Source organism: Stegodyphus dumicola, chromosome 4 (genome assembly GCF_044657685.1).
Source record: "Stegodyphus dumicola isolate Sdum_Otavi_A_Nest chromosome 4, ASM4465768v1".
NCBI classification, from domain to species: Eukaryota; Metazoa; Arthropoda; class Arachnida; order Araneae; family Eresidae; genus Stegodyphus; species Stegodyphus dumicola.
In genome coordinates this window covers 26,605,126-26,727,021 of record NC_140771.1, presented here as the reverse complement: position 1 = coordinate 26,727,021, position 121,896 = coordinate 26,605,126, and the positions used below count along the sequence as shown (strand labels likewise).

The following is a 121,896-nucleotide window of genomic DNA, read 5'->3' as shown; positions in this document are numbered from 1 at the left end:
CGAGCCGGCTGCATGGGCGTTTTTTGGTTTTCCCCATGTGTAACGTGTATACGAGCCAGTTTCCTTTAGAAAGTCCTCCGCGAAGGCAGTCCTCCCCTTAGGCAGATAGCCCTCGAGGCTTTGCCATAATCGCGCAAGCACATCATTTTTATAATTTTTGACTGAAAATTTCTTTTTCCATTCTTTCTACAGGGATTGCATCTTTTATACGCTCAACTACCTGGTATTATTATCACATATCAGGTATTCACCATTTCCCAAACATTTACTTTGTTTATAATTTTACATGAATTTCTTTGTGCCTCAGTTTCATGTACGATTTTGCATGTTAAGAGCAGAATTATAGACAAGCTCAATACATAATAAAAGGCTAACAGCATTTATGTCAAATAATGAAAGAAACTGTCTCTCTTTGTCAATGAAAAATAATAAATGAAATATTTTTTTTAAATATACATATATTAAGATGTAAAGAGTAAAGAAAAGGGTTAACAGCCAATTCTCTGTTCTCCTCTTGCATTTCAAAAGAAGGATTGAAATTTAGCACCTGACTTTTGGAGAACAGCAATAAGTGGATACTTTCAAAGTTACAGTATTGATTACATTGATGCACATACTCAAAACGTTGAAAGACCACTGCAAAATGGCTCAATAAAGAACACTGCATTTAAGTGATCCTTTTGCCTAATAGACTTGCTACATACATCATATACTTCAGATTCCTGTCCAGCCTACAGTAGCATATGCTTTCTTTCATACTTCACATACCTCCCCTCTTTTTTTTTTTTTTTTTTAATTTAGGCAACTCTTCCACTCAAAATTTTCAATTATGTACATGACACTTCTCTGTGGATAATAATGTGCCTCTTTAAGTAATACTTTTGTCGAAAAGACTTCCTACATAATTCACACACATGAGGTTTCTCTCTTGTGGAAATAAGCATATGTTTACTTAAAGTAGTCTTCAGTTTAAAAGACTTCTTACATACCTGACATACATGAAGTTTTTCTCCGGTGTGGATGAGCATATGATTTTTTACCGCATTCCTTTGTCTAAAAGGCTTTTTACACACCTGACATACATGAGGCTTTTCTCCTGTGTGGATGAGCATAAGAATTTTTAATGTATTATCGTTTCCAAAAGACTTTTTACAGAGCTGACATACATAAGGTTTTTCTCTTGTATGTGTGAGGATATAATTTTTTAACTTAATTTTTTGTATAAATGACTTATTACATATCTCACATACATGACGTTTCTCTCCTGTATGAACCAACATGTGTTGCTTTAGACCAATGTTATGTCTGAAAGGCATATTACAGATTTCACAAATATGAGGCTTCTAACCTGTGTGGATAAGCATATGCAAATTCAAATGGACCTTTTGCCGAAAAGTCGTCTTACATACGTAAGTCGTCACGTATGTAAGGTTTCTCTCCTCTGTGAACCTGCATGTGCTCCTTTATGCAATTATCCTACACCTTATATGCAAATTATTTGTTACATATTTCACACGTATATGGCTCCTCTCCAGTGTGAACAAGCATGTGAGTTTTCAGATGAGCTTTTTGTCGAAATGACTTGCTACATATGTTACATACCTAAGGCTTGCTATTTGCATGGTTAAGCATGTGGTCATTTAAATGAATCTTCTGATCAAAAGATTTGTTACATGCAGCACACTTGTAAGGTTTCTCTGCTGCATGGATAACCATGTGCTTTTTTTAGGCATCTTTTACTTGGAATGACTTATTACACACTTTACATACGTAAGGTTTCTTTTCTTCACTTGACATACATAAAGTTTCTTTCCTTTCACACAAATCATTCTCTTCTTTAAAGGATTTTTTACTTCTGTTACACAGATGAGATTTCTTTCCAGTATTCAGAACCATAGTCAGACGCATGTGGTTCTGTAATGTATTTTTTCGTGCAAATGACCTATTACGCATCTTACATCTGTGAGGCTTCGCTCCTGTATGAATTAGCATGCGCAGTTTTAATGACAATTTACGCTTGAATGACTTGTTACATACTTCACATACATAAGGCATACATACTTTTGTGTGGGCAAGTATATGCGTTTTTAAGTGAATTTTTTGCCTAAAACACTTATTACATACTTCACACATATAAGGTTTCTCACCTGTGTGGATAAGCATTCTGTCTTGTAAGGATAAGGATGCAGTTTCTTAAGATTAATTTGCTTCTCTCCTGGTATCTCTAAGAGAATTTTTTATCTAAAGCATTTACTACATACTTCACACATACGAGGTTTCTCTCTTGTGTGGATAAGCATGTGATTCTTCAAAATTATCTTTTGTGCAAATGACTAATTACATGCCTCACATATGTGAGATTTAATGAGCCCCCAACAAATTTTGTTTCAGCAGAGCAGTCTTCTATTTGTAATTTTACATACATATAGTTATGCGAATGCTTTATATTCTTGCCGAAGATGGCTCAAACTTATTTTATGAAACTTAACTTCAGTAAATGAACTGAAATGTTCAAAATAACAAATTTATTTTTAACAAAAATGACAATATTGAATACTAGCATACGCATGTGCTTATAGTTACCTATGTAACGTAGCTAAAAGACAGCAACCATAAGCTCTTACTTCAAGACAATCTGCATACATACTAATCAGCAAAAAAAAAAAAAAAAAAAAAAACTTTAGGGTTACACTAAAATGGTTTTTCTGCTGTGATACTTTTTTTAAATAAAGTTTACTGTTCAACCATTTTGCAGACATATCATATAATAACCATTCCTTTAGTTTTCAGTAAACACCATTTTTTGAATGAGATTCTGGATTAGTGACTTAATACATATATTACCAAAATATTTCTTTTTTTTCCTTCTCATACAGTTCAAAATCTAAATTTGCAACAGGTTTATTGACTTAATGCCTTACACTCGTGCTAACCTACCAAATAGAAAACCCATTATACTCCGTAAACCAACCGCATCAGCAAAGCCAAAGAACGTCTATACATATTCAATACATATTCTTTACACATATTCAATACGTCTATGGCACACCAGCGGCCGAGCGGTAAAGTCGCTGAAAACTGGTTGTTCGGTCCGAGGTTCGAATTCCGCGAACGGGCTGGCTACATGGGCGTTTTCGTGGTTTCCCCATGTGTAACGTGTATACGAGCCATTTTCCTTAGAAAGTTCTCCACAAAGGCATTCCTCTCCTTAGGCAGATAGCTCTAGTGTGCTTTGCCGTAATTAAATAAACAAAACCAAACCAAATCAATACGTCTATACATTACATATTCTTTGGCAAAGCACACAAACATAAATTGCACAAGAAGCTAAATCTTTCTGCCTACAGGACTAAAAATCTCAAAGCGTCAAAAACTGGTGGTAACTGCGTCATCACGGAGTCCGATTTAAGTCTACACTCCTTGTAAGTCTATGACATGTCCTCTCATATGGGCTACATATTTATTTAATAGCTAGATACATTTTACGCTTTTTTTAAATGCTACGAAATCACTTTTTTCTCAAACCAACCCTTTTCCTAACTCCTTAGCTTAATTTTTCGCCCGGCGGGCAGAAAGACTAACGGATGCAAAACAAGTGTACTTTGTGTGTCTCTTCCTATTTGTCCTAAAAAAAATAGTGGATGCAAAAAGTTTGGTTACCCGATTAAAGTCTTGATTTACTTATTTCATTACTGCATTCAAATACAGTAAGACATTTTGACATTTATAAAGTAACTTACCACTTAGGCGAACGAAGTTCGCAAACATCTGCATCCGCGCGGCAGCGCTATCCCAGGTTAAAAATGTTGACGATTTTCGAGCTTGTAATGTGTCCAAGCATAGAAGAGGAAAAACATTAGGTTGAAGAAGTCGTAGGGCAATTATAGAGTTTCCGAAGTAGACATCACGTTGATCAGGAACAGTGTAGGAAGTGGAAAAAGTCGTCAATGAAATGTTTGAGGGCTGCACCAGTGGCGATGCTAAGAAAATGTAAGATAAGGAGTAGACTTTAACTAGGAGGAAGCAAAAATACCCAGCAGTCTGAACTAAAGCAAGAGATGGTACCAAAAGTTAAACAGTTAAATATAAGCATTTAAGTACAGAAAATTACGATCAACCAAAATTACATATATTTTTTTTAAATATAAATGTATTATAGAATTAATTTTTGAGAGATCTACTAAGCATTAGCACAAAATAAGCGACATAACAAGTTAATTTAAAGCGTTTATTTCCTCCATAACAGAGTAGAGGATGCTAGATTTAGTACCTAAGTCATTTGCAGGCACTTTACTTTAAAAAAATTGTGTCACCCTGTGTAGGTTGCTTCCAAATGCTCTTTGAAATTCAGATAGAATTTTCATTAGTTCCAATAATTCCGTACGATTACTGCTGTTTGGCAAACTACTGGAGTTCATACCATTTCTACCTATGGTGAGATTTGTAGAAAATTTTCCATAGCAGCAGATTCCAAAGAGGAATTGCCATTTTGTTCTTCACTACCTCATTTTAAAGCCTCAGTATAACTCACACCATTGCAGCGATTAGAAGAAGGCCTTTTAGGTCTCTTATTAAGGCTAGGAAATATTTCATAATTTCTATATGAGGCAGAGTGACCCTCTTTTCCGCAGCTGCAGCACTTAGGTACGTCTAAGTGCTGCAACTGCGGAAAACTGCATCATTTATCGCAGTCCTGAGTCTTATGATAACTAACTTACCACTCGAGCATCCTAAAAAAATGTCTGTTAGAGTAGACTGAAGGGTACCCCTTGTATTATCGCAAAATTGTTGTTTTATTTATTGCCAAGTTGTTGTTTCACTTGTGGTAGCCTGAGTAGTTGAATGTTCCATAAATATACTTTTACCTAGAATTGGGTTGACTTTTTAAGTGAAAAATCTATCGGTGTGTACAAGGATGAAGTCGAGTGCCAACTTTGTACAGTGCACAGTGCCAACTTTGTGCAATTCTCTGATGTCTTTTTAAGTGAAAATAGGTCAAAGTGTTTATGAATAAAGGGAGTGCACAATGCCTAGTTTGTGCAATTCTGTGATGTTGTTTTGCTTGAAAATAGGTGAATGTGTACATGGATACTGAGTTTGTGCAGTTATTTGAGTTATTTTGGTTTCGTGTAGTGGGGATTTGTGACGCTAAAATCGCCACTACAGAAAGCCAAAATAATAAGTCTAAGAATTGCACAAACTCGGTATCCGTGTACCGCCAATTTTCGCCAAGAGATACCCATAAATGTACTTTTACCAAGTTAATAAAAAGTAAGTAACTGCAGTTGTGTTACATGGTTAAATATGAAAATTTTGTGCCTGGAAAGAGAACTGAAGCAATGTCATCACATTTGTGTATGCTTGTTTTTAGAAAAGAAGTGCATCTTATGACTAAGTAATAATTTTTAAAGGAAGTAAGGTTTTTTAACGCTCTTAAAAAAAAAAAAAAAAAAAAAAAAAAAAGGTTATAGTTGTATTATTTAATGTATTATTGTCTAATGCAGTCTATAATTCCCTTTTGATGAATGCTTTAATCCAGCGGTTCTCAACCTTTTGACTAACGCGTACCACCTAAACAAAAATATAAAACCTTTAGCATTACAAAGTACTACTGCCCCTCTTGAACAAAGCTCAGATCACATAAATTTATGAGTGTTAGAGAAAAAACTCAATCAGGATATTGGGGTTTTTATCTTTTGAATTTAATAGTTAAAAATACTTAGCTTCTTTGTGTACCACCTATTTTTTAGCAGCGGTTGAAAACCCCTGCTTTAATCCAAGTAGCTGAACATTATAACCTAATTAATTTGGTCTACACATTCATCTAAATTAATTTAACTAATTCTTAATTATATGTTTATTATCTTTAATATTATTTAAATGAACAAAATATATCAGAAATGTGTAAATAAATTAACAATAGGCTTAATTTTTTTATGGTCTAGAAAGTAGAACAAGCAAGCTGGATAAATGAAATAGGGATAACTAAAGCACTACTGCTTTTACAGTGTCTGCTTTGGATATGATATGCACACTTATTTATGCATGCTGATGTTTCTTTCTGTGTTGCAGGATCAAGAAATGTCTGTTGCCTTTACTATACACCAATAGTATTTTTATTTGAGATGTATAATCCATCACGAGGTGGTGTTCGTGGAGGTGCTGACCAGTTTACCTGGGAAAGTGTCAAAACTGATAAACACAGAGAAAACTATTTAGGTATGTTTAAAAATATGAGAAAAAAACTGTAACTTACTAAGTCAATTTTTTTATTTAAATAAATATGCTATTATGTAAATTTGTTGTTCATGCTTGCCTTTTTGGGCTCTAGTGTAAAATTGGGTGCCCCTTCGATTAGCGACAAATTTTTTTTTTTAATTTTGCCGATCAAACCTCATTTCTGGTTACCATGATAGTTTTAACTTTGTTTTGGTTCCTGATTTCTTTTTAAATGAAAATACACTCATGTCCATAAATTAAGGATAATTCGTAGTCACCCGGAAATCGAACTCTAAAATAAATATATCACCTGTAAAATAACTACACACATCTTCAAGAATCATATGCAAATTTCAGGAAGTAACCAGATGACACCGATGGTACGTCACAATGACGAGAGTGGAAGAGAGTGATATATAAGGAATACAGGCAAAGAAGTAAAATTGTTCGCAGGCGCTTTATAAGCATTTCAGTTCAATAACTGAATAGTTATGACACGAAGGTTGCATTTGGATGACTTTTTACATGGTAGACTTATCGGCCGTGTGGAATGTGGGCGCACCCAACTGGAAGTATCAGACGAACTTGGAATTGCCCAGAGTGTCATCTCCAGGCTTTGGCAACAATTCCAAGATGATGGTAATGTGAGTAGACATTACAGCACAGGTTGCTCCAGAGTTACAATGCCAAATGAGGACCGGTATTTGGCAGTTACTGCCAAAAGAAACAGGTGGAGCACAGCCTCAGATCTGTCTCGTCAGCTCTTTTCAGCCACTGGTACGACAATTTCAAGGCAGACCGTGTACAGGCGCTTAGGGAAGATTGGTCTATATGCTTGTAGACCTGTCAGATGCGCTCCACTTACTGCAACTCACTGTCACCTGCGGTTAGCCTGGAGTAGAGAGCATGCATTGTGGACACCGCAACAGTGGGCTTGTGTGATGTTTTCCGACGAGTCCAGGTTTAGCTTGCAGTCTGATTCTCGCTGAACTTTCATATGGACAGCTCCAGGTACCTGTTACCACCAAGAAAACATCATTGAACGACACCGTTATGGCGGTGCAGGAGTGCTCGTTTGGGGTGGAATTATTCTGGATTCCAGAACTGACCTGCATGTTCAAATTGGAACCATGACAAGCCAAGTCTATCGGGATGTCATTCTGGAACAACATGTAAATTTGTTTCGGGGCGCCATAGGTGCACAATTTGTGTTTATGGATGACAACGCCCGTCCTCACTGCAAACGTTGTAAGCGAATGCCTTCAGTCGGAGGATATGGACTGGCCAGCATTCTCACCGGACTTGAATCCAGTAGAGCACGTGTGGGACATGCTTGGCCGATGAGTTGCAGCCCGTCAACCTCCTCCTACATGTCTACCAGAACTTCGGAGAGCATTGCTTTTTGAGTGGTGTAATATCCCCCAAGATCAGACCGATAATTTGATACTCAGCATGCCTAGGCGTTGTAAGGACTGTATTGCATCGTCTGGGAGACATACAATGTACACAGTCCAGTCACATTAATGTGACCACCACGTACTTTCCATGTCAGAGTTAAATAACCAATCACAGAAGGCAGGTGGCAGCACAGTGCAGTTGAGCGTATATAAAGGGTGTGTGAGGGCTTCGGAAAACATTTCAATCGTTGGCGTAATGCAGAAACGAAGCGATTTATCCGACTTCCAAAAGGGCCAATCATTGGCTTTCGGACCAAGGGTGGAAGCATTTCCGAAACGGCTGAGTTTGTGAACTGTTCGCGTGCCGCCGTGGTAAAAGTGTACCGTGCATGGCAAAATGGGACTGTCCAAAATCAGCGACGTAACAAATGTGGTGCACCACGGGCCATAGATGACAGAGGCGAACGACGGTTGCGGAGATGCGTTCAGGCAGATAGACGGGCTACCGTTGAGCAACTGACCACCAAAATGAACCAAGGGGCTACCAAAAGTGTCTCCCAAAGTACTATTCAGCGAACATTGCTGCGTCTGGGCCTCCGAAGCAGACGCCTGGTTCGTGCACCTATGCTGACTGCTGTTCATCGACGGCGAAGGCTAGAATTTGCACGCCAGTACAGCAGCTGGACGTCCACTGAGTGGCGACAGGTTGCGTTTTCGGATGAATCGCGTTTTATGCTCCATCGGACAGATGGACGTTGGCGTATAAGGCATGAAACCTCTGAAAGGAAACACCCTGCAACCATTGCCGGAACGGTCCAAGCTGGAGGCGGGAGCATTATGGTCTGGGGAATGTTTTCCTGGCATTCTCTAGGTTCACTGATCATTGTGGAAGGCACAATGGATCAATACAAGTACGCATCTGTCCTTGCGGACCATGTTCACCCCTACATGCGCATTGTTTTTCCTCAGGATGATGGCATCTTCCAGCAGGACAATGCGAGGTGCCATACAGCTGCCAGTGTACGTGCGTGGTTCGAAGAGCACCAGGATGAGTTTACCGTCCTCCCCTGGCCAGCAAACTCACCTGACTTAAACCCAATCGAGCATCTGTGGGACCATCTCGATCGAGTTGTTCGCGCCATGGATCCTCAACCGCGTAATCTAGCGCAGCTGGCCACGGCATTAGAGTCGGCATGGCTCAACATCCCAGAGAACACCTTCAGGGACCTATGTGACTCTCTTCCTGCACGTCTCGTAGCAGTCCGCCCTGCGAAAGGTGGTTATTCTGGCTTTTGACAGATGGTCACATTAATGTGACTGGACTGTGTATTAACAATCATACCAACCATGTAATATTGTTTTTCTGTAAATAGTTTTTTTTTTTTTTTTTTTTTTTTTTTGTAATTTGCTCCAGGGAGAAAAAATCGCTAATTATTTTAATAATATCAAACATATAGCATCTTTTTTTGCTCTTTACCTTTTGTTTAATAAATAAGTTTTACAAGTAAGTCAAATTTGTTTTGCTTCTAACTCTTCCTTTGCCTGATTTTGCATTATCCTTAATTTATGGACATGAGTGTAGATTGATGTTTTACATGGACAAATTTGAGGCAGTGTGCAATACCTAATTTGTGCAAATCTGTGTGTTTTTTTTTTTTTTTTATTTTTTTTTTTTAAGTAAAAACAGATTCATGTGTAAATGGACACAGAGTTGTGCAATTCTTTGACTTCTTATTTTGATTTTGCGTAACGGCCATCTTGAAATTGTTCCTTCCTGGTGCCGATCTTGGCATCAAAAAAGAATCGCCAAAAGACAAGGGGTGCCCAATTGTAAACTTTTACCCTTTTTTTACTTATCTGCACAAGTTTAAAAATCTTATAATAATACTTTCAAGTTTACAAAGTAAATTTTACCATGCAAAAGTGTATGATTGAGTTTTAAAATATTCTTATGTAAAGGAAAAATAGTATGTTTAAATATTGAGAAGATTTTTTGGTACTTTTCCGTTTTGCCGGCGCAAATTTCGCCAAGCAGACTTTATTGACGACAACATACAGTGTACACATAAAAAATTTTAACAAATGTTAGTTCTAAGCATTTTTTATTTTGAAGGCATAAACATTTTAATATGGTTTAAAATTTTGTAAAAAGCCAATAAATTTGTAAAAAGATATTAATTTAAGAATTTACTATGCTTTCATGGTTCAACATCCTAATTCGCCTTTTCATATCACGTGACTCCAAGTGATCTCATCTCACGTAAACTACACTGAAAAATCTAATTCTCTCAGTAATTATCTACATTAATTTCAGGTTAAATCTTAATTTGGAATAAAAGTTTAAATGCAAGAATTATTTCAATTCGTACCTATAGCTTACTCAGAAATTATGTAAAACTGCAGTGCTTTACTTCGTTAGTGCATTTTCATTAGAATGGATGAATTTAATCTTTAACCTTGCCTTTTCTGTATTTTCGCTTTCGGGTGAGCCATATGATTGCATCCCAATTGACTTTATTACCGCGAATGGCCTTAGGGCGTAGAATTGAACTACTTGGTAAAAAATCTATGTATTGAAAGAAACAATCAAGCTGATAAGAAATGGCTGCGAATTGTTTTGAAAATGAAGTTGTAAAAGGTTACCAGCAAGGATATTACGTTTGGCATCAATTGTACCATTATTGGCGACTTTAACGCCGGGAAAATGGAAAAGTACCGATTTTTTCTATTTAAAATTAAAAATGTCTTTTCAGAATTATGAATAAGCATGGAACATGAACACTGATAGAGTAATTTTACCTCTAATATTTTTTACCTGTTTTGTCGCAGTAATGACTTTTAAAAAATAAAAAACAATAAAACAATAGAAGGAAACAATATGGATTACAAGATTTAGGCAGTTACTGAATGATAGCCATGATGAAGTTCATGTGGTTTTGGAGTGAATAATGATGACACTTGATGAAGTAGCAAAACACACTTTATTGGCCAGTGTTCTCAGGACAGCTCCAAAATCACGTTTACACAGTTGGCGAAGAACTACAATAAACACGCCGGAACAATCAGCGACACAGCCTTCAGGTTATCAGGCTATACACAGAAGACAGCTTCACTGAAAAGCACCAGAGTACAGCTCTCGACTCTGCTCGGTTGTTCTCGGAACTCCACGTACTCTCGAGACTCTCCAAGCTACAACTCGCGATGCACTCGACGACACACAGAGCACGGCTCTCGACTCTTTGGTTTAGTCATTCCCGGAGCTTAACACACTCCCTCGACAATGCACTAACCGTGATACACTAAAAGACTCTTGGATGCACTTGACGACCAACTCGCCGCTAGACTTCGAGACACTTGCTCAATGAAACTAAATCTGGAGTAAAACCCTCCAGATCTGGAGAGACATGTGTAAAAGAAACAGCCGTCTCCCAGCGGTGTTTACTCCTTTCATCACGAAAGGGTCCAAGACCTTATGCTCTGCTACATTTCAACACTGAGAACCTCTTATGACAGGAAACAAAGATGAGACAGAATTTTATATGTTAAGTAAAAAACCATTATTGGGCTATCAGTTTACTTCCCATCATATTTATATAACAAGTTAAAAAAATTTCTGTCACAAAGTACCTTTAAAAGATGCCAAAAACTTAAAGTGCATTTAATAGTAACAGTTTTTTAAAGGAAAATTATAATTATATTTATGATATATATTTGATATTAATAAATTTGTATGTTTCTGTAATAGGACATTCTCTAAAAGCTCCAGTTGGCCGCTGGCAGAAGGGTAAAGATTTATCATGGTATGCAAAAGAAAGAAAAAATGAATCTCTTGTTCAAGCTGAAAAATCTGAATTGGCAGCTATCAAAAAGGCAGAAGAAGAAGCTATGCTAATTGCACTGTAAGATATCTTCTGTACGGTTTTTTAATGTGATGATAGTTTTCGGTCGTAATTGCATTTACAGTGTAAGAGCATGATGAAAGTAAAGAATAAGCATATTTTTTTAATTCTTTCACACATCACATAAAAATAGAACTATTTAGAATACAAAAATATATGTGTAGTGCTTTTTAAACTATTAAATAAATCTTTTAAATCAGCTAGCTCAATATTTCATAAAGTGTGCAAGTAAATATGAACATTATCTTTTCCTTTTAGGCATGGATCAGTGTTTTGAGGACATGAAATCAGTGTTAGTTTACACAATCCAATAAAAACCAAGACAGATAACAGATAGACTAACTGCTAAGATAGACAACTACTACAATGGATACTAAGACTAACAGACAAGAGAGAACTTTAATAATTACTGTTTGCATACTTATTTACAAATACATCACCCTTTTGCATTTGAAGTTTTATTTTGCTTAATGTTCAGCATTCTACCTAAATGATACTTTGCTCTCTTGTAAATTACCTAAGTCTCTCTACTCTGAATGTTTTTCTTTTCACTGCTGCCAGATTCAATCAAAGTACTGTGTTGTAGTTTTGTTGTGGGTTCTTTTGAAGTCCCAACACAATTCAGCATTAGAAGCATAACATGAAAGTTCATTTCACATTATTAAGGAAAAAGAAATGCTGTTATCTTCTCTCTAAACACAGAGATCGACTGATCTGTACAAAACAAACTGCTCTGTTTTGAAATGGACTGCCATATATTTCTGTATATAAGCTGAGGAATTTTAGCAAATTTTGATGACTGAAGTTTAGGAAGTCCATCCATATTGAGTTCAAATTTGTTTACAAATAATTTAATCCCAAAAGTAAATATGTTAACTAATAAAAAACTATTACTTTTGTTTTATTTAATTCTTATGTATATTAATCAAATTTCATAAAATCCATATGGGACTTGGAACGTTTTAGCAATTTTCTGAAGTCTTTAATTAAGACGAATCCATGTGAATGCATTGTCCTGCAAAAAAAAAAGTAATTGTTTTCCATGGTTGAGGTAATGCTTATTCTCTCTTAATAAATACTGCACTTCTTATATTTTAAATTACAAGTCTAATTTTTCTTTTAAGGTTATGCAGTGTGTATAATGTAATTAGACAAATGCTTGTTTTTTTTTTTTTTTTTTTTCTTAAAATGGGCTTATATGTGCTTATTTTTTTAACTAAAATGAAGCTACAAACCCTGGAGGGTAACCCTAATCCCCTTCAAAGTAGGCTGCTTGTATCTCTACATACTTAGCCCACTGATTCTTTTACCAACAAAAACACTTCTGGAAGGCTTCTCGTGGAATGGCATTCATCTCTGCCACCAACTTCTTAAACCTTTTTGGCAGTACAATATTACCTGCCCAGAACCAAGTAACACAGTTAACATGTGATGCAGGCATGATTTTTATTTTTGAAGGAACTTTTATTTGTAAATAAAGTACTATTGTCTAATGTTTAAGAGAAGATTTAAAAATGTATGTCATATCTGCATTAGGCTTGTACTCAACTTGGATTGATACAATGTTTTTTTTTTTTTTTTTCAAATGTTAAGTGTTTAATTTTATTTTTATAATGTTTTTATATTTCTTTCTAGTGGTCATAATATCGTTAGAAAAGAATCTCAGAATCTGACAAAAGAGGTAGGGATATAAACAATTTTTTTTACATTTATAAAATCTCTCAGCCTCATTCTTTTCAATCACTGAAAGAATTAATATAATAAATTTTTCACACTTAATTTATATCTTAGTTTATTAGTTAAAAATTATTATATTTTTATTCATTTAAACCAGTGGTTCCTAAACTTTTCCAAGTTGCAGAGCCTTTTTTTAATTAAAATTTTTTCATGGCACCCATCCTAAGTAAAAGTATGAGTAATTGTAAGTAAGAAATAAAAATAAATATAACTTATGCATCTTAAATATTTAACTTTTTTTAAACTTTATTAACATTAAATTAATAATTGTGATGGATGAGCCTGCAGATAACTGCACATGTTCTCAAATTGTGGAATTAAACTGGACATGGCTACCCTAATGTCCTTTTTCAGCATTGAATTGTGCTCTAGTATTTGCTTTTTACTACATTGACAGCCAAAAACTCAGCTTCATGCAAATATGATGTCAAACATGGAATAAAAGTCCCATGAGTCTTATCACTTAGAAGAGAATATTCTTCTTTTATTGAAATCTAAAATTCTGTCAATTATATGCTGCCAAATTTTGTTTTCGTTGTCGCAGGGTAGCTTGATAAGATTATCTTCTTCCGCGGAGGTAAATTCCGATGGAACCCTATAGTTTAATGGATCTTGAATCCATGCAAACCTGTCAAAATTTTCATTTTCAAAGTATTTCTCAAACCAGATAAAGTCAAAAGTCTTTGATGTGGACACCCATAATCGGGAATGATCTATAATCAAAACCTCAAAGCTACAAACTTTCTGCACATGCGTAAATACATCATGCATTTACATGCGCATTACGCATGCGTATTGTGTGCATTTAAGCATGGGCATAATACGTTTACACATGTGCGTTTAATGTATAACAGATGGTATAAGCTAAGCTAAAATTATCTAATTATCTATTTCAGTTAATGTTGCAGATTGCGTTGTTCCTTAATCTTCGAATTGGATCCGGCTTATTATTTTTTGCAAACTGTTAGAGCAATTTTATAAAAAGTAAGCTTGAACTTTCGATTATGTCAAAAAGAGTTTCCAATTCTGCAGCTGCCAAAGGATCTACAAAGCAAAAGCATGTTTCGATGTCCATTAAACAAAAAATGGAATTGCTGCAAAAAAATGGATAAAGTCATGAAGAAAGTGACAGAGAGGTGATCTGTTTCTCTAACCATTCCGAAATCTGTTTATCAATTTCACACTGCTCTGCAGAAGGGGGGGGAGTCGCAGCACGCAATGAACTGAAGGTTGATCTGTCAGCACTATTCCCATCTTCAGGGCAGATGTTTTTATTTTATTCAGCTTATAATTCCTCACTAAATTAGTGTTTGATCTGGATGTACTCCGTCTTTGATATGATTTAAATCAAATTCCTCATCATTATAAATAAAAACAAATACACATCAAATAATTTTTGGTTGCAATTTTCTAATTTCGACTATGTGTAATGTATGCTTTACGCATGCGCTCATTGAAAGAAATGTTTAATAAAGTAAACAAATAAATATTAAGCTTTTTTTTTTTTTTTTTTTTTTTTTGTAAATTTTGGAAGAGTTTCATATTTTTAATTGTATTATTTCTGCATGCCATCTTACCAGATTTAAACTGATGATCCATAATACAGAAAAACTGATAATCCGGAATCGCCGAAGTCCCAACGAGTCCGGATTTAAGACTTTTGACTGTAATTAATTGTGATAAATGCCTTTCAAACATGGATTTTTATATCTTGAGAAAGTTCATTTAAGATTAAAAATTGCTTCAGTATTAAAAAGCAATCTTTCCCTGCATCTCCAATTCAGTTATCTTCTCCATAGTTTGAGCTCTTTTTTATAAAAGCTGATTTTTTCCCCTGTTTAACTGCAAAAGGTACGAGTTTTTTCCCTGCAGAGAGAGAGATTAAAGAAAATCAGATCTTCAAAAATGTCAGAAAAATATGTCAGTTTTATTAAAAAATCAGCATCAGCAAAATCTTCTTCTGCATCTTTGTATCCTTCCTCTTTATGAAAATTTCTTGCCGCATTTCAAAGGCACATGATAAACTTTACCACAAAATAGCCATCGTGAACAGTACAACGACGAAGACGAATGTTTGGCTCCCATATCTTCATACAGTTTTCAACAACCTTGCTTTCAATGGACATGAAAGTATAAAATTTACCACATTCACCGCACATTCTAACACATGATTCAGTTAAAATCTCAGATGCTTTGAACAAAAATGCTTCTGTATGAATAATGCAATAGGTCCATACTGTCAATCAGTGAATTGCTTCGAATAAGCACCTGTAATCCTTAGTAGCAGCCAGACATGGAACAAGCTCCATCATTACAGACACCAACGCACTTAGACCAATTCAAATTATTTTCAGACATGAATGTATCAAGAATATGAAACAGGTCCTTAAATATTGCTTGTGCAGTGACATTTTTACAAAACACAAGGTCGTCTTTAATATTATTACCATCTATATACCGTACATAGCATATCAAATGATCATCCTTATTATTATCCATATCCTGATCTAGCTACAATTCAAATTCCACTCCTTTAATTTTTTTCAATTAATTGAACATTCATATCCTCCTCTGTATGATGTATTCTCCAACTAATTGTGTTATTGGACAAAGGTACTTTTAAAAATAGCTTCCCAGCAGACTCAACAATCACAATGTTCACCATATCTACAGGAGCCAGTAGAATAAGTTATTCTGCAAGGATATGAGGCTTCTTATTCTGTAAACCACCTTGTAAAATGGTAGCAAAGCATTGTTTGGCATTGATGCAGTCTTAAAATATATATATATTTAGTTCTTTTAACGTCCTAGCAAAAATGTCACTAGGTTTGACAACCATGCATGCTGTGGTGATTAGTTTCTAAATTGCACTTCAGTTTACTTGAAAGCATACACTCCACTGCCAAAATTTGCATTGTGATCTCTCTTCACCATTCATTTCTTTTGACATAAAACCAAACTCTAAATAACCATCATCATATTTATGATATTTTCATTTCTTCATATTTTCTTTATATGCATAATTATGTTTATTAGTTTTCAAAAATCCGTCCATCATCAAAGACACAAGAGAAAAAAAAAAAAAAAAAAAAACTGTTTTTCAAAGACAACAAACAAGAAGTAATATAACACTAACTATGCTAGCTACATGAACTAATTTATCATTGTTTATTATCTGCTACATGCTAGCTATATGAACTAATTTATCATTTTATATACATATATATATATATGTATATGTATGGAATATTTTGGCAGTCAGGCACATGAGTTCCGAACATTGTTGTGGCTGAGTGTTCAGGCGGCATCCAATGACGACACAGAAGAATTTAAGTTTATAGCTGCATATCTTTAGTTCAATTAAAAAAGCAGATTGTTTATTCTTTACTCAATATGATTACCTTAAATTCACTGCATCATAGTATTCGAACAAAGAAAGGCAGAAGAGCAGCAGCAGAGAGAGGAAACAGCTTCTGACGCCAAATGGCGTGAATTCGTAATTTATATGAGCAGTTACATAATAAGCTGGAATGTCCTCGAAAATACTGGTCTAGGGGGAAGATCCTAAATTGTGGAAAGTTAATTAGAGGTTGCCTGTTCGCGTAGAGCAAATCCATCATATTTTTTATATTTTACATAAACAGTACAAAGTCCGAGATCCAGGTGTGCAATATCTAGAATAATCTAAAATCAAAATCTCAAAACCACCACCAACTTTTTTTTTCCTCCATAGATAAAATATGTGGAGAGTCCTGATTCTTAATTTTCCTTCGGCACTAAAAAAATACCTTGTTATTGAAGAAACAATAATTTAGCATAAATTTGTGTGATCAATAATTTGGCTCTGCTTGGAATATATCTCAAATCGAAACATTCTAGATAGAAACATCGTTGATTTTACGCCTACTAACATTTTATAGCTATGATGCCAACGTGGTGAATCATTATTGATTATATTTTGCTTTCATCAGCACGTTTATTAACACATGACACTTGAGTACTGACTCATGCAGCAATGAATAAACAATTATTTTTTATATTAGTAATCTTTTATATTAGTACAGATTATGGTAACCTTTTACATTGACATTCTTATGCTTGGCAATGATTACAGATCTAAGTTAAATGCACTAAGAAATATTGACGAGGAGAAATTTCTTTCCATATGCTAAAAACAGATTTTGTTAATGATACCCATAGGACAAAAGATTACATTTAGTGCTATTAAGTTATAAGAGTTCAGAATTACTGATTTGTTTTTCACGTAAATTCAGAACCGGCGCCAGATCTCGTATGGCCGCACTGAGTGGCAAAATTTAGGAGAGATAAGATTTTTGGAATTTAGAGAAGAACCAGGCAACAAAATTAAAGGATGAAAATATTTTTAGAATTTAGGGAATGCACTGGGATTCAAAATTTAGGAACCGCTAAAATTTATAACTTAGGGAGGCACTAGGTAACCAGAACCCACAGAGACTCCATCAAGCCGTAAGATATCTAGATAGATATCTAGTGTGCGATAGAAGCAAGTTGAAGCAGAACAACTTGTCTTTCATTGCCAATGTCGTGATACATAGCCAATAATGTATAGTGGATGCTATTAAGCCAGGCTAAAATGATACTTTACTGATTCCATAGATTTTCAGCCAATATAGCAGATTGTGCTATTCCTTAACTTTCTGATTTGATCTAGCTTAATTATTTTTTGCAGGCTCTTTTTACTATAGCAATTTGATGAAAATAAAAGTTTAAGCTTTCGATCATGTCGTAAAAAGTTTCTAATTCTGGAGCTGCAACAGGATCTACAAAGGGAAAGCATGTTTCAATGTCCATTAAACAAAATGTGGAATTGCTGCAAAAAAATGGATAAAGGTCATGTCACCAAGGTATGTAAGGAATATGGCATTGGAAAGTCAACTATATATGACACAAGAAAACAGAAAAATGAACTTTTTAAATTTTTTGTGGATTCCGATAACCTGCTCGCAAGGAATAACAGAAAAATTATTCATAATGCTAAAAGTGAAGATCATGACAAAGTGATAACTGAAAGGGTCAGAGAGCATCACAGCGAGGTTGTGCCATTGACCGGTCAAATTCTAATGGTGCAAACTAAAATATTTCACTAAGAAATGAACTTGGAAACTGAGTGCACATATTTGACAAGTTGGTTAACAAAATTTTAAAATCGCCATGGTATAAGGCTATTAAGAATTTCAGGTAAAAAAGCTTCAGCTGATACTGAAGCTGCTGAATTATTTGCAGCTGAATTCATTGAACTCATTAATAGTTATCTCCAGAACAAATTTACAATGCTCATGAAACTGGTCTTTTCTGGCAATATGTACTACAAAATACTTTGGCAACCTCTACGGAAAAGGCTCCAACTCATGTTAAAGATTCAAAAGTAAGACTAGCAAGTTTTTGCATGTTCAAATATGGCAGGAACATACAAGTGTAAACGTTTTGTAATCGGAAAAAATGCACGACCTCGAGCATTTAAAGGAGTAAAGAGTGTCCCGTTATATGTCATGCAGATAAAAGTACACTGATGACACAAGTGTTAATGAATGATTGGTTTGAAAATCATTTCATACCCAAAACTCTGCAGAATTCAATTGGTTTACCTGATAATGCAAAAATTGTCCTGATTGTATAGACAACTGTTTGGCTCGTACTTCACTTAAAGTTTTAGTGAAAAATTCTTTAAATTACATGTCAATTAATTAAATTACATGTCAATCATTCAGCCTACAGAATTCAAGAATTGTTTTTAATATTTTAGTGTAAAATCTGCTTTGTGGGAGGATGTGTCTCCAGATACTTAAAAACATGGCCAGGTAGCATATTTCATGGTGAAGTTGATGAATATGATAGCTACGAATCTGAAGATTTTCAGAAATCGCAAACCAAAGGTTAAATTTTCCAATTAATGGAATTTTTAAAGCAGTGTGGAGAAGCGGTAATAAATTACGACGATATAGCAGAAATTTTTCATTACAATGGCATTGCTCCAATTATCAATCAATTAACTGATGGCAAAATCCGTAGCATGGTTCTATATCCAGAAAATACGACTTCCGATAAAGAAGAAAGTGAGAGATAAGTTATTGAAAACGAAAAAATTTCAATTGACAAATTAGTCAGAATGCTTGACACACCAATTACAGAATTTGAACAATGGAACTTTGTAACTAAGAAATTATGTCTGTCTACAGAATTAAAGAGAAAATATTAGAAAAAAAAAAAAAAAAAAAACTTAAACATCTTACATTGAAAGAAATGCTTAATAAAGTAAGCAAATAAATATTTAAGTTTTTTTTTGGTAAATTTTGTTACCAAAATGCTTTATTATTTCATATTTTTAATTTTATAATTTCTATATACCACCTTACAAGCATTAAACTGATGATCTAATATCCAGATCTCCAGTCTGGATCTTGGACTTTGTACTGTATATCACTATATTACCACTTATTTATACGAAGTACTGAATTTAATTTCACAAGACTTAGATTATAACCAACTGACTGAATCGAACCCTCAAAGTTGCCTATGTGCTTTCTGCAAGATCTTTCAGAGCATAAGAAATTATTCTCTAGAGCCCTTGTGAAAAGGACATTCTGCGCTGGCAACCTTACTTTTATACAGGGTCAAGAAAAACAAACCACACCAAAAAATATAGGTAATATTTACTTCTAGGTTTTTTTTTTGTTTAATTAATGCTAAATTTCTTAATTCAATTAATTATGAAGCTTTTATAATATTTTGCAGCACTCTCGTGAAGAGGCTGCAGCTTCCTGGGATGCCATGACATTTGGGAATCACTTATTTAAACAAATGTATCCCAATGTGGATGCTACTGTTCCCCCTCCCAAGTGGACCTAAAAGAGATTAAAAGGGATGTTATGATCTGAAGTGTAGTTGGGTAGACAGTGAGAATCAAATGGGCAGTAAGAACATCCTTTTAAAACTTGGTTACTTAAATATTAAAAAAAAAAAAAAAACTTTTAAATATTTGCTTAGTTATACAAATATTACACATTTACCCATATTTGCAAAATGATATCATGTCAGTTGATCCTTTATGCAGGTTGATCGAAATTTAACTCAAGTTCATTTATTCCAAAGAAACAAAAATTGCAATCAGTCCAAAATTCTTAAAAAATGACTGCAAGTCCATAGTTGCATTGATATCCAGTAAATTCAAGTAGTATGCTTTTTCAGAATATACTACTGCATGGGTATGGGAGAAATCTAGTTTTAGTTAATCTAGTCATGTTTTCTCAGATTTATTGCTATAAATGCTCTGAGAAATCTTTAATAATTCATTCTTTTTCTATACTTATGTGATGAGTTTTATTAATTATGCAAAATATTTCATACAGGTGTTTGTTTTTAATTTAGCACTTCTCAGAGCCATCTGTAGCTCATTCTATCAACTGGAATGCCATAAAATTTGGTAGGAGAACTAATGGTGACATAAAAAAAAATTCCATGAAAAAATATAGTTTTAAAAGTTACCAGTTGGAGAAGATATGGCATTGTTTTTGTCTACACAGCTGAAAACTAGAAAGTTCAGTAAAAAAGGAGAAATTTACCACTTTAATGCAGCAAATGAACTGTCACAAAGGGTTATGGAGATGATATATCAGGGCACCATATCTTGTAATTCAATAAAAGAGCTTCATTGGTGAGGGTAGGCCTCTTACAATATGACCACCTTCTCATGGATCATGCATTCCATCCTGTACACAATGTTTTTGACATTATGTGCTGGAATAGAATGCTCAGCAATTACATCAATTAATTTGATAATATATGACCAGGAATGCTCAGCACAGCCTGTGATATGTTGTCTTTTAAGGTTGTCCAAGTAGAACCTTTAAAGTTGAGACCCAAGAACTTCAAATAATCCTATAGGAAAAAATCACATGATCCAGGGAGCAAGGTGGCCAGGAAGTGGAAGGAAGCGACTTATGATCTTTTCTTCTGTAAAGTGGTGGTGCAACAGCTGCTATACCAATAGACTAGTATGTGATGGTTCTCCATTTTGCATAGACGTTACCTGATACAGCAACTGCTGCTGCTAAAGTAGAGGAATAACAAATTAGTCAGCATATCATGATACCTTTGCAGAGTAATGATACATGAGTGGCTTCCTGTTAGAATAATGTTCTCAAAAAGAATAGTCCGCTGATGAAATATGCTGTGAAGCCACACCAAATAGCGACTTCTGCGAAATGCAATGGGATTTCTGAAATGCAAGAAGTTGTTTGGATGCCTGAGTTTGAGAACTGTGAGCATTAACTGTCCCATTTAAGTGAAAATGAGCCTCATCTTCCCACAGAATTCTCCACAGCCAAGCATTCTTGACCTTCATCCTGACAAGAAATATCAGAGCAAATGCTTACCCATTTATCATAATCGTTGTGTTTAATTCCTGCATGAGGCTTACCTTGTATGGGTAGAAGTGAAGAATTTTTGACAAGATTTGCCATGCTGCTGAAAGATTGAAATCCAGTTGTTGTGCTATTCCTGGGACATTGCTACTACTAGCAATGGTGTCATGGGTGTCGTCAGTGATCACTGTCGGCACTTCAGTAACTGTAATATACTTCAGGCCCTTCATAGCATATCAAATTTTTTAACAGAATTCTCAAGGTATTTGTTAACACCTCCTTAATAGCAAGTAGTTCCTTGCATCAAAGCATCAATTAATTTGATGGTGATGCTTCCAAAAGAATTGCAAACTATGCTTTTTGGCAATATTTTTTGCAACTCTCACTAGGTAACTGATGTTGGATTATCTTCAAATCATAGAATTGATGTCTGATGTTGTCCTCCTCAGCATCTCAGAAACATTCAAACAACAGTGTGAAAGAGACTAATTGATGGGGTGCATCCCAGGTCAGTAATCCTTGAGCTGTCGTGGGTTATAATAATTGTGTGAAGTGCATTATATTACTGAAATTAATCACCACTTTGAGGCTAAACATTGAACATGAAAGAAAAGTGATTAGCCACCATATTTTGATAGCACTATTATATAAAAACTCCTTCTGTAGAAGACAGTAAGTTAAAAGGTGCTACTATTTTTTAATAAGAAAGCTTCCTTTACTGTCACAGTCACTTGTGCCTTGGACTCAGCAGAATACTCTATAGCTGCTATAAGTGCCTTTTCGGTATCCTCCCTTTAACTCGAGTGATACATAAGATTGATCTCATTGTTTAACTTATTGTCACTGTGCAGAGATATAAATAAGTTAATAATATTAAGGAAGGGGAAAATATCTTGCAACATTCACTCAGTCATGGCATTTAAGCAGGATGCCATCATGTGCAGCCAATTTAGTGCAGTCTGTAACATTTGATAAACAGTTCACTAGCCTTTTTTTTTTTTTTTTTTTGAGGGAAGGGGGCTTTTATGTTCGTTTATGTCTGCATTATCAACGCCCGTTGATTAGTTTCTATTAGTTATTAGTGCCAGAACTAATGATCAGTGCCACAAGAGACATTTTAAAATTTGGCATTAATATTGTTCCTAGATTTCATGTAGACTGTGTAACGTGTTTTTCTTTTGAACTCCTACAAATTGGCAAGAGTTGTATGACATCATTTTAAAAATAAATGTGGTGGGTTTTTTTTATTTTATTTTATTTTATTTATTTTTTTTTTTATTTTCCTCTCCACAATATTTCCTTTTCAGATCAATGATAGGCTTGAAAGAATTTTTTTTAATTAAGGATTCATAATTTAAATGTCCATTTCTAAAATTAATATTTAAAATAAGATGGGTTTTAATTTGAAAATAAAGGTCATAATAACATCAACAAATTTACAAAAGTTTTTTGAGAGCATAATAATAATAATAATAATAAAATAATTTTATGTGTACTGTAATTTTGTATAAAAACTTGATTATGTGTTTTGTTATGATAAAAAATATTACATATTTGTGATTAAAAGATACAATATCATTACATGTTTAGAACTGCTTTAAAATACCAAAATTATACAACAACCTAGAAAGGTGTAGTATGAAATAAAGATATGGCTTCGCCAGAGTTCATAGTGATATACTGCCATTCATGGGCAAAATTAATTGTTTAAAATTATTTGTTATAATTGCTACAATATGTACAAACAAGAGAAAGAAGTTTTCAGTTAAAAATTTTAAAAAATTCTGTATTAAATGTAGGATTAATTCTTACCTATCAAAGAAGTAGATGAATTAATTTTAAAAAAAAAATCCTAACAGAAGAAACATAAAGACAATTTGCCGCAATTTTCTATTAGTTTTCTTCTGTTAGGGCCCGTAATGCGTGTTAATTCAATTCTAGCTAAAAAAATTTAAATTAATTGAAATGGCACATAGAAGTTGAAAATTGTTGGAAACAAAGCTAGTTCCAGTATGCTTATATTTTATCACAATTTTCATTATTTACTGTTTTGCTGCATTATTATTATTATTATTATTATTATAGGAAATGAGTGAAGCTCTGAGAAGAAATGTTGGTGTGCGTGATGAACTTAATATTGAGAGAGTGGATGGTGTTGGAACTAGTAGGTATGATTGAAAATTCTTGTACACAATACTGTGAACATTTTCATTTAAAATTTATTCTAAACATAAATTTTTCTTTTATGCTTAGTATTAGTAATTGTAAATGAAATGTCTAGTTGGAAGAACTGCCTCAGGATTCTCTGTTACTATTTAGAGGGAATGTTAGATGTAGATATGAAACAAATAGAATTCCATAGCTTTTCTGATGGCTGGTCTGAAAGCTTTTGGATGTGTAGTATATCTAAAAATAGTTTTGAACAACAGAACTTTTAAAATAATTTTTGTTGCTTCCAAGAGTAGAGTTGCTTCTTTGAAATCACTTACCCTTCCTAGATTAGAGCTCTTTGGTGCACTTTTGTCTGCCAGGTTGAATGATAAAATTGCAAAATATTTAAAATAAAAAGTAATCACCTTACATTAAACTGATTCACAAGTAATATATATTTGGATTAGCAGATCCCATGAAAGCTTTAAACCATTCATAGAAAACACAATTTATGAAATTCAGAAACTTCATAAAAGCAGTAACTGATATTATTGCCCTCTGAAAGACAACCCTTCCGACGTTAGTCACAATGAACTACTGTTAGTAACTTAAGAAATAGCCAACTTTGTTGGCATGAACCACTTTTACAGTTTTCAAAATTTTGGCCCTCTGGTAATGTAGACACTATTGAATAAGACAATTTAGAATATGGAAAGAAGTTTACTAGTGCTCAACAATATAAATGTATTGCATAAGAAATAGACAGATTATTTGATATTTTTAAGTACAGCAATCTTATGAAAATATTAAAAATAACAGTTTGGAGTAAACACTTTACTTTGAAAACTATGAAAATACAAACTTAACAGATATTCCCTCTAGCTAAAGAACTTAAAGATGCAGAAGAATTTTTTATCCAAAGAATTCGAAGAATGGTTCCAGCCGAAAACGTCATTGAGAAAACAATGCAAGGCAAAAACCTTGTAGAGAAAAGAAAAGCAAAGAGAAAAGGTCGTGGTGCAAGATATTGTCATCGAAAATTAAGCGGTTAAAAAATTTTACAGTTTAAAAACATCGTCGAAAATATTGTGGTAGAAAATAAAGCACCTACAAATCACTACATGATGATAGCATCGCCCACATGCATTTTTCAGGTTTTATAAGCTGTAAATGCATATTTGCATAAAGATTTGGAAGTGCAGAAAATTTGAGCAACATTTTAAGAATAAGGGGAATTAAAACAAGATATGATTTTCATCAAAACAATATCAGATTAACAAATGTGAAAGGAAGTAATTTGATAATTAACTAAACAATTTTTATAAAGGTAACCTCACACAATTATTTATCTTCCTTTGTTTAAACATTTTTAGGCTGTATTTTGCATGAAAAATTATGAGTAAAGCTTTATAAAAAAGATTAATTAATGACTTTTGTTAATTAACTATATAAATTTAAAATTATGTTAAATGCTATTAGTTGCATCAATTTGTACTCATTTTCAATTTTACGTTTCCTTCTTACTTTTCAGCAAAAATTTATTAGTTCATTCCAAAGTATGAAATATAAAAGTAAAAATATCCTGCTTTCATTATGCAAAAATGGATTTACAGCTTTTAAAACCTGAAAAACGCATGTGTGTGTGTTATTGTCATGCGATGATTTATAGGTACTTTATTTTTTACCACAATCGGTTCGCTGATGATGTTTTTAAACTGTGAAGTTTTTGAACCAGTTTATTTTTGATGATGATATTTTGTACCACATCGTTTTCACTTTGCATTTTTTTCTCCTTGACGTTTCCATCCACGATATTTTCAGCAGGCTTGCAAAGAGTAGCATATAAATTCAGAGATTTCTGCATTACAGACTGATAAAAACATATATATGAAGTCGTCCATGTTTTCCGTTTTCCCCTTTCCTTGACAATAAAGGAAAATTGCAGCTTGGGGCAAGATCAAAATTTTCTGATTTCACCAACAAAGGAAAAACATCCTATCCTCCTGCCTCAAAATGTAAAATTTACAGAATTAGTTATTTAAAGAGAACATGATAAGTTCATACATTGTGGAATTAAGCCGCTTTGTTCATTGAGGAGTTCAGCCTTCGAAAAGAATACTGGATACCAAAAAGCCATCAACTTGCGAAGAAAATTCTTAGAAACTGTTTATTTGTAGAAAATATGAAGCAAAAACTCTTCAACAGATGACACAGCTACCAAAAGACAGAATAGTTGAAATTTTAACATTTCTTGTCTCTGAAATTGACTTTTGCTGGTCTGATTTTGGTTAGATCAGTAATCAGGATTGATAAATCATGTAATAGCTCTTTTCACCTGTGCTATGACTAGAGCTCATCATTTAGAGCTGGTATCCAATAACAGAAAACTTCTTGATGGCTTTCAGATGATTCATGTCAAGTCATAGACATTGTAGAATGCTGAAAAATTCAGTATTACTTATATATATATATATATATATATTATGTTCGTGTTTCTTATAACAGATATTGGGTTACCTGAAATCGATTATATTGACTTAAAAATTTTTCTAAATATTTTGCTTCCATTATGTTTATAAGTAATCATATTTACAAAACTTTGTATTTTTTATTCCTGTTAGCCGAAGAGCAGCTCTGATGACAGGAATAGGAAAAAATGCCAATCATAAGAATGAAGGGGTTGTTTTTGAAAGTCCAAAACCTAAAACTGAAGTTGTTTCAAATGCATCTGAGAAAGGAGAAGACTATAATGCTCACAAAAAGTAAGTGTTTACTGTTTCGTTTTCCTGTAATTTTTAACCTAGTAAATCAATAAGCAAAAGGAACATGTTTGAAATTTTACATTTTTAATTTATTTCTTGAAAAACTTTTACAATGTTTTATGACAAAAGAATTATCTAAAGCTAGGTCTAGTTTAAGTTTCAGACCACAATTCTGTAGGGGAATTTTCATGGTTTTTGCCATGTGTAATGAGGATATGAAACAGTTTCTATTAACACGTTGAATGCCATGGAGGTCAGTGGTGACCTGCACTGAGTTTGTTCACAGTGTCATGGGGGTCACCGGTGACTGGTGAAACCAAAATTACTAGAAACTTTTAAATTGAGTAGATTTTCAATGGTTTTAAAATTTTCAATATTATCACAACTACTAAAATGGTGTGAAGAAATTAGTGCAATATAGAACATACAAAAATAATCTTATTTATAAATATAACATGTAAGCTTAAATATTGTTACGGATTTGATATTTAAATAACTAATGTTAGTTGAATTATAAATTAAATTGTTTTATTCCCCGTGCAGTGTAGCGCATGATGAATATTAAAGGAAAGCTAAGCTGGAAAATTAAAAATACAAGAGTATGTGCATTTAACATTTAATAAATAAATATCTCTTTTTGATTTCGAGAAAATTCCAGAAATTTCTCGTACGCGATTTTAAATCTTATAAAAGGAGGTAAACCTCTCAGTTCGTGTGAGTTTAGTTTTGTTTGTTGTTGTTTTAAGAGTTTGTTTAGAAAACTGCTGTTGTTTGTTGACTGTGGCGAATTCACGGATTAGCTTTCTTTAGCTGTTTTGAATTGAGTTCTCTTGAATGTTTGAGTAGTTAAAAGATAACTACTGTGAGGTATTGTAATACTGAACGAATATCTGAGAAAAATTAAGCATTTTTGTTGTGATAATAATAAATTTTGTTAATTTTTTTCATCAGACTTGTGCATTCAATTCAAACGAACCCGTACGCAACAATATTATGCGCACATTTTGCAATATGTTGTACTGAAACACTCCAAGCAAATGAAAGGTGAACCAGTGCAGTCTGCACAGTATGTCACAACATTTTTGGTTTTTTTGCGTTTAGCCTATCTAGGTTTTTTTTTTTTTTAATTTTTCCAGAGCACTCTTTATGAAAGCGTCCTATGGCCTTAGCTTTTTCTGACATTTGTTTAAAGTTCATGACATCCTGAGAGTTAATAAGTTCAGTAACTTGTATGTTGTAATTAATATTTCACCAAAATATTCAGCACATGAGAAATTCATTTTGGCCAGACAGGCAAACATGTGAAATTAGCAAGGCATTCAACGTGCTAAAGAAAGCATCCTTCCCATTAGGCTGTAAGCCGTCATGGTGATGTACCATAATCCAGTTTGTCCATCTAGTTTAAGGTTCTAAACATTTTTATCAAATGTAACATGTATGTTTATTTAAGCATGTTGTTTTAGATTCCACTGTCTCTGTTGTTTCTCTTTTAATTTCTTTCAGTTGTGCTTACTGATTAACACTTTATAATATTTTCGAAATTCTAACTTTACTTTTTTCTGCCCTTTCCCCCTTAATGCTAAATGTGTAGGAATAATTCTTGTGATTCGTATGATATTTTATATAAACAGTATTTTAATTTTTTTTCAGGAAAAAAAGCAAAAAAAGTTCAAAAAAGCATAAAAAGGAAAAGAAAGCTAAGAAATGCCACAAGGATTCAGATGATTCTGAATATTCATCTGATTCAGAACCAAGAATAAAATGTAAAAAGAGTAAGAGAAGTTTTGATACAAATGAATATGAATCATCAAAATCTAGAAAAAGTCCACCGAAGAGAGAAAAGGTCTACAGAAAACATCACTCACAAAGTTCTGAAAACTATTCTTATTCACATTCAAAAAGTAGGATTATTGAGAAGTCAAAACATAATTATACTAAAAGGCAGCGCCATGACAGTACTGATAGTGACTCATGAATATGAAAAAGGACACTATACTCATATGGTTTACAAGATAAATGCCACTTCAGGTGTGAACATTGTAATATCTCAGGGAAAAAGTTCTTCCTGATTTACATGATTATAAGACAAAATTTTATTGGAAATTTTATTGCTAAAAATAATATTTTTGAATGTAATGGAACTTGATATTTCATTTATATTTTGGGATTGAACTACCTTTAAATTAGAAGAGAATTTTTACACTCAGTGATAAGTTACTCAAAAAATATGAAAAACTTATTTTATAAGAATTAAAACAAATGTATAGTTTGTAAATAAAATATTTTAAATTTCTGTATTTCATTTTAATAAACTTAATTTTATTGTTTATTATATTTAATATCATCATGCAATTTGGATTTAATTGTTTAGTTTTTTATAATTGTATTCATAATTTCCTCAGGTATCTCTTTTAAACTACAGGAGCAATGCCTGTACACCAAATGAAATTGTTGCCAATATCTCTACTGATAAATTCTTTTTACCGCAGGCTGTGTTTAATACCAACTTCAAATCTTCCTTTTCTTGATATTTAATTTTTAATATTGCAAATTATATGGATCTTGCTAAAAATTTTGTTTATTCGTAGCTGTGAAGTGAGCTTATTTGTTAAGTTTTCTTGATCAACTTAAAGATAATTTTATATTGCATTATAAAGACTGTTTAGTATTATATGGGTTTACAGTACAGCCTTGATTACTCAAATGATCAATCAAGCAGACTTATTAAACTTTTTATACACATTATGGTGATGTTTCTGGGAAAAGTCTAGAAATAACACTTATGATGAATAAAATTATTCAAAGTCTTATATCCATCTACCCCTTTGCTTTCATAAATTAAATTCTTTGAGCTCTTGTTAACATTCTTGCAATTACTATTTCTGTGTTCAGCTATTTTACCCTGTTGCAACCTTTCACAGTCAAGACTTGTTTCTTCTTCTCAGCTTGCTTCAACAGTTGGACAAGTAGGCAAAGTCTGTTTGATGAATGTAATATTCCAAATTAAGGTATATAAACACAGATGGATTATGATATCATTGAAGACAATTATCTGTTATTTTAAAAAAATGAAGGGTAAGTGCATAAATTGGGAATTATGATACAGGGAAATCAACAATTTTGTGTGTTTGCTACCAGTATTATTTCTTTTTCCCATATTCATTTTATTAAAAGTACTTTTAATATCAAAATAAAATACTTAGAAATAAATTTCGGTGCTTACGAAAAATATCGTCGACCACAAGAGACGGTGCCAATCGTGCCAAACCAAAAAAGTCCGTTTACTAAATACAAGAAAAAATGTTCTATTCTTAGCTTCCTAAGAACAACATAACAAGTTGCATTCAAAATTCCTTTGACAAAAATGGACTGAGAACCATCTGACTTCAGAAGGTAGCCCAAATTGTAATTTCTTGAGGATATTTGATGTTCGTCATGCCCTTTGAGACAATCAGTTAAGAAACCTCATCAACCTTTTCACATAGGCACTTGAAAAGCAATCATCTGATAGTAAGGCACTTAAGAAGTTGTGTTTTTCTTCTCTTATTGTCATCTTTAAATAAAATGTGTTCTTTGTTTAAACAGTAATTGTCACCTTGTATATTTAGGGACATAAAAATTCTGTTGCTTTATGAAAACTATAATGGCCTATTATGGCCAAGCGGCAAGATCGCCAAATACTGGTAGTTTAATCCATTTACAATTACAAAAAATGATCTGGTTGTATGTGAGTTTTCATGGTTTTCAAATGTATAGCGTAAATACAGACCAGTTTCTCTTAAAAGTCTTCTCCAGGATGTTCCTTTAGGCAGGTAGCCATGTGCTTTGCCAAAATTCTTATAATCCAATCTGATCCAGAAATTATGATTGCAGTAAATGTAAATAATATTTGTGTGTAATTAGGATAACTGATATTTATTTTCAAATATTAAGAAATAAATAGTAACTTCTTAATTTTTGTCAATTTGTGTACAGCAGTGTGTATCTCCATGTTCTTATTATGGTTTTAAAAAGTAAATGCATTGGAAAGAATTATGTTGCAATGAGTTATGAACACTTGTGTGAGTTTACAGGGCACAGCTGTTGAAGGTTGAGAAATCTACAAACACTTCTTGAAAATCTGATTAAGTGCATATTTGAAAGTTTCAAAATGTGATACTTTTATAATAAAAACTTACACATTAAATAACATTTTAACACTTTACTATCAATATGATAGCTTACTAGTTAGAGCTAATTAGCACCAATAAACATTAAAACACAAAATGCAAGCATCTGTTACTGATTTGAAAAAAATCATCATCATATTTATACATAAAAATTAAGTATACAGAGGACTCACTTTTAATAGTAAATTGCTAGTTAACTTAAAGAATCCTTAGGGATTTTGTGAAGCAGGAGACATGAAAAGTGTGCAATGCTCTCGCCAGGACTTGAACCCTGGACATCTCAAATACGCTTCAAATAGGCTTCTAATTACACCATGATGGCATGTGGAAAGGAGGGAGATATTGTTTCCCTCTTAAAGGGCGATTGGGGATTAAGGGACCCATTCGCCAGATCCTGGTGGTGACGAATTATCGTCCAGCATTGTTTAGTTCAGGTACCACTTAAGGAGTTATTAGGTTATTTTTAAGCAGGAGACATGAAAAATGAGCAGTGTCCTTGCTGGGACTCTAACTCTGGACAAACCCAATTGCATCACAAAGGCATGCAGAAAAGAACAGATAAAATAAATTATAAGCTTAAAATTACAATTCAATGGCTAATTACATTAAGAAAGTTTGTTTAATTGAATATAGCAATACATGGCTATCTGTCAAAGGGAAAGAAGGATTTTCTAAGGAAACTGGTTTGAATTTTCATTACACATTAGGAAAAGTAAAAGAATACCCATGTAGCCAGGTTATTTGGTGGGATTTGTACTGGGCTGAGCTGCTAGCATTTTTCATTTTTATCTAATGAGTTGATTAACAATTAAGAAAGAAATAAACTACTTTCTGAAATATAATAAATTTGTCATTCCAACAGTTGCCTCATTAAGTATATACAAATTAAAGGTTAAATCTGAGTGGATTTTCATGATGTTAGATTAAAAAAAAGAAAATAAATGTATTCTAGAGCCCTTAATACTTTTTCATGCATCAGGATTTATTGCTGATTTTATTATACAGTGGAATTTTTTACTCTGGCCATCTCTGAAAGTAACTAGAATTCTTTTGACTATAATTTCCGATTATAGTAGTTGTTCTAAGGGAAAGACTTCCAGATGAGTCCAAATTTGTTTGAATGATGTGTTTGTTCTAGAGAGGTATACTGCATAATATTTTTCTGTTCTGTAGAAAATGAAATTCAAAAGGGCAAATAAGAGCAGCTGCACAGTGTTTATTAAAATTTACAGTAATGTGTAATAGCTGTGAGTGTCTGTTGTGGACACTACACACCTCCAAAAAAAAAAATTATCATGCAAAAAAACTGAAATGCATGGTACAAGAATAAAGCAGAAAGTTAACATTTTGAAGAGAAATTATTTGAGAATTAATTTATGTGATGATGATTTGTGCGGATAGTGAAATTATTGGTAAAGTCAAAAGCAGCCTTCAGTAGTTTTTGTGTGAAAACACATTTGAATTCTTAACAAGATGTTCCAAGATCATACTGTGCATATTCAGTGTGATAATATTATTAGGATGCATTTGCCTTGACATCCTCTGAATTTCTTTTGTCGTTGGTAGCATTTCATGCAAGCAAATTTCGGATTACTGCAAAATTTCTAACATATTTCATCATGATATATTCATGCCATGAAAGTATAATTGCTGAAGTTATGGATGTTTATGCAAAGCAATCGAAGTAGCTCTGTTCTATTCCATACCTCTACCAACCAAAAAGAGTGCTGGGTTAGTGTATTAGTGGCTTGATAAAATTTACAGTATTAGTAGCTTCAAGCTTCTGTTGATAATACATTGAAATGTCATTTTATTTGTGAAAAATATGCTACTAATACTGTAAATCAACTACAATCCAAATGATATTCTCTTAATATTGTTACCAATTGGGTCTCTGAAGTGTTGAGCAGCCTTTGCAATATACTTTGCCCATATTCCATCAATTGAACATAGTGATAAAGTGACCACATAATAGACCACAAACTGTTAGTCATACTTTGAAGATGAGATGAGTGAATCATTTATCTGAAGTAAAAAAAGATGAGATTCACAAAACAAAAATATTAGATATGAATGTAAATTTTGTAAAAATGTTTAGGCGTGCCGTGCAATTTTATGACTTACTTCAAATGTTCAAATCTGTCAACATGGCTGTTGTCTCCAAGCCTAAGAGCTATCTGCAGTGCAGTTTTTGAAATTTCCTTTCTCTGTAATCACAGAAATGTAGAAAAGGCACTGCAGTTTGCCTTAGCATCTGTTTAATATATGTAAATATATTTACTGTTCCTGATTTATGGGAGACGTTTCCCATGATTAAATCAGAATACTAGTTAATCCAGACAGTTAAAAAAAAAAAAAAAAAAAAAAAAAAAAAAAAAAACAGAGAAAAGAGGTAAATTATGAAACCAGTGGTAAATTATGAAAATTTTAGCAAAAGGCTCACACTTTATATTATAAAAACAAAATGCCAAACTCTAATTAAATGTTTTACTTTTTCCAAAAGTAGAAAATGCAATGCTTGATCAAGAAAAGATTTTAAAATGAAAAAGTCTTTATAAAGTTAAAAAATTACAAAGCCACATAATACCATAAAAATTATATAAAATGATGCATAAAATTAAGTATGAGGCATAATTTATACCAGAAGCAAAATGTATTATTATCATTTAATTATTTCACACTTATACTTTTCCATACATGCAAGTTCATCTTCTAGGGCAGTGGTCGGCAAAGTGCGGCTCCAGAGCCGCATGTGGCTCTTTGGCTCCTTAAGTGCGGCTCTAATACAAATAAACACGGAAGGTGCAATAATATTTTCATTTAAAAAAAAAACTTGGTAAGAAAAAAATTACATCTTTTTTGATAAATTAAAATTCTTCTATAAATCGAGAACATGTATAATTTCTTGTTTGAGTAAAAAGATAGATAGGTAATTAAAATTTTATATTGTTGTAAAAGTACGTAACGAACATCGAGTTTAATTTTATTAGTTTTCGTAAACGTAAGCATAAACCATGTACAAGCTACCGTCATGCGCGTGCATGCTTTTTATAAAGTAGTGAAGGTACAAATTGGCATCACAGAGCAGCAGTTGCAGTGTGGACAGTTTTGTCTTATCTAACGTGTCTGCCGTTGTCCTGTCTTATTAAAATGTTGTATGTTTTAATCTAGCTGCACATCTTACAGGTATTTTTATACGATTTTATTACACCTGCTATGTATGTGTGTGGTTCCGGTACAAAATTTGTAATCGATTTTTCGATAACTAAATGTTAGAAGTTTTCTTCCATTTTTTGGTCATATTAAAGTTTTAAAATCAAAGAAAAACGGAAGATGAAAACCGCGAATGTAAAGTTGAGTGGACCGAGAATTTTGCGTTTATTCAAAACTTGAATGGACGTTCGACATATCTTATTTGTAAGGAGAAATTTGAGCATAACAAGAAGTCAAATTTAGGAAACACTTTACAAGAAAGCATGCGTCATTTAGCACTAAATATCCTACCGGTGATGCAAGGAAGAAAGCAGTTGAGGAACTTCAGAAGAGTCAAGAGTCGTCAACTTCTGTGTTTAATAACTGGATGCAATCTTCCAGCAATATTAATATGGCAAGTTTTGTTTGTAGCCAAGAGATTGCTAAGAGAGGAAAACCGTACACAGATGGCGAATACATAAAAATTTGTTTTATAAATGCATCCGAAGAGCTATTTCGGGATTTTAAGAACAAAGCAGATATTCTGAAAAGAATTAAAGAGTCATTGTCTGCCAAAACCATTAAAGATAGAACAATTAAAATGTGTTCGAATATAACCACCCAGCATATCGAAGATTTGAAATTGGTTTCGGCTTTATCAATAGCAGTTGACGAGTCTTGTGACATAAATGATGCAGCGCAAGTTTGACTTTTTGTAAGATTTATGTCTCATTCAGGCCCTAAAGAAGAACTTTTAGGATTATTGCCACTCAAAGGTCAGACGCCAATATCGAGAGAAGAGAAGATATCGCCAATGTTGTAATTGAGTGTATGAATAAACATCATATTCCCCTCGATAAAATTGAGTCGATTTCAACGCCCGGCGTAAGAAAAGGGGTTGTTGCTATTTTGAAAGAAAAAATTAATCACCAGATACTTGTTTACCATTGTACCATTCACCAAAAAGCGCTTTGTACGCAAACATTTCCGGAAGAAATTTGTAAAGTTATCGAATTAGTGATTACTATTATCAACTCCATTTTAGCAAAAGGGCTCTTAATCATCGCCAGTTCAAAGAATTTTTATTTGAAATGGAGAGTGAATACGCTGATATTCTGCTTCATAACAAGGTACGTTGGTTATCAAGAGAGAACGTTTTAAAACGTTTCGCGTCCCTTTTTCCTGAAATTAAAGCATTTTTCCTTGAGAAGGGCGTTCACTATCCAGAACTAACAGACGATCAGTGGATCAGTGAAAACTTTTATTTCATAGTAGACGTTACGTCTCATCTAAATCAGTTAATCGTAAACTACAAGGGAAAGGAAACTTTTTCGATGTTAGAAGAAGTAATAACATCCGAAAACAAATTATCCATTTTTGCACAGGATTTTGAAAGGGAGACATTGTTTCACTTTCCGAGCCTGCTGAAGCATCGCCAAGAAAATAATTCCTCTATTGATAAACACCATTTTAAAACAATAATTTTAAATATGAGGGAAGCATTTCTCATCAGGTTTCAGGAATTTAAAAACAGAGCAACTTTAGGATTTGTCAAAAATCCTCTTAATGCTACGATAACCGAGTTGAAACTTTCTCCTTTTGAAATTGACATCGGTAGCTTTGAAATACAATTGCTGGATTCAAAAAACAAGGAGATATGGTGATCTAAATTCGAACGTTTTTGTGTTGAATTGGAAATATTGGAGAAGAAAAAATGTGATCTTAGTTCACAACACAAGTGGTCTGCTTTGAATGACCTGGAGAAGGAAGACATGACCATTTTCAACGCTTGGAATAGTATTCCTGGCTCTTACGATCAGCTGAAAAAGCTCGCGTTTGCTGTTATTTCCCTTTTCGGTTCTACATATATATGCGAACAATCTTTTTCAAGCATGAACATTATCAAGAGTCAACTGAGAAGTCATCTTATTGATGAGAACTTGGAATCATGCCTAAAATTAAAAACAACAACATACAAACCTGACTTACTCAAACTTTCCAAGGAGATGCAAGCACATTGTTTGCATTAATAAATATTTATTAAGTATTAAATTTAGCTTTATTTAGTGTAATAAAAGTTTACTAAACAAGCAGATTTGGCTCCCAAGTTTTTTAAAAATTGTTGTAATGTTTATATTTGGCTCTTTGGCTAATAAGTTTGCCGACCACTGTTCTAGGGGGTACTAAGATCGAGATGTAGTTTTCGAAATTACATAAGGCTTCAGATTTAATTCTCTGAAAGGGATTTTTTTTTAAGATTTTCATTTAACCTTAGATACTTTGTATAGTCAAAGATGATCTTTTATCTTCTACATTTTTGCCTAAAACTAAACAATGGGATTTTATCCCATTGCCTTGACAAGTTGATACATAATAATAAATTTATTAAAAACAGATGGCATTTTCCAACACCTACTTAAATTTTTATCCATCTACAAGGCTTGTGACTGAACTGAAGCAAAAGCAGGCTAGATCGTAAATTTAAGAAGAGAAAGGCTAACGTTAAGTAAATGTATAATTATTACATGCAAAATATAGATTTTCCCCTATTCTTTCTTTTAATAAGAAAAAAGAACGGGAAAACGGCAAATTTAACAAAGGGTTGTCACGAACCTCTGCGAGCTTCTTCACTGGTTTGACGAAGGTATAGAGCCTCAGCTTCGACTCAACTCAGATCCTCCCTTGCTGTAGCCGCTGAAAGGTTGTTCTCAACGTCAACCGTGCTTAGAAGGGTTCACGAAAGATGTCTGTACATACGAGGCGACCAGTCATTTGTATGCTGCTCATGTGACATCATAGAAAGGAACGTTTGGGTAGGCACGTCAACATGTCCACCAGACATCTGATCAATGGAGGGCTGTTCTCTTTACGGATCAGTCCAGATCAAGCCTCGAAAGTGGACGTACAGACCTCCTTATACGTTCACGTGGAACCATGAATACTCAGGCCTATAGAGATGGCATCCTTAATGCTTATGTATGCATGCCCTTATATCGGGTAATAAGTGACAAATTCCTGGAACAGAACGACAACGCTAAACCGCATAGGGCTGGCATCGTGGCATCTTCAGCAGCAAACTATTCAGCGAGTGGAGTGGCCAGCTGGATCACCGGATCCGAATACTATCGAGCATGTTTGGGATGATTGAGGAAGACGTATAGCTGCTCTCAGTCCTCTTCAGACCCTTACCACGCTTGCATACTTTGCAAGAGCAATGGCTCTCATTTCCTGAGGAATTGATAGACTAATTGACAGCATCGCAGGTTCCTTATGTGTTGTATTGCTTCTAGGGGTGATCATACTATTTATTGAACGTATGTTTTCCTATATTAAACCGATAACATATCTGATTTGTTCATTTTATACATATGCTAATTTTTGCAACACTGTAACTGTCTGGGAATTTCCCAGTTATACCTTACTACGTGTTGTATTTGTATACTGTGGTTCAGTTTCATTAAATTCTACATGTAACTTTTTGAGTAATCGTTCATTTTTGTGACTTTTCCTTAATTAATGACAACCAGTGATACTACAGTTTTACAACAATTGCAGTTTTGGCGCAAAGTAATTTTCCCCTTGCTATAGCTGTTGGTTCATATAGATTATAGGTATTGCCAACCTTTTTCTTGCATGGGCTCATTTTAAAGAAACAATTTTCTACATCGACCCCTTACATATTTCTCGATAATGTACTTTATTCGAAATAATCAGAATACTAATAAGTGCACATAAATAACTTAAGGATAAAAATTAGATTAAGAATATGAACAATAGTTTTGAAAAAAATAAAAATAAAAAAGAGGGTTTATTAACACAGATCTGAACTTGTTCTGGTTGGGACTCCGATGTGCTCCAGCTAGAATGTCCTTCCTGAACGTTTTGTTACAGTTACGTAATATTTGTCAAAACATTTAAATTTATAAAGAGACATTTCAGTTGGTTACAGAACAGGTCATCTTTATAAATGGCCTTTTTTTCAGCTTTTTCAAGAGATCAAATGTTGAGAAAGTCACCCTAATAAAATAATAATTATAAAAACATGGAAGTTGTGCGTTGAAATTAAAAGCCGACTTATGGCTAACTGATCATGTAGGCACACCAGAAAGAAAGCAGCATTTCTAGATCACATTTTAGTTTTTTATCATTTGGTCACTCATTTCGAAATCGAAATCGAGTGAATGGTTAGGCGGCATTTAGTAGCCTGTGCTACTTTAACCGTCTCTGTTAGAGATATGCCCTAAGGCGTTGGGAAGAATTAAAAATTAAGGTGATTTACACTGCACCGACAAAGGTGAAGCAGGAACATGTGCTAATGCACGTGAGTTGGTCTAGTAGACTTTGGAGAAGTAGGGTTCAAGCATCTGGCCGCCGTACAAGCTGTGATGTATCTTCACTAGTTGAAGAAAGATGATACGTCGAGGCCAGTCACGTGGGTGGTCACCCACCCAAGTACTGACCCCGAGCTCTGTTGCTGTAAACAGGGGAACCTGTGTGTTGAAAAAGTGAAAAGAAATCGTAAACATAGTGAAATTCCCTCAAATGCTTCTAAGCTGGTGATTACTCTTCACTTTCAACAAATCTCATCAGTGTCATGGCTGCTTTGAACCCGGCAGTAAACTTCTCAGTCGTGGTTTTTGCAGCGCGGATCTTCTCAACGTGCTCGACCATACTGTTCAGAAATTTTTTGATTTTAGGATCTTGGATCCAGTTTATGATATCCTTGTACTCTGTGGGTGGGTTTTCCAATTTTTTCTTTACTCTATCACTGTAGAGAGGTTTCATCTGGGTTTTACTGCTGTCTTCCTCTGTTTCGATGAATTTCGGAAAATCTGCCGGCGTAGGGATCTTAGCTGCTGGCTTTGCCTGCTGCTTCTTTGCTTCATATCGCTTCTTATACACGGGGCAACCCCTGTATGAACTTATATGCGGTAGTGAGCAGAAGATGCACTTAGGTTTTTCTTCTGGCTTTAGAGCAGGGCTAAAGGGCTAGTTCATCAGCTTCTCGCGGTTGAAACCGAAAGAAGAGACTGATGACGTAGTTGGGTTCGCTTGGTCAGTTCTGCTGTTCAGTTTGCTTGAGTTCATTTGCTTGAGAATCAAAACGCTTTGAAAAATAGTTTAATAACCAGTATGAGCCGAGATTTTAGCTCATGAAATTGCAATATACATGCATTTATATATGAACTAGAAATGTATTTACGTTAAACTCTAATATGCGTAAAACGTAAGTAAAACATGCATAAACATAACTATTTTTTAATTAACACATATGCGTAAACATAACTAATTTTTTCGGTCGAGTGTACCCTAAATGTAGTAATTCTTTTTCATAATCATCTTTTTAAATATATGTAAATAATAATCCACCGATAACATACGTAAATTTCTACATTTACGAAGAATTCTTTTTGCGTTAAAATATAAGTTAGTCGCAAAGTAATTTGCATTATAGAAATATTAAATAAAAATATGCAAATATATTTTGAGAATACATGCTAAAGACATTACACATCTATCTAATTAAAAATTAGTTAATGCTAATAATAGATTTTATAACACATTAAAACGAAACAAATTTCACTTCTTCATTTTTGCTTTTCAATTAGCGTTGATAATGAGTAGTAGAATTTTGTAAGCTTTTGCAATGTCTATTATGAAAGCATTATTATGGAATATCAGTATCAGTATTATTATTTAACGTAAATTACTCAAAAAATAATGAAAATATTTTAAAATAGTATTTATATATTTTGGAATAATAGCATGTATTCTTACATTTTAAAAGTATATGCTCTGATACTAATTTATGTTTATTCAGAATTTCATGGTTTATTTTATGTAGTAAAATTTAGCAGTCTAAATTAGTATATAATAAATATAATATTTTATATAGTAGTCCAAATAATTAACTGAAACGTGCATAAATTAGGTCACAAATTAAGTGAATAATAAACAAAGTAATGATTCAAATTATTATTTTTGGTAGGAATAATATGAATCAACTTACATGATTTTTTTCCTATATAGTTTGGTTCGATAATCCTCTATTACTCTTTATCCATTTATTTGCTTTCTGGTCAGCTTTTCTTGCCGATACAAGGGTTGCATTCCTATTCAAGTGCCGAACCCTTATAAATGTTCGTAAACGGCAAAATAAACGAATTGCACTCTTATTCACGGAGTAAAAAGTTTCTCAAGTTCAGAAATGAGATTCTGAATTACACATCTACCTTCTCGAAAAGAACTGCCATGAAAAGAACGGAAAGCATTTTCCATTTTCATCATCGTTGCCATCCAAACTGTTGATGGTACAGTTAATCCTCCTTTAGATAATAAAAATATCCAATTTGAGTCGTTAGGAATATCTACGAATTTTTTTTATATTTCACCCAAAGTAGGATCTTTATCTTTCACACGATATGCAATATAACCTGCCAGATAAGCGAGCGATTCTTGTTCATATGCAGATATATCTTTCGTTGAATCATAAATTTCGGTTTCCCAAGGAAGTGACGTACATTCATCATAGATGTCTTCGTAATTTATTAAATCATCTTCGTATAAGGAAGATTGTGCTTTTTCATTTGAAGAAAAAGCTGTTTCCAACAGCTCTTTTGTCAAATATGTTTCAACTTTCTTCACATCTTCACAGTCATTAGCATTTGTCTTTAACGACAATTTAGGCAATTTGTTTGCCAATAGCAACCTTTTCAGACGAATTATTACGTCTGATGGAGACGGATGGTCATTAAAACGCCCTAGACCCCGAATCTGGCTGAACAAGCTTTCTAATACATCTTGAGTCAGTCTTGATGTTAAAATATATTTCACATTTATAGATTTTACGTCGTCAAATAAACCGAAAAGCGAATTTATCGATATGATAATACCTTTCTGAAAAGGTAGCATTGCCTTCTTTCCGCATACTCTGAGATCAAAAATCATTTGCTTAATCTCATTTAATTTTTCTTTTTGTACTTCATAATAGCTTTCTAGGCCGAAAGCAGCTTTTAAAGGCTTATTGCTAGGGGGTAATGGTACACTACTGTTCATAATGTCAAAAAAATCATCAACCATTGAAAAAAAATTACTTGTTGCAGCATTACCAGTCGAATGCTTAATTGCTTTAGCCGTTGTGGAGGAAAATAATGCTTTTGCTGGTGCTACTTTCTGTCTCTCGTTCCCTTTTACAGATAAAAATTGAGGTTTCAGTTTATAGCACAGTTTAATTTCTCCGATATCTTTATTGAGTACTTCATATATAACGTCTTTGTTTATAACTGTACCATTTCCGAGCATAAAACCTTTATCAAGAAAATGGTTTCTCAAAAGCTTTATGCGATGCGGCATATCAGCGAAAACCCATATTTTGGTGCTGAACTTGGGACTGTAAAAGAAAGATTTATCTGTTGAAATTTGTAATTCTTTCCAAAGGGTCTGACTACCTCCCATGTCAGATACAATTGCTTTGACTCGAAGCCCAGACGATTCAAGTGCAAACAAAATGGAAGACAGAAGATTTTCCTTCATTTGACGATCAAAATCAAAATAAATGGGCTGTTTCCGTTGCGAAATGAGTCCTCGAACCAATACAAATTGAGCCTTTTTAAAAGGACCTAATATCTGATCCAATTTTGAATCATAACAGAGTCTTGAATCTATATGAATTTTATCGAAACTTAATACGCATAATCTTTCTTCGTCAGTTGCATTTTGGCAAGTTTTTTAATCAATAACAGTACATCATTTAAAAATTCCAGGAATGCAACTGAATCTTGAGCACCATCTTTTCAGTGTACTTGCACTTGGAAGCGGAATACCCATTTTTTCTTTCCAGAAGTCGTATGACTTTACGGATAACCATCTGATTACTATGCTTTTTGAAATGTCGTCTGGAGACCATTTAATTCGCTTTTTTTTTTTTTTTTTTCATTAATGCATTTATTTGAGTTTCGGTAAATATGTTTTGAATATACGTTTTCATTTTTCTTAGTTTTTCATTTTCTTGATTCACTTTTTTAATGTCTTTCCTCAGTTTCTGAACTTCTTCTAATATTAGTTTTCTATTCCTTTTAAATCTTTTTCTTTGCTGGGAGATAGTTTTTAAATGCTGCTTTCTCTCAGTCTATAAAACAGAAACCTTATTCTCAAGAGCTGATAATTTTGTGATTAAATCATTCACATTTTTCTGGAGGTTGGAACAGTTACAACATTGCTGAGTAATATTATTTTCAGTGATCTCCTCATAGCTATTACTGTTATCGTTTTGAAGTTCCAGACATGCCTTTTTAGGACTTAAATTCTGAATTCTTTCAAATGCACTTTGTAAATTTTTTCTTTTTTGTTGCCTTTGCTGCCTTGGTGTATTCTGATAAATAACCAAGTCAGGAATACAAGCAGTTGGAATAGCAGTTGACTTCAGACTTTTTTGTCGGTAATCCTAGCAACCTATTTTTCATATCATCCTCATAATCAGATTCAGTGAAGTGAATGCTGCATATTCGAGCACTCTTTGTGTTAACAATATCCGCTCTTCGACACCTATGCAACCATTCTTTCGTTAACTGAATATTTTTGTACGGAAATCTATGAAATACCACGCTAGTTTCTTTCGTATTATGATACGTATTGCTACAGGTAGCAACCGCACACGATACCATTTTTTCAATGATTTCTCATTACAAGAACTTTCGAAATACAAAATCCCTTTAAAAGTATCATCAGTTATAACTTTCAAGTAAAAAAAAAAAAAAAAAAAACTCTTTCTCTGAAACTAACAGGGCTAAAGAAAGAGAATCCAAGAACTAAAGATTCAATCTTTCGCACTGATGCTCTGGTCAGTCGACGACGGGACGAACCCAGTGACGTCACATAACATCCGGTATCCTCCCCAAGAGGGGTTCGTGTCGGCATCGTTCTTCTCAAAGGGATGACCCAGCCCTTCTCTTTCTTTAGCCCTGGCTTTAGAGGGCATTCTTTACTTCTATGGTGCTTTCCACACTTGCAGCATTGCTCAGGATTTGAGCAAAGATGTTGCGAATGTCCATATTCTTGACATCTATAGCATTGAATTACGCGTTTTTTCGGGGCAAACTTCTCGATCTTGACATTAACACTTAACATATTGTTGAGTCCATGAATTGAACGTCCTTCCTTCGTTTTCTTCAGCTCCAACAGGAAAATCGGAAGTTTCTCGATAGCGTCTCCTCTTCGTCTGGAAAACTGCTTGACTTTACTTATCGGGAATTTCCTTCTCTCCAGATCTGCCTGGATTATTTCTTCCTTCATCGTTGATGGGAGGCCCTTAAAAACAACCTTAATAGGTTTTTCGCTGAGTAACTGGAAAGTATGAAATGGTATATTTCTTTTCTGCAAAACCAGAGCTGCTTTTCTGTAATCGTCTACTGACTTTAAATTAACATATAGTAGTTTCATATCGGCTTCGAATTCTTCACTGCAGGCATTGATAAGGATTTCATGAATTTTAGGCCAATCCACTTCGCTTTGCTGGAAAACTATTGGGGGTGGAGTTTCCTCTTTTTCGGCTCCTCCTTCTTCTTCCATACCTTCTACTTCACTTAGCTGCGCAAATTGTTTTTCCGTCGTAACTTTGGAGCTTCGTTTTCTGATACTTTCGCGGTTTTCTTGGGAGAAATCCATTCTTGTTCCCTGCTGTCTGTTCCTCTTTCAGTTATCTGCCCTGCATAAAATGTTTTCGTGAATGTCTCTACATCCATATCACCCTTAGTTCTTTTATGAAAGTAATTGCAAATTACGTCAAATCCAAATTTCGCAATCTGGTCCCGGATTTCTTCTTCAGAACATGACTTGAATTTTGGGATGTCCTCATCATTTCCCATTGATAAGTCTTCTGGTGTCTGTTCATCAGTAGCTTCTCCATTCGGTGTTTGAATGTCTCTTTGTTCCTTACCAGGTTTAACATCTTTCTTCTTACTTGGTTCTTCACCTTCCGTATCTGACATAGTTTTCGCCTTTTTTGCTTTACTTTTCTTTTCTTTGGCCATAAGGATGAAATCCTCTTTCTTCAATGGATAGGTCTTGTTGGTTTTGGTCGAACGCTCGCTTCGGTAGTCCTCTTCATCAGAACTATCGAGTAGTGTCCTATAAAAGGACATTTTTGTTTTTCGGTTTCGCAAATCAATGACTTATTTATAGACACAAAAATTTTAACAATTCTTACATCGTAAGAACAATATTTTTTGTGTCATATTATAACTCAGAATTCATATTATAACTCAGAATGAAAACGTCACTCATTTCCACTTCATTCTCCTTTATATAGTTTGGCAGAAAAGCGGTGCCATTTTGAGATCTCTAAAAGACTTTACAAATTGTTTCCGCTGCATATTTCTTTACTTTAAACATTCAAAAAATTATTTTTATTATTATAATATTATTGTTTTTAATCATAATGAGCATCTTGCAGGACACTTGATCTGGCTTGGAGGGCCATCTTTTAGTACAGATATACAGTTCTTTGAAAACTCTTAAATTCATTTGGAGCTATAATTAAAATATGAAGTAAAATTTTGTAAATTTCTTTTCAATAATGATTTGGTGGCAACTTAAGTGACGGAAAAGTACTATGTTTTAAATGTTTTTGCTTTTAAAAAGCAATTCGAAGAATGCAGAATTTTCAGAATTCTAGGTTTATAATTATCTAAAGTCGCATCTTAAATTTCAAATCTTCAACTTTATATTGAAAAATATTTTTGCTATTAGAGATAACTTAACAAATATAATTCTTAAATAATTGTAATTAACCTTTATTTTAAATCCGCATTTTTCTTCTGAAACTACTCAAGCAATGGTTTTTCATAACGTAAGTATTTTTTCTCACTTGCATTAATATTTTTTCTGAACATATATGTCTTTAAATCACACTGAATGTGTGTCATAAAATGGGAACTTAAGTTAAATATTTGCTTACAACCAAGATCACGTTTATCTCTCAAGAAAATTTCTCGTTTTATTAGTTTAATCACTTTAGTTTTTATTTTAAGAATTCTGAATACATGTTATTATTATTATTATCATCTTTAAAATTTTATCTTTTTTCGTATAGGACTAGAAATACTAGAATGAAGGAAAACGACTAAATTTTGTCAGATTATTTTTTGAAATGAAATCTAGCATCGCCAAAGACTTAAATAAGCCATTTTTTTATTTTGCATCAGAATTTTAAAATATTTTATTGATGATGAAAAATTTTTTATCATTTATGTATGCATTTTTTCCCTTTCCCATATTTATATTTAAAAATAAAAACAAAGCTAAAAATTATGTGTTACAAACCCTAACTTCTGAATTTTTCCTCAGAGATGTATTATGAGGTTTCCGATACTGTCGTTTGTGGAGATTTATAAGTGCGGTATTACCATGGAGGTAGGAAAAGGAGGAGGGGCCATTCCGCGCTAGAAGTGAAACACTGCTTTGAAGCTTGGGTCACCAGACGGGGATGTTCTTTGTTTACATTCAGAAGCTCGCTTGACAAGATTCTGATAGTATTTCGACACACGACAGTTCCATAGAAATCGAAAAAGGGACACTCTCGCATGAAAGAAACATTCATAGTGTGATGGATAATAGCAATTTGTATAGTTTACTGACATTTACGCAAAAATCACATCTTGGTTATTTTTCGATAACTAACAACAGCGATTTTGATTATGAATTTGTTTTATAAAATTCTAAGCTGTTGCACTACAAAAATATAGATTTTAAGAAAATTGCTAAAAGAGATCTGCCAAAATTTATTTTCTAGAAGATTTGAAAAGTTTGAAACTTGATGGCTAAATGTAAATATAAAATTATGTATGTTAAAATATTTGTAATTAGGCACATAGGTCAGATTAAGTTTTTATTAAATAGAGTAACGCATGCAAGGGCTACCTGCCTAAAGAGAGAGATGCCATCGTGGAGGAATTTTGAAGAAAAACTGACCTTTGAGTGGGTATTAAAAATAATACTTATAATTTTCATTCAAATTTTATTCATATATATTTTTTATGTAAAACTTGCGGGTGTATGCTAAATTAGTGTAAATTACTTTACACGAAAAATATAGTGAATGCACAGAAATTAAAGATTTGCACATGCCGGAAATGATAAATAGGAAATATGTATGGGTATTTATGCATGTGCTTGCAAAAAGCATGTATCTGCCTTTGACAAAATACTTAAATATTCATTAAATTATTTATAAATGTATTTGAAATGAAGAATTTATTCACTTATAAAAACCTGTGAAAATACTGTGAAGAAATCTAATGATTAAATGTATCTAATTTATAATGATTATAAATATTATCTAAATATATAATAACCTTGATATTGAATTGTAAACATAAATTGAAATCCTGCTGACAAATACGTTATAAAACTATTTAAGCAAGAATTGTTCGTATTGGAAAGCAATCTGTTAAAAGGTATTGTAAAGCAAATGCTATGAGATGCGCACTTAAGAACGTAATAAAGAGTTTTGGAATACGTATTGTTGAAATGAAGGGTAAAAAAAAATCTGATAAGTATAATTAAAAGAATTCTTCCCTTTACATTTTATAATAACTCAGTTACAAGTTTTAAATAATACTTAAAAAAAAAAAAAAAAATATTTTATTCCCTTTCAGAAATGTTCAGAGAAAGTCAAATACTATTTAATACCTATTTAATTATTAGGAATTAGCGAAATACTTATTTAAAGTATTTCGCTAATTCCTAATAATTCTCTAATTTAAAATGAACCGAATAGAGCATTAATTATAAATTGACTTACATTTTTCGATTTAAAAGAAGCCAAAAAATCACGTCATATTTAAGAAAGTATTTTAGGAAGAAGCTCTATAAATAGAAAAGAAATAATGCATAATTTTAATATTAATAATACAATAAACTTTGATCTTAATTTTTGTACCTTAACCGAATAAAATCGAATTACCTTAATTTTTTTTTCTAATGTAATTAACGAAAACTTGTGAAAATATTTCATTCAAATTAAACCATTCTGAGAAAACTGTCGTGTGAAAAGTATAGCATTTAATTCCGTTCAGAATGAAATGTTGTATAAAATATGTTGTTTTCACATACTTAGGACTCTGAAGTGTTGTAGAAAAAGAAAATATATACATTTATATGTATATTTGCGACGTAATTACAAAATATTTACACCCGAACGCGTCAAATCCCATAGAACTCAATGGTAAATGACCCAATGTTTTGGTCACCACGTAAAGATCGCCGGTGCTTCAGAGCAGGGTACGGAGAAACTTGTTTAGGGCGACTCCATCTTACTTCCTACCTCCATGGGTATTCCTTTCGTTTATAGGTAAACACATTCCAAGACTTACGGCTATATCTGCGTACGAAGAGGAGTGCAAAGAACATTCGCTACTTGAGGACAACTACGAAAATCTGAGGCAGGGAGCCCGTTCTATGAGCAGGAATGAAGCCCATGGAGAGTTAGTTACCTTAGCCATTCGGCCACTTATCGGGGGACGTTATAACAATATTGTACTTTTATTACGTAATATCATGTACAAGTTCAAGAGAAGCTAAAATTAAAAAAAGAAAATGCTTTTTCTTAAAATCATTGCGTAAGTTATGAAACATGCCAGTATCTCATGCCCATTACAACTCATAATTGAAACACGAGAGGAGATAAACGCAGCTAAAATAGCTTAAATATGTCCAATGCGTTAATTGTATTTAAGCTATTTTATTTCGTCATACTCTTGCCTATTTTTGCTGGCATTCATTTTGTAATTTATAAGCTGCATTCTTTAATTTTCAAAGAACTTTTCAGACTGCGATAAGCCGCTGCGGCATCCGACCTAAGGATTGTTAGTCCAAGCTAGGTACTCACTGTCTTAGCAAAAAAATCTTTGGCATTTTTTAAAATCCTCTGAAGGGTTACATTATTATCTGCACTGTAATTATGAAAAACTTCAAAAGTTCTTATAATAAGTTTTGAGGAATGTTTCCTTCTGGAATGTTAAGTAGGCTGCTTTGGCCAACAATCCTCAGATTGGGGGCCATCTCAGCGGAGTTCAGTGATACAGGAGTAGGATTATATTGTTATATAGGATTTCTGTAGTTGATTGTCATGGGGATTTCGTATTTGCTTCCGTATTAATGTTTTTTCTTTCATCCTACTCCTTATTCTTGGTAATGGATAACTTCATACACTTAAAAACCTTGAAAAATCTCATATCGCAACCGTGGAAATCATTTAGTATTTTATTCCCGACCATTTGTTCTGTTTTTTAGATAACAATAAGTTAAACTAACCCTGAACTGAAGAGATACAAAATTTAATTAACTCTCACTGAAACAGACTAAACAATAGACTTAAATGCAAACCATTCACCGTTACCTAGACTCGTGTATAATTTTACTATTTATGACTTATTTACAAAACTGGAGGGATGTGTATGATCTATGCTGAAGAGGCTTATTTATGTTTTCGTTTTTGACTAAAGTACATCCACGGAATTAGACATCGGAATGTCTAACTTAAAGAACGGAGGCAAAAGTTGTGGAAAAGGATCTTAACATCCTGTGAATTTTCATGTTGTCCTTCAGAAATACACGTCTAGCTGATATCTGCTGAATAGTTCCTTACAGTTAGGCAAAATGTCAACCAAATCCGCTCTTCATGATCAGATAGTACATTTGTTTGCAAAGGAGCAAACAATAGATGCAAAAATCAAAAGAATGTCAAATAGCTGCTCCGCTAACTTACCTGAGCACCTTTTTATTGTATCTAAAACATGCATATATCTTGTTATCCCTCATAATTGTTTAAGGTTTGAGTCAGAAAAATTGGAATGGACAGGATACATTAGAGCAATAGATAAATAAATGCTTGTAATATACTTTACATGTGAATCATTTTTAGATAGCGTAAATAAATGTCACGAAAATACGTTTTTTTAATTTAAAGTACATGTCTTATGAAGCATTCAAGATAAATAATGCGTAAAATCTTAAAACTGTTATTCAGGAGAGAACAATAGTAAAAGCTTTGTGTTGTTACTGTTTATTGTCAGATGTTTGTACAATAATTGAATTTTTATCAGATTATTTCAATTCCAAGATTTTTATGTTCTTCGATGACAAAAATTAGCCTTTGAAAAATATTTTGTAGTTATCAAGCATTACTTGTCTTGTAAATACACCTTTATCTTCACTGATAAGCAAGATAAATAGCATTTATTATCGTAAATTAAATTCTGGATCTTGATGCTTGGGCTAAATTATTGAATTTTTTTTTTTTTACTCTCGTGTGTCATGTTCAAGTTATGAATAACACGACTTGCGAAAGCATCTCATGATAGTGTATATTGAAAGTTAGACTGAATTTTTATTATATATTATCTTTAACATACTTTTTGATAACCTGATAAAAATGTTATGACTAATTTTCTTTTAATTTAAATCTAAAGGAAACAATGAAAGTGTCGAAAAATGCTTTTATTAGCATATATGAAATTTCATAGTAAAATGAATAGGATCAGATTACTAGAGATCTAACTATCAGGTGTGGCTCTGTGTGACCAGACTTGCGCAAGTTTCTGTGGCGAGTTTTTTTAAGTGGCACTGGGGGAAGGGAAGGGATGCCCCGTGGAGGACTTTTCAAAAGAAATTGACTCGTATTCATGTTACACATGCGGAAGTTTAGCGGCTTTTACCGCTCATGCGTCAATTTTCATCTTTCATAGCAAATTTATATAACCTTAAAGTATCCGATATGCGGAATACGGATATCCGTATATGGTATTCCCCTTGTGAAGGGCCCCTGTAACTTTTTGTACGTTTCGTTTTTGTGATCCCAGGTCAGTCTGCGATATATAAAATATAAGTTTATAATTTTCAAAGTGTCTAAATTTTTTTCTGAAAACTTAGGTTAAGATAACAGATTAGGAACCCAAAGGCTATTTGCATAAAACTGGAAACTGGGGGGGAGATACTTAAAATTTTTCTGCATCATATGTCTCTGTATTTTCCTCCCTGGTTTTAATTTTATAAAACCTAGAACTGGAGAAATATGTAAAATTTAATATATTTTAAATACTGTAGGGTAAGCTGGAGACTCATTTTAAAGTTGAAGTTCGAGGCAAGTGCCCCGTCTGTCCTTACCCAAAACAGGCGCTGCAGCTTTAATCAAATCATTGAAGGAAACTAATGATTTCAAGTCAGCAACTAACAAGTCAATCAAGTCAGCAACTAAATTTATTAAATATCAGACAATCACATCGCGCAAATATTCGATTGGTATGAGATCTAGATGCTTCAATATCCAAGGAAGCATATGAATACTTTACAGGGCTTGTCTGCTGATGACTGTCATGAGCGATCGGCGTCGTCTTACTGTAAAACAGCATTTTGAAACTGTTGAATGTAGAACAGTACAACCGGCAGCAGCATTTCGTCCACCTATGGTCTTATCGCCGTTGTGTCTTCAATGCGAACCAGAGGTGATTGCCAGTCCTTGACGATGGCTGCATATTCGACTATGATGCTGCATATTCGACTAGCATGATGTTCAGCAGTCGCAGCAGGATTGGACTGCCTCCAGATTTCTACTTGGCGTCTGTCTTTGAAGAAGCGAGACTAATCACCAGGGTTTCATTTCGACCTTTCACCACACGAGTATTTTGGGCTAGGTATTTTGCTGCCCAGTGCAATTTCTACGGGTTATAAATTCTGTTTCCCGGTGCATCTATAAATTCTAAACATTTTGCGACTCGTAAATTCCTTTTCTTGATGCTTTCCCTAAATTCTGAAAATTTTGGTTAACTTTTGCTGTTCGATGCTTTTACAAATTAAAAAAATTTCTCGCCCCTAAAGTCTGCCCGTTAGCTGAACCTGCTCTGACGGCGGCCATGCTCGTCATTGTACCCTGTGCCATTCATTCATCCTAAAGACACTATTTCACTCTCTAATGTTGGTGGCTTTGCATCAAAGACAGTCTTCGTAAAAGGCGACTAGACTACAAGCCGTTTTCGAGTAATTGTCTAGAAATTGTTCTTGCTGATATTCGAACATTTAAAACTCTTTGCATATTGTGAATAATGCCGAAAACCGCACTCTGTAAGGCCACTCCCCTACTGCATACTTTTGGATGAGTGCAGATGCAAGCGTGCTGACGTAAATCTTTCTATAATCTTCGGCTTAAATCTTTTGTATAGTGGACACACGCAGGAATCTTTCATGTGCGATACGATGGAAGGACCAACAGGGTTTCATTTCATAGGCCTAAAACAAAATCCCCTGTAAAATGTCTAATAACTTCAATAAACTTCGACCTTTCACCACACGAGTATTTTGGGATGAAAATACAGTTCAAAAAGTAGGTTTCCCATGGTGATAGACAGTACCATCTGTTGATTCATCCGATGCTTCTTTCCCTTTTGTCTTACTAAATTATCACGTGACAAACTTGTACTATTTCAGATTACTTATAAATCATTCAGCTGTGTTTTATTTGCGCAGTCATAAAGGATAAAAAGGAATGGGACACACACCAAAATTTCACCATTGATTGTACACATATAGTCCACTGCACTAACTGTACTTTTGCCTCAGATTTAACGGACAGCATCTCGGGAGATGGATCTGAACCCTCTCTTCCCCTTACCGCAAACCACTCGAGAAGATTTCTGGCTCGCCAGTATTTTTAGTACCCCCCATGCGGCACAGAAACAATACACTTACAAATTTCGATATACATTTTCTTACAAATATTTTCTGAGATTCGAATCCGGACCCGATGTATGCTTAATCATGCAGTGAAATGTTCATGGTAGTGCGTTTTCTTTGTATGAGATTTTTCGATGGGCTTATTGAAAATGAACTTAAAGACAGTTTTCCTTTTTAACGTGAATGAATTTCTTTCAATTCTATAACTACAAACATGAAATATATAGAATAAATAATTCGAACTGAGTTCAAAATATATATGTTACGAGTATATGTATTGTTGACAGTCCTAACTGCTAAATACTGGCACGGAAATAAATGTGGCTTAATAATAGACTATATTTTTATGTATAAAAATAGTATGGATTGTAAGATAAATTTACAGGCATTAGTAATTTAATCAAGGTCTGATATGCGCAAAGATAGATGGCACACTTTCCTAGGAGTCCATTTTCAGAAGGGAGGTCATATCCTCCTATAATACTTAAAATATGTCTAATTTTATTTTATTTTATTTTTAAATTATAGGTTTCGTAAAATTAGAAGCAATGGGATTAGGAACTCTTAGGGTTCCCTCTTTCTAATTTCTCTGTTTCTTTTATCTGTCTTTTTTCCAGTTTCCAGATCTAGACAGGTTATCTTTGCGTGTTTTTCCTTAATCAATTAAACTAGTCTTACTTTTCAGAAAACATAAGACCCTGATTCAAAATATCTAAGCTTGTATTTTGTATAGAACATAATAAATTGAATCCCAAGGAAAAGGAATTTAAGCAATTTTAAATGAAAAACCTATTGAATGATTATTTTATTCCATGAAGTTCTTGATGGAAATGGCGTCAATGATATGATATCTGTTATACTGAATAAAAATTAGAAGCGAGTTTCACCAAGATTTTTGCTATTTACCCCCAGTTTTGTATGTCGGTCCATATGTATTTTAATTTAAAATTTTAACATACGGTATTTCTTCGATTCAATTTTAAATGAAAAAACTATTGAATGATTCTTTTATTCCATGAAGTTCTTGATGGAAATGGCGTCAATGATATCTGTTATACTGAATAAAAATTAGAAGAGAGTTTCACCAAGATTTTTGCTATTTACCCCCAGTTTTGTATGTCGGTCCATATGTATTTTAATTTAAAATTTTAACACACAGTATTTCTTCGATTCTACTATGCACTCTTTAATTTCTACACCACAAAAGAGAAACAAATACTTTGATTCTATAAAGTACATAAAATAAAACTGCAAAATAAATCTGTCTAGTAAATTTCTTTAATTCATCGATAATGATTTATTAGTGAAATACTGGATTTATTTATTCAGTAATTTGGAAAAGGAAATTCCTTAGCAGTAATTAGTTAACTGAATAAATTCTGCAACTCTAACACCCAAACCGTTTTTCCTGACTTTCCTTTAAAACGAAAATATCTTTAATCCAGAAAGAAGTGATATTCAAGCACAAATATGTAAATGTGTATGTTTATATAACTAGCACGTTATTTGACAGGGAGAATTATTAGACAAGAGCCTCCTTCAGGTTCGTAATTGCATTCTTTCTGTCGAAAAAACAAAAATATATTCTGAAGAATAGGATGTCAAAAGCACTACTTACTGGTAACAGCTAGAAACATTAATTCATAACATGCAACATTTATACCAGGGGAAAAAAAGAGTCGGAATCATAGAAATATGGAATGTTTAGTTGTCACGTGTAATAATATTCAATAAATCACTGATACTCTAATATTATGGTGAAATTTTTGCTCAAAAACGTATATGTAACACATATTATTTTTGTACTTTTCTAGGTCAGAACTATTTTCTTCGCAAAATGTGCATTGATGATTTTATTTCTAGTAGCTAGTCTAACCGCATTCAGTAAGTGTTGAGATTAATTAACAGTTTTTTTTTTATTTCTACAAAAAAGATTGTGAAGGTAATTAGCGATTGTGACTGTCAGTGCATGTCTATTTTAAGCAGATATCCAAACGGTGAAATATCATTCATTAATGAAATACAAAACGAATTTTCGAATGCATGAAGAGAGCTTTACTAGCAGCGTGGCTGAGTTTTTTAATGCAAACTTAACATACAACTTATTTAAAACTTTTTGTTTTTTATTGTTGTGGTTAGTGACATTGACTACTATAGGGAAGTACCCGGGTTCGAATCTCAGAAAATGGATGCTTATGGATGTATAATGTTTGCGCGACATGGGGATCCTCAAAATATAAGGGGAGCGAAAGTCCTCGCTAATGGTTTGCTGGTAGGGGAAATAGAGATCGGAGACTCTCGGACCATTCCTTCGGGAAGCTATCCTTCAGAGCTGGGACGGAACTGGGCTAAGTCTCACTGCCACCTGTATGATGCTCAAAGCTCATGCCAACGACAGATGAAATCGTGCACTTCTTGCAAAGATAAAATTCGTGGACTTATACTGGTTAGGTCAGGCAGGTGAGATCAGCTATACAATAACACAAGAAAACCACTGCTACCTTCCTCCAGAAATTTATTTAGAATCAATTACGATAGTTGAAATTTCTCTATGAACAAGCGTGCTTCTAGACCAAGGCTTCTCAAAGTATTTAAATTTTGCACCACATAAATAAGAAAAGGGAAACGTACATACTACATGTGCTACTACCAGAATCACTTACGGAGGTGATATTCAGTAGCGATGTCTATTTGGATTTTCAAAATTAGTTTTCAAAAACAAATTTAGTTTTCAAAATTAGTTTCAAAATTAATTTTTCACACATTTGGAGGTGTTGTTCTTCTGGAGCTTGTCGCCATAAGCGGTTTCACTGCATTGTTTTCACATGTTAGGCATAAGTATGACATAATAGACGAAATTCGAACATATTTCGTTGCTTCAAATGGCACTTCATTTCTTTTATTCCGGTTAATAAAAGCTAACCCTGTATAATGCACATGCTGAAATATTTCGCTGATGCTTCCAAGATTCTTCAACATTCCGGCCTTTTCTATATAATGCAATTCAAAAATCTTAATTTCAAGAATATTTTTCTCGCACTAGATCAACGTCCGTTGCAATTCAAAATATTTTGTTGATTTAGAAAAAAATATTTCAGATGAACGCAACTAGCATGTCTCTAGAAATTTATTAATCTTATTTTTATTAAAATTAACATAAAAAGTTAGAATTTTCTTGATAATGATTGGAATTGCACATAAGGAATTAGATTGAAAAATGTAATCAATAGTCTGATTTGTCTACATCATAAAATCAGGCAAACTCAGCTTCAAACTGACACTAATTCTGTAAAAATAATCTGCATATTTCTAGACAATCTCGCAAAAATTTCTGTCTTCGAAAAGCAAAATTATTCTGCAAAAGATTTCCCATCTGTTATTTGCAAACGTTTTGATATCTTTAATGTATTACAATAAACTTGAATATAGACTATATATGCACCATTCGTTTGCAGTCGACAACAATATAGGAAGTATCCTATATTGTCCAGCATGTGATGTTATAAGTAAGGACAGAATTTTCTGATGTCATTAAAGGGGTTGAATCTTATTGCATACTAGCACGTCACCATTCTCGATGGAGTTAAAACTAGCCATTCCGATAAAATAAATTCCACCGCACAGACACTTTTACGTACTATTGTCGTCATACAATCATTACGATTATTGTTGATTTTCCTACTGGTCCATAAGAATAGTCTGAATATGGTCTTGCACAATTATATCGAAACATTACAAATATCTGAAAGGTATGTCGGAAGTAAACCCAAAATTAAAAAAAAAAAAAAAAAAAAAATTATTTAGATCAGCAAGAACTCCAAGCAATAAATTGTTTTAGTTGATGATAATTAAAATTTTAGTTAATAGAGATAGGTGTGCAATGCGCAAGAAAAGTAAGGTTTTATTTTTAAAAGTCAAGAGAAATATTATAGGGCATTTATTAGAAAAGTAAGCATAGCTAAAAAATTTCTTATTTCTCCCAACTCCAGCGCAAAGTGGCAATTATGCAGTTCTAAGGGGCTCAACCACCAGGATCAGCTGTTTTTCTCCAGAAGTACAAGTAAATGAAGTGCGACATAGCGGGGACTCTTTCATCTGGACGGACGAGAACGGTATCGAAATAATTAATGCACGATTCACCAAGTTGAAAAATGGCGACTTGGAGATCTCCAACGTTCACATTGGTGACAGTGGAGTCTACAAATGCAAGTACCGATCACCTATTTACGACAACACAACTGGAGAGGCAAGTGAACTGTTTGAGCACAGACTCATTGGTACGGATTTAAAAGACTTCTCTTCCTTTTTTTTTGCTTCTTGACAACATGCAGATTTAAAATACATATATATATTTCTTGATCAACAACTCCTATGTACAGGGGTCGCAAAAGTAGGTACATTGTTATGGCATATCCTCCTCATCTGGATATAGTCTACTATCTGTCTATTCCTTGCGTTGCCGTAAAAACGCATTTATTCTGTCCAGGACCGCAAAAGTCAAGGAATTGTCCAAATCTAGCGCCCAAATAAACTCATGCAAACCTGCGCCCCGGAACCGGGCCCACTCGACGGTGTCCCGGCAGACAGATGTGCAGGTGGAATCCTACAAGGCTCCTGACTCTCACACTGACAGCGAGAGCTTGGGGGTAACTAATGTAGGTAGAAAATCCAAGCCAAGAAAAAATAAATAAATATTTAGAAAATAATCGTAAATAATATTATAAAAACGATAGCAATTAATAACAGTTAAACAGCAATAAAGCGATGGCAGTGGATAAGCAAAATAAAGCTCTCGGCTTAGCACGTGGCTCATAAACACGTGGTCAGATCAGATTCGGTAGCAGGCACAATCTCTTCCACGACGAAACTTCAAGCACCGCTTCCTCCTCTCGAATGAATTACCGAAGGTAACTGTACAGCATTTAACTATCTAATCACTGACCGCCTACGGGACTGGGCCAGTTTAGGTAGAATATATGCGTAATCAAAATCACGTCCTTCACGTTTGCTGTCCCAGCTCAGAATGAGAAAATACTTTATATACTCTCCCTTTTAAAGGGCGACTGGCGATGATGAGGTTTAGTCATCAAATACTTTGGTGACGAATTATCGTTCACCAGTTTTTAGTTTGGGTTCCATTACAGAGCCTTTTAAAATTTTTTGATGTCAGGAAACTGAAGCAATCCGCAGTGCTCTCGTCGGGATTCGAGCTCCGGACCCCCCGAATGTGCATCGAACGTTCTTCTAGTTACACCATGAAGGCACGCGGAAAGGAGGGAGAAAATACCTCATAAAACATTAATTTATTGAAAATTAGGTATGATGTAGTATTATAATTGATAATAAATAAGTACCAAAAAATGTATGCGGTACATAAATTACTAACAAATAATCACTGAAATTGTGAATAAAGGTGTGTCTCCATCAAAAGTTGACAAATAAATGTTCACTGTCGTAAAATTGACTGGCAATAGATCTTAGCAATGTTTTGCCGTTCTAGTCTAGACTCGTTGTTATCAATAAATGTGTTCGTTATTGTTCATACCAAAACACTGGTTGGATTTGCTGCCGTACTCAGTCAAGCTTAATCAAGTTTTGTGAGCGCCGCGGATAACATTACAGTAGAAACTAAACTAAGTAAATTAATGAGTCTCAATATCATGTGTTATCTATTAACACTATGATATAGTTTCATGTTACTGTACTACGTAAAAATAAGTAATTTTGTTAATTTTATCTGCGGCGACTTGGCGTTTTGCGACTTGCGTTTTGCTGTCGTCAACCAGTGCCCAGCACACTCTGGCGTTTGGGAAACGTTGGCCTAGAAACTTTTGTCCATAATCATCTAATATTTTAGAAAAAGTAAATTGAAATGCCGTGGAAATAGAATATATTATCATTCATCAAGTTTGTTGGAATTTTTCAAAAAGAATTAGTGCACAAATTTTATAGACGTATTGTGTACATCTCATAGAACTAGGTAATAGGTATTCTTGCCTGTATATTAAAGCATCTGTTATATCAATGCAATTATAATTAATGCTACTGAATATTATTTTCTAGTGTATGAGATTTCAGGCCATAAGTTCGTGTCTCGAGTGTTTCTGGACATGTCTGAGAGCAGTGTGGAACTTACGCTCCCTCTTTTGAGAGACATCATGGCAGCCAAAGTGTGTGGTTACGAATTGTGCCTTCTGGGACCCATTCAACTGTTGAAATGCGAACTGCTCGAAACAGGTAGTACCATTTTGCCTTCATGATCTTTTTCTCGAACCTTCCATTTTTTTATGATAAAAGAGAAATTTTTATTTGTTTATTATCCGATTTTTGCTTCTCAAGCATTTGCCGGAAATGGCTGATTCCATCGGTCATCAAAGAGATCGCTGCTTAGGGTGAACCAACTGATATTACACGTGCGAGACACACAAAAACCAAATTTACGCGGGATTCGAATCTGTATTCTAGATTTCGACTAGCAGTCAGCACCGCTAAACACTCTATCGGCCAGTTTTTGTTTTTGCTAGAACGCCCCAACCCGCCTGATCACAAAGTAAACTTATGTTCCAAAAAGGGGCGTCCCATTCACACTACAAGCGAAGGCAGCCAGCAACCCGGAAAGTCCTCCAACAAAAGTTAAAACGCCAGATTAATAAAAAAGAACAACTAATCCAAGATATTATATACGAAGCAACTTTAGCATTTAACTTAAAATTCAAAGCTCCAAGAAACCAAGCCCGGTATTCCGAGTAACTAAAAATGTTAGTATAATCAACTAATGAAAATAATAATTATACATCCAGCAAGGTTGCCATACAACTATATAATTTTATTTATTTTTTTTTAAATGGCTGGATTAACGACACAACAGGAAAGAAGAAAACCAAAAATAACTAAATCAAGAAAACTGTATTAGTAAAAATGATAACATAAAATAAGGAAGGAAAACACACATAAAACACACAACGAAAATATGACTGACAGTCACACATATCATCAAAACACGACGAAAAAGACATCCTAAAATAAACCCATTGAGAATAAAACGAACTTAATTAAAAACCCCAATCGCATGTCTATTGCCATTAATAAACGCCATCAAAATGTATATCACTAAAACTTCGTTTAATAAAATCAGTCAATTGGCAATCCACCACGAAGTGTTTGGCATCACCCAAAGCATTACAATTTGGACATAGATCATTATCTTGTATATGAAATCTCTTTAAATAATGAGGATAAACCTACCATGTCCGGTGATAATCTGATTCATATCAATGTCATCATAGATTAAAACTTTATCTGTAATTTCAATATTAATCAACAAATTATTTTTCCTTGTTGAACTTTTCCACACATCTTTCCATATATTTATATAATATTTCTTCATACTCATAATGGCAATTTGTCTAGAACCAGAAATTTCCACAATGGGTGCATTAGTTGAAATACATGCCTCCTTGGCCAGACTGTCAGCCCTCTCATTACCAAAAAACCCCACATGCGCTTTAATCCAATGAAAAGAAATCGTAGAACTGATAGGTTGCAACAGAAATTTAATATCCACAATAATACAGTTAACATTATCGGGCCAAGAGAGCGACTGGAGCAAAGAAAGACAATCAGTATACAAATTTATAGTAACACATGTTTTAATATTCATTTTAATCCATTTCAAGGCCTTTAAAACAGCAATACATTCCGCTTGAAATACTGAATTATAAGAATTCAATCTATATAAACCATAATAAATTTCAACATCATAGAAATATACAACAAAAGCAGCTCCAGTACACCCTCCTAACCCCGAACCATCCGTATAAATATCATATATTCCAATTTTTGGAATTTCTCTTTAAAAACCCATAACTGATTCTATTTACAGGGTGTAATAAATGTACATTAAATTTTTCAAAAACATATTTAGTAATAATATTAGAATCAAAACAAATCATATCAATATTTCCAGAACGTAAAAGATATTTCTTGTAATAAAATTCGTAATAAACTGAGAGGGGAGGCAGTCCGGCCAATACACAAACCACCTCCGTGGGGACTGTCCTAAAACAGCGAGTAATTGCAAGACTCCAAGCTCTCTGTATAGAATCAAACTTCATCCGGAGCCTCACCAGCTCCCCCGCTCTGGAACCCCAGGCGCCAATTCCATACATCACAATAGGTAATATAACGGCTTTATATAGAACCAATAGTATACCAGATCTCTTAGCAAAAATATATCGCCCGCAAATTTCCTTCTGTAGGCAAGTAAAAGCTGATCTGTTCTTCGCTGCACGTTCTTAAAGCGTTCAACAAAAGTGAGCTTACAGTCCAACACAACACCTAAATATTTCATATTTTCTGTAAATTTAATTCTCTTATTATGATATCGAATTCGAGGAAGTCTCACCACACGTCCTCCCCTCGGGAAAAACATAGCCTGTGTGTTATGCATATTAAAATTAAAATTTTCACCATTACTCTGATTACGAAAAATTGCACAGGTCTCATCGAACAATTTTTCCAGTTTTTCAAGTGAGTCCCCCCTAAACAATGCAACGACGTCGTCAGCATAAGCAACAAGTTCCACATTGCCAGAAAATTCACTTTGAAGCAATTTATTCATAATCACGTTCCAGAACAGAGGAGCGCTGCGGGAACTCTGCGGGCAGCCTTTACTAATTTTAAAAGTGGACCCATATTTACTTTCCGAAAAGCAATTAAAATACACTATTCTACTCTTAAAATAATCCAAAATCAAATAAAAAATATTTCTGGGTATATACAAATCTTGAAGAGTCCCCAATAAAGAGACCCAATCCACGTTATCAAATGCAGAAGCGATGTCAAAAGAGACAAGAAGAACGTGCTGGTTAACCCTATGTTCTCTAATATATGAGAAAACTCGAAAAAGAGCATCATCGGTACTTCGACCAGGAACAAAACCACATTGACTATCATGGAAAGGATTATATTTAAAAATATAATGCATTATCCGATTAGTTATCAATTTATCAAGAACCTTTTCAAATATCTTTAATAAAGCAATTGGCCTTGATTGGCTTCTATCGACCAGTGTAACAAACTGTTATTTTACATTTCTTTACTTATCATCGTGTCAAAAGTCAGCAAATTATGCCATTGTTAGTACTGGATGAAGCGGCGAGCTATACGAGCTACTGGTCCCAAGAAAGATAGTCTCAAGGGGATGCTAAATAGCCAAAACTGAGCGGCTTATATACTTTAAAATGAGCGGCTTATATACTTCATATGAAAAGGAGCCAGATATGCTTTTTCCTGGTACCTCTAGTGATGTCACAGTACAAAACATACTGTGGAATTTTAATTTAATCTCATACAGGTTTAAAGAAAAGACTTTCAATTCAAAATTCTCTTTTCTTTTCGCGTTCCTTACTTTCCTTTTTATTTTTTATTTCTAAAAGGATAATGTAACAAATATTAATCTAGTGATGTTGCCTTTGGGCCTGCATAAAAAATGGAAATAACTCATGTACTTTTAAAACCAAGCAATAAAAGTCATCTCAGTTTGGCATAAATTTTGAAAGGGTCTATCAGATTTTATGGCGATCATGCACAGGTTCCTCTTCTTCAAGAACGAAAACATTTTGGACGAAGGTCTATGCCAAACTAAAGTTGCTTTTTTTGGGTGGGGGCGGCCAATTTGAATTTTACAATGGCACATGTCTCTTCCATTCAAACCATGCACTTATTTTATCTTTTAGTTTTGATTCATTAGTATATTATGTAAAGTCTTAAGCAGGCATATGCATGAATTGAACTGGTAAATAGCTGATATTTTCAACCCGGTTATTTCAAGAGTATATCAGATACGGATGCAAGGGTGGGCAGTAACTCTAAAATCACTACTATTTAGTACGGACTCATTCGAATATTGTTAGGGAGAGTTCAGACTATACAGATGTAAGGCTTAAATGCATCAGCTTCGTTCATACTTGTGAAGTAAAATTTAAGGAAGGAAGGGGAACATGTCCAGAAAGAAAATTAAAGGCAAAGTTCTATTGCGGCAAGGCAAAATTGTACTCCTACAATGCGCTGAGCCCATCCGGCTTAGTGGTTAGTAACGCTGACTGCCCTACCGACAGGCTCGGCCTCGAATCCCGGAGAACACATGGATATTTATAAGCGTTTAGTGTCTTTACGCCAAAGGGGCACTCAAAATACACAGTGACCCGAAAGTCCTTTCGAGAGGTTGCGTTAAAAGACCCAGACACCGCTTCCGGAATGTTCTCCCTGAAAACTATGGTAAAGCTTAACATTTAGTGTGGCGGGATTATAACGGTGCAACCAATGATGCATTTCGGTTGTCCCACCCTCTTCTAGCTGTATCTGTACCTGAACGAATGTGCTGCTGACTTAGGGTTCTTACTCGTATAAGAGGTTCGCGTAACGATGAATAGTTAGAAACATTTAAATAAAACCTTAATTAAACCGGCTTTCTTAACATAGCGCAATAGCTAGTTACACAGAAACGAAGGTCAGGATTATACTGTTGTCTCTTTCTTCAAAATAGGCATATCAAGGAAGTTGCCAGCCTTCCCCAGTTGCGTTCGTAATTCAATTCATCCTCATCCCTTAGCACTTATTTTCTCCACTTGATTTGGGACTGCAGTTCCAGTAAGCCTTCATTCGCGCGCTCTTCATGAAGCTACACGTGCTAAACGGAAATAAAGTGGTGGAAAAAATTAAGCAACTCGACTCGAAGGAACTTTTTCCATAACTGTTGTTTCCATGGTTACGAGTCAAAAAAGGCGGCGATAAATAACCTCTTAATCCCTATTTTAAAATAACTGACTATAGTAGTGACCATAAAGCTCTCGTCTGAACGCTTCCTTGCACGAGATAATATTCAGGTGAATTCGTACACAAAAACCGTGAACAATTGCCCATGTTTTCAGTGTTATTTCATTATTAAGTATCTATCCCCCTGTAGAAAACATATCTTTGGCTTACTAGTGTTATCTCGAATCAGTAGTATGCAAGACATTGCCTTTATTATTATTATTACTATTATCATTGGTAAGGGAAAATTTTCGAGTAAATTCGAAGTTTTAAATCTATAAGCCCAGTGACAGTGTATTATCGATTTCAGCTTTTGATGCATCTTCAAGGAGAAGAAGAAAAGGAATTATGTATATATATTATATACTTCTCTGTCATCATGAAATGGTGCTATTAAAATGCAGCGTTTTTTTTATATATAGTTTAAGACATGAAAAACTTCATGTTTATAGAAGATTCTTAATGCAATGCACGCTTATTTTTTATGATATATGCTGAATCTGCTAATGTTTCATACACAGTTTAATTAATAATTTCTTTCTGCTTTGCTACTAAGCAATAGATAGCATTTTAAATCCAATAACTCAGAATGTGGTTTAAGGCAGCAATTCTCAAAGTCTTGTAGAGACATTAGGTTATTTCGAAGCAGTAGACGTGAAAAATGAGCAATGCCCTCGCCGGGACTCGTACCACGGACCTCTCGAATACGCGCCGAGGGTGCTGGCCACTACACCACGAAGACATTCTAAGAAGGCGAGAGAAATATCTTATAGTCTGTTATTCGGAAGAGCACCTGGTAAAAATTGTGAGGTTTTTGCCGTAAAAGCTCAAAAATCGCTGAGTGTGCATGCTGCTGTGTGCGTACATGTTCGTTACGGATTGGATGCACAGAGAACCGATGATAGATTGATAAAATTTATTTTCGTGAAAGAAACACTTTACAGTTCCGGAGCTTTCCACAGAAGCCCTGGAACAGCTCTTCTTAGTATCACATAGCAGTAGTTACACGTCAAACTGCTAAGAACATTCAACACAACGCAATGCAAAAGACATTTTAAAGGCGAAGCTAAAAGGTACATTGTCTATGCTCCTGATCACTTCAATGGTTCTCGTAAGTATTTTTACATAACATGGATATTTTTACTAACCTTTGCGAATTCAACCAATAAAAATTGCCTAGTTATCCAACCCTTACGGTCAACCGTTCATATAACGGTTGATGTAGTTTTAATCACACTGCTTTTCAAATACCGTCAGATTCTCTGAGTGGTACACCTTGCACACACACACATCGAAGAATATCACCCGTATGGATTGGGCAGCATTCTCACCGGACTTGAATCCAGTAGATCACTTGTGGGACATGCTTGGCCGACGAGCTGCAGCCCGTCGAAATTTAACTTGCGTTGTGATCTAGCCCGTTGAAATTTAACTTGCGTTGTGATCTAGCCCGTTGAAATTTAACTTGCGTTGTGATCTAGCCGTTCCTCAATAGATACTAATGACGGCTAGCTCTAAAAGGATTTATTAACAGAGCACATAGAAACGGTTAAAAAAAATGAAACATATACCAAATGGAACATCAAACATTAGAATTACAGAGACATCTAGTACATGGTAACCTATCATCATGGCGGCTGGAGGTTTTCCTCTTCGCCACTAGATGGCGTTCAATACAATAGTTCGGTTACAGTTAAATACACTCATGTCCATAAATTAAGGATAATGCAAAATCAGGGAAAGGAAGAGTTAGAAGCAAAACAAATTTGACTTATTTGTAAAGCTTATTTATTAAACAAAAGGTAAAGAGCAAAAAAAGATGCTATATGTTTGATATTATTAAAAAAAATAGCGATTTTTTACAAAAATTACAAAAAAAAAACCTATTTACAAAAAACCAATATTACATGGTTGGTATGATTGTTAATACATTGTATGTCTCCCAGACGATGCAATACAGTCCGTACAACGCCTAGGCATGCTGAGTATCAAATTATCGACCTGATCTTGGAGGATATTACACCACTCAAAAAGCAATGCTCTCCGAAGTTCCGATAGACATGTAGGAGGAAGTTGACGGGCTGCAGCTCATCGGCCAAGCATGTCCCACACGTGCTCTACTGGATTCAAGTCCGGTGAGAATGCTGCCCAATCCATACGGGTGATATCCTCCGATTGAAGGCATTCGCTTACGATGTTTGCACGGTGAGGACGGGTGTTGTCATCCATAAACACAAATTATACGCCCATGGCGCCCCGAAACAAACGTACATGTTGTTTCAGAATGACGTCCCGATAGATTTGGCTTGTCATGGTTCCAATTTGAACATGCAGGTCAGTTCTGGAAGCCAGAATAATTCCACCCCAAACGAGCACTCCTGTACCACCGTAACGGTGTCGTTCAATGATGTTTTCTTGGTGGTAACGGGTACCTGGAGCTCTCCATATGAAAGTCCGGCGAGAATCAGACTGCAAGCTAAACCTGGACTCGTCGGAAAACATCACACAAGCCCACTGTTGCGGTGTCCGCAATGCATGCTCTCTACTCCAGGCTAACCGCAGACGACAGCGAGTTGCAGTAAGTGGAACGCATTGGCAGGTCTACGAACACATAGACCAATCTGCCCTAAGCATCTGTTCACGGTCTGCCTTGAAGTCGTACCAATGGATGAAGAGAGCTGACGAGACAGGTCTGAGGCTGTGCTCCGCCTGTTTCTTTTGGCAGTAACTGCCAAATACCGGTCCTCATTCGGCGTTGTAACTCTGGGGCGACCGGTGCTGTAACGTCTACTCACATTACCATCATCTTGGAATTGTTGCCAAAGCCTGGAGATGACACTCTGGGCAATTCCAAGTTCGTCTGATACTTCCAGTTGGGTACGCCCACATTCCAGACGGTCGATAAGTCTACCACGTAAAAAATCATCCAAATGCGTCCTTTGTGTCATAACTATTCGGTTATTGCACTGTAAAGCTTATATAGCGCCTGCGAACAATTTTACTTCTTTGCCTATATTCCTTATATATCACTCTCTTACACTCTTGTCATTGTGACGTACCATCGGTGTCATCTGGTTACTTCCTGAAATTTGCATATGATTCTTGAAGATGTGTGTAGTGATTTTACAAGTGATATATTTATTGCAGAGTTCGATTTACGCGTGACTCCGAATTATCCTTAATTTATGGACATGAGTGTAGTTCTGTTACAGCGTTTGCTATGTCTCGAAAGCGCAACTTAGGATATAGATTAGATTTATTCTAACAGCTAACAGGATTAGCATTATTCTAACATACGTATATTTACAGAAAATTGAACTTTTCCTGAAATAACATACCAATTTTTTTTTTCATATTTCGATTCTACGACTCAAATTATGCCAAAGTGCTAAGTTTTGTAAAAATCGCACGTGTACTTTTTAAGAAATTAGCTCTGAAGATATACGTGAATTTACATACTGCCGCGTTTTGAAATACTTTGTTTGTTCTCTTTGGCATTTTTCCGAAATAAAGCAATTTCTTTACAGCGAATACTTGCTAAGGAAGAAATCCTTCAGCTTTTACAATCATTAAAATCCTGTGCAAATTTCTCAGTAGTTTGTTTTGGTTCAGAATCGTAGCTCCTGCATGTCTAATTATCATTAGTATGCCACTTCTTTTCTTAAACTTCTCAAATATTCTGTGCTAGCATTAAAAGCTTCGGTATCAGCAATAGTATCCGGAGTAATTTTTACAAGGCCATCATGCAGTCGCCTTGCCAGTCTCACAAATGATGCCTTCATAAACATTGTTAGTAGCTAACGTTTGCTCAGTTTTCCAAATGAGCAGTAATCTCTCCTCATTCTTCAATCGCCTATGAGCTTTGTTAATTGTCTACCACTCCTTTTGCAACATTAGCATCTTTGTTCGTGTCCTTATTTTTGAGAAAAGTGCAGATTGTTGATTTTACCACATTGTTGATTGCACAGATTGTTGATTATACAACATCACATATGTTGTACGCATAGCATTGTCATTGATTAGTAAACTGAACTGTCAGAGACATGAATCCCATATTCATATTTATCTATAATTTCTTTCTTCACATCTAGTCATTATTTATTTTTTTTCATTTTGTTACTATCACTACCCTCTTTTCCATGTGGTATCTTAATTAATTATTTATATTACAAAATACTGATCACAATAAAGTTTAAGGTGAAAATTAAAGTCGAAAAAATACAACGCCGGAACGAAAGCTACATATCAATAAGCAGTTTCCAGCCGACATTTCCGCCTTGTCGCCCTACGGTGTTCAAATGCAGATGTTTCGTTACAACTTCATTTAAAGTGAAACTCACACGTCACGTGATCTTCTGCATTTTGGAGTATCATTTGCCGCGGGCTTACTTGTTCATATCTCGTGATATCTTTCGTTGAAATTTGTGAACCGATTTCTTCGTGATCCAAAATTCCTTTGTAATTAAAATAGATCTCCATTTAATTCCGCTAATACTTCCAGCTTGATAAAATTTCTTAATACTTTCAATTTTATTCGAAGCAGAAGATGCTTCACTCCGTTGTTCATTCGTTCAAATCACTTTAACGCGTGATCATATCCATATACCGATGTAAGCTAAAAATTAATTTTCTCTTACAAAAGCAACAATTTATGCATAATAGATATTTTTCGTCTTCAGTACATAAATTCTTTTAGTAATACATTTAAATTTTGCAATTAACCTTCATTTTCATATCTAAATTTCGACTTTTATGTTCATGATTATTGTTTTTTCCACAGAAGAAGCAAGTGTGCGAGTTCTCCATATCATATGAGGCGGTTAATCAAATGGCGGACGAGAGATGCGATGAAAACTGTGTCAGAGAAAGCAAGTACGAAGGACTTAAAAAGGTCAGGTTTTCAGCTTTTACATCATGTATTCCCCATTTTCTTCTTTCAATCAAAAGAGATTTTTTTGGGGGGAGGAGAGAAAAGTATAAAGGAAGTGTATACTTCCATTGACCAATCCATTAAACGAAGAAAAAAATAGCGTACCCATGTTGGCATTTATAGTTTGCCTTATTCTTCATAGACACTAAATGTATATAGAAAGATTTGTTATTAATATTTTTTATATAATGAATAATCTTCTTACTCTTTTGCTGTTATAAAGACCGTGGTGCTAAGCAGATATCTTTTCACCTCAGAATTGTATATAAGTATATTAGTGACTGAACAATAGCTGTAGATAAACATTAGGGTTCTTTTTATTTGTTTAAAACTCATTTCGAGCTTCACTTAGGTGATTATCCTCCATGAAGGTAAAAGGAATTATCTCGTGATATAATATAAAAGGAACCATACGTGCTAAATATAAAAGGAATTATCCGTGTGTTATCTCGTAATGTAAGTTGTTAGCATGTCCAGCTAGAAATTATCACTAATTGTATGCGTAGTTCGCATTTTGTTCTTGCATTCTTAAAACCGCTAATTGTAACTCTGTCGTTTTACTTTGTGCTGTGTTGTGTTCGAAAGTTCAAACCGCCGAATAAAGGTTAAATTTACAGTCCACTCGCATTGATGTATTCTTAGGTTTATTAATTTAAAGTTAAGATACCGCTTCGCTACATTATTTGGTCGTCATACGCCGGAGCTTCGAGTAAAACCCGCGCTTGTGAATAAGAATTCTACGTGTCCGTAATGGAGTTGATAATGAAATTTCGGTTTAGAATTCTCAAGACTTACGGAATGCATACAATGTTCGAGGTGAGTGAAATAGCTAACGCATTTTAATTGCATTTGAGATTTCCTTATTGCTACTATTGTTATGTTTAAAGTATTAGTAAAATCGAGAATTTAGAATATTTTCAAAATGTCAGATATAGAAAAAAAGCGAAAGAAAATTTTGAAAACACAGTTAACTAAATTCATTGAGAGAATAGATTATGATAACTTAGATAATGCTGAAGCTGAATTAATCTTAGAAAAATGTAAAATCTTTAAGGAAGATTTTAAATCTCTATTTAGAGAAATTTATACAAATTGTGATGATGAAAAAATAGACACTTTCGTTGACGAAGAACAGTCGATTTTAGAGAAAATTGAGGAGGTTCACTTAAAAATTATTCGTAAGTTAAAGGTTTACAAGGTCGTAAATGCAAATGGCGACAAACCTGTCGTACCTGAATCAATCTCTGAAAGTTTAAAGTTACCAAAATTATCTTTACCCCCATTTAGCGGAAATTTAACTGAATGGATAACATTTAAAGATTTATTTAACGCTAGTGTTCGCAACAATCCAAATCTTTCTGGAGCTCAAAAATTACAATATTTAAAGAGTTCTTTGAAACATGATGCTTATCGCATTATTCAGTCAATTCCCATAGCTGATCAAAATTTCAGTATTGCTTGGAATTTACTAGAAGAGAGATTTTCTAATAAGAGAGAACAGATATTTGCTTTTATTAAAAGAATTCTTAACGTTTCACAATTACAAACGGAATCTGCATCCTCGATATTAAGTTTAGTAGATAACGTAAACGAAATAACTCGCTCATTGGAAATATTAGATCAAAGGATAGATAATTTTAGTGATACTTTGTTGTTGTATATTATTTTGCAAAAACTTGACGTTTCGACAAAGTTGTGGTGGGAGCGTCAATTAAAAAAAGATGAAATACCAAAGTTGAATGACTTGATAGAATTTTTGAAGAATTACGCTAGAACATTACAGAACAGTAAACCTTTAGTTAGTAAAACGCATAAATCAGATAAACCAGTGTATAATAGGGTTACTTCTCTGATTTCTAATTCTACCTGCTTATTTTGTAAAGAAGATCATTTTTTATACAGGTGTTCTAATTTTTTAAATTTACCAGTGCGAAAACGAATAGAGTTTGTTAAGGCTAATAAACTTTGTTTTAATTGCTTGTCTAATGTCCATAAAGTTAAAATGTGTAAGAGTGCAAACACCTGCAAGCATTGTTTTAAGCATCATCATAGCATTTTGCATTTAGAAAATAATTTCAAACCAAAAAATGCATCTAGATTCCCTTCACCGGAAGCACAAGTGTTTGTTCCGAAATCGCAAATTAAACCAGAAAACAACTTGAGTGAGGTTTCTCCAACTGTTTGAGCAAACAACTATGAAAATAAACATTTTGGAGCTCATGCTAATGGTAAACGTAGTCATGTACTTTTGTGTACTGCTTTAATTAAGGTTCAAAACTCAAACCAGGAATTCATAAATTGTAGATGTTTACTAGATTCAGGCAGTGAAAAATCATTCATTCGTCGGAAAACAGCTATCAATTTAGGATTGAGCATAAAGGATTCGAAGATATTAGTGTCATGCTTAGGTACTTTCAATACAACTACTACTGGAGAAGTTGACTTGTTGTTTACACCTCATTTTAATACTAATTACAGAATTTCAACATCCGCTTACATAATAGACAAAATTACAGGAAACATTCCAAGTGTAACTTTACCTTTGAATTTATATGAAAATTTCCAGGATTTAACTCTAGCAGATCCTACATTTCATGAATCGGGAGAAATTGATATTTTACTTGGAGTTAATGTATTCCTTACTTTAATAAATGGCGAGGTAATTAAAAGGGGCAAAAATCTTCCATTTGCATGTTGTTCTAAGTTAGGATGGATAATTGCTGGAACTACACATTTTGAATTCCCAAACCGTAAGCAGGTTTCAGTCAATACGCTAAACGTAAACACGGAGGAATTAGTTAAATCATTTTGGGATTTGGAACAAATTCCCACATCGAAACCTTTAACTAAAGAGGAAAGATTGTGTGAAAATCATTTCGTGGAAAATCACGTGCGTAGTGAAAAGGGTCGTTACTCAGTAAAACTGCCATTCAAGCCTAAAAGAAGTGAGTTGGGTAATTCCAGACCATCAGCCTTTCGCAACTTTCTTAGTCTGGAACAAAAATTAATAAAAACTCCTGAAGTATATCAACAGTATAAAGACTTCATGTCCGAATATTTATCACTTGGACACATGGAAGAATTATCCGATGATAATCCAGATAAAGTAAATTTTCATTATTATATACCTCATCATCACGTGCTAAAAGAATCCAGTCTTACCACAAAATTACGCGTCGTTTTCAATGCTAGTGCCAAAACTACATCAGGGATATCGCTTAATGACACGCTAATGAATGGTCCCAAGGTACAAGACGACTTATTTACTATTCTTTTGAGGTTTAGATGCTATCCCATAGCCATTACTAGCGACTTATTGAAAATGTATTGACAAGTTCAAATTCATGATGAAGATCGCGAATTCCAAAAAATATTTTGGAGAGATGATCCATCGAAGCCGATTAAAACTTACAGGTTGTGCACAGTTACGTACGGCACTACTTCCGCTTCATACCTGGCTACTCGCGTACTCAAACAACTAACAATTGACGAAGGAACTAAATTCCCAAAGGCAGCTGAAATAATATTACACAATTGTTATATTGATGATGTCCTATTTGGTTCAGACACAGTAGAAAACGCAGTAGAGTTAATTTCACAACTGAGTGAACTTTTACAAAAAGGTGGCTTTCAATTGCATAAATGGTGTACTAATGATCGCTCGATTTTGGAAACTGCTTTGAGTGCTCGGAACTCAAATTCTTCATGTGCAGTAGTTGATACTAAATCAATAAAATTATTGGGTTTGGAGTGGTATCCAACGCAAGACGAGTTTACTTGCCACTTTGGAAATTTCGAAAACAGAGAGTGTTCTACTAAAAGAATAATTTTATCTTCTATTTCGAAAATCTTTGATCCACTTGGTTGGTTAGCACCTTTTATAGTTGCAGCAAAAATCTTGCTTCAAGACATATGGAAATTACAAATCTCGTGGGATGATCCCTTGCCAGATGAAATCAATCAAAGATGGAAAATCTATTGTGAAGATATCGCAAATCTTGAATGCATTCATATTCCTAGGAGAGTATTATTGCCCAAATCTACAAATGTAGAACTTCATTGTTTCTGTGACGCATCAGAGAAAGCTTACGCCGCAGTAATTTATTTAAAGTCTTCAAATCATTCTTCAATTTCGGTGCAGCTACTAACATCAAAAACTCGCGTAGCTCCCCTGAAAGTAATCTCTATTCCTCGTTTAGAACTATGCTCTGCAGTTCTATTAGTGCATTTGGTTCAAGCTGTGCAGAATTCATTGCAAATTCATGTTGACAGTATTTACGCATGGAGTGATTCATTGATAGTTTTGTCCTGGATACAATCAGAACCAACACGCTGGCAAACCTTCGTAGCCAACCGCGTTTCAGAAATTCAATCAGTCTTACCTTCATCGCATTGGAATCACATAAAAGGAAAGGAGAATCCAGCTGATTGCGCATCAAGAGGTCTTTTGCCTTCAGAACTTTCTACTCATGACTTGTGGTGGACAGGTCCTCAGTGGCTTAATTCAAATAATATTCCGTTCTCTATCAACTTACCATTTTCAGAAGAGTCTTTAAGGGAACAACGGAAAAATATTTCTTGTTCAATTGGAACAGTCGCTTCGCAAATTCCAGTCCTTAATGAAGTTTCATCATTTTTGAAACTTAAAAGAATCATCACATGGTGTTTTCGGTTTGCGAATAATTCAGCTAAATCTACCGCAACAAGAATTAAGGGTTACCTTAAAACCGAAGAATTGCAATACGCTAGAAATGCAATTGTTAGAGTAGTTCAAATGGATGAGTTTTTTAATGAATATAATCTTCTGAAAAAGAATCAACCGTTAAACTCAAATAGTAAGATCCTTTCTTTGAACCCGTTTATCGATAAGAATGGACTTATACGCGTTAAGACAATCCAACATCGCGCAGGACAGAAAATATCCTATTTTGTTGCCCAAGAAATATCACATAACACAGATTATTGTGAATCATTTTCATGAATCCCATCTTCATGCAGGCCCCCTGCTATTGCTATCAGTAATTAGAAGAGAATTTTGGATAATCCACGCTAGGTCAGTTGTAAGACAACAGATTTGGAAATGTGTGAAATGTCATCGTGTACGAGCTAAAACATCTACCCAGATAATGTCTGATTTACCATCGTCTAGAGTCGTTCCGTCAAAGGTTTTCTCCAAAGTTGGAATTGACTACGCCGGGCCATTTCAAGTGAAGCCCAGGCAAGGTCGAGGAGTAAAACCAATGAAATGCTACATTTGTGTATTCGTGTGTTTTACTACAAGAGCTATACATATTGAATTAGTAGGTAATCTTACATCAGAATCATTTATTGCCGCTTTAAAGCGCTTTGTGTCTCGAAGAGGAAAACCAGGAACTTTTTCCTAGCTCAGATAATATTGTGCGTATCGTGAAGATCAAAACCGCTAACGGAGTTTTCACAAGGCCAATTCACAAACTTAGTGTTTTGCCTATCAATGATTAAGTTTTTTTTCCTAAAGCATTATAACTTTGTACTTTGCTTTAGCTATATAAGTTCCTGAATTGTATCAAGGCTTCTGTGCATCTGTTTTGAGAACAATTTAGTTTCATTGCATAATTTCATATTATGTTTTCTTGTGAATATTTTGATGATACATTTTTGCATAATTTAATATTGTTATGATAATTTCATTTTGTAAAAGCTATTTAGTTTGAAACGATGTTTCAACGCCGGGCGGAATGTTTCAGCCACCAGAGCTCTCTGCCTGTCTGTGAGATATTATTTCGCAATGCGCAGATTGTATGCGTAGTTCGCATTTTGTTCTTGCATTCTTAAAACCGCTAATTGTAACTCTGTCGTTTTACTTTGTGCTGTGTTGTGTTCGAAAGTTCAAACCGCCGAATAAAGGTTAAATTTTACAGTCCACTCGCAGTGATGTATTCTTAGGTTTATTAATTTAAAGTTAAGATACCGCTTCGCTACACTAATGTTTCTTCGACTTCAGTAATAATTAAATAAAAGCATATTGAACTGAATTACACTTCATGAATGGGTTAGCAATAATGCTTAAAACAGAGATAAAACTTTCCTGATGGTATATAAGAACGCATATCCATTGTAAAGCATAAATGTTTCTTGGTGGAAAAGATTTCAATATATTATTTTAATCTTCAACAGCTATAAATACATTATAACATCTTATAAAAAGATAAAAAAAATTATTATAAAAAGATAAAAAAAATTATTTATAAAAAAATTATTAAATCTTCCGTTCGTATACCAGAACTGTCCGAATATCTAGAAGAATAACAGTGATCACTTCCTCCAAGTTGTTTCGAAATATGGTCCATCCTTGATCAAGGGGGTTCAAATCAGAGAGAAAACTTGACCGGCATATTTATTTTCTAGGAATCCTTTCAGTAAGAAAATTCGACAAAGTGTACCCTTATCCTCAATCAGGAATCATATCCTAATGCTCCCTTTGAATTGTTGAACATATTAAAGCTCAATGACATCATGATTACTTTGGGCTGCCAGGTTATGTATGTATGCTAGCTGGACATGCTAGGACTATACGTAAGCCACTATTATTAGTTTATGCTTTATTCTTTTCCTTGGTTACCTGATTAGTTATACTTAGATGATATTTCAGTTTAATATGTTTACGTATGAGATGTGTTGTGAATAAAAATAAGAAAAACTTGGACAACATAGTCTTCATGTGAGAATCACGTTTATTCTTTAGTGTGATATAATATTATTTTTTATGATATTGCTGTTGAAATGAATTTTAAGGTTTAAGTGCGAAGAACATGATATTTAATAAATAAAGATAACACACAAAACGTTAATAAAATGCCCTTTTAGGCGTAATATAAAATCTGAAAGCTTTCGGGTTTTTTTCGGGGGCGGGGCTAAATTTGTATAATTCATTATTTTATTCTCTGTTTTCATAAACTTTCATTCATTTAGATAACGCTATTTAGATCTTTCAAGAAAATAACAAAACAAAATATTTTAAACAATAAGGCAATACACAACACATGGCAAAAATTATTATGACCCTCTAAATGTGGTCATACCCTCAGGCGTTAAGAACACATGGTGGATCACAAGCCTTTGGAACTCTGGGAACACTGCCATCTGTATTTGACCTACAAGGGATAGACCTATAATTCTGTTTTACTAAACATTATCTAATACTATATTCATTTAGTATATAGTATTTTTGTATCCACGAAAAGGCCAAAGTTCCCCAACCTGGAACTCTGATTCTCACTTTCTTAACCCTACCTTTTGAACGCTCCATCACATATGTTGTACGCATAGCATTGTCATTGATTTATTAACCAGTCTTGGAAGTTCTAAAAGAGCTTATGAAAGGTTTCGTAATTAATAAACATTGCATAGTGCAACATTTTTCTATAACTAACAATTTTCCTTTAATTTTGAGACGGCGTATTTATGTGAAACTTTTGTTTTCTAAAACATAGTAACTCGCATGTATCAATAGTTTACTTTTTATTTATATTAGTGAAAAAATAAATGAATCATGAGCATTTTGTATTCCAGGCAGAAAAAATTCTCATAGCACAGTTACAGAGTCTGTCTTCAAATCCAAAAAGTGGTCTTAAAGCGGATATGAACACTTTCGATACGAAGCATATGGCTACATGCAGAGCCGGTTTCCATTTTGTCAAATCCTTTTTTAAAAGGTGTTGTAAGTATAGTTTTGTTCTATTTCACCTTTAAACCGAATTAAGTAAAACATGGTTGCACTTGAACGTTGTTGAACGTATCTTTCTAAGACGACCATCGCTATGGAAGATCAAAATCATCTAGAATCGTGGCTGCCTACCTTAGAAAGGGTTCATTGCAAATAAAAAAGTATTTAAAAGATAAAATTTCGTGTTAAAACAAAAGGGAAAAGCTAAATACATTAAATAATGTAGAGGTAGATTCTTCGACTCCATTTACTTCTACTTCAACTCAGTAAGGCATGATGAAGTAGCGCAGCTTGCATTTATTTCCTATTAGTAAAATAAAGCAGTAATTATGCTTAACTTGTGCTCTATCATGTTCTTTTGAAAGTAAATCCTACAATAATGTTTCACTTAAAATTTTGCTCAAAATTCTCATATCATCTCACAAGATATAGAGCTTTACCTAAAATTTCCATACTAAAGATAATTCTAACGAACGAAAAATTACATTGGCATCTATTAGCCTTCTATTATATATTTCTTCTTAGATCTTCTTTTACATCTATTAGCCTAGCATTTATTGTGATACACATTTATGGCTGATATACAGTGTATACGGCTATTTATGTTAACATTTTAGAGCAAAGATTAGAGAAATCAAGAAAAAGATATCAGTTAATTTTTACGTAGAGATGGCAAATATATTTATTTTAACGGATTTGGTTTTGTATTGTCATCTTACAAAATTAAAATCTGTCTTACACAGTATTAATTGGTTAATTTCTTTTATACAGTTTTATATCTTTTCATTTAATTTTCACATCAGCTCTAATTCTCTTAATAACTGCATAATCTGTATTATGATATAAATGGTTTAATAAACTTTTCAAAAACAAAACTCTCAAACAATATGGTAAGGCTTTCGGTTTAAACACTGCATTTCTTTGTTTCTAAGTTACTCTTTTTTCCCCCTATGTAAATGTCTCTCAAATGAGTCTTAAAATGCTGAGTCTTAATATAGGGATTTTCTCCTCTTATTAGTTATTCTGAAGAACTCAGTTTTTTAAAATTGCTAATTGCTGCCGTGCAAATCAACACAGTGTATAAACCGACCCCGAGATTTTAACTAATTTTATAATTCATTTTTAATTTTAGATACATCCGTCGCAAAAGTCGACTCTGTGTTTATGATAATCTAAGCTTTCGATTTTTATATGCAGAAAAAAGTATCCAATACCATAAATATGCTTCTTAATATTTAATAAAAATTCTTTTCCCCTTTTCTTTACTTACAATGAAAAGAAAAAGCAAGTTTTTTTTAAAATTCGGAATAGGTATGATGCTGACCAGCGTAGCAGATAGCACGCATTTAAATCCTATGCTGCTGGTTTTTTTTTTTTTTTTTTTTTTTTTTTTTAAGTTGTTACCAAATATTTAATTACCCACAGAATTCTTTTTCTTTTTCAAGTGCACGGGTTAATCCGGCTGTAGTTGACCATGAGATTATTGTAGGCCAAATAGATCGTTTAAATAATATCATGTGTTATTTGTTTTATTTTAACTAATAGTTTCAGGATTTGTTTTTGTGTAATTAAATTCATCACCATGCATTTTGTATATTTCTTATGTAAAATTATAGCGCTAGTTATTCTGAATCCAGCAACGCTTAAACTGTGAAAATAAAAAATAAAAAAAAGAACTCTCCTGGTCTCCTGAGTAAAAACTCTCCTGGTCGGCCTTGGCTTCGCCAAGGTCACTAAATCTGATAACTTCTCGTGACGGCATTCTGAACGTTTTGGGAATACGCATTTTTGATACTACAGAAGCAATTTTTCACGAAGCTTCTAGAAGGGCAAACCTATATAAGCGACCGTGTTTGAGCTGCACAGATCAGTTTAGGTCTGGGCTAATTTAGCGTGCGGTTCAGAGAATAAGCTGAATTTACTTAGTGGGTGATATCGGTAACCTGCTATATTTCTCATGTGTTAAGAAGAATTTGTTTTATATCTACGTCCTCTTTGAGTTATATACAGCTATTTATTTTGTTGTATATTGTTAGTAACTGCAGTAAGTTATTAATTTCTTCCTGCTCAATTGGCGTAAAAAGAACACCACGAACCTGTAGCACGTAATAATATAGCTATAAAGAAAACAACAGCGATGTTTGCCATTTATGCAGTTCCCTGGATCTTACTGCATGCGCTGTAATAATTTTAACCAGACATAAAAAACATCATATCTGCAGCATTAAGTTATTTTGGATTATGAATCACGTTTCTTACTTCGATTCTGACACTACAGGTATGTGGTAGAGTTTTAATTTAGTTAGCTAGTTTGTTTATTGAAGTCTGAATGTTCTTAAGATAACTACAGAACTGGCATCGCAACCATAGCAGTCAGTTATTTTAAATTACCAGTGCTATTGACAAAGTTTTAGTTTAATTAGCTTCTTACCATTGAAGTCTGAATGTCCTAAGGACAAATCATAAATTTCCATTATTGATACTGACGCTAGTTTTCCTGTCTCTACAAGTTGCGTCGGAAAATTTTAATTGTAATTTTAATTCTATCTATAAGTTCAAATCTAAACCAATATTTGAGCTCGATTTATTTACTTTCATTAGCTAATCTACTTTGGTAATAAATGTCTGAAGTCAGCGATCTCCTGCGTATTGCCTGGTAGTAAGTTAATATAGATAAACTTAATAAAGGCCAAGGTTTTATTTCGATGACGGATAAGAATTCCTTAAAATCTCACGATTTTTTTTTATTTCACCTTTCCATATTATTTATTGAAGCGATTATCATTTATTAATGTGGAATTTTTTTTCTAGTTCCTTGCCGGCCTGGTACTTATAGCAGGAATAATAGCAAAAGATGTGATTTGTGCAACATCGGTTTCTATCAGGAACATTATGGCAAACACGACTGTGATCGATGTGAAGAAGGTAAGACGACAGACAACTTAGGAGCACAGTCTAAAGACGACTGCGTACCAATAGAAGGTAAGACATTACGATTTAGTGAAGATGATTGGATCTTCTTCTGTGTAGATTCTGAGTACACTGCAAGAGGTACAATGAAATTACAGTGTAAGATATCTTGGAGTTTTTGCTTCGAGTTTGAGAATATAAAAAGTTTCAGAAACTATTTACTACAAAAGAACATGACGCAGAGTTATTTTACTCTCACCCTAATTTGTAACTGTAACTTTTAATTGCAAAATAACTTGATCTTAAATAAATTTTGCTCTCAGACAGTTCAAGTCCTTCAAAGGTTTTGAAGCAAGTGCAATTTAATTTATCATATTAAGTAAATATTATTCTTATGATCTGGGACCTTTAGTGTTACTTCTTTTCGTTAGATCTCACCAAGATATAAATGAGTTAACAGTATTTAAATCGGAATTTTTGAAAGTTTTATACTGAGAGCTTCAGGCAGTGACGCTCGACGTTGTACTTTTCTCTCCCCCAGCTCTTCTACATATAGGGTTTGTTCGGGTAGTAGTAGGACTGATTTTTCCCGCCAAAACGTGGCAAAGGAAGGGCATATTTCTGCGCTGGTTGGGTCGTGGGGATCATAGCTACAGGGCACCAGTTGCCAGTCATCTCCAAGCCTTCATGGAATGTATGTAGATCGAGTGTAAGGTGAGCCCCTTTCAAGGTGCCTTGTCAATTCCTCAATGAATCATTTGTTAGAGCAGCGTTACGCAGTGAAATTTTGCGTCAAACTGCGAGTGAGATCCATGACATGATCAAGACTGCTTATGGGAGTGAGGTCAATCAAGTATTTTTGAGTAGCACCAATTGTTTCGGGAGGGAAGAGAGAAAATTGAAAATGACCAACGGCCAGGACGAGCTTCAATGGCAAAAAGTGACCAAAACTTAGTAAAAGTGCGAAATCTTTTGAACTCCGATCGCCTCAGACTCAGAAAACGAGGCGCCCTCATCTGTTCAACAATAGCTGGACCATGGAGGCTCCATCACGACGATGCGCCGAGCCAAATCGCCTTTGCTTCCATGAACTTCCTGACCAAACATGGCATTACACAACTTCCCCACAGCGCAGATGTCGTTCCTTCAAATTTCTTCCTCTTCCCTCGACTGAAAAGGGTCATAAAAGGAGGGCACCATTGCTTGGTACAGGCCATTCAAGAGGCCGTAACGAGGGAGCTGAAGAGCATTCCAGTTTTTGCGTTCCAGGGAACCTTCAGTGAGTCGCTGGAAACGCTGTGTTATTGCAGAAGGGACATATTTTGAAAACTATTAAATCGATGTGTCAAAACTGTGACTAATTAAAAAAAAATCAGTTCTACTACTTTCCGAACAAACTCTGTAGTTCTTAGTAGTAGAAGTTCTTAGTAGTTCTTAGTAGTCTTAATCGGTAGGTAAAGTTGAGTACATTGAGGTTTAGTACTAGCCGAGGTAAATCGTGCACTTAACATTTGAGCCAAGGCCTAGTTTGTTTACTTAGTTAGGTAGTCTTTAGCATCGAATTAATTTAAAGATTAAGTTCACCTTTTCTCTTGCTGATATCCCGCAAGCAGCGGTGATTGAAACTGTAAGAATAAGTTAAGCATTTTTTTCATTTAAGTGTTTAATGAAAAGGTTGTTTTAATCTTCTTCGGTATAGATTAATTTCATAGACGGACCAATAACTTGCTTCATTGTCTTAGTAGGGCTTCAGAAACTTAAGTTAATTTTATAGGATAACTATACATACATAACTCACTAGTGTCAGCAGCAAACAAGAATTGCACTATATTGAATTCTTGCAATTTGGGGAAAATGCACGAAGCTTAGTTGACTAGCGTTATCCTAGATTTGTTTAACAAGTACATCAGGAGATCGCATCTGAAGGTCTTCAACCTGTTCACCAACTAACCCATAATTTTGGACGGAAAGCTTTTAAGAGGATTAAATTTGCAAAACCATCAATTAGAAACTTCTTGCCTTATCCAGGATCCTCTCCAAACTCAATAGTGATAGGCTGATAACCAGCCCACAAGGGAAGACCTCTAAACATTGAGGTTTATAGGTATGCTCTTTAATCAATTAACCATACTCGCAATTTTTCCCATACTACTTTAGGGATTACTTCTAAAATTAGAAGTGCCAGAACACAATGAAAGGCCGATTGGAAATAAAATAAATAAAATTTCGAAAAAATATAAATAATTGAAATTAAATAAAGAAATTAAAAAAACAAAAATTTAAATTAATTATATGTATTTAAAATAATAAATAAAAATGTTGGTTTTCACCTTACCTGGGCCTGAGATTTAATTCAAAATTCGTTAACTGTTAATTCAATATGTTTAAATGAAATGTAGGAAAATTGTGTATAATTTTATAATCCGTACAATGTAGTCATATGGTGTACCAGATTTTTAAAATAAACTTAGGCAATAATTTATAAACCAATTGTAATGATATATTTTCTTAATCAAGTACGTTTCAGTATCTTATTTATAATAATCTGTGAAATGTTGATATTGAGTTCTTAAGTCTAAAAACATAATTTAGTGGATGTTAAGTAAGTTCTTGCCACATCTAAATACATCATAACATAACAAACATCCTAAATTTTAATTCCACTATATTTATTCAGACTTTTTTCCTTTATCCTAGGTCAAGGACTTTTAAACGATATCAAGAATGGAATTGTGTCTTTATTTACTGGTGGAAATTCGAGGTTGTAAATTAAATAAAAACTGCACTCTGGTGCATAAATTTTATTTGTTCGACTCTTTCATGTCTAGTCAGGTTCCGTCTATAATGCTTATTTCTTAATTTTCACACAGTGTGTATCCGTGTAAATAAAAATGCAAATGTAATGTTTTTTAACATAAATCTTAAACATTAGCAAAATAAAGAATTATATTTGCATTTAAAATAAAATTTCTCCAATTTTCGGATTTATAAAACGGAAATTAAGCAACTTCATATTTTCCCAATGTATAAGGTATTCCATAATTTGAGCGTTTGGAAAAAAATCCATATGAACTGGCATAAGCTAAATTCCAGTTAAAAGTTTTATCGGTAGGTAGCATTGTATTGGTAAATTGGCAAATATTTGCAGTTTTAATTCCTTTAAAAGTATGTGTAACTGAGATCTTATGATAGACTTCTACATTATTAGTAGTGTTATATGTTCACAAGTAAAATAAATTACAGCAGAGTAATTTTAATTTTCCTTCTTCTGTCTTTAAAATACATTAAAAGCGTCATCTATTGATGAAAATTTGAATTAAAATATATGCTTATGCCAGAAATATCAGCTTGTGTGATAAGTCTTCGCATGCATTTTGATAGGCTAATTTTCTGATCTGAATTTCTAAAACTGTCCAAATTTATGGAACATATATACAATATCAAAAGTGAGAGAATAAATAAATGGAAAAAATCCGAATTTTAAATGATATAAATTGAATAAAAATAGTAAACAAGAAATTATGGACTGACCTATCAGATTCCAGTCCAAAGTTGCCTTAACAATGGATTCAAGTTTTTAAATTCTAGTACTTTTAAATTCTATCAAGCTCCCTTGAATATTCATAATAATTTTGGTAACTTGTATTTTGAACATCATATTAAGTTTAAATAGATTAAACTGCAATTAAAAAACTAAGTATTTAAAGATTTGATAGTGATTTAAATATATATAACATTTCATGAAAAGCAGTCAATGGGTGAATTTCTAGTTTTAGAAAACTGACGAGATTTTTAACAAACTGTTTCTGTAATATTTTTAAATGTAAAAAACAGTTATATCACAATAATAAAGAATTCAAAAAAGGGCATGCATATAGTTAAATAATACACCCAATATCTATATTATACAAAATTGTAAAAGTTTTGCTATGATAAAAGCACTTATTTTCCTTAAAAAAAAGAATTTATTAAAAATTTGGATAGATCAAATATACAAAAATGTACTTTTCATGACTTGTTGCTCAAGATTAAATTGATATTTTTTTTTTTTTATTAAAAACAGTGAATGTCAAAGCCATACCATGAAAGCAACATTACTGAGCTTGCAATTTCAAGGAAATTTATATTTTATTTTAAATTAAAAGAATAATTATAACACATTTTGAGACCAAAATAGCAACAGCTTTAAAACGGATTTTAAATGGACTAAACACATCTCTATAAAAGTGGTAATCACAGATGGACATTTTATTTCAGTTAAATGAAAGTATACCATTTGTGATCAACACATTAAAATAACATATACATTTATTTTTATTACTTTGATCAGTTTTTATACAGAACTAATTAATGAATTAGTCTCAACATAAAATTGAACTGTCTTAATACTGTGCAAGCCTTATATACTGGTATGCACTACTTAAGCAACAAATTAATTTTTCAACATTCAACCTTGAAAAGTGCATTTTGCAATCAGTACAAGTCAACGCGGCAGAAAGGTAATGTGCATGCAAATATCAACACCATGATGTCCGAGAGTATACGTCAGGACATGCAAAACGCAACAAGTCGGTGCACGCTGGGCAAGGATGTTTCACATTCCCAGGCATTCCTCTAAGTTAAAGTGAGATTGTATGTGCAGTACAACTGCAAGAAACATCAGGATGGCTTTACACATAGTAGAATGATTTGCAATTGATATAAAGAGCACAGTTTCACTTCTGTTGCCCAAGAATTTGGAATTGATACAAGCTTAGAAAGCCTTTTAAATAACAGGTATGGTTGTAAGAAAGGTTAGTGGTGGTTAGCAAAGGAAAACAACAGTGATTAATGCAGATATATCACCCTACAGGTGAAAAGAGATCAAAACCAGACAGCAGGCAATACTGCTCAGCAACTGGTGTCCTGGTTTACTATGATCAGATGACTTCATAAGTTTGCCTGCTCACCCACCATCTTGAACAATGCATATCAACACTGACAGCAGGCCATTGGCAGCACTGTAGAGAACACAAAGTCTGCATACATCAAATCAATAAAGTCACATCCTTTTTATTGATGAGAATTGTTTCAGCTGATAAGCAAGTCTTGCTGCCAAATAATATTGAGAGATAGGGGACATAGATTTTTCACCTCTCAAAAAGAAAAAAGAGATCATAGGGATGGGACTGGCGTATGTGTATGGGAAAGCATTAAAATGGCATATGGACAGAGGTCTACATTTTCGACTCAGGTTCATTTACCAGAGATCGTTACAGTGGTGATAGTATCCCCCCCATGTGCCACTGGTCCTTTCTTTTTATGGATAACAATATAAGGCTACACAGAACTCTTGCTGTTGAGAAGCTTCTGGAAAGTGAAAATAACCACAGAATGGATAGGTCTATATGCTCCTGATTTGATTCCCATTGAACATGTGTAGGATACTTACTCTCTGGAGGACACTAGGCAACTGAAACATATGCTTCTTGAAGAACAGGAAATCTTACCCCAAGAACTGTTAACACATTGAAATAAGGCACATTTTTTTAAAAACTCTGTTTGTAACTACTACTAAACTGACAAAAAAGAATGGACAAAATCAGCATGTAGAATAATGTATACCACCAGATGAAACACTCAGGTTTGATACATCTAAATACTTTAATGACAACAAGGAAGGATTCAATGAACTTACATCTACTACTGCACTAAATTTTACGTGCAATGATAAATCTGATAATTTAAAATTTTGAAATATTGTGTTCTGAAGAATCTAAAAATAAATGAGACAAACCAATCATAAATTATACTCATGTTTATTCGTACACCATTCTTAAAATACAAAACAGTAAACAGTACAAACACGAGTATAACGGACCTTAATGGGTTCTATGTTAGGTCTTTTGCTCGCTACATAAAGCTACTGTTTTATACAGCAAATAACTGATTTATGAGATTTAACATAAATTAAATGATTTTTATTGAATTTAAAACACTATAATCTCCTGCATCACTTGGTGGCTTCTTCTAAATATGCAATAATATCTGCACGTTCTTGCTTCTTTTTAAGGCCAGCAAACACCATCTTAGTTCCAGGAATGTATTTTTTGGGATTTTCCAGATAAATAAATAAAGTGTCTTTGCCCCAAGTAATACCTAAAAATAACAAAAAATATTTTAAAGAAAATTAGTTTCAGAATTTTGTTTTCAAAACATAATTTACCATGTCTGATTTTGAGTTTGAAAAAATAGGGATCAAAATTAAACAATTAATATACATAATGATTCAAAAACAGAAGATATTTTGTACATTTAGTTACAGATCTAGTCCCAGCAACAGCATATATAACAGAAGAAATACCAAACTCATAGCGATATGACAAGTGGTTCACAATACATTTGGAAAGATTTACTTTTTTATTTAAATGTATAAACTGTCCTGCAGCAATGAAGTCTTTTGACATATTTATTACAATTAAGTGTCTAGGTTAATATTTTATTCCAACAGGATACAAGTTGCAAATTATTAGTCTCAAATTCTAAAAGTATGAGCATAAATCTCTATTTACAGTGATTAATTTGCACTAGTGATTATGATTTTCCAATATATTTCACCAATGCATGCGTCATGAGAATCTACAAGTTTTTACAACTTCATTACAGCAAAGGCTTTAAGAAGTCTATACCATTATTGCAGAAGCTTCAATTACTTTCATGCAGTGCAAACACAATAGATGCATAAAACATTTCATGCATTTTAAGCCAATGGCTGCAGGTCACATTCAAAGACATTTAGGGTCATTGGTTACAGAGTAACAAATGCAGAAAGAAGGAATTTAGAAAGCGAACAAGGAGCTGAAAGAGGAGCAAATCCACGCATACACAATATCTTTGACATCACACCTTGTCTCCCCCCATATAGGTATGTTTTGTGTGTCACACTTCTACCTCAAGATCAGTAAGAGACAACATGTATTAAAAAAACTATCGAAACCTCTGTAACCGTAACATTACAGGTAAGAATTACTGTCCACACATGTATCATTTGACGTGATTCACAGACAGTAAAGCCAGAGATGTTTGCAATACAAGTCACTCTTATTTATAAATTCTTTTTTAAAGTATTTAAATCAAGATCGTGCAACTAAAAATATTTAATGCTTCTATGTTAAAGCAGCTATTTCATTAATTCAATAAATTTCATTTATTGCTTAAAAGCACTTTTCTCAGTAAAGGCTAAAGATTAAAATTCGGGACATGGGATGAAAACTGGAAGAGTTAGCAGCCATGCAACAGTTAAAATACTTCTTTCCTGCCCTATTGTTGATCCAGTATGCATAGCAATTAGGTTTCACTTGTCAAAAATTGGAGAATTACATAAAACCAGGATTTGTTCAACTATAGCATTGCACACAGGTCAAAATAGCTATACATATTCTACTTGTATATCTGGATTTCCAGACAAATATTTTTCAGAGACATTCTGCTTTGTATATAGAATACTTTCTCGCAACTTTTTGATAGAGGTGAGAGTAATCAGAAAATATTCATAAAATTTTACAAAATGAATAAAATCTGCAGCCAAACATATATTTACCTTTGCTTTTGTTGGCTTCTGTATATGAAAAACCTGGAGCCTGACCAGTTTTACGACCTATGAGGCCATTGAGATTAGGTCCAACCTTGTGTTTACCACCTTTCTCTACTGTGTGACACTGAGCACATTTCTGCACAAATAATTTCTTGCCCTTCTCAGGATCACCAGGTGGAATTTCTTCACCAGCCATTGCTAAAATGAAATAGTTTAAAATTTGTAAAAGTATATTTAACAGATATAAAAAATATAATTATTCTTACACCACAATTCGAATTTCTCTCGCTGATAAGTAAAGCTTTTCTAGTTTAATATCTCACTATCATTTACTTATACAAAGTGTATCATATTGAATGGAATAAAAAGAATGATACAGTGCAAATTTTGTAATTGATTTATTATGCAAAAACAAATTAATTCTGACAGTGGAAAATCTTCTGGTTATGAAATTATTGCTAGAGACGCTATTTATAAAAATGGCACCAACCGTGCAGAACCCATGCATGTATCATCTAACATTTTGCACTCCACAGAACATTGTTTCTCATGGAAGAACGAGACAATGTCGTCTTTCATCTGTCAACTCGCTTGAAAATACATCCTGCACTAAGCCACCTTACTTTCGTCTAATACAGTACATCAGAGTATTCAGATTGCACGGACTGAAGATAATCTTGAAATTGCCTGCGAGTACACCCACAAGATCAATAGTATTTACAAGCTTATTATTACAAGCAAGATATCGCCGTTTCTGTGTATGAAATATCAGTTTTATTCCGGGTTAAATAGTGAACACAGACCTCGCACAGTCATCAAGAAGTTACAGAACAAATGCTTCAGCATTTCATAACTCATTCTATTTAGACCCAGACTAGATCTATGGGTCTGAAACGAAGCTCTTTTTAGCTCAAGCATTATAAAATCACTATTATGGATTTTGCTCAGAGTGTAGCTTGACAGAAAGAAATGCTGGTGGGTAATTGCTGCCATAAAAAATGGCAACAAATGACTCATCAACTGTGTTCACAATTTCTTCGGTGGTGCTAATCACTCAGCCATCTTTTTCTAGAAAGAGAAGCAAGTGCTCTTTGTATATTCCACATTCTTTTTTAACCCCTTTCCAAAATTCTTTTACTTGACATTGATAATGTCATTCCAGACTTGCAGAATAGCGACGAACTTCTCTTTTACTTGCATTTGCTCTGGCCTTTTTCAGTGCTACAAGATTTAACAAAAGGGGGCATCTATGAAAAATCCTACATGTTTCTTTCAGCACACCTTGGCAAGCACGATTCCAAAATGGTTTGTAATATTTTGGCAATTTACCTCATTTTATAGGTATAGAGAGTGTAGCTGTTTAAATAATAATGGCTTTCACTGCAGCACTAATAACCAGATCTCTTACCAGTTCCTTCCAGTCTGCTCTATCAAGTAGAAAACGAGATCTTGACTAAGGCTCATACACGATGCAAAAATGGAAAATGACTGCCATGATAAGTATCATACTTAACACAAGATGTACAAAACAGCAAAGGAGATGTTAAACAGATGGCAAGGTAAAGAGCATAAAATGTCCTTATAGAATCAAGAAAGTATGTGTTCTGCCCATTACTAAGCAGACAGAGGCAGCAAACTTCGATCATCTGCTCAATTTGCATCCTTACTTTCATAGTAAGATCATAATCCGCAGAAGAGCAGATTATGCCCGTTAAGTTTCCTATAATGAGAAAAGGTTCAAGCAGCTGCTCTACAAGATCAAATTCAGGCTGATCAATGTGATTATTTGAAGACAGAGATCAGATTGAACTACAGTATACAAATTTGTGTGTATAACAACTTGGATGAACATCATCAAAGGAAGTGCACTCGACAAATAGTAAAGAGAGGTGAGCAGACCTCCATCTCCACTGGCACACTCACCTGCCAATGCCATATTATCTTTCACGGTTAAAGAATACCTCCAAAGTTTTGCTTGATGTTTTGATTTCAGGTTTGTTTCCTGTACTGTTCCTGTGTTTGGTCGTGGGGTGTATGCTTTGAAGTAGCCATCTGTGTACAAGATGTTCCTAGTAATTTTTGCAGCTTGGGCTTCCTTTTCTAATTTTCATTTTGGACAAAAGTGGGAAAATGCTGTATGCTGAACCTTGCAATTTACACACAGTAGTGCAGTTTTCACTACCACGGCTAGCATTTACTACATATAGCCCATGTCAGATAGAATGATCAAAACAATGACACTTGCATCAGGTATGGAATATAAGGTCTTACATGACGATTTAAGTATTCAGATTTGTCTTTTGCAGATCAAGCGAGTTGAAGGTCATTATCATGTATTTTGTATCAATCAACTGATCTTTCTTACACAACTTGATACACCAAGCAGCACACACATCTTAGTTGGCAAGCTTGGAAACACTCTTCATCAGACACAAACAGAAGGTCGATTTCTGAGAATACACCTCAGGAAAAGTTCAAGGTTTTATGCATCGAAACATACATCAGGCTGCCCAAGATTGGATATTTGAAGTAGATAAAGCAGAGTGGATGGCCGAAATCTTATCCATTAGCAAATTTTCGGAACAGAGGTTTACATTTTTTGGCTCACTAGAAGGACTAGATATTACAAGGAAAACGGGATTATTATTAGATTCACTGACATTATTAATGGTGCATATCTTCTTGATAGTAGATATATTATCAGATTCAGTATCTGGTTTCTGAATTTCATTATTCTGTAGTTATTGTCATAACTTTAAGATTTGCGGAAACCATGCCTGAAAGAAAGAAAATTCGGGTCCGACTACACAACCCACATGCAAACTGAAGCTCCATATTCGCCTTTTGTGAAAGCAGGTGCTTGCAAAAGTTTATCCCCAAGCTGCCGACATGACCTGCTAAAGCACTGTTGGCAGTCAAAAGACCAGCAAACTGACATCCATAAGGACAAAATCTACTTCCCCATTTAACTGAAGAAAGAGGCCAAAGCAGTGTGTTAGGGATAATACCTTGCCCCTCAACAAAAGACCTCCCTTTCAAATAACATGGGTCTTCATGCATGGCAAACATATGGGCAGTTTTCTCGCCATTCAAAGCTAGTGACAAGAGCTGTGTAAACACTGGATGAGAAAAATATTGTTCACTGTATGTTAATAAAATAACCAAGATAATAAACTCAACTCTATATTTTTTTAGTTTTTCCTTGTAAAAATTTTTATAATTACGCTTAAAAAAAAGTTCAACATGGCCAGGGTGCCAGAAATCATGTTGTGCAGATTCCGGATCTTCTACCATATTTTTTTTATTTATGTATTCTGGAATATTACATCAATATAAAGATGGTGACAGTATACAATATGATATAAAAACACACTTCCCAAAATTCTGAGTGTTCAAATGAATTTATTCAACAGAATCAAGCATTTATAATCATTAAATGAAAGTAAAATGGGTTTCTCCGATGCTTCATCAGCTATAAAAAGGGAAGTCTGGAAAGAACAGTTTTTTTAGTCCAAAGGGGCTTTGTCCCTGAAGGACTATTGTTTTCGTTTTGCGATTTTGCGTCGGACTCATAAACGTCGGTTCACTTTTCAAACTGTTGCCACAAAATCCTGCATTATATTTGAAGAAATTAAATAATGAAAAATCTGCATAAATGATTGTCTATTTCTCGCATTGTGATAAAACAATGGTACATAGAGCCATCGAATTTTGAATGACGAAATCCTACTGCGAATATGGGCATCTGAAATCCCAAATTTGGAATTTGTTTTATTATAGATTTTATATTTTGTAAAACTTTTAACGAATTTTTGATTTACAAACTCAATGCTCTAAAAGCGAGAAATGGCAACGTTATATAGAAAACAATACTTTTATCTCCAGCTCGCGGGACTGTGTATATCGGAAATTCTAAAGATATGCTTAATTTAACATTATTTTGCGATATTGCTCTTGAACTGAATTTTATGGTTTAAGTGCAAAGAACAGGATATTTAATAAATAAAGGTAACACTCAAAACGTTAAAAAAATGCCCCTTTGGACGTAATTTAAAATCTGAAACATTTCAGATTTTTTTAGTCCAAAGGGATTTGAATCCCGAAGGACTATTAGTTTCGTTTTGGCATTTTGCGTCGGACTCATAAATGTCGGTTCACTTTTCAAACTGTTGCTACAAAATGTTAGAGTCCTGCATTATATTTGAAGAAATTAAATAATGAAAAATCTGCATAAATGTATGTATATTTCTCGTATTGTGATAAAACAACGGTACATAGAGTCATCGAATTTTGAATAACGTAATCCTCCAACGAATATGAGCATGTGGAAGACCAAATTTGAAATTTTTTTTTTACCCCTAGTAAAATTTCTTTTCCTTCCTTATAAAATACTTCTTTTTATTATTACTTACGGACCAAATAGTAATGTATTCTCCATAAAGATAAACATTTTTTACCAACTCATGAAATTGCCAACCAGTAGGGACTTTTTGTAGAAATGTGGATAATAGAAAAGTAACATTAAATGTTCTTGCATGCATCTTTTTTATCCATTTAAATTATACCCAACTCTCAGTACAACAATAGCACACCAAGTTTCAGCAGGCAGTTTAATAAATAAGTCATTAAACATACAGTTGAATTGTACACAATATGACATTTAAATAAATTTTTTGGTCTTGGAGTAAAATGTTCCAATCAGGAATCTATTCTTCAAAATGGCTCTAAGAGATTTCAATGAAGATTTTTTGGTATTTCTGATGTCTAAATCTCATAAATTTGCATCAAGTTCTATTCTCAGTGGCAAATGAGGCTGAGCGTATATAGTCTTCTGGAACACAATAAGAATATGGAATAGTTCCCCTCAGACCTGCTAAGGCACTATCTCAATAAACACATCCCCCCCAACAAATACTATGCTTATTAGTTATTTATTTGTCTGATCTTTTTTAGAATATGAGAAAAAGGCAATACAAGTGAAAGTAAAATGAATAGGAATTTTTAATCAACAGAAAATTAAAAACTTTTTTCAGATTCTAGTATATTCACATTTGGCATTAACCAGAAATCCCCTATGCTTTTTTTAATAACCACTCTTTGAAAGTAAAGTGGCAAAATTGAAATTTTCATATAAATATATTATCAAGCAAAACAGTTAGCTAAACGCTTCCTTTAAAGATTTCCTATGCAAGCACTTTAAAAGTAAAAATTTGTTTGCATTGAAGTACTAATCCTTGCAAAGCAGATAAGCCTGAATAGATTTGCCATAATGAAATAAATGAAAGAATTTTACGTTTAACACATAATTAGCACAAAGTTTAAGCAGAATACTTTCAGTTGCATTACTTACAGCCAATGATGCTGCTGCTCAAATGATGTATTTTTTTTCCTTTAAGATAACTACTACATTGTATATCACTCTCAACTCAAACTTATAAATTTAATTTCTGATGTTTGTTTCCAAAAGTTTTCTTCTTAATTCAGCATAAAGCTTCAGAAGGAAATTTATATGTACTGAAAAGTTATTAACAACCATGATCTACTTCATTATTAAAGCTTTCATATTATTTGTTTTGACAGAAATTGTGCATTTGACATCATCAAGCGGTACAAATACAATTAACAATACAACAGATGCTTTGAACAAAAATAAATGCAACAGTATTAACAATTATAAGCAGAGGAAATTCTGATTACCTAATTTTTTTTTCATATTTATGGCCTAAAGATATTTTTTAATAAATTATAAACAAAATTTTAGAATTTATTAAGACTATCAGTAACAGATAATTAAAGTCGCAACTAGCTTACATGTTGCATTATAAACAACCAGCTTGACCAAGTAAAACTTCATTACGGTCAAGGCCATTCATACATTTTTCTCTTTTTATTGGGCAATATTTCTTAGATACTGATGTGATACTTATTCCATTTTAGTAAAAAAAACAGACTTTCCCTAAGTTACTTACACCAGGAAAAAATGCCTTTATAGATAACTACATTATTTTACAGATAGGTGATGAGACATTATCTTACCAATTATTAATCATTTAGAGCTGAAAACATAATTCCACTTTCTACCATTAAAAGAGATATGCAAAACCAAGAGAATGAATATACCTTTAAGTATCTTTTAAGACATTTAAAATAAACTTGTATCATTTCAATGCATTTGTACTTCATGATATATAATGTTATTACCAAAATATTTTGTGCACTCATTTCTCACATAATTTATAACAAAAATTTTTAATCCCAAGTAATCTCTTTTAATTATAAAATTCACAATGGAGGGAAACTATTCAAGTTTTTCTTTTTACTAATTTGATAAAATATTTCCAGCTGCAATTATCGCCGGTTTCGAAAATAGCATTTCACAGAAACAATATGAAAAAAAAAAAAAAAAAAAAAAAAAAACTATCCATTATAATTAATTAGAACCTCAAATTTCTCAAAAAGCACTTTACCGGTTAATAACGAAAAACACGTGGTCTGTTGCTTAATGCATATTTAAATATCCTCAAAACAAATGTAAAATTCGAGAATAAAAACGATTAGTAAATCAATTAAGTTAAATTTCTGCTAATCATTTATGTTAAATCATTTAAGATCACTGCTAATCATTTAAGTTAAGAATCACTGCTAATAATTTAAGTTAATTTTGGTACATTTTGCATGCAACATCTAGATGTACTACTTTCACAATGAACAGTTGGGATAATTATACCCTACATAAAGTCTTATCTCTCAAACAATTAAAGCTTCTTTCGGTTTAATTATGAAGATTTACATCATTTCTAACACCTACCTAACAAAAATTTTTTTAAATTACCAAATGCAACTTCTAATTGGAATACTTCGGCGAAGGAGACACCTAGGACCGTTCACAAATTTATCCGCAAAGGACGAAAAGATCAAAAAATACACACGCATGCGCTTACCATTTGTTATTGCCAATTCGTAGAAAATTAAAGATAACGGCAGAAAAATATAACATATCAAATTTCTCAAATTTTGCTTAAAATTATTAATACCTGAAGAAAATATCTTTCTAACAATTATATGCAAAAAAAAAAAAAATTAATATTTTGATGCAAACTCTTGATGAGCATTGTTTCATCATTTCTAAATTATTTATTGATTGGAAATTTATTCATTGACAATAAAAGAATGATATTTTTATTGTTATTTCCAAGCAGATAGAAGATATTCAGAGCAATTTTCTTAATTAAAAAATAACGATTTAAAAAATGTATAGGAAAAATTAGTATACGATTTGAAGTGAAGTCAAGTGAATTCATTGTGAAAGGAGAAATTTGTTAAGACATTTGAAACTTGTTATTTAGCTTAATAAGGTGAATATATTTTTATAATGTATTGCAATGTAGCTAATGAGAATAAGTTATTGAAATAAAAAAAAACTATGTATTAAATCAATATAAGAATGCATTTAGTTTAGTAGAGTATTTTGACGTATTCGTGATGAGCAGTCGTGGCCGAGTGGTTAAGGCGATGGACTCGAAATCCATTGGGGTTTCCCCGCACAGGTTCGAATCCTGTCGACTGCGATATTTGAAATTTTGGCTTGTATTTGTATGTCTTTTGGCATTTCATATCAGTACAAGTAATTGAAAACTAGAGATATTCAAGAAGGTTTAAAAATATAAGAAAAATTTTGTTTTGTTCGTATTTTAAGCAAATTACATCTGAATGTAAAAATCCTCAACTTGATACAGAGAATGATGTTCTTGATAATAAGCACGCAAAAAATTTAAACAAAATATTTAATTTTTCAGGTTGCCAACTGTTTAATATCAACATCATTATTATTATAATATTCTCTCACTCACGTTAAGCATTCTCAGAGGCTTTCTGGCTTTAATATAACAACAAAAATATAATTAGGCTAGGAAATTCGAAAAATTCATTGTAATCAGATTTCATATTTCTGTTTGACTTGTGCTGCCATCTAGTAGTGGATACAAATAAAAGGAGGAAAATTTCAAAACATAGTTGCAGCATGCTGTGTTTAAATAATCCAACTCTAATTCTGGGTACTGAATGAAAAAAGTTTTTTTTTTTTTAAAGGTACATTTATCAATTTTCACTGTTAAAAAGCCTCTTAAATTCATTAGCAATGCAAACATTCATAAAAAAGTAGTAAAATATATAACATCTTAAAAAGGTAAAATGCATTAAAGATTAAATTTTTTATTACGATTACCATATTGTAGGAAAAATTCATTTTAATTTAAAAAACTCGTCACGTTGTAAGGTGCAAAAACTTGCTATCCGTAGGCTAAGTAAGGATTGAATAGTGTGAAATCTGAAATTCAGACGTGAGAATGTATTTTTTTAATACATGTGTAGTATAATGTATCTATTTTAGAACTGAAGCAGTGCATATACTTTAAACCATCAAATTAGGTAATTAAATAAAAATGTATTAATGCAATTATTTTTTTGAAATGTTTGTCTGCCCCTGCCAAATTTTTCTGTATGTTAAAACCATTTTCTACATGCGAAGCAAAAGTTGATATAAAGAAATGATAATATAAAGTGTTCCATCTACAGAATATCAAAAGATACAGGATGCAAAGTTATGCTAATGAAACTGCTGACAAACATCCTGAAATTATCTAATCACCATTCCAGCAAAAATGCACTACAAAGGTTTCATTGGATTTTCCCCCCACATTCTTCTGAAAATTAATATTTTTCCCCTTGAACTTTTATACATAGGCATTTAAAAATCCCACACTTTTTCAAACCAGTTTGCAGCCTTGAACATAATTATGAATCCAGAGTTGTTCAAACTAATCCTGGACATCTGGTAACCCTACTTCAAATGCATAATCATATAAAATAAAAATGTTATTGAACACTAAATTTAGAAAATAATTATTACTAAATGTATGCTATATCAATTCATATTCCCATTTTAAAACTGAAACTAACTGGTTTACTCAAAATTTTCATGTTGCATCTGTACAACTGTTTATATCTGACACAAACAAATTATATTGTATTAAATTATATTTAAAATTTTTATGTTAAAATGATTTATTTTAATTAATTTTTATTTAAAAATATATTAAATTATATTGTTAAAGTGTAACAATTCTGTGTATAATAATATTAATAAACAATTTGATTTCTACAAGAAGCTAAATGTTGCTTTGTGTTTAGTAAAATGTGAGGGATGGAAATTTATGGCCAAGTAAAGTCTTGAATGTGAATAACTGATGTAATAAGAAACAAATAACAGACACTGTTTTTAATAAATAGTAAACTTCATTGAAAAAGATCAGGTAAAATGTGAGAGCAGTGTAAAAATTAATATCAGAAGTTGAAATGGTTGCAAAACTTAATGTAGAAAATTTTACATCTCAAATATACGTAATAAATAATTTTCTTTTAAAACTCATAGATAGTGAAGTAATTAGGATACATCAATATTTACGAAAAACTTCTAGTGGGTTACATAATAATGTCTACTAAAAAGTTACCAAAACTTCAGGAATGTAATAGTTCATGATATTCAAAATGGTATTAAATTATTCATCGATACTCAGCAGTAAGTATTCACCCTGTCTGAATTCAGTTCAGTTTTACATTCATGTAAACAAGAACTGATGATAATAATAAAATTGTTTTATTATTGTCATATGCGAGTTGAACAATCTCAGCATCCTTAAAAATATAGCAATGGCTTTTACTTACCACTTTTCCTCTTCATACTTGAGCAAGATGGTATTTTTAGGCATTAAATAATAAAGTATACAAAAGACACTAGCAAGTGAAATAACCTAAATAAGCACTGTTTAATTAGGTTCGAAGTGCACAAAATAGCTATTTTCAATTTTGCTCTTGGGTTAGTCTATGAGTTAAGAAAGCTGGCTGCCATACCATTTGGCCTGGGAATCCCTGTGATGTTAAAAGGTATGGATATTTATAAACATATAATGTCTTTGGGATATGAGTTTTTAAAATCTCTCTTTTCAGTTAAGCTTCAATGTAGGAAAAGTCTCCTGTATTCATTTACAATTTCATGCACAATAACAGTGAATATAAAAGCAGGCAAATATTTTAGTGCAAAAATTGAGAAATTCTTTTAAATCTTTTATGGTAAACACGATTAAAAAAATCTACATTATATTAAAATAGGGCAGTCTGCTGCTTTTTTTAATCATAAAAAATAGGGGAAAAATTTTAATGAATGTGTATTTCAAATTCACATTTCTGTTTCCTAATTATGGCATTCAGAAATTCAAATTACCACACCAAATGAATAAATATTTAGCAATATTCAATTTCTAGATGACTTATTTCTTTTGATTCTTTACACCAGGGTTTCTTAAACATTTTTCAGTCGTGACCCCCTTTTATCATAGAGATTTTTTTGCGACCTTCCCCCAGGACTCCATAATATTTACAAAAATGTTATGGGACCCGTAAGTATTGCACAAATCCGACACACGCATGAGTGAAACTTAATTTTTTCACTTGTACTGTAATATACTATTGCAGTTTTAGGTCATTAACTTTAATTTCTAATTTTAAGACATAGAACAATACGACAATTTTAAATAAGTAACAGACAAATGACAGCAACACCTGCAAAGCAAGAAAAATGAACGTATATATTACAAAAAGAATGCGTCAAAACGTTTTTGTTTTTTTTCTTTGTCTGTATTGTCTTATTTTTATCTATTTTCAGATACACTGTGTAAAAATATTTGATAATTGTAACATTATTATAATAAGTTAAAGAAATATAAAACTACTAAAATTTTTGACAACCCCCTACTCACGACCCCCAGTTTAAGAAACACTGCTTTACAACAATATTGTAATTTTTAGCTCATACCAAAATTAACAACAAATATATAATCTGAAATCAGCACTGAATTTTACGTTCTCTTCGACATAAAGAGCACAGATCCAGCTCACACCAAAATTAGCAGCAAATAAATAACCTAAATTCAGCCCTGCATATTACATTCTCATAGACATAAAGAACCATACACAAATCCAGAAACAAATTCATAAATCGCTTTTAATTTTAAACTAATAAGGGTGCATATAATTCCTTTAATGAAACTCTAAACACTCACATTTGCTATGCAAAATCCATTCTCTTAGTTTATGTAAACCTTACATAGGCATATTAACCTATACCTGCCAGTACATCACCAAGCACTTTACCTTTGACTTAATTCTTATGAGCAGTCAACAATCTTAAAAGCTGTTACAATTCTTCTAAAAAGATGTCTCCTTCTTTGTTTTAAATTTTAATAATGCTCTTTTTCGATAAGGGAAGGTAGGAGATGCCTTTTTTTATATCCTTGGCAAATTCAAATTAGAGCAAGCATCATTTCTTTGATAATCATTCCTCCTGGAAAATTCTTGAGACGTCTGTTTATATTAATTTTTTATTGCATTTTCCATCAGATCATGATTTTGATAGATCTGCTTAGAAAGGGAGCAGAAGCATTCCATTATTTCTAGCAAATGATTATTATGGCAAAAAATCAAGTATATTGCACTGCTTCCTCAATCGAAGTGTACATGAAGGAAGATATGCAATGGAAATGTATCATCAATAATAGCCAACAAATTTACAGACTATGAATTAGGAACTGTTTCCACAGAAATCACCTGCCTTCTTATTTAGCACAGCTCGTATGAAGGCAGAGAAAAGTTGTGAAGAATAATAAATAATCCAACACAATTTTAAACATGATTGCTAAATATATGACAGAAGAAAAAAAAAATTTAATCGATTCACTGACATCGAAAATATATTTCATCGTCAAATGGCATCAATAGAATGTTCATAGGTGCCATTTAATACACAAATACTGGGGGGGGGGGATATCCCATTGTTTGTGCCCTTTCATTCAAAAGCCAGAGATTATGAATAATTACGATAGCAAGTCCTTTTCAGAGTCAAAGGATATTTAACAGATTCAGTACCAAGATATACAAAGTATAATATATACACTGTGACACATAAAGTGTTTTAAAATTTAAGAGGTGATACATGCTGTTTTTATTGTGCAAAGATAAGTGATTATATTACCTTTCTCCCGATTCATATACTGATCCACTTCCTATTCTGTCACTAATGATGATGCACAAATCATAAACCTGACGATTTAATTATGAATATTGAAAAGAGTGCAACATGTCTTTCTAGATAAAAATAAGTGTGTGTGTGTGATTATGGCAAAGCCTCAAGGGCTATCTGCCTAAGAGGAGGGATGCCTTCGTGGAGGACTTTCTAAGGGAAACTGGCTCGTATACACGCTACACATGGGGAAAACCACGAAAACGCCCTGCAGCCAGCCCGTTCGTGGGATTCAAACCTCGGACCGAACTACCAGTTTCAGTGACTTTACCGCTCGGCCGCTGGGGGGCAGATAAAAATAAGATCATTGGAGATATAGATATATATCATGTTAAGTATAATGCCTCTGGGGGAAATGACAAGGAGTAAAGAAAAAAGATCATCTCTTAGCCATTTAACTGAATACTTGAGAATTCCAGTATTACTATGAATTGCAAGTATCAAATGTAAAGTCATTATGTGAGAATCAAAGCCATACTGCAACTCCACAGCACATATGAATAAAACGCAAAAAGAAAATAAATGTAAAACTAATGCTGGTGCATGTGTAAACCACTACTTTCATATGCATATAATAAAATAGCCTGTATGTGTTTGCACTGCAAAAGACATGCATGTAGGGAAATGGAAAGCAACTTCCAATGCTTAACTGCATATATGCATTCTGTGATGACACTTGTCATCACAGACACTGCAGCAAAATTTTGCTGTTTTTGCAAAAGTTGGATTGTTGTTGATTCCACGTAACTCGATATGTGATTTATATGAACAAAAAAGTTGTATTGTAAAAAAAGGGGGAATTCTTTAGCTACAAAAAGAGAGATAAGTGAGCCAAGATGGTGCTACTGTCAAAACATGTTTTTCCCCTTTTCAAGTATCGTTTCAACATGATTCAAGAACTTCTCTCATCAAAGTTGTGAAAGTAAGTTAATTATTTGGTACAAGCTGAAGCTATGATAATTTAATTTTAAATTTTCATTTTTCTTATTTACATTCTGAATCGTGTGCTTATTTACCATAAATGAGTTCTCTTTCTTAAATAACGTATACTTGTGAATCATTGTTTGCAATTGTGTAAATATTAATAGTTATGTTACAAATCAGAATCAAAATAGTATATAATTTGAGTTTTGATTATTTTTATATGTAGTTAATATGAAGTGTGTATTTTTGGGTTGGTATTTTTGAAACATAATAATAAGAGTTACTGATGAAATATTTATTCTAAAGTGCAGCCATCACCAGTTTCAATATTTCTCAAATGGCCTTCACAGATTTAAGTTGTGCACTTCTGCCTTAATACTTTAAGTTAAAAAAAAGATGCAAATTTTAAAATAAAGACACTATTAAATAAAAAAAAAATAACACTTAACCCTTTGAAAACACTCATATACATGCCATGAAAGTATGAAACAAGTATGAACTCACTAAGTATCTCTATGTGGCTAAAACATAAAAAAACCTACTTGATTTTTTATGCTTCTTGAGAATCTGAATTGTTTTTTGGCATAATATTTATAAGAGTAATAATGATAATATATTTTAATGCAAGTAACACATATTTCTAATGGAGGAAAACATTTATACTTATTATTTCAATACATAGAAGTAAAATTATTTGAATATATGTTAAAATAATTTTATTCAGAAACAATGAATTAATTTAACAAAACTAAAAATACAACTGAAAGCTTTCCTTTTCAAAACTGAAAGTATAAGCTTTTTATTGATGGCGAAAGTATAAACCGAAAAATAATCAAATTTGGTAACAAAGCTTTATATGATAAATGGATAGTTTTATTCACACAGAAAATTAATTCTTTGTAAATATTTAAATATTCTTAAACATTTATTCTTTTCTTTTTAATTTGAGAAATCAAAGCATCTCTATAAATCTACATTTATCTCACTGAAACACTGAACACGCTTGTAGACAATTCATATAAAAGTCTATTATCATCTTGAATAATGATTTAAATGATTATAGGATTTTAAATAGTAAATAAATGAGTGAAATATTTTTTGTTTTCATTATAATCCTCTCTCACAAGAGCCAATATGAAGAATGCTGTTTGGTTAAGAGAAGAAAAGAATTATGCTGATGATTAATATGTGTTAATAAAAATACATTACATAGCAGATAAAATATAGGCTAGTAATGAGTTGGTTAATACATTGATTTCAATAAATATCAATCTGACACATGTATTTTAAAATTTATGCATATTTATACTTAATAGGGTACAAATCACAAGTAACATCTTGATTTTGAAGTATAGAAAATTACCATTTATGTCTAAAAGCAGCTTTGTTAACTAACTGCAGAATGTGCGACAAAAAGAAATCATTACTTCTACAAATTTAACTTGCACAAAAATTACCATTAACAGGTTAATAATGAAATTTTATTTAAAAATAAAAAAAAAAGTATTTTTATTTTGTTTACAAAATTGATGAAATGCTTGTTACCAAATGCATCATTACAAATATTCAAGACGCAGTTAATTTTTCAGAAATATTTTTTAAGTATAGGATATAAAGAACATGATGTAGTAAAATAACGTCTATATAATAAATCTTCTCACATCTTTCACACAAAATCTAGAAAACTCTAAAATATCAACCATACGTTATCATGCACAATCCATATTCATAAAAAATGCAAGGTATATATATACATAACCTTAAAAATTCATAAATTCTAACATGATAAATAAGTTATGTGAGCAAAATCCTTTAGCATAGTTTCAACAGCTTTATTACATTTTTTGTTTTTATAACAATAAATTATTCACTTAGATTCAATATTAAAGTTTAAATGATCAGATCTTGATTTAAAATTAAAAAACAAATTTTTTGTTTTTTTCATTTCTATGAGTAAGAAATTCTAGCTTATTTCGTGTTATATACAAAACTGTGATAGTGCTACATTGAAAATAATTATATGGACTAGAGATTCTATAAGTTAGCTGTCTTCTTCATTAACAAAATTATCTGGCTTCAAATAACAGATGCAATAATATTTTGTCATTAAAAAAGGTTAGAATTTAACTAGATAAAAATGCATAACTTATATCTTAATACATCAAAACTGAAGGGGATCAAACTTTCAAACTATTGCATTTATAAACATATTTTTATTAAATACAGAAAGGATCAGAATTGCTGGTTTTTACATGAAGTTATATTTTAGGAGTTAAATATTTTTTTTTTTACAAATTTTACATAATAGTGTTTTACATTATTCAAATATATAATAATTCATTACTTTTCTTTTTTTTTTCTATCAATACAATATTTTAAAACTTAAAATACTCATTTGTTACAGGATAACTCACACTGTTTTAAAATACAATTTTTTATCAGTTTCTGTTCACAAACTGCTAAATCACATCCATACAGTCATTCATGTAATTTTCAAAATACAATCATACGTAATGAGACAAACATAGATAAAAATTGCTGCAAATAATAACCCCATAACAAACAGCATATGATGTTAGCAAAGAAGTTCTCACTACTCAAGATACAAAAAAGTTAGTTACAAATACCAGGTAAGAGATTGGGCTTTCTTTGTTAATTTGAGGATGCAGAACAGTTGAGAGCAACAGATAAAATGATTGTTTTTGGTATATAGTTAATGAAAGTTAACATGCAAATGAAGGCAGGCAGGAAGGTTTAGTAGCATTGAAGTTCTGTTATAAAGATGGTGGACTCCAGGGAAATCATAAGAGCCTTCCTAAATATAAAAAGGATGCATATTTGTTCTTTTAACAATGAAACAGGAGATACTTTTAATTTCATATGTGAATATTATACAAAAATAGAATTATAGGCTGCACAAATCAAAAATAAAAATAGATCTAGAATTTAAAGTTTGGAGTTATGAACACTGATATATGCAATGATTGAAAATCCAAGAGACTTCAGTCAAAAAGGCACTAAAGGTATGGAAAACAACAAATGGGCAATACTATTTTGAGAACAAGGAATTCATTTTTCAGTATTTTCCTGACTTTTTGCCAGAAATTATGTACTTTTAATCAAATCTCATTTTGTACTAGCACAGTTATATGGAAAATATACATTATTCCCATAAAGGAGAACACTTATCATTCATTTCACATACCACAGATAAAAATATTATAAAACATATTCCACTGTTCTTCAAAACAAGATTACCCAACATTATGAAAATAATGTTAAGTTCTTTACAGAGAAGGATGCACAAAAAGCATCAAAGAGTAACAACCCCATCATCTTCAGAAATGGACGGTCTCTCAGGTGTGTCTTGACACATAGAGGCTGTGTGGTCTCTAATTTCATCTTCCTCGTAATGATCATCATCACTAGGCAGTGACTGATTGGAATGTTGAGACCCATGAGACATTTGTGATGAATGACCAACCGAGCCTCGCCGTGGAAAACCTACGCTTGACTGGTTGGCAGGACGGATAGTAATTATTAAGTTTGAAGAATTAGCTACCATCATATCAGTAACCTGATCGAGAGTCTTTCCTGCAACTTCTATGCCATTTACTTCCAGAACTTCATCATTCACAGCTAACAATCCAGTGCTCTCAGCAAGACCACCTGGAACTAATCGTGATATGAAAATTCCAGGTACCTTCTCAAGACCAAGTTGAGGTGTGACACGTACACTTGTACCATCACGAATATAAAATCCCAGAGGTTTATCAGACCCATGCTTTACGAGTCTCACCCTACGGCAGGTTTCTGGAACAACATCCACATCAATTATGGATGACACCTGACGAAAATCCTCTGGCAGGCTAATGGATATATGTGGACGGTTTTTAGGTACTACAGAAGGTAATAAGTACTGGCCAAGAAACTTTTTCCGTTTCCCAGAACTTCCATAACCATTGAGCTCTTCACAACTTTCTCCTAAATTAAAAACAAATACTGAATTCATGATTTTAAAATAATAAAGAAAGGTGTTTCACAGTTTGGAAATAAAGTCTTATAATACAAAAGCAAAGATTACTTAATTCAGTAACAACAAATATCAGAAATCTTCAACATTTAAGAGTTTCATATGCACACATAAGAATTCTTCATTTAAGCAAATGCTATACATTTTCCACTTAGTAAAAAAAAAAAAAAAAAAAAAAAAAAAAAACTTCATAACATACACAAAAAATATTTCTACTTTAGGAATAACTGTACACATGATAGTATTATAATGCCTATTCAAATGACAGAGATTAATAAAATTAATGTTACAATACATACTTACTAAAGTACATTCCGAGGTCAAAAATTCATTTTCAACATTTTCTTTTCAATAAGAAAAGAAAGAAAATTTTTTCTTCTCATAAGAATAGCATATGAAATCAATAAAAGAATACTGATGTTAAAATTATGCAAAACTAGGATTATTTGATTTGTCAAAAAAAAAAAAAAAAAAAAAAAAAAAAAAAACACATCCCTATACCAGTAGTCTCAAATTGAAATGGCCAAATGCACGATCAGAAAACAGCTGACAGTTCACAGCATTTTTTTAACAAAACAAAAAAATTTCATTTGCCATTTCAATTATTAAATACTTATCAAAACATACATGAGCATAAATAGTAATTACACAAAAATAATTCAAATTTATTTTCTATACAAAGTCTAAAAGTCGATACCTGAAAGAAATTTCTTTTGGTTATACATTAATTCAAACATATTGACAGTTAAATATTGAACTTTAGACTGGTATTTAATTCAGATAATTCTAATATGTTGAATTAATCACTAAATAATTTATTTTTAATCTAAACCAGTACACTAGAATACAAAACTTGTAAGCTGCCAGCTAGCTGTCGCAATGAATTTGCTGACTGTACCAATGTGAGAAATCCTCTCGCTTTACCTTGCCCGTAGCTTGGTTTATAAGCAACAAATAACAAAGATAAAGCCCCAACCTATTCATTCTATCTTTTCCCCTTCAGTAGTAGTCACACACATAAAATTCAATCCATATCTTTATGCCTCAACAACAATAAACACTGATTTGAAAAAACAAGTACATATTAAAAATATTAACCAGCTGTATTAAATTTCTTGGAAGGGGGGGTCACAATGTGGCCCACAAGTTTGAGACCACTGCTCTAGACAACCAATTACTACCCCAAGTTAAGGCATTTGGATGTACAATTAAGAAGATGCAAGCCAATGGAGAAGGTATGATGATTTTATAAAGAACTTTTATGATTCATTATCCAAACAGTGCACTTTTTAATAGCAATCTGGTACCAGAGCATCACTGTAGATCAAGTTCATGCGTTCATACTAAATATGTTCCTTACTGATAATGCCCATTACCAACACAATGTTGCATGATGTCATACTGCAAGGGTTGTCAAAAAATGGTTCCATGGACATGATGGTGAATTTTACTTTACCATAGCCATCAAATTTAGTTGACGTGAACCCAACTGAACATATGAGATTCAAATTGCCAAAATCAATTCAAGCCACATCATCACCATTTCAAAATAATGCTCTAACACCTTCTGTTAAGATCACAGTATTATACAATCTACAATAAATATCATCCCGGTAAAATCCTAGTATACGGTGCAGCCTTGGCGCGATTTTGAAAATTATCGCCAACACCAAAATGACCCGTTTAACTACTCATCATAGATGTCTCGTTTACTGCTCATCATAAAGTCGCCAAATCCCTTGTGCACCGGATACTAGGATTAAAACATCATCCCTTCATTGAGCTGAAGTCTCACAAACTTGCCTTTGTTTCGCAATCTAAAGAAAAATATTATTACCCCATATCTATGGACAATACATATGAAGACTTATCATCGATACATGAAACCACAAATAATAGTGAATAATATATAAAACAGAATATTTATGCAACAAATAAACCTGCAGTACTGTTCTGCTATCAGGACCGGATCCAAAAATGTATATATGTAAGCACTAATGTATGTTTGTGTATACATATATGCACACACATGCATACAACATGAGCATGCATTTATACATTTCTGATTCGGGTCCTAATAACAGAACAGTACCAAACAGCACTCAAATGTAAGTCATAAATTATGCAAGTGAGACATTATTAACATTCAATAAATTAATATAAAAGTATTCTATGCATTTGAAATGCATTATATATAGTATTATTATATAAAATAACATCAAGTATATCGTATATTACAGTATACGCTCTCTCATACTTATAAAAGTAACAAATTCAGACATTTTACCTTGATCCATAGAAGACATGTGAAAAATGAAGAAGTGCAGTTCTTGCACTGTATAGCATAACATTCTCCTTCAAACAGCATGCTAGTAAATTTCAAATACTTGTAACATCAGATGACTTCTGAATTAGTACTTGTAACATCATTAATCTTACATTTTAGGTCCCTTATTGTGGTAAACAAGAATTGCTAAGAGATCTGTGGTAATATGTTACTACTGTAGGATAAATGCAAAAAGCAAATGCTGAAGAAAGTTTAAAAAGAAATCCAGAAACGGAAACTCCAATACTTTGTGACCACTGAAACCAAAATTCCCTTCTGAAATATTTGTGACCAATAGGCTGATATGTGAGGTCAGAATCTAGATTACATATACTGTTCCAAAAGAACATTATTTCAAGGGACAGTAATTCTATTATGCTGCTACCTCCTAAAATCGTTTATAATAGAAATTGAAATAAATTTCGTTCAGCAATCTGAGCAAAATATTATATTTCTCCCTTAAAGACAGAACCACCTGCCACTCCTTCTCTTCAAAGAAACATATTTCTTCAGTAGCAGATTCCTTTGGTTTCTCTTTTTTTCTTAACCTTCTGGCTGATCATCCCGCGATTTCCATGGGCAACTCAAATGTAGCAAAATTTGCTCATCCCGCAGACATATGTTTTTCTTCCTTTATTGAGGAGCACATCCCATTCCCCCCCCCCGTTTAACCATTGAAATAAATTATATACAGTATTAGGCGTTTAGTTTACGTTTTAGCTAACAGCTATTGTAAGTAGTCCACTAAATTGTGGCATTTGAAGGCAGGTGGTATTAGCGCTCAAACTTCACTTTTTGCTGTTTTTTCTTATAGAAATGGCTGCTAGAAAACATTTAGCGATTATCTTGATTACTTAATTAAATTATTGAATTATTAATTAGATTAATAATTAGATTGATTATTAATTAGATTTATTGAATCTGGTACAAAGACTGTGAAGTTGGACTTTGCCTGGAACCCTGTTTTGAACTCGATCATACTAAACTGCATTTCTAAAGTATTTTTCCCTCAGCGTTTTATATTTTCTTTAATTTTATACATTTTACTTTTTTATATTATGCAATAAATAGAAATTAACTGTAATTCGACTGTAATTTATTTTTAAAATAAGATTTTTTTGGTGATAACATCTGAAATTGGTTTTTCTGGCAATAGTAGTTTCAATACTTAGTTTCTCATGATAAAAATCTATATAAAAAATACTTTCTAGAAAGAAAAAGTGCATTTTTCAATTCTCCAATATATATAGATTTAAAATGTGAAAAAATAATAAATAAATAAATAAATAAAAACCATGCAATTTTGGTCCACAAATTGAGCAGTGAGAGAGTTAATAATAATTGTTTTTATAACCATAACTCTCAAGACCACATTTTTCATCTAATCAGCTTTTTCCCACTTCCTTTCTTTTTATTTGCAATGGATTTTACAACTTTGATTTACCAAGAGATGAATTATTATCTTGTGTCTTTAAGAAAAATATTTATTCTTCACAAAGAAAGATTGTTAGAATAATCACCTTATAAAATTAAAATACAATGTGAAGCCAAAACAGCTATGCAGCCACTTTTCATACTAGGAAAAAAAAAGATATCCCAATGCACACACAATAGTTGGAAATTGTACTCTTTTTGTTACTGCTACACAGTTCATTTACTTCACAGGCTATAAGCAGATAAGTCTATTGAGTTTTACAAACTAAAATTTGCTTCAAAGGCTATTCAAATGGTTGAATGGAATAATCATAGAACAATGTATGCACCAACTCTTTGTTAGCTCAAATTACAATGAATCAATACAAAAGAACTGTGGAAATTGATGAAAATAAATTTACAAGAAGAAAATGACATAGGTTGGGTCTTTTTCATGAAATTAGAGAATGCTTCTTGTTGCTGCTACTGATTGTTACTATTTATCTAGTATCGAGACAAAGAGAAGGGGAAAAAAGCCAATGTGCCAATATGGTGCTGAAAATGTACGATATAGTTTCTAACGGAAAAGTACAAAAACCACAAATGTGATTAAACGTGATAATTTGCATAGATGTCTGAAGCCTAAATATTGCATATAAAAATTTGCAATAAATAAGAGTAGTATAACTTCCAGAACATATGAAAGATTCACAAACATTTCTAAAATCATGGAAAAAATTCTCACCTTTTTTCTGTATTATTAGCCTAAGAAGTGGCCATGCAGAATTAATTGCTCTTGCTAAATTGTCATCATTGTTGATAGGCAGTAAATCACCATGTATAGGATCTGTGTAACAAATCGTGAAAGGAATTTCATGCAGCTTATGAAATTTTTCAATTAAATTATAAAACTCTTCAAATGTTGTTAATTCACTTCTGTCCAATGAAAATCGGCGAAACTCTGCATCAAGCTGAAAAGGAAAAGTTTTTTTTTTTTTTTTTTTTAATTATGATCAATGCACTTAAAGGTAAATAAACACAGAATAAAGTGACAAGGAAAGGTTAAAAAAGATTCACAGTACACAGTTAACAGCAATTCAAATCAAAGTGGATCAATCATGGATATGGATTTAACTCTATGGATACCTGCAATTTTCACCAAAACAGAGCACAGAAATAAAAAAATTCATTCAATTTGTAAGAAACTTGTGTGTTTGCTTGAAAGAAAACTAATGCCAAATCAAGCTTGAGTTTGCTAGCCGGTTTATTTCCTGTATCTTAATTATACAGTCAAAAATCTTTAATCCGGACTCGTCGAGACTTTCATGATTCTGGATTATAGATCATCAATTTAAATCTGGTAAGATGGCATGCAGAAATTACAAAATTAAAAATATGAAAAAATAATTTACAAAATAAAGAGCAATTATGATCTAAAGGATATCAAAATTTACAAAAAAAAAAAAAAAAGCTTAATATTTATTTGTTTACTTTATTAAACATTTCTTTCAATGCGCGCATGCATAAAGCATGCATTACGCATAGTCGAAATTAGAAAATTGCAACCAGAAAATTATTTGACGTGTATTCGTGATATTTATAATGACGAGGAATTTGATTTAAATCATATCAAAGACAGAGTACATTGAGATGAAATACTACATTTAGTAAGGAATTATAAGCAGAATAAAATAAAAACATCCGCCCTGAAGAACCGGATAGTGCTGACAGATCAACTTCCAGTTCATTGCGTGCCGCGACATTCCATATCAGAAGCAAGATCTTTTTTTAATATAATAAATTTAATAGTTGCTGCTGGACAAACATTTCTACATGGGGGTTCATGGGATGAGAGCTCCTAGCATGCTTTCCCTCCATAGACTGATATTTATTTTCTAAAATCTTGTACAAAAGCCATAACTTGTTGACTGTTGAATATGCACTTACTGTAAATGCTGACATATCTCTTTCATATACACAGTGAACAGACCATTGTCATCGTCAGGTCCTTGTGAATAGTATACGCTAGACAGACTTGTTGTGTCTCCAGTCTTTTGAAAGTGATTTGTTGGCTATTGTACAGCCAGGCATATGTTAAAAAAAGTATTAGATGCATGTAAAATTGGTGATTTCATTGTTAGATATTGATTTTAGTCTGGTAACTTTATCTTCTTCATTGTTAGGTAATGAATTTAATCTGGTAATCTTATTTATTTATTTTATAACTCAAATCAACAGGATTGCAGGATATTTCTCTGTTATGCACTATTTGCTTTTGAATACTATTCATTTTTAAAACTAAGTAATTAAAAAAAAAGAATATATTTTACTTTGATTACATTGAAGTGCTCCTTGAAGAGTTCGTGTTAAAATCTTTCATTATACCGAAGTTTCAATTATACTTCAATGATTGTGATCACAGCTGAAAAGTACAATTTAGGCTTTTTTTTTTTTTTTCAATTTGGAACAAAAAGAGAAAATGTCCATTTTCTCTTTTTGGTGTATGGGTATGGATTTGATTATGAATAAAGTTGATAAATTTTTTTTCTTTTTTTTTTTTGTATGTGCAATGAAGAGACCCAGCTGCTATATTGCCGGTGCACAGTGACGAGTGTGCAGTTCTCCGATGTGAAACATATTTAAAGACCCATAAAAATGAGTCATATTAAAGATATTTGATATTTATCATGAGCAATAAGAGCTATTTCACATTTACTTGAAGTACAGTACTAACATATATCCATTAATATGTTCCAAGACTTACCATGGAATAATGGCACACATTATATATTCTTGTTATATATGTAATTAAGCTTGATAACTTATGCAAATATGACATTACAAACAACCAAATGAAGAAATAACAAAATAATTTCTACTACAATGCCTCATATATTGTACTACTAAAAAAGTGATGTGAAATATATTCTGCATTAAAGTATATTCTCTCTTGCATTTATGTAAATAAAAAATTCTTGATACTTTAACTTAATCTGTAGTAAAAGATGAGGAAGAAATGTAGTTCTTATATTACATTTCTCACTTGCCTTTGTGGTTTAAGTTACCCCTTACTTACTTGGAAATTAGATAATGCTATATTTTTGTTCTAAAATTTAGCAGGATTTTATATAAATGGATATATCTTAACAAAATTACAGAATGACAGTAAGTTTAATTATCATACTTTATAGAATAAACATATTTAAATACATCTATACCACAGTAAAATGTTACATTTTGTTAGGCAACTTGCCTTGAATTCTAATAAAAATCATTGCTACTCTCATCAAATATTCACCTGTATTTCTTAATATATATCCTAAATTTATGAAAGGTATATATTATGTTATGATAAAAATAAGAACTTAAGTTTTTTCTTGCATTAATGAAACACTAATAGTTTCTAAACATTTGTGACATTACTAATCTTAGATTTCGGTGCCCTTTTTGTAGTAAATCAGATCGGGAAAATCAGGATTTTATGATCAGGAAAGGTGCGATCACATATTAACGAAAAGAGGCTTAATGGTAAGAAGCAGATTTAAAAAGAGACATGGAAACAAAAATTACAGTTCAGTCACAGCCCTAATTTTTTTTTACATTTTGAAACTTAAGAAAAATTCTTTTCCCCTTACTTTAAAAAATGGATAAGAGAGTATAGCGCTATTATATTTTTGGTATTTTTTTAAATCTGCTTCATACAGAAGAGGCATAATAAAGTATTGACGATGCAATGCAACACCAGGAAAAAGTATTTATGGGACAACCCACGAGAATCCTTCTAATTTTAGGATTCTGGTGCTAAGTTTGTGCATACCGCCAAGTCAGTGAAATTCTTTTTTTCTTGCTAACAATATTTGCTGGACACATAAGGAGAATGAATAAGTTCATAGCACTGCTACTGTGATAAATGATATGAATTTTATAATGTCGAATACTAACTTATAATTGTGTACCTAAAACATTCACTGCAATTTAAATAAATGAGTATATCAAAATAAATAATTCTTTTGAACGCAGCGAAATAAAAAATTCATGCAGTTATACTGTTTTTATATATGTAAAAGTTATGCATCATTTTCTTTATTTAATATGAAAGCGGAGCTTTCCTTTATAAAACTGTTGACATGAAAATATATGCATGGGTAGACCATTTAATCCGGTATTACAAACGTTAAAATACGAAGCAGATACGATCTTACCCTTCAAAAATAATAATTTTGTTATGAATTTTAAAGTGCATTATTAATACAATGCACATATCCTTCACTATGGTATGCTTGGCAAACATTCCCCCACTTCCCGGAAAGGATGACAGGTGTCAACACACACTGAGCATGAAAAATTTAAGTCTAAGATAATACAATTCACTAGTTACAGTATGAAACTTTTTGTTGCTTAGTAAAATTTAAAATTATTAGTAACTTGGTAAATTAAGAGATAGATTACTTTAATAAGTTGTGACAGATTACTTAAATAATTTATGATATACACACCTTGCTTTTAACAGATACATAATTTGACACAGCGCGATTTGTAGCTTTGGGAGTTTTCAGCATTATTATATGATTTGCTATACTAAGAAATTCATCAAAATTTTATGGGATAACACAAGAAGAAAACAAATAACATAAAAAGAAACACATTAAAGCCTTAATTTACTCCATGACCACCGTCTCAGCCGCAACTCCTTTCAACATTTATGACGTCATCAGGTTAAAATCCAGTCAACCGTAAATCGCAGAATGAGTAATAAAATCAATATCAACCACACCCTACTAAATATCAATCGTAATTTAAAAATATTCTTAATAAATATTTTATATGTTGCAAAATAATAGTAATGAAAGCATAATTTCAAGGCGTCATAAACTTTTATTTAATTAGGTCTTAGGTTTTTAAAGAAATTTTTCTGATGTCAGTTCAAAAGTAACTTAGTAAAGTAGTAGAAGTAACTTAGTAAAAGAAAATGATCACCTCGATGAAATTCAATTAAATTTTCTTACAATAATATGATTCGAATAGCCTAATATACTACTAGTAAACAGATCCTAGGATAGATGTATTTTTAGATTTTTAATATTTGGCGAGTGCATCGTTCTCAGAAGACTTTAGAGAAGCTTCGTTATCACACCTAGCGACGCGCAGCACTAGAAACTTTTCCATGAAAAGAAACTTTTTTCCCTCCGTCTCTGACCCTCAGAGCATTCTTAGTCGAAATAGCATCTCTGGAATCGATGTTTCAGTTAGCCCGGACATTTTGCAACTGAATTGAAAATGTCCTTCATCTGTTTTGGAATTGGAAATGCCCTTCATTTGTTGCTTCATTAGCTTTGTCCTTCATTGGTTTTGCTCCCAAAAATTCATTTTCGCGTATGTCAACCAGTCAGATACCCGATTGCCAACATTTGGGAAATGGTTCTTTCAGTACGCTTTAGTAATTAGTAGATGAGGTATCTGTTTTATGCTTCCTTCAAAATTTTCATCAGAAGATATAAAGATGCATCCTCTTTCCAATCTATATATATTATTAAATAATCTTAATTAATTACGTGAACAAAAGTCACAAAAATCTCATGAATTTAGTACTGTGCTAGAACGGGCATGTAGCACAGAGTCATGTCTCTCTTTCTCCCTTACTTTTTCTTTGACGCAAAAGCAACGTGTAATGTTAAAAAAAAGTTTTTTTTTTTTTTTTTTTTTTTTTTTTTTTAGAAATGCACAGCGTAGGTTATAATTCCAACTAATGACCTCCAAGTTTACAAGAACTCACCGCTCACTTTATGTCTTCGAAGTCAGCTAAAATTTGCGCATTTTGCATCTTCCAATCTGCGCATGACAGAGAAAGACCCTGTTCTTTGAGAGAAAGTCACAATAAATTTCTCACAGTACCCTCCCTTCATCCAAGAACCGAAGGTAAAAGGAATTAGATGCTATCGTGGGTTGAACTCTACTTGCCCACTAGAATAATGTGTTCTAACAGCAGTTGAAGTTGCAAACAGTGGAGATGATTACAAAGCTATTATGAGGAATGTTGTTTATCCATCGAAATGTTACCGATTGAGCTTTGACGAGCATATTAAAGGTTGTTTTCAGGCAATCCTGTAGTAACATACATCATATTATTATATGTAGGCGTATAATTCTAAATTAATTATACTAGTCAACATAATTTATATATTGATAGCATCAGACTTTTAAAATTATTTATTACTATCTGCTTCCTAACGATTATATAATTACGTACAGTGGTACCTCGACATACGTGTTTAATTCGTTTCGTAACCTTGCTCGAATGTCAAATTGCTCGTATCTCAAAGCAATTTTCCACATTAAAATTAATCGAAATGCCATTAATCCGTTCCAGATCCCAAAACACGACCTCAGTTGTTTCTTAAGTGTTTTTAAGTAAGAATCAAAAACAAGAAGAAACATTTATTAATAAATAACAAATACATATTCTATAAAAACATAATTAAAAGAAAAAGTGAAGTGCCTACGGAAGAGCTTAATTTTTGTCACTGGTCTTCGCTTTTTTCGTCATGATCTGCTTATTTCCACCCGCAGATCATTTAAAAAAACTTTCCAAGGAGGTTTGTTTCTTCCTTCGTGTCAAGTATGCACGACTAGTTGCAACGTTTTCGCGGTGATTTTTATCCACGAACTCTACAACTTTCTCCCACATTCCCAAGACCTGTTTTATATCTCTTGTAGCGATAACCTCCTGCACCTCTGGCTCCTCTTCAAAACTCATTTTTCGTTAACCCAACGTATGCTGCTGCAAATACAGATCGTGTAACTCCTCGGTTGTCAGCTCCTGAGACTGTTGTTCGACGAGTTCGTTGACATCTCTCCCATCCACCTCCAGACTCATGGATTTTCCCAGAGAAACAAGCTCCTCTACCTATGCCACTTCGGGTTCCAATCCTTCGAAGGCCCTTTCAGTAACAGCCTCAGGCCACAGCTTCTTCCATGCAGAGGTTAAGGTCCTCGTTGTAACACCCAGCCAGGCCTGATCAATAATTCCTAGGCATATGACGATCTTAAAGTGGCCTTTCCAGAACTCTCGAAGGGTAAGGTTTCTGTTCTCCGTCACCTCAAAGCAGCCCCAAAAAATGTGCTTGGTGTACAATTTCTTAAAATTAGAAATCACCTGCTGATCCATGGTCTGCAGGATAGGAGTGGTGTTGGGTGGTAGGTAGGGAACTTTTATAAACTTGAACTATTAGAGTAAAGCATCTTCGAGATTTGGTGGGTGAGTAGGGGCATTGTCGAGGAAGAGAAGGGATTGCATGGGTAGGTTGTTTTTCTGTAAGTATTTTTTAACAGAAGGGCCAAACACCAGGTTTATCCACTTCGAAAAGAATTTCCTGGTGACCCAAGCCTTCGGATTTGTCCTCCACATACCTGGCAGATTTTCTTTTGAAATATTATATGACTTAAAGACTCTGGGATTTTCCGAATGGTATACTAGCAGAGGCTTGATTTTACAGTCGCCAATCTCATTGGCGCAAATTACTAGAGTTAATCTATCCTTCATGGGTTTGTGACCTGGCATCGTCTTCTCCTCTGCCGTTATGTAAGTTCTATTCGCCATCATTTTCCAGAAAAGTACTGTCTCGTCACAGTTAAAGACTTGCTGGGGGGATGTATCCTTTGGCTAGTATCAGTTCGGAAAACATTTTGATGTAAACCTCAGCTGCCTTCACATCGGAACTTGCTGCCTCACCATGTCTGACGACGGAGTGAATGCCGGTCCTTTTCCTAAAGATGTCAAGCCAGCCCTACTGGATTTAAACAAGTCTTCCGATTCCTCATTTTTAGAAGTGTGTGGGATCTTCTTTAGCAAATAACCGTAAATTGCTCGTGCCTTCTCACATATGATGCTTTATGTTAAGGTTCCTCCTTGAAGCTGCTTCTCTCTCACCCACCCCATCAGTAGTTTCTCCATCTGTTCACGGAGAGAGGTCCAGAGTTTAGAAATTATTTTATCGGCCTTAGATGGCGTTATACCCTTTATCAACTCCTTTTGTTTAAGCACAGTACATATCATTGATGTGCTACGACCGTACGTCATCGCCAAGTCAATTACTCGCACACCTTGCTCATGGTTTTCTATGATTTCACGCTGTAATTCAATAGACATCATCTTCTTCTTTGGACCCATGGTTATAAAAATAAATATGATAATGTCTTCTAAATGTACAAAAAGCAAAAAGCGCCAACCCAGCTTATGAAAGATGCTTCCAAAACGAGGGAAACAAGCACACAGACTGAGATCATGTCTGAGGTGGGAGAAACTGTTAGACGCTGCATCTAAATATAAATAACCATCGTCTTCACTGTCGAAACCCTCTAAACTATTCTATAAATCACTATCATATCAGCTATAAAATCGTCATTAGCCAAATCTATATCATCATCAAAATCATCTAAATATTCCTCACCACACAAAACACATCATCATTTTAAACCATCGTATCTCTATCACCATCGTCAGAATAAAATAAACCACCATCACACAAATCACATCATCATTCCATACTAATCAATCGAAACTATATATCATATACACCATCATCATTGAAGTCGTCAAATAATAAAATCACCTGAATACAAAGTACTATCACCTAAAGTTTTATTACCATCATACTCATTTAATCACATTCTTAATCACTATAACATATAATCACGATAACTTAAATAAAAAATCATCAGCAGTTAGTATAAATCCTCATCCTTAAAATACCAGCTAAATTATTTAAATCATCATCATTTAAATCAAGATTTTTTTTGGTGTTTCGCTAGTATAACATCAAAACGAACCAGTTTCATTTAGGTACAGACATGTACAGGTAAAAGTGTTGGAGCTTCATTAAAGATTGCACAGGTATACATCCCAATAACTAACCGAATACAGCACGGAGGGTAGGCCAGAAGAAGAAGAATCCTACTGGTAGTTCTTTAAAGAGAGATTTAGAAGTTAGTTTTTAAGTGAGGAGGACAAAAAGAGAGAACGGGTTATAGAAGAAATGAAGAAATCTAGAAAAAGGTTCATTAGAAAGTAGTAATAATATTGTAGTGGCTAAATCAATTATTAGCCCAATGGATGAGTCCAGATCTCGAAACTTTGTGCTGTTGGGAAAGGAGGGAAATCTAATAAAACAAGTTTTATATCAAGCTTGTACGGAATACTAGCAGCTTAGCTGCCAGCCTTCGTCTGCCTTTTAAATGTACCGGGAAAATGGCTGAAAGAAACACCAAACTTTAAACTTGAAAACAGCGTAGAATTTTACTCTGCAGAACAACTTCATAAAAAAAGTTATTACGTATAACAAAATTACCATGAAATAAGCAATATCCCTTAATTCAAATATTAATGATAAATAAATTAACCAACTTCCCTTTGCAAAATCTTAAGAACTCAAATGGTATAAAGGAGGTTAAGAACTTTGTTTCCTAAAAAATTCACTCAAAACTTTTCAGTATCTTAAAATCAGTGAAATGAGCAACAAAGAACACAAAAGAATACAAAAAACAAAAAAAAAAAATTCTGGAAAGCAAAGTATAATTAATGATAATGCAAAGTATAATTAATGATATCCCTTGTAATGTTGCGCGCTTCCAACCTGCACGCAACAATAGTGGTGACTGCTAAGAACTGGAAAGTAGACAAATTCTTGAGAAGGGTTTAAATCCCTTTTTATTCAACTTTAGAAATTACAAATGCGTGCTCTTGACGCTCACAAACTACGCCGACCCGGCGGTAAAATAAAAATAAAAAACTAAAAAAAGAATAATAACAAGTGACTAACTACGAGGCTCTCTATACGTAACTAACCTCACCGCGTTCTAAGATACCACTGATAATTCAGCAAACTTCTGAATATTACTTTGAAAAATTAACAAACTGCCGAGGCAAGCACACAGGCCTAAACGCGTGGTTCTTCAATTTCTAACTAGCCACCTCCACGCTCGTGCAGCAAGAAACACACTTTCGAACTCGTTTCCCTTCTATTTAACTCAGATTACTTCCGCTGACAATTTGAATCCTTTGCGCGTTCTACTAAAAGTTACATACTCTGGCATTGGCAATTCCATGCGAAAGTAAGGCTTAACAGTAAAGATAGTTTAAACTTAAAATAAATGTTAGTTAAAATAAATGTAAACCCTACATTTGCCGCTGCCAGAATTTGGAAAAGTTGGAAGCAGGTCCTAGAAACGACCTATTGGAAAGTTTCCACAAATCTGATCTAAATTTTAAGAGCCTCGTTGACATAAAAAAAAACCTGTTATCTCACAAAAGGTAGAACAAATTTCTGTAGATACTTATTTAATTCTCTCTTTTTACAGCAACCTTTCCCGGACTTCAGCAATCAATCTGTTCTCTTCCTTCCAGTATCTGGAAGGAATAAGTATCAGTATCTTTCTAAATACATTATAATTTACACTTTCTTGACACTGAATAAGTTTTTGTTTTTGAACGATTTATTTTCCTTAGTTACTGCTTAATTCACATTCATTCAAGTATTCAAACATGAATTTAACTTTACCCTGGCTCTCCACCATGTGTGGCGTCAAACGGGAATATTCGTGTTTTAGTATTGCAACACTTCTCCTAACCACAATGATTTGTTAGAATTCAACGACCAAATAGACACAACTTACTCGACATTCTACAACTCGATGAGCTACTTTAACATTCTTAAAATTCAAGTGTAGGTGGAGAACCCTACAAAACACATTCATTCTAAATTCCCCCTCATTTATCTTTAGACATGTAGGCTTTCGCTCTAAAGCATGATTTTATCTACAGTTTAATACTTAAATTTGAATTCATTGCTTTTGAGCATTTACTTTTAGCATCTAAAATTTTATGCTTCTAGACTAAATGCTACTTTTACATAACTTTCAAGCATTTACGTATATTTACAAAATTCTAATACATCTGATTTTTACAATTTACCATAAAATGAATAAGTGAAAAATAAATTTTTACTTTACTCATTCTTGGCCAAGCTGGAGGCACTGAAACTAAAGTTGTTATTAATACAAGAATACGAAGTTATTTTTATCTTCGGCCAAATTTTGGCTTTAACATAAAAGAATTAGTCTTTCGACCAACAGAAACTGCTTGTTCCTAGATTTTATACTTAAAGAAAATAATACTTTTGCCTTAGCTAAATAAAGTAAAATAAAACTAAATCTCAACCGAGACACATTGACTTCCGTCAAAACATAGAACTTTGTCATGCTGGCTTCTTGGAGTGGTAGTCGTCGGGTTGCTGTCTTTTCCGTTTTGCCCCTGGACGGCTGGTCTTGACGTCCTCCGGTCTGGAATCGTGCTTGGATTTCTTCTGTTGGTGGTGGTCTTTTCGTTCCTCCTGCTGTCTTTTCGTTCTCGGGAACGGCGGCCTTGTTTGCACCTGACTCTCTGGCCCTGGAAGCGTTCTCCTCGATGTAGAATTTCTACTGCGATAAGTTGTAAGTGGTGTTTTCCTCTTTACCAAAGTGTCTTTACGCGGCGGCTTTGCTTTCTTGTATTTCTTAAATGCTGGAGTCTGACGTTTTCATTTCTTCTTTTCGGTACCGTCGCATGACTTATAGAACGGCTAGGTTTCTCTTCTTGTTCTCTGCTTCTTGGGCTGTGGAACGGGTGACGTTATTTCTGGACCTTCTACTTCTTTTACGCTTGAGTCCTGCAAGAAAATTTCAAGGATTTCAAAATCATTTTGATTATAATATTTTTCACCTGGTCGGGACTTGCTTTACAAATTTCCCCTCTCTCGTTCTTAAGGTACAATACGACTCCCTTGATTTCCTGAATTACATAGGGCCTTCAAATTTTGGAGCTAACTTTGCAGTAAAATTGTCTGGGGCACTTGATAAAGAAAATTTCCGCTTCAACACTTTATCTCCAACTTTAAAATCTGCTTCACGGCGTTTTCTATCATAATATAACTTTTGCCTATTTCTTGCCGTATCCGATCTTTTAACCGCCTGGTCAATAAGTGTTTGCACATCTTTCTGTTTAAATTCTTGGTCTCTTTGTTGCACAAAGAATAATTTATCTAATGGCGTAATTAACTTTCGTCCTAAAAATAATTCTGCTGGGGTTTTCCCGTAGTATCGTGATTTGCCGTTCTTAAAGCATAAGCTAACATATTTATGTACCCATCCCAGCGCTTGTGATGTGTGCTAACATAACTTGGAATTATTTTTACAATGTTTTTATTAACTCCTTCTGCTATGTTTGCCTGTGGTCTATACGGAACCATTTTGATATGGCGTATGCCAAGTCCAGTGCATATGTTTTCAAATATTTGGCTAACGAATTGTTTACCGTTACCGCTATGTACTTTTTTCGGTGCACCGTATTTTAAAATGTATCTGTGTAAGAATGCATCTGCGACTGTTTTGGCTGACGCGCGTTTAAGTGGAAGAATTTCTGGCCATTTTGAAAAATGATCTACAATTACTAAAAGAAAACGATTTTTATTTAACTCACTCTGGGGGAAAGGACCAAGAAGATCTATGCTTAAAATTTCATTCGGAAATGTAGCGCGAATATACTGGCCGGGCTGTAATTAATATCATTTATTAACTGACATTTATTGGAGGACCTGACATACGCAGTTACTATTTTGTATAATTGCGGGAAATATACCGCTTCGCGTACCCTTTTTAAAGCCTTTCTGACCCCTAAATGACCCGCTGTTTTCGCGTCGTGTAATTCCTTCAAAATGCTTATACGAAGCGAGGCTGGGATGACTGGTTTGTATTCCAGGTTTTCGTTTGTTGTTTCGTATAAAATAATAAATTATCTATTATTTCATAGTTTTCTGCTCTATTTCTTATCTCATCGATATCTGTGTGTTCAAAGCTTTCGGGGTCTTTCAAATACGCATAGATACTTCCAAATTCAGGATCAGCTTTCAATTCAGCAATAATTGTATCTCTAGAATCTAAAATTTTTGAAGTCAACAGAGCGCATTTAAGTTCATTGCCTTCATCGTCCAGTTATATGCGAGAAAGTGCGTCAGCTACATTGTTTTCCTTACCCGGTTTATATTTGATTATGAGATTATATTCTTGGAGTTTTAAAGCCCATCTTATTAACCTGGGCGTTAGGTTTTTCCCCGAGTAAAGTCTACCAACAGCCGCATGATTCGAAAAGACTGTTACTGGCGCTTTGCCGAAATAAACTCGAAATTTGTGTACAGTCATTAATACGGCTAATGTTTCTCTCTCTCTGTAGTTGTATAATTACTTTGTGTATGATTCAACGTTTTACTAAAAATTGCCAAAGGATGGCCATTTTGCATAAGAACCGCACCCACAGCATAGTCCGACGCATCTGCTGCAATTTCCAGGTTTTCGTCCCCCTCTCGGAATTTCAAAACAGGGGCATTGATAAGCGCTTCTTTTAACCTTTCGAATGCAGTATTTGCTTCTGCTGTCCACATGAATTTACTTTTCTTTCTTTTAATTACTAACAAGGGTTCAACAATATTAGCAAAATCTTTTTGAATGGCCGATAATAAGAACATAACCCAAGGAAAGAAGAAATTTTCTTGGCGGTGTTGGGAGGTGGGAAATTCTTGATTGCTTTTATTTTTGAATCTTGAGTTTCTATACTCTTTTGCGAAATTTTATAACCCAGATATTTAAGTCTTTAGTTGCGAACTTGTATTTTAAGGCGTTAATTGTAAGACCGGCCTCTTTTAATAATTTAAAAACTTCTTCTAGATCTTTAATATGTTGTTCCAAGATACTACTCTTTATAATTATATCATCTAGATAGATTAATAGCGATTTTCCTAGGACAAGCTTTAGAACAATGTCCATAGCTCTCTGGAATGTTGATGGGGCCCTACACAACCCAAAGGACATGCGTAAAAATGCATAAGTGCCCGATTTTGTTATAAACGCGGTTTTATGTATGTCTTCGGGTCTCATAGCTATTTGATAGTAGCCAGACGTTAAGTCCAAAGTAGTCATGTATCTTGTAGATTTAATCTTTCTAATAATTTCCTCTAGAACCGGCAAAGGGTAAACTGGGAATTTAGTAATACTATTAAGTTTTCTGTAATCGATAGCAAACCTCCAAGCCCTTTTATCCGAAGGAGGAAACTCGTTCTTTTTCTTACATAGTACGACTGGACTCGCGTACTCACTATTTATGGGCGTTATTATTTTGTTCTTTAACATTTCCTGAATATGTTCTTCTATGATTTGGTCTTTTCGTTTCTCATAGCGGTAAGGTTTAGTCCTACAGGGTTTGTCGGCAGTTAAATGTATCTCATGCGTAACTATTTGACAGCTACCAGGCCGTTCTGAAAACAAGTTTGAAAAAGTACTCACCACTTGCTGGATGGCTTGACTTTCATGGTCATTCAAATGGCTAAGGTCAACTTGCGGTTGTTCCACTGGTTCCACCACCCTCCGATCCATCTCCAGCACGATAGAACTTTCCTGAAAATTCAGTTTGGCCTCTGCGGCTTTTAAAAACTCCATACCTAAAATAAGTGGATTAATTATTAATTTTTTACTACAAAAATTAATACTTTAAGGCTTTCGTTTTGAACTTGAATTTTTAAAGATAGTTTTCCAATACAATGACAAGTTTGTCCTTGCGCTGCTATGATTTCTGTGTTTTTATTTTTAAATAATCGAAACCTATTAAAGTTCTTAAAAAAAATATCACTCATAAAATTACCTTCTGCTCCTGTATCGATGAGGGCTTCTACTGGTACATCGCCAACCAGGACTTGTATAATTGGTAACTGTGAGTTCTATACGATGACCGTATTTAAGTGTCTTCCTGAGGGTTTTTTCAAAACTTCCGGGGTCTGGACCCTCGCTTTCACAGGCCCCTCTACTCGTTTAAAGCTTTTCTTTCAACTTCTGCCTTCTGGGTACGCGGACGGTTGTTTTCAAATTTCCTTTTTGGGCCTTGACCTTCGAGCTTCGATGACCTTGCTTGATAGCGCTTTCCCCCATAAGAGCGGTTTGCATTTCTGGTCTGCTCATTTGAAGATTGCCTTCGGATACTTTGAGAATACTATACCCCTCTAACTTTTTCCGCTATTCTGCGATTTTGGAACTTGACCGCTAATTCGAAGAGCTCATGCAATGTGTTTGGGTTTCTAATTTCGAAGTAGTCTTGAACAGCAGGTAACAATCTTGGTAAGATTATTTCAATAATCTCCGCGTCGGGTTTCTTCCCATACAGCATATCCGTCAGCTTAATTTTTCGCAGAATAAAGTACGTCAACTCTTCTATATTCCGTTGATAAAAACTATACAGTTCGGCTTCTAGCCTTGCTCGATCTTTCACTATGGGGAAGGCCTTTAATAACGATTTTTTGAAATTTTCAAATGCCAAATTTCAAATGTCAAAAATTGCCAAAGGATGGCCATTTTGCATAAGAACCGCACCCACAGCATACTCCGACGCATCTGCTGCAATTTCCAGGTTT

General features: G+C 33.4%; 5 protein-coding genes and 1 non-coding gene across 8 annotated transcripts; 4 read left to right on the top strand and 2 right to left on the bottom strand.

Moving 5' to 3' along the window:
• The first annotated feature begins 3,572 nt into the window (after positions 1-3,572).
• LOC118186494 (uncharacterized) lies at positions 3,573-28,864 on the top strand. 2 transcript variants are annotated; one of them, XM_085814626.1, is made up of 7 exons: positions 3,573-3,707; positions 6,073-6,219; positions 11,362-11,515; positions 13,151-13,196; positions 23,740-23,822; positions 26,427-26,567; positions 28,218-28,864. In XM_085814626.1, the coding sequence occupies exons 2-7, from the start codon at positions 6,126-6,128 to the stop codon at positions 28,540-28,542; spliced, it is 843 nt and encodes a 280-aa protein (XP_085670752.1). In that variant the 5' UTR covers positions 3,573-3,707; positions 6,073-6,125; the 3' UTR covers positions 28,543-28,864. The 2 variants fall into 2 exon arrangements, with proteins under 2 accessions (XP_085670752.1, XP_085670753.1); XM_085814627.1 differs by lacking the exon at positions 3,573-3,707 and adding an exon at positions 3,721-4,061.
• A 15,731-nt stretch (positions 28,865-44,595) lies between these two features.
• LOC146997495 (uncharacterized) lies at positions 44,596-57,912 on the top strand. The gene is made up of 4 exons (XM_085814322.1): positions 44,596-44,774; positions 53,467-53,536; positions 55,642-55,929; positions 57,716-57,912. The coding sequence occupies exons 1-4, from the start codon at positions 44,760-44,762 to the stop codon at positions 57,910-57,912; spliced, it is 570 nt and encodes a 189-aa protein (XP_085670448.1). The 5' UTR covers positions 44,596-44,759.
• Positions 57,913-66,851: 8,939 nt separating this feature from the next.
• On the top strand, positions 66,852-80,835 carry LOC118186491 (uncharacterized). The gene is made up of 5 exons (XM_085814241.1): positions 66,852-67,077; positions 67,248-67,358; positions 74,949-75,096; positions 77,914-78,084; positions 80,710-80,835. Exons 2-5 carry the CDS (start codon positions 67,296-67,298, stop codon positions 80,778-80,780), a joined length of 453 nt encoding a protein of 150 aa, XP_085670367.1. The 5' UTR covers positions 66,852-67,077; positions 67,248-67,295; the 3' UTR covers positions 80,781-80,835.
• A 2,959-nt stretch (positions 80,836-83,794) lies between these two features.
• Positions 83,795-92,532, bottom strand: LOC118186487 (cytochrome c). Of its 2 annotated transcripts, none has more exons than XM_035356591.2 (3): positions 92,418-92,532; positions 85,592-85,783; positions 83,795-84,150 (listed from the first exon to the last, which is right to left on the bottom strand). In XM_035356591.2, exons 2-3 carry the CDS (start codon positions 85,779-85,781, stop codon positions 84,005-84,007), a joined length of 336 nt encoding a protein of 111 aa, XP_035212482.1. In that variant the 5' UTR covers positions 85,782-85,783; positions 92,418-92,532; the 3' UTR covers positions 83,795-84,004. The 2 variants fall into 2 exon arrangements, with proteins under 2 accessions (XP_035212482.1, XP_035212481.1); XM_035356590.2 differs by having other exon boundaries at positions 92,394-92,531.
• Positions 92,533-93,071: 539 nt separating this feature from the next.
• Positions 93,072-93,153, top strand: TRNAS-CGA (transfer RNA serine (anticodon CGA)). Its single transcript has one exon. It is a non-coding gene; the product is annotated as a tRNA-Ser (tRNA).
• A 6,948-nt stretch (positions 93,154-100,101) lies between these two features.
• Positions 100,102-111,126, bottom strand: par-6 (partitioning defective protein 6). Its single transcript, XM_035356592.2, has 3 exons — positions 110,911-111,126; positions 107,160-107,385; positions 100,102-102,626 (listed from the first exon to the last, which is right to left on the bottom strand). Exons 1-3 carry the CDS (start codon positions 110,971-110,973, stop codon positions 101,956-101,958), a joined length of 960 nt encoding a protein of 319 aa, XP_035212483.1. The 5' UTR covers positions 110,974-111,126; the 3' UTR covers positions 100,102-101,955.
• Positions 111,127-121,896: the final 10,770 nt, after the last annotated feature.

Excerpts from the sequence above, each read along its gene's own strand:
- par-6 (XM_035356592.2), bottom strand. The coding sequence starts at position 110,973 with ATGCTGAAAACTCCCAAAGCTACAAATCGCGCTGTGTCAAATTATGTA. Across the intron at positions 107,386-110,910 it reads ATGTATCTGTTAAAAGCAAG|CTTGATGCAGAGTTTCGCCG; the intron begins GTGTGTATATCA and ends TTTCCTTTTCAG. Across the intron at positions 102,627-107,159 it reads GCTAATAATACAGAAAAAAG|GAGAAAGTTGTGAAGAGCTC; the intron begins GTGAGAATTTTT and ends TTTTTAATTTAG.
- LOC118186494 (XM_085814626.1), top strand. The coding sequence starts at position 6,126 with ATGTATAATCCATCACGAGGTGGTGTTCGTGGAGGTGCTGACCAGTTT. Across the intron at positions 6,220-11,361 it reads ACACAGAGAAAACTATTTAG|GACATTCTCTAAAAGCTCCA; the intron begins GTATGTTTAAAA and ends TTTCTGTAATAG. Across the intron at positions 11,516-13,150 it reads GAAGCTATGCTAATTGCACT|TGGTCATAATATCGTTAGAA; the intron begins GTAAGATATCTT and ends ATTTCTTTCTAG.
- LOC118186487 (XM_035356591.2), bottom strand. The coding sequence starts at position 85,781 with ATGGCTGGTGAAGAAATTCCACCTGGTGATCCTGAGAAGGGCAAGAAA. Across the intron at positions 84,151-85,591 it reads AGAAGCCAACAAAAGCAAAG|GTATTACTTGGGGCAAAGAC; the intron begins GTAAATATATGT and ends TGTTATTTTTAG.
- LOC146997495 (XM_085814322.1), top strand. Across the intron at positions 53,537-55,641 it reads AGCTAGTCTAACCGCATTCA|CGCAAAGTGGCAATTATGCA; the intron begins GTAAGTGTTGAG and ends TCCCAACTCCAG. Across the intron at positions 55,930-57,715 it reads GTTTGAGCACAGACTCATTG|TGTATGAGATTTCAGGCCAT; the intron begins GTACGGATTTAA and ends ATTATTTTCTAG.
- LOC118186491 (XM_085814241.1), top strand. The coding sequence starts at position 67,296 with ATGGCGGACGAGAGATGCGATGAAAACTGTGTCAGAGAAAGCAAGTAC. Across the intron at positions 75,097-77,913 it reads ATCCTTTTTTAAAAGGTGTT|TTCCTTGCCGGCCTGGTACT; the intron begins GTAAGTATAGTT and ends TTTTTTTTCTAG. Across the intron at positions 78,085-80,709 it reads CGACTGCGTACCAATAGAAG|GTCAAGGACTTTTAAACGAT; the intron begins GTAAGACATTAC and ends CCTTTATCCTAG.